At 33.5% G+C, this 144,179-nt stretch overlaps 8 protein-coding genes and 2 long non-coding RNA genes across 12 annotated transcripts; 7 read left to right on the top strand and 3 right to left on the bottom strand.

Moving 5' to 3' along the window:
- The first annotated feature begins 7,376 nt into the window (after positions 1-7,376).
- LOC125664933 (uncharacterized) lies at positions 7,377-21,566 on the top strand. Its single transcript, XM_056145439.1, has 4 exons — positions 7,377-9,145; positions 14,607-16,288; positions 21,029-21,384; positions 21,490-21,566. Exons 1-4 carry the CDS (start codon positions 7,529-7,531, stop codon positions 21,564-21,566), a joined length of 3,732 nt encoding a protein of 1,243 aa, XP_056001414.1. The 5' UTR covers positions 7,377-7,528.
- Positions 21,567-25,897: 4,331 nt separating this feature from the next.
- LOC125664517 (uncharacterized) lies at positions 25,898-40,668 on the bottom strand. Of its 2 annotated transcripts, none has more exons than XM_048897292.2 (5): positions 40,408-40,668; positions 37,362-38,486; positions 33,270-33,432; positions 33,019-33,096; positions 25,898-26,171 (listed from the first exon to the last, which is right to left on the bottom strand). In XM_048897292.2, exons 2-5 carry the CDS (start codon positions 38,448-38,450, stop codon positions 26,014-26,016), a joined length of 1,488 nt encoding a protein of 495 aa, XP_048753249.2. In that variant the 5' UTR covers positions 38,451-38,486; positions 40,408-40,668; the 3' UTR covers positions 25,898-26,013. The 2 variants fall into 2 exon arrangements, with proteins under 2 accessions (XP_048753249.2, XP_048753250.2); XM_048897293.2 differs by having other exon boundaries at positions 40,403-40,510.
- Positions 40,669-41,232: 564 nt separating this feature from the next.
- On the top strand, positions 41,233-44,827 carry LOC130048525 (peptidyl-prolyl cis-trans isomerase G-like). Its single transcript, XM_056145397.1, has 2 exons — positions 41,233-42,557; positions 44,803-44,827. Exons 1-2 carry the CDS (start codon positions 41,233-41,235, stop codon positions 44,825-44,827), a joined length of 1,350 nt encoding a protein of 449 aa, XP_056001372.1.
- Positions 44,828-45,666: 839 nt separating this feature from the next.
- LOC130050457 (uncharacterized) lies at positions 45,667-47,089 on the bottom strand. The gene is made up of 2 exons (XR_008798899.1): positions 46,358-47,089; positions 45,667-46,145 (listed from the first exon to the last, which is right to left on the bottom strand). It is a non-coding gene; the product is annotated as an uncharacterized LOC130050457 (long non-coding RNA).
- A 2,360-nt stretch (positions 47,090-49,449) lies between these two features.
- On the top strand, positions 49,450-51,279 carry LOC125664944 (uncharacterized). The gene has a single exon (XM_048897732.2). It carries the CDS (start codon positions 49,450-49,452, stop codon positions 51,277-51,279), a length of 1,830 nt encoding a protein of 609 aa, XP_048753689.2.
- Positions 51,280-51,500: 221 nt separating this feature from the next.
- Positions 51,501-57,465, bottom strand: LOC125664520 (uncharacterized). Of its 2 annotated transcripts, XM_048897303.2 has the most exons (4): positions 54,717-57,465; positions 54,323-54,461; positions 54,091-54,168; positions 51,501-52,178 (listed from the first exon to the last, which is right to left on the bottom strand). In XM_048897303.2, exons 1-4 carry the CDS (start codon positions 56,190-56,192, stop codon positions 52,024-52,026), a joined length of 1,848 nt encoding a protein of 615 aa, XP_048753260.2. In that variant the 5' UTR covers positions 56,193-57,465; the 3' UTR covers positions 51,501-52,023. The 2 variants fall into 2 exon arrangements, with proteins under 2 accessions (XP_048753260.2, XP_048753261.2); XM_048897304.2 differs by lacking the exon at positions 54,091-54,168 and having other exon boundaries at positions 54,717-56,469.
- Positions 57,466-61,809: 4,344 nt separating this feature from the next.
- Positions 61,810-67,424, top strand: LOC125664521 (baculoviral IAP repeat-containing protein 7-like). Its single transcript, XM_056150585.1, has 5 exons — positions 61,810-62,162; positions 62,699-63,421; positions 63,541-63,676; positions 65,474-65,551; positions 66,973-67,424. The coding sequence occupies exons 2-5, from the start codon at positions 62,792-62,794 to the stop codon at positions 67,125-67,127; spliced, it is 999 nt and encodes a 332-aa protein (XP_056006560.1). The 5' UTR covers positions 61,810-62,162; positions 62,699-62,791; the 3' UTR covers positions 67,128-67,424.
- Positions 67,425-69,406: 1,982 nt separating this feature from the next.
- Positions 69,407-72,629, top strand: LOC125665577 (uncharacterized). The gene is made up of 3 exons (XR_007366273.2): positions 69,407-69,471; positions 69,570-70,250; positions 71,824-72,629. It is a non-coding gene; the product is annotated as an uncharacterized LOC125665577 (long non-coding RNA).
- A 3,867-nt stretch (positions 72,630-76,496) lies between these two features.
- Positions 76,497-142,564, top strand: LOC125664522 (ATPase family AAA domain-containing protein 3-like). The gene is made up of 15 exons (XM_048897306.2): positions 76,497-77,003; positions 77,204-77,280; positions 77,591-77,752; positions 79,398-79,467; positions 86,330-86,495; positions 87,481-87,550; positions 129,681-129,836; positions 131,679-131,735; positions 132,099-132,224; positions 132,994-133,118; positions 135,617-135,668; positions 135,780-135,850; positions 138,453-138,620; positions 139,857-139,962; positions 141,446-142,564. The coding sequence occupies exons 1-15, from the start codon at positions 76,811-76,813 to the stop codon at positions 141,680-141,682; spliced, it is 1,836 nt and encodes a 611-aa protein (XP_048753263.2). The 5' UTR covers positions 76,497-76,810; the 3' UTR covers positions 141,683-142,564.
- Positions 80,921-83,193, top strand: LOC125657093 (uncharacterized). The gene is made up of 3 exons (XM_048887725.2): positions 80,921-81,518; positions 82,075-82,252; positions 82,824-83,193. The coding sequence occupies exons 1-3, from the start codon at positions 81,495-81,497 to the stop codon at positions 83,057-83,059; spliced, it is 438 nt and encodes a 145-aa protein (XP_048743682.2). The 5' UTR covers positions 80,921-81,494; the 3' UTR covers positions 83,060-83,193.
- Positions 142,565-144,179: the final 1,615 nt, after the last annotated feature.

Below are 144,179 nucleotides of genomic sequence, written 5' to 3'. Positions count from 1 at the left end.
ATATGTTTTTTGAAAAGTTTATCTATAAATTTAAAAAATATTAACAAATAACTTTTTAAAAAAAAAATTCATAAATATTGTGTTATTCAAAAAATTAGAACCTTTATCTGAGTCATTCAGGCATGTTTTCTTAGATATTCATATTATGCATTAAATCACAGCGAAATTTGTACTCTAAAGTATCTTATTTGCAAACAAAGCACTTTTTTCATCATTCCGGGATAAATAGTAAAAAACATATAAAATACTTGAGAGCTTGTATCAACTCTTTCAATAGTGAAATCATACTTCATAAGAGGTGCTTGAACGAGCAATTATTTTTAGTGTAATGAGCTACCTTAAATTTGACAACGTACTTTTTAAACAGCAAAATGATAGGTATATGGCATTACTTATTTTTCGCCTTCTCTTAATTCATCCTTTTTAAAAAAAAGAAAATGATGTTGACACATTTTTGGAGGTAGAAATATACGTCAAGTAACAATGTTTTATGTTTGGTAGTAGAACTAAAGATAAGCCAGATTTGATCAAAAACAATGTGATGCATACTTCGGTCGCTTTATTACCATGTAAGAATAACGATCTAATGTCAGCGGTTCAACCCAGATCTAGGACACGAGTACGGAACGCGGCTATTGTCTGTGTCAATCCACGGGTGTTCGTATTGTGGATGGGGACACAAAGGAGGGCAGTCAAATTGTCTTTAATGGTGCACGGGGACTTTGCAACATTTTCAGACCATGCACTTAGAATTTAAATGTTTTATATTAGAGGATTATATTAAAAGTTTATACCTGATCATACGCATTGTTTTTAAATGGGACCCTATAGCTAGTTATGAACAGTTGTGTAACGACGTCTTTATTTTTGATTGCTAATTAATGCGAATAGTTGTGAATCTCTAAATTTTGAGGATATTGCCTCACAGGGTGCACTGAAATATACCAATGAAACGCTAATTTTAAAATACTAATGTTAGCAAATTTTTAAAACAGGTTCTTATAATTTTCATCAATCGAAATATATAAGAAGTAGAAATATACATTCTGGATATTTCTCTGGCAAAAATAAATCTCGGTTTGATGAAAATCTCAAAGGGATTACCTTGCAGCCTTATTTAAAACTACAAATGAAAAGCACAGACAATCATTAAGATCTTTTGAATAAAAACGTATTTATAGATACTAACGGCAAACTAACAACTCAATTTTATGACAAACGGGGTGATTTCAGCTTCTCCATCGTCAACTTTCCATATTTATGTAGCAATATTCCAGTATCACCTGCATATGGTGTGTATATATCTCAACTGATTCGATATGTGTTCTGTGTATGATCTGTTTTCAAATCGGAAGTCTACTGACAAACAAGTTCATGATACAGGGGTTTCAACAGTCCCTTTAAAAGTCAGGTATTCGCATATTTCAATGGTCGTTATAGCGATCTAGTTGCAAATACAACCTGTCATTGGGTCAAATGCTGTCTGACATGTTTCATACCGATTGTTAGGCCGTTCTTGGCACACTGATTTTGACTACAGATAACTCCGTTTACCTGATCAGGAAATAAGGCTCACGGCGGGTGTGACCAGTCGACAGAGGATGCTTACTCCTCCAAGGCACCTGATCCCACCTCTGATGTGTCCAGGGGTCCATGTTTGCCCAACTATCTATTTTGTATTGCTTATGGGATTTATGAGATTGATCACTGTTCGTTATCTTCACCTTTCATAGGATACATGGTATAGTAATCGAGGAATGATTATACATATGATTTGAAAAAAATAAGATTTACATGCTTTGTTATGGATTTTATGTAATATCTCAGAACAACGTGAATTAGGGTAAATTTATGAGATTCAAAATGGAGAAATACATGTCAACGTGTTTGTTTTCCATTTGACGCCATTTTGATCATAGGCATGGATTATTTTTTCATTAGTTTTCTATATTTTCTCTTTAAACATGTATATACGTGTTACCTATAGGAAGAGCTCCGCTCTATTATCTATTCATTGATTAGAATTCAGATATCTGGTACGAGCAACGAAATAACGTGGTAAAATAAGAATTTCGTGTATTTAATTACTATATCTGAATAATCTCCATTTACTTACAGTCGAATGTCGGATGATGAAGCTGCGAATGAGAAACTTACTGAGCAGATTCTCTTCTTTGTCCCACTCCCACTACGAGAGTTCTCCAAAGGGAAATAATTTGGACATATCTCGAAACCATAATCCTGAAATTTACCATTGATATTCCCCTTGTTTTAAAGATGCTTCATACAAAATTTGAGGAGAATTGGAATGATAGTTATCAAGAAGAAGTTAAAAATGTCTATTGTTCACACATTTAATAACTGACCATTTTGGTCCAACCTAATACCAAAACCCCTACCCCTAGGATCATCAAATTTATAATTTAGGCAAAAGACTACCTGTTCTTTATAATTATATATCTAGTTTCAATTTATTATCAATGGCACTAAAGAAGATGTTATTTAAGTGTTTTACACATAAACAGTATATACCAAATTTGGCCCCGCCCTGGGGGTTAGAACCCATATCCCGGGGATTGTGAAATTTATCATTTCGGCAGACAATTGCCTGCTCTACATCACTATGCATTTAGATTTTCCTAAACATGTGCGATTCTAGAGAAGCAGATTTTTGAAAATTGGTCAATTTTGTGCAGGTTTAGCCCGCCCCTACGGTCCCAGGGATGCAGGAATTTTAAAGGTTACAATCCATGTCCCGCTTGTTTCAAAGATGCGTCATACCAAATTTGAAAAGAATTGGAATGACGGTTATAAAAAATTCAAAAATGGCTATTGTTCACACATTTAATAACTGACCATTTTAGCCCCACCCTGATATCAAAACCCCTACCCCCACGATCATCAAATTTACAATTTTGGTAAAGGACTACCTGCTCTTTCTAAATATCTATTTAGATTCAATTGAGTATAAATACATGTAGCACTAAAGAAGATGCTATTTAAGTAGCTTTATGTTTTTACATAAACACTATATAGTAAGTTTGGCCCTGCCTTCCTGCTATACATCACTATGTTCTTTCTAAATATCCGTTTAGTTTCAATTTAGTATCAATAACACTAAAGAAGATGTTATTTAAGCATTTTACACAAAACACGATATACCAAGTTCGGCCCTACCCTACGGTCAAAAAGCCTACCCCGGGGATTATGAAATTTACAATTTTGGTAGACGCCTTCCTGTTCCACATCACTGTGCATTTAGTTTTTCTTAAACATGTGCGGTTCTTGAAAAGAAAATTTTTGAAAGTTGGTCAATTTTGAGCAGGTTTAGCCCCGCCCATAAAGCCTCAGGGGTGCAGGAATCCTGACATTTACAATGTATGCCCCCTCCCCCCCTGTTCCAAAGATGCTTCAAACCAAATTTGAAAAAAAAATGGAATGATAGTTTTAAAAAAGAAGTTAAAAATGTTTATTGTTCACACATTTGGTAACTGACTATTTTGGCCCCATTCTGATATCAAAACCCCTCCTCTGGGATAATCAAATTTTACAGTTTTGGTAAAGGACTACATGTACATCTTTCTAAATACCTGTTCAGTTTCAATTTAGTATCAAGAGCACTAAAGAAAATGCTATTTAAGTATTTTACACATAAACACTAGTTAGTAAGTTGGTCATACCCTGGGGTCAAAACCTCTACCCAGGGGATCATGAAAATTAGAATTTTGGTAGGCGACGTACTGCTATAAATCACTATGCATTTAGTTTTTCTTGAACATGTGCGGTTGTTGAGAAGAAGATTTTTGAAAATGGGTCAATTCTGTGCAGTTTTTACCCCGCCCCTAGGGCCCCAGGGGTGTTGGAGTCCTAAAATTTACAATTGATGTTCCCCTTGTTCCAAAGATGCTTATACCAAATTTGAAAGAATTGGACTGGTAATCATCAATAAGAGGTTGAAAATGTTCAATTGTTAACGCACGACAACCAATTGCAATAGGTCACCTGAGTAAATACATGGTCACTCCTTGGATTTTTAAGATACGTTTCTTGACAAAATTTCACGATACTCAATGAAAATAACGTTCCAGTTTGACATGCTATGTCTGTGTCCAATTCACATTCCTCTCTTGCTCACCATAGAATGCTGCGCTTGTCAAAAAATCTATTGATTTTCTTGTCTTTTATTTATAAAATGAAATATGAAGATAACGAACAGTGATCAATCTCATAACTCCTACAAGCAATACAGAATAGAGAGTTGGGCACACACGGACCCCCGGGCACAACAGATGTTGGATAAGGTGTCCAAGAGGAGGCATCCCCTGTCGACCGATCCTAGCCTCCGTGAGCCCTATATTTTTATCAGGTTAACGAAGTCAGAATCAGTGTTCCAAGAACGGCCCAACAATCGGTATGAAACACGTCATCTTTGCAAGCCAACTGTCCAATTTGCTTACTCTCATCTACAGATGGAAATACATCAGATAGCATTTTACCCAATGATAGGTTGTATTGGCAAACTAGATCGTTATGTGTGAAATATTGACTTTTGACGAGACTGTTGAAAACCCTGCACTATCAATGTGTTTGTCAGTAGCCAATCTCGATTTTAAAACTGACCAAAACTGACCATAAACAGAACAAACTCTTGCTTATCGAATATATCGCTATGCGTAAAGTTCGTATTGATTTTCTTGATGTTTAAAGTTGTTCATATTATACCACGAGTTATTTTTTTGTGGTCATGAAAATATATAACCATTTGTCAAAAATAAAATGAATAAATTAAATGCGTCATACTTTATTAGAACAATTCAGCAATAACAGATATCTGTCCTACAAAAACTCATGCGAGTTCTGAAATCATATTGCATATAATGGGGCCGCTGCCGGCCTATGTTAAACTCCGAGAGCTGGTTCCGTGGTTATTGATATTAATCAGCAACTCTGGTCTATCCTTGTATACCCTGCACTAGTCCACGCATACGACAGGTCCAGGCATGTAGCAGACCCCTTCCTCCTTCTGACGATGTACTTCTCTCGTTATTTCTAACATGCAACGTTTAATTTCTCAGTTGTCTTCCCCTCCCTTCAGTTTATTGTCCCACATTTTCAATATTAGTATATTATGGCAGCGAAAAGTTATGTTCGAACCCTGAATGAATCAAAATTTCAACCAACCCAATCCCCCTTTTTAAAGGTTTTTATGATTTCGCTTGAAATACCCCTTCACCATTTGCATCCTTTTTATTTTATTTCCACTTATCAGCAAATTTCAGATACCCTCCCCTCCTAAAAAGGATGTCAAGTACCTGCTTAAGTCAGGAGCGGATCCAGCAATTGCGGTTAGGGGGTGCAGTATTATGAGACAGGGGGTCCGGGGGACACCTTGAGTAGTGGGGGCCCAGGGCGCGAAGCCCCCGGAAGGAAGCCCCTGGATTCTACAATGCTTGAAATATGTATCCTATGTAGTCAGTCCCCCCCCTATTTTCTGTCATTTTCGATAAAGGGAAATCAATAAAATGACGAACATTCTATGGGTTTTTGGAAAAAATGAAAGTTCTCCCAATAAAAGTAATTCAATGAATCAAAAGATTTCGTCATTTATTGCTCTGAGAGTGGAAGAAATTATTGCTTCTTTCATCGTTTACATTTTTCTAAACGAGACCACGATTTACCTTAAATTTGAAAATTTTAGGGGGGGAGGGGGAGGGGTGCCGGTTACGCCCTCCGTCAATCTGCCAATGTGAGTACCACGTAAACTTTCATTATCAGATAGACGTTTCTTCAAGTAGAGTTCTTGAATTAACAATGGCCAATATGTAATTTATCCCCTGTCTCCATTGTTTCTATACCTTCATTATACAAACAACCGAGCATCATTCAATCTGTGTTCTAATTCACCAGTTCTAGAGAACATAAAACTCAAACACGTAACACACAATGAGCTCGCATACGCGAATGAAACAGAATTTTAATCATACACCTGTATGTACATAAAATATTTGGATGTTCATTGTTTCAGTCAACCCAATCTACAACAAAAACAAACATATTGTTATATTACGTCACAAATTTCACACATTTACCAGCGTTATTTACTGATACAAATCGTTAAGACAGTTTCTGGTTTGTTACACTGTCAGCAAAGTCTCTGATATAGGCAACGAAACTTCGTATCCGTAGTTCTACCTACGGGAAAAAGCGCATGTGTATAACAGAATATCCTTACGCAATCACCTGTAAAACGTAATACAGAATAGCCTTACGTAATCACCTGTAAAAACGTAAAGCAAAATATCCTTACCTAAACACCTGTAAAAACGTAAAGCAGAATATCCTTACTTAATCACCTGTACAAACGTAAAGCAGAATATCCTTACCTAATCACATGTAAAAACGTAAAGCAGAATACCCTTACCTAATCACCTCTACATACGTAAAGCAGAATATCCGTACTTAATCACCTGTAAAAACGTAAAGCAAAATATCCTTACCTAATCACCTGTAAAAACGTAAAGCAGAATATCCTTACCTAATCACCCGTAAAAACGTAAAGCAGAATATCCTTACCTAATCAGCTGTAATAACGTAAAGCAGAATATCTTTACCTAATCACCTGTAAAAATGTAAAGCAGAATATCCTTACCTAATTACCTGTAAAAACGTAAAGCAGAATATCCTTACCTAATTACCTGTAAAAACGTAAAGCAGAATATCCTTACCTAAACACCTGTAAATACGTAAAGCAAAATATCCTTACCTTATCACCTGTCAAAACGTAAAGCAGAATATCCTTATCTTATCACCTGTCAAAACTTAAAGCAGAATATCCTTACCTTATCACCTGTAAAAACATAATAGTTCACGATTTCTCCGTAACCTGTATCAGTATGAATGAAGACATTCTATTGAGTGATTACACAGGATGCAAGGGACATTATACATAGGGGTCCATTTTAATATAATGCGTCTCAAATTTTAAAATAAGATTCATCCGTGTATGTTTCTTTACCCCACCCACCCACCCCTTTCAGAATAGATCGAGAATATTGGTATGACCGTTTAATTTTGCTCTCTGAAGGTAAACAAGTGTGTATACTGGGTCATTGTGAACTTTAAATCTAGATAGCGTATACAAACTGACGCCGCGCAATAAGATGACAGGACTAAATCTGTAGACGGAAGGTCGAAATATCGGGGAGGCCATATTGGATTTACGGGTGTGACAAATTGCAGTGTTGTAAAATTGTTAAGAATGAATAAGATAATTGTTTAAATGATCAAAATAGAATTAATGTGAAAGATCTGCTCTCACTGATCATAATGTATGCAGTTTAGATGAAGGAGGGGCTGTATCTTTGGTATGTATTACTGATTTTTTTTTTATTGTATTTAAGAATATTAGATTGAATGACTACTTTTAATATCACGTTGCAATCTTAGATTGTATATTGTTTAACCTGTCAACTTATTAAATTTGTCTCGTATTTATTGACAGTGAACTTGTGTGACTCATATACCAGAAATGCTGCACCCCCAGCGCAGTGCCCAGACCGTCCTACTGTGTGACCTCTGTGAAACTGTCGACCTACAGAGTCACTGTGAACTTTGTAATGTAAACTTATGTAAGGCCTGTGTTGAGGAACACCTTTCTGATTCATCTAAACAACACGATGTCGTGTCCTTTTTACGCAGAAAGTCTACTCCTAGCTACTCAAAATGTCCGACACACGCCGACAAACATAGCAAACTTTACTGTGAGGAATGTGACGTTCCTGTCTGTTCTACCTGTGTCTCAAAAAAACATAGAGGGCACAATTTATGTGATGTCCTGGAAAAATTCAACTCTAGTACGGCGAGTTTACAAAAAGATTTAGAGGAACTAGAGAGCAGAATTTATCCCCGTTATGAAGAAATGGCGTCCGATGTCCAAACTGAGAAATCTGAGTTACAAACGAAATACGGGAAACTGACAACAGCTGCCGATCAACAAGGAGAAGTCTTACACCGGGAGATTACCGCCATTGTCAACCAGCGAAAATCCGACATCCAGGAGATGAAAAATAAACATATGGCCGCTCTAGATAAAAACACAGATGAAATTACACAGAGAATTACAGAACTTAGAAAGATCATTGAGGACCTGAAGAAAATACTGAACACCAAGGACGTCTCTCTAACGTCTACTTACAAATCTAGGAATGGCGAGTTCCGACAATTACCTCCTAAAGTCCGAGTTACATTACCGAGTTTTTCTCCTTCCAAAATAGATAAAGATCAGCTCAATAAAATGGTAGGTTCACTGTCATTATTGTCCATTACAAAACAACAAGGCTGCACAATCAAACCACTGCTTGATGAACCGGGAGTCACCACCACCATAGACACTGAGTATCAATATCTATACAATGTTAGGTGTCTAAGTGAAGAACAAGTCTGGACATGCGGTAAAAACAAAATAATGAAGCTTTTCAACCTCCGGGGTAAACTACTGACATCAATAAAAACCAAGTCAGGGAACGCACCAGAGGACATAGCACTGACACGGGACGGAGATCTTGTTTATACTGACTATGATAAAACTATAAACCTAATAAAAAATAAACAGATACAGACCGTGGTCACACTACAGGGATGGTACCCTCTCTATGTCTGCAGTACCGCCTCTGATGATCTCCTGGTTACCATGATCAGTGATGACTGGACACAGTCCAAAGTTGTGCGTTACTCTGGCTCCACAGAAAAACAAAGCATTCAGTTTGATGATCAGGGTCGTCCTCTCTATTCATCTGGTGTTTATAAATACATCAGTGAGAACAGGAACCTGGATATCTGTGTGGCTGACTGTGAAGCTAATGCAGTAGTGGTGGTCAATCAATCAGGAAAACTCCGATTTAGATACACTGGCCATCCCTCTAATACCAAGCAATCATTTACTCCACGCGGCATCACTACAGACAGCCAGAGTCGCATCCTGACAGCAGACCATGACAATTACCATATCCACATCCTAGATCAGGACGGACAGTTCCTCCGTTACATTCACTGTGATTTAGAATACCCTCACGGTTTATGTGTGGACATCAGAGACAACCTCTTTGTGGCTGAGTGCAGAACTGCTAAAGTGAAGAAAATCCAAAATCTATAAACACAGTGTTAATTACATCTACCAACACAGTGTTAATTACACATCTCTTCAGTGTTAAGTACATAATCTACACTGTTCTGTGTTGATAACGGTAATAAATGTTAATTACAGTCCTATGTTGATTACAGCTGCGTTAATTACACCAGTGTTTGTGACTTATAATTGACGTGTTGTGTATGTGTGTCTGATTGAACATTATGTTGTTTGTTTTCTGTATATGTTTCAATGTATAGATAAATACATGTAGATTTAGAGTACAGTCTTACATTATCAGTGAAACCTTACTTAGATTTGCAGTACTGTAACGTGCGGCCTTTATCGCAGATCTTCAGACACAAGGTCACAGTCTTCTGATTATCATGTTGATAAACAACACGTATCTAAATCTCCACCATTCTACAAAATAAACGCTCACAAATTAAAATCAAAATAAACACTCACAAATCAAAATCAAAATAAACACTCACAAATTAAAATCAAAATAAACACTCACAAATTAAAATCAAAATAAACACTCACAAATTAAAATCAAAATAAACACTCACAAATCAAAATCAAAATAAACACTCACAAATTAAAATCAAAATAAACACTCACAACAAATTAAAATCAAAATAAACACTCACAAATTAAAATCAAAATAAACACTCACAAATTAAAATCAAAATAAACACTCACAAATTAAAATCATAACTAAATGAACCGGTAATTAAGAATTAATTGATCTTTACATGACACCAGGCTTACTCCATTACAAAAATTAATTACATGTAGATGTTATATAGGCGGGAACCTTATAGTGATCAGTCTGTGTGTCCGTAGATTGACTGGGCTTAGTCCATTACAACAATTATTTAAGACCCCTGTTATATAGTCGGGAGCCCTATAGTGATCAGCCTGTGTGTCCGTACATTGATAGTTTTCTGGACGTTTTTGGCAACCATTAAACTGAATATGTATTCACGAACTTATATCAACTAATTTGGTTGCAGATCAAGTTTGAGTTCGGGCTCTCTTGACTCATTTTTATAGAGTTGTGGACCTTCAACTTGGCAAATTAGATGCCACAAAGCAGGACTCTTTTGTGATGCTTGTCATCAGAATTATACCTAGTTATGTTACTTTCATACTTTCGACTGATGAATAATCTGTGAGAATTAACAATCTTGTAAACAGGTGGACTAATTACCTATTAGCGACTGTTTAGATGGGTGTCACAATCTCATCCATGAGAAGTATATATAGTACCCTCCTAAATATTCATTAATAGGTAAATAGTGGTATCTTATAAAACCACATCCATTAAAGTGTGTGTGTGTGTGTGTGTGTGTAACACACACACACACACACACACACACACACACACACACACACACACACAATAACCCATATTTGTAAATCTAGGGATGCTGTTATATTGATGCGAAGTTTAATTGTATGAAACGTCAAATAATAAAAAAATGATTTTTCACTTGAAAGTCACGGCATAATCACGTTATTCGCACCGCGCGATAAAGTGTAGGATTTATTTTTCCTTTAGTAAGAGTTATTTGCTCTTTAAATTTGGTTTATTCCGTTACATTACTATAGGAATATGCAAATTTTCAAAACATTCAAATATGGCACCGGTGAAAGAAGTATAAATTAAAACAACCTTGTGCGTGGTGGTGGGGGATGGTGGGGGAATAACGGAATAAACTGCGGTGCAAATAACATGATTATGCCAAAGTCAATACATTTCGTCACGTGACTTTTTAAAATCGCACATCGGAAGTAGGTTTAAATCCCATTTGAGCTGAGTTCACATTTTTTGTGTTGTTTATTGACTTTAAGCCTTACGGCTCATCAGCATAATACCTATTCAATTACAGAGTATAAACAAAAAAGCTGTATACAATAGCACATAAATCTCACCTGTGTCGTAGTTTAATCCCTAAAGGAAGGAATCAACTGTACAACAAAAAAAAAAAAGCCGGGCTAATGTGGATAAATGTAAACACTACCAGGTAAATCATACAGGCACGGATCCAGAATTTTTTTCCAAGGGGGGGGGGGGGGTTGAACCTTTTCACAAAATCGAACCCGTGATATAACTCATTTTTCTTATAAATCGTTATATTGTAATTTTTTTTATCTTTGCAAATTCCAGTCTGGACCCCCTCGATCCCCCTCGAGACTCTAGATCCGTGCATGTCATAGTTGATCATGATGTATGTAACTTAAAAAAAAATATGTAACATATGCTGTCATTAGATAACAAAATGGTTCATATGATTTTGAAATTCGTATTTTAAATGAAAGAGAATTATGTTGTCGTGGTCGTTATAACCGGAATCTAGAATATTTGTAGAAATCTTAACAAATAGTCGAAACTGTTCAACATAATTGAGGAGTTTGCCAGTAAAATACTCCCGTGATGAAAATCGATCCTCCTTCTCATCATTATAAAACTAGGGGGGGGGGGGGATAGCTGTTCCAGGTAACTGGTTTTGTTTTATGAAGAGGGTAGTTGTCGATGACTTCACACTATTGTCTAAAATGCTTGAAAAGGTAAAGATAGTGGAGAGATCGTCCTTGAATACATAACCCCTGTCTTACAGTTTTACCATTACATAAGAACCCATTATTATAAATAAAACGTTGAGGGGGGGGGGGGCACAGTATATCTTTTTGTTTTTGCATATATAAATAACGGAAAGAGGACGTTAAAAAAAGAGAGGCCCCGCCCTGATTCTACATACACTGTATCTGATTTCCTCTCGAAAGTACTTACCGGCCATGCCTTCAAACTTATTTATAACGAAAGAATACATTAGGTAGCCGATTTTGTTTCTCTATAACTAGCAATATGCTTAGCGGAGTTCGAGATGATAAAACTTAGGTTTTGCCAGGTAGGAACCCACATAATGTGCATGTAATGTTCTTTCACATTTGACGTTGATCGACTGCTGAAAGGCAGGTTTTCCTCAAGCATTTTTAAAATCTTGAAAGAAGAAATTAATAGCCAAAAATTGCTAATGTTATATATCAAGATTTTGCCTTTTTCCCGAGGAGGCTGGCTACATAGTGACTCTTGCCCCTAGTCCACAATGGCGATACTTCCCCTACATTCTTGATTTGTTATAGTGAGTATTCCACCAAGAGAAGGCCCTTTTCTGACAACCCACATTTTCTGTTATATGTTTGCGCACATAAAGATATATTCGGTAACACCCCCCCCCCTCATTTTTCCATTAGTAGAAGTGAATGGTAAGAATGTAAGGTAGAAATTATGAATTGAATCCATTTATTGAAAGTCGTTACCTCCCGATATAAAAAGTTTGGGAATTTTTAGAGGCGCGCACAATAAATAGTACGCTACATGAACATGTACTGCCTACACCCAATCTAAAAATCCTATAATCCGCTCATCTCCTATAGTTACACATGTGTAGTACATTATAGGATCTAATTTTAATTAGAATGTACCAACAACCATAAAGAATGCAGAAATTGAAGGTTGGGAAATATGGGGGTTTTGGAGAAAATATGAATTGTATATCACTAACCCCCCTCCCCCTTTCGGATTTTTAAGCCAAACATGTCAGATTTCTTTTATTTGCTTGTCAAGAATTTTAGACAATTGTGAGGTCATCGTCTCCGGCTACCCACCCCCTACTTTGAAAATGACACTACATGCCTGATATATATGGGACTTCATCAAATGAGATGAAAAATCTACCGTTCATTTTATACGCTAGAAAATTCAAACTTCAGGTAAGAAATATTGATAATTGTAAAGAAACATTGTACACTGTACAGGGTGTAGGTGGTGTACACCTTTGCACTCGACTAAAGAAAGGTGTGTACTTTGTGGTCAATGTAGAAAGATCAAACTTCCATAGCATTTAGTAGTGAACATTGTACTGAATACTAGTTCAGATCAGGGGAATCCGGAAAATGAATTTGAGATCAACTAAAACTAAGTAAATCATCATAAACAACAAAAAGGAATATTGCCTAAATTGTTTCTCTCCACCCAGATCAGTAGTTTAGGTAAAGCCCTGAGAGGGACAGGTCTAGAATTTTTTTCAGGGGGGGGGGGGGTGTCCAGTCAATGTTGCAGTGGATTTTGTGGGTAAGTACTATACTAGTCTAGTTGGATGAAAAAAATATCTTATGGAATATATAATGTTGTCCCTGTCCATCTTTATAAACATGTATAATCATACCAATTTGTAATATATCGGCAAAATTTCGGGGTGGGGGGTGGGGGTGGGGCTCCGTTACAAGGATTTTTCAATTTAAAAATTTTATGATCGGTAATACATGTATCACACAGAAAAAAAAAATATATATAGAGTGTTTAAATTGATGTTATCATTTTAGCATTCCTTCCTTGTTTTAGTTTAGAGCCCATTTATATTTTTGTTAGTACTTAAGTCTTTAGACATATGTAACTGCATGCGTAACATTCGTGAAATGGTCAATTCCAGGCTTTTGAATGGATCTCAATATATCATTACCAAAATGGAGAAGCGCATGTGTATAACAGAATATTCTTACCTAATCACCTTTAAAAACGTAAAGCAGAATATCCTTACCTAAACAATTGTAAAAATGTAAAGCAAAATATCCTTACCTAATCACCTGTAAAAACGTAAAACAGAATATCCTTACCTAAACACCTGTAAATACGTAAAGCAGAATATCCTTACCTAATCACCTGTAAAAACGTAAAACAGAATATCCTTACCTAATCACCTGTAAATACGTAAAGCAAAATATTCTTTCATAATCACCCGTAAAACCGTATCAGTCCGCGAGTTATCCATAAACTATATGAATATGAATGAAGATATTTTAATGAGAGTAAATACACAGGGTGTAAAGGACACTGCAATGTACAAACACAAATGTTGTGTTTGATATATATTTTCCTCGGAGATTATATGATTTATCTGAGGATTTTTTTGTATATCGCCTTGAAAATGTAAAATCCATAAAAAGATAATGTAGGTATGACTGTTTGATTTTGCTCTCTGAAAGCAGATAAGTATGTATAAACTGGGTAAATATAAAGTATAAATCTAGATAACGTATAAAAAACTGACGCCGTGCAATAAAATCACAGGACTAAATCTGTAGGCGGAAAGTCGAAACATCGAGGAGGCCATACTGGATTTACGGGTGTGACAAATATTGCAGTGCCATAAAATTGTTTAAAATGGATAAGATATTTCTTTAAACGATCATAATATAATTAATGTGAAAGATCTGCTCTCACTGATCATAATGTATACAGTTTAGAAGAAGGAGGGGTGTATCTTTGGTATGTATTACTGATCATGTTTTCATTGTATTTAAGAAAATTAGATTGAATGAGTACTTTTAATAGCACGTTGTAATTATAACTTGTATATTGTTTAACCTGTAAACATGTTTAATTTTTCTCTTGTTTTAATGGCAGTGAACTTGTATGACTCAGATACCAGAAATGCTGCACCCCCGGCGTAGTGCCCAGGCCGTCCTACTGTGTGACCTCTGTGAAATTACCCCCATACAGAGTCACTGTGAACTTTGTAACGTAAACTTATGCAAGGCTTGTGTTGGGGAACACCTTTCTGATTCATCTAAAAAGCACAATGTCGTGTCCTTTTTAGACAGAAAGTCTACTCCTAGCTACCCAAAATGTCTGACACACGCGGATAAACATAGCGAACTTTACTGTGAAAAATGTGAGGTTCCTGTCTGTTCTACCTGTGTCTCAAAAAAACATAGAGGTCACAATTTGTGTGATGTTCTGGAAAAAATTAACTCTAAAACGGAAAGTTTACAAAAAGATTTAGAGGAACTAGAGAGCAGAATTTATCCCCGATATGAAGAAATGGCATCCAATGTCCAAATTGAGAAATCCGAGTTAGAAACGAATTACGGGAAACTGGCCACAACTGCCGATCAACAAGGAGAAGTCTTACACCGGGAGGTCACCGCCATTGTCAACCAGCGGAAATCCGACATCCAGGAGATGAAAAATAAACACCTGGACGCGCTAAATAAAAACACAGATGAAATTACACAGAGAATTACAGAACTTAGAAAGATCATTGAGGACCTGAAGAAAATACTGAACACCAAGGACGTCTCTCTAACGTCTACTTACAAATCTAGGAATGGCGAGTTCCGACAATTACCTCCTAAAGTCCGAGTCACATTACCGAGTTTATCTCTTTCCAAAATAAATAAAGATCAGCTCAATAAAATGGTTGGTTCTGTGTCATCATTGTCCATTACAAAAGAAAAACAAGGCTGCACAATGAAGTTACCAGAAGCTGTACATGTGTCGTCTCGTCCAGTCAAACCACTGCTTGATGAACCGCGCGTCACCGCCGCCATAGACACTGGGTATGACGATCTATACAGTGTTAGCTGTCTGAGTGAAGAGCAAGTCTGGACATGCGGGGAAGACAAAATCATGAAGCTCCTCAACCTCCGGGGTGAACTACTGACATCAATACAAACCGAGTCAAGGAACGAACCACTGGACATATCAGTGACACGGGACGGAGATCTTGTTTATACTGATTATAATAAAACTGTAAACTTAGTGAAGAATAAACAGATACAGACCGTGATCACACTACATGGGTGGGTACCTCACAATGTCTGCAGTACCTCCTCTAATGATCTCCTGGTTACCATGGTCAGTGATGATCACAAACAATCCAAAGTTGTGCGTTACTCTGGCTCCACAGAGACACAATCCATTCAGTTTGAAGATCAGGGTCGTCCTCTCTATTCATCTGGTGGTTACACTAAATACATAAGTGAGAACAGGAACCTGGATATTTGTGTGGCTGACTATGAAGCTAAAGCAGTAGTGGTGGTCAATCAGTCAGGAAAACTCCGATTTAGATACATTGGTCATCCCTCTAATACCGAGCAATCATTTACTCCATTCGGCATCACTACAGACAGCCAGAGTCACATCCTGACAGCAGACATTTACAATCACCGTATCCACATCCTAGACCAGGACGGACAGTTTCTCCTTTACATCCAGAATTTAGAACGTCCTCACGGTTTGTGTGTGGACCTCAAAGACAACCTCTTTGTGGCTGAGTATCTCACTGCTAAAGTGAAGAAAATCCAATATCTGTAAACGCAGTGTTAATTACACATCTCTACAGTGTTAATTACATATACAATACAGCGTTAATTATAAATTTCAATACTGTGCGAATTACACACCTAAACAGTTCTGTGTTGCTTCTGGTAATAAACACCATGTTAATTACAGTCCTATGTTGATTACAGCTGTGTTAATTACGCTAGTCTTTGTGACTTGTAATTAACGTGTCGTGTATGTGTGTCTGATTGAACATTGTTTTGTTTGTTTTCTGTATATGTTTCAAAGTATATATAGATATATATGTAAATAAACATGATTTAGAGTACTTACTTAGATTTGTAGTACATTAACAGGGAGTGACCCCAAATGTGCGGCCTTCAGATACAAGGTCACAGTTTTCTGTTTATCATGAAAGGTGAAAATAAGTGATCAATCTAATAACTTCTATAAGCAATGTAAAATAGATAGTTGGGCAAACACAGACCCCTGAACACACCAGGGGTGGGATCAGGTGCCTAGGAGGAGTAAGCATCCCCTGTCGACCGGTCACACCCACCGTGAGCCCTATATATCAGGTAAACGTAGCCAACTGTAGTGAAAATCAGTGTGCCAAGAACGGTCTAACAATCGGTATGAAACACGTCAGACAACATTTGAGCCAATGATAGTTTGTATTGGCAACTGTACCATCAACGTGTTTGTCTGTAGCTTGCCTCGATTTAAAAACTGACCATACGCAGAACAAGCTCTTGCGTATCGAATCAGTTAAGATATATAAACACCATATGCAGGTGATAATGGAATATTGCTATACATAAATATGGGAAGTTGACGATGGAGAAGCTGAAATCCTCCAGTTTGTCATACAATTGAGTTGTTAGTTTGCCGTTAATATCTACTTTCAATAAAATATCGACGTATGAAGCAGTAGTGGACAACTCTGTGGTGCTTTGTATTTCGAGTTCACAGGCATATATCGAATAGATATATGACTGAAAATTATTATTGTTAATTGATAAAACTTCGTCGATATATCTAAATGTCGCAATGAAGGTCACAGTAAGAGATCTTAATAAACAACACTCATCTAAATCTTCACGATTCTCGCCGTTCGCCATGCTGTTGGTATTTCACCTATCTCATACGAGTAGTTGAATATTATAGTGAGCATTGGTGCCACATGTTCTGCTACCTCCTTGAGAATTATTGGTGTTAAGTTGTCAGGCCCAGCTGCTTGATGTGGGTTAAGTTGCTTTAGTAATTTGAGGACCCCTTTTTCTGATATTTCAATGTTGTCAATCTCAGGATAATGACCTTCTATCTTACACCGCTGTTTGAACTCCTCCGAACATTTACCGGTTCTGAGAATGCACGTTGGAATTGCTTGTTGAGAATATTAGCCTTGTCTGTTGGATCAGGATGTAGAACTCCATCTGCATTTAGGGACGGTATGCTGTTTCCATCTGATCTTCGGTGTTTTACGAATGTCCAGAATCGTTTCCTGTTGTTACCTGATTTGGATCTGGTGTCACTAGCCCTGCTATGTATTTCCAATACGCCCTTCTCATTTCCTGTTGTGTCTTTCTCTTGAGTTCCTTGAACTTGCTAGTATCTTGTTTGTTGCCAGACTTTTTCTTCCTTCTGGTACATGGTACATCTGTCCTTTTTTCGTATTAATTTTTGGATGTTTCTGGTGATTCATGGACATCCATCTTTGGTTTTTGCATTCTTAGTTGGGATGTTCTTTTGTACACTTCCATCTAATGCAGACTGGAATGTGTCCCAAAGGCTGTTTATTGGCACATGTTCGTCACTGTTTCATAGATGTTAATGAGATTTGTTCGTATACCGTCCCAATCTGCTTTTCCGTATAGTGGGATTTTCCTTGGTCTCTGTTGGATTTTCACAGGCATCAAGTCAAACTCCACAAAAACAACATCATGGTCTGATATTCCAGGACGATGTTCTGTTCTAATGATACTCCCAGGGTGATTTGTTGTCAAAGGTATAGGGTATTCGCTCCACGAGTTGGTGTTTCTATAGCCTGTGTTAGACTGTTGAGAGTGTTGAGAGAAACCATGATGTATGTAGCTGGTCGTGGAGTGATGATGAAGATTTTTGTGGTGGGTGCAGTAAATTTGAAGATTGGGTCCAAGTCGTATGCGACGGAGGTATACGTAGCGCCAATCAAGGATGATATGTTGTGTTGCGCCCGTGAGACATACTTTTAGTAGGATGATTCCGATAGAGCTTTAGACTGATATCACTTAAAAGTGTTAGAAATTCTCATTTGTTTATTACCTGGATGTCATTAGACGTACAGACAGGAAATGCTTTTCACACGATAATTACAGAATCCGTATGATAGAGACGGATATTTTCCGGATTTAGGAAGGACACGTCGACACTTCAATAGTTTTAGAAATGAAACTTTATAGATAAAATGCTTAGATTACATTAAAAATCATAGATAAATTACCAAGTTATATACGAATTATATTAGTAAGTCAGAAGATCTCACTTTATTGAGAAAAGCATGTTTTAGGAGTTTTAGGTACAGTACATGACGTAATCAGCTGCACCATTGCGTCAAGATATAAAAGCCGCGAATCATAGTCCGCGGCGACAGAATTCCGCAAAATATATTACATTACGAAGTTTGGCACCGACTGCTGCACCGAAGTTGAGGTATTTCCTTTATTTTAGCAAATACTTTAAGTATTAAAATACGTAGCTGATTTAGATTATCTAGATAGTACAAGAAAGGGAATTTTAGAGAATTAAAGTATAGTAAATTTATTGAGTACTTAGAAATTCATATTAATTCTTGTCGTGAAATTTGATAGTCGGTGCACTCGGGGTTCCGTCCCTGGGAGACACGCAAGGTCTCTCCCAGTTAGTTACTAGTTATATTTTATAGTTTATAGTTATTAAAGTTATTGTTATTTCAACGGATCTAGTTGGATTTAATATAAATTAGAAAACTTAAATAAGTTTATAGTTCGGTGCAAAGTTGCACCGTCACCGCACATTTCAGGTGCGTTGAATTTAGAATTGATTAATTATATCTTCTGTATGAATGTATACTTGGTAGCGGTAAATTTGCATGGCATGCATATGATATATCCCTGTTCATTGAATATATAGTCTATGACGGTGTTATAGATTTAGGGTGGTGGACTTTAGTATATTACACACGGAGTAGTTTTAGAGTCGGTGCAGAAGCACCTTGCACCGAGTTACTTAGATATCGTACTTAGTTTAACAATGTTCTATATGCATGATATGATATAGATGTTGGGGGTTGGATTTTACGTATAATTAAATTAGTTCAGGTTGTAATCCTGATGCCATTATAATCTAGTAGTATACTAGACTAGTCGTAGTGTTCGAGAACGACTACACCTGTAGCACCCAACACCGGATAATTAATTACACCGGACACCTAGTAGCACCGGGCACCGATCAACACCGGATTTCCATCAGTGTTTTATTACTAAGACATTTTAGCCGAGCAATTGAACTGTGACTATACTTGTGTTTTTGATACTATCAATAAATTATTGTATTAACTATTATACATTTTCTTCATTGATATAGATAGGTACCTTCGAACCCTATTATTGTAACGAGCCTCATAGGTACCGGGTAGATACCTTCTTGGTGTCCTACCATAGATTTTATAATATACATCCAACAGTCGTTACAGTTGTTAGGGTCGAACTTTATGGTAACTTATGAATTGTTAGTGGACGTAAAGATTCATACTTTCAACATTGAAGATGAGAAGTTGGATATATCCACAGGACCTAAGAAAATAATTCCTGTAATCTCCAAGGTGATGCTGAAAAAAGGTAAAGTAGTTTCACCTCATTCTGTGGTACATGTTCTATTAGTTTTGGGTTGTGCAATGCTCCATCCATGTAGGCACGTGCTATGGACTTAGTATTGCGTGGACTGAATTGGCCAATTGTGCTTTGTTTTCTGGACGATATACTAGTAATGGGGAAGAATTTTGAGGACCATATGAGTAATCTGAGGGCTGTGTTTGGACGTTTTCGTCAGTACTGAATTAAACTGAAACCCCGAAAATGTGATTTATGCAAAGAGGAAGTGAGTTTTCTCAGACGAACAGTGAACAAACGTGGTATGGCGATAGGTGAAGAGTATGTGGAGACTAGTAAAAACTGGAAGGTACCAACAAATACCAAAGAGGTGGATTGACTGATTGATTGTATCTTGCTTAACGTCTCGCTCGAGAATATTTCACTCATATGGAGACGTCACCAAGACCAATGAAGGGCTTCAAATTCAGGCCTATGCTCGGCGATTATGGTCATTGAGCAGTGAGGGTTCTTTAGCGTGCCACACCTACTGTGACACGGGTCATCAGTTTTTAAGGTCATTTCCGAGGACCCGTGACATTCACACCTGATGTCGAGCGTTTGGTGATGAAACTGGCACTACCTGCTTTAACAGCTTAGGTCTGTCGCGGCCGGGATTTGAACCCCGGCCTTCCGCATGCGGGGCGAACGCTCTAACCTCTCGACCACCAGAGCAGGCATATAGGTGGACAAAATACTTTTGTCCCTTTTATCAGAAGAAAAGTCAATTGTAAGATCCAGGTAAAAAAGAATGTAAATATATCATGTATATATATAGTTGTGTTTTTTTTTTGTTTACAGTTCAAGGATTCGAGATTGTTTTCTATTTGACAAATGTATGCACGGTATAGTCATTATTTATCATAGTTGAAATATATCCAGTGATTGCGAGTTATTAGATGACGACACATATGTCCATTATGGGGAATCTGGTGAGCTGGTGTCTAATGGAGAAGAGGAAAAGTCACAACAGATAAACATCAAGGAACTGTTGGTGGAGACAGAAGAGATCACATCAGAATCTGATTGGTTCGCGCAATCATCCCCACAGAAAAAAGTAGTAAAAGTGCAAGATGGTAAGGATATGAAGATGAAGGACAGGAGACAAATTCACGCAAAACCAGTTGTCCTGTGCAGGAGTGCGACTTTATTGGGCGTAAACTTAAATTCCATGTTCAAGCAGAATATCTGCCACGTATCTTATGGGATAACCCCAGCCATCAATAAAAGACGCAAAAGTGAGTGAGTGGAGATACATGTATCAACTCCTGCTGTTTTGTTTGGCTCAGTCAGATAGAGTGGAAGATTTAGTGCGATGGGCTGAAGAATTTACCTCCCCACAGGTTCCCTCCCAGTCGCAGATTATGGACAGATCTCAGAAGTAGATGAGGAAGTTGTCAAGGTGGATGAGGTGGCCTGATCCGGGTATCTTTCAGTTAAAACCGATAAATTCCCCAAGCGTTTTGATCCACTGGAGATACCAAATTCTATTCTATCAACATCTGGTAGCAGCACAAAGACTACACTATCTGAACTTTGGGCACCACTTCACGTCTGCTGTGGAGAATGTCCAGGAAGCAGACTATGAATATGCACATTCACATTCTAGGAATGCCAGGATCTTATCCAAGAGAGGGCATGAGAGTGTTGCTGATGATGGACCATCAAACAAATTACCCCGCCCATCTAAGTAAATTACTCGGAAAGTAGTGACTCGAGTATAATCATTGTGTGTTAAATTCACACATAGGCATATTATTATTTTTTTCACCTTTTATGTTAGTACAGGTAGGATATTTGCACATTTTTTTTTCAATTCGTTGGATATATTCCCGGTTACGTGGGGATAAGTTTAGATTGTTTTATGTATGTATTTCTCTATATTCTGACTAAGATGAGGGTGTCCTATGATTCGGGGGCATCCTGAATTTTTAAAAGGGGAGGATGTAGTAGGTTTAGCCATTCAACCGACAGGACTGACGTACGACCTGACTATGACTATAAACAGAAGACAGAGGAGTGATCGCCGTAAGGAAATCAGTTGAGAGTTGAGACGACGACAGGGCAAAGTAGACGATTCAGAGTTCGGCACCATACTTAAACTTAGAGCCTGGTAATCTATGTAATGTTTATAGTTTAATAAATATTACCACAATGTCATGTGCAAGAAGCTGCGCTCGACCGTCACAGCAGTGTCAAGTGAGTGGAACGGAATGTAAATTTCTTCTTTCGTTACAGTCTGTATATATCAATTCTTTACATTGCATTATATAGAGTACCTAAGTAACGGCCATTTTTGCAAACTTCATAGCTTCCAGCGCGGCGTCCATTTTTATTTTGACGGTCAAGATTTTTGACAGCTTGTGCAGGTGTCGTCTGATTCATTCAAAAAGATAACTCTATAAATTTATGAAACCGCAAGCGTTATAATTCTTGTTATCTTCTACGTCAAGGAAGGGGGACGAATGAATAGAAAAAACAAGAGGCCCACAGGCCTTATCGGTCACCTGAGTACTAGTGAAAAAGGATCACTACTCCCAAGGGCTTAGAAATCTAGAAAAAAAAAATCCTGTTCTGAATATCTAAGCTAAATTCTAATGTTCAGCATCAATATAAAACAAGATGTGTTCTTAAAACTTCAATGCCCCCAAAAGTGAATCACTGATGAAAGGCTTTAAATAATATAATATGTGTATTAACAAAAGCTATGACTAAGGTGTATTAACATTAGAAGATATGACTTATTTGGATCCATCCTAGAGTCAAAACCCTGGTTTGTAAAAATTGCCATTTTTTGTACATCCTTTTCTGCTACTCATAAGTATGCATTTAGATTTTATACAGAATCAGCAAACATACAGATAAATGCTGTATACTAAGTTTGGCCTCACCCTGGGGATCATCAAATTTACAATTTAGGTAAAGGACTACCTGCTCTTTCTAAATATCCATTTAGTATCGGTAACACTAAAGAAGATGTTATTTAAGTGTTTACACATAAACACTATATTGTAAGTTTGGCCCTGCCCTGGGGTCAGAACCCCACCCCGGGGATCAAGAAATTTACAATTTTGGTAAAAGCCTCCCTGCTCTACATCACTGTACATTTAGTTTTTCTTACAAGTGTGTGGTTCTAGAGAAAAAGATTTCTGAAAATTGGTCAATTTTGGGCAGTTTTTGCCCCGCCTCTAAGGTCCAAGGGGGGCAGGAATCCTGAAATTCACAATTTATGTCCCGCTTGTCCCAAAGATGCTTCATACCGAATTTGAAAACAATTGGAATGATAGTTATCGAGAAGTTAAAAATGTCTAATGTTCACACATTTAATAACTGACCATTTTGGCCCCACCCCGATACCAAAAAACCCCTACCCCTGGGATCATTAAATTTACAATTGTGTTAAAGGACTACCTATTCTTTCTAAATATCTCTTTAGTTTTAATGTAGTGTCAATAGCACTAAACAAGTGACCCAAGGGTCACATCGCTCACCTGAGTCACCTTGGCTCATGATTAAAGATTTTCCCTATATATTTGTATGCAAAATTTGATCCCCCCACCCTTGTGACCTCATCCTACCCCTGTGGGCCATGATTTTAACAAACTGAAATCTGTCAGAAAGCTTTCATGTAAATATCAGCTTTTCTGGTTCAGTGGTTCTTGAGAAGACGATTTTTCCTATATATTTGTATGTAAAACTTTCATCCGCTATTGTGGCCTCATTCAACCCCTGGGGGACATGATTTGAACAAACTTGAATCTGCACTATGTCAGGAAGCTTTCATGTAAATTTCAGCTTTTCTGGCCCAGTGGTTCTAGAGAAGAAGATTTTTCCTATATATATTAGTATGTAAGACTTTGATCCCCTATTGTGGCCCCGGGCATCCAATCCCTGGGGGCCATGATTTTAACATACTTGAATCTGCATTATGTCAGGAAGCTTTCATGTAAATCTTAGCTTTTCTGGCTCAATGGTTCTTGAGAAGACGATTTTTCTTATATATTTGTATATAAAACTTTCATCCCCTATTGTGGCCCCATCCAACCCTGGGGGACATGATTAGAACAAACTTGAATCTGCACTATGTCAGGAAGCTTTCATGTAAATTTCAGCTTTTCTGGCCCAGTGGTTCTTGAGAAGAAGATTCTCCTTATACATTAGTATATAAAACTTTGATCCCCTATTGTGGCCCCATTATACCCCCAGGGGCCATGATTTGAACAAACTTGGATCTACACTACGTCAGGAAGCTTTCATGTAAATTTCAGCTATTCTGGCCCAGTGGTTCTCGAGAAGATTTTTAAATGAACCCACCCTATTTTTGCATTTTTGTGATTATCTCCCCTTTGAAAGGGACATGGCCCTTCATTTGAACAAACTTGAAAGCCCTTCACCCAAGGAAGCTTTGTGGCAAGTTTGGTTGAAATTGGCCAAGCGGTTCTTGAGAAGAAGTCGAAAATGTGAAAAGTTTACGACGACAGACAACAAATTTTGATCAGAAAATTTCACTTGAGCCTTTGGCTAAGGTGAGCTAAAAAGATGTTATTTAAGTGTTTTACACATGAACACTATATAGCAAGTTTGGCCCTGCCTTAGGATCAGAACCCCTACCCCGGGTATCATGAAAGCTATAATTTTGGTAGAGGCCGTCCTGCTCTACATCACTATGCATTTAGTTTTTCTTACATGTGTGCGGTTCTCGAGAAGATTTTTGAAAATTGGTCAATTTTGTGCAGTTTTTGCCCCGCCCCTAGGGCCCCAGGGGTGCTGGAGTCCTGAAATTTACAATTTATGTCCCCCTCGTCCCAAAGGTCTACAACCCGTAGATAAGTTGGATCTCATGCGAGGTGATCCCCTCCCCCTCTCATTTCTTGAAAATCCTGCAGATCTACTGCACTGTCAGAAAGTCATTGACTAATGACTTTGTGGTAAGATACCTTCGGCTCAATATCTTGAGAACTTTTCCTCAACAGACCTCAAACTTCTTACATTGATACATCTTACGGAGCAGATGACCCCTATTCATTTGGAGGTCAAAGCTAAAACAGTACACTAGTACATTTCAAGGAGCATGCAAATGACTATTCAATTTTTTCAGTCAAAGTCAATCCACTCTGGACATGGACTGTCTGCTCAATATCTTGAGAACCCTTTGCTTGACAGACATCAACCTTAGAACACTTATACGTCTTATTGATTTTATGGTCAAAGGTCAATGGACTAAGAAATACATTGTCTCCTATATTTTAATAACTATGTGCTTGATTGACACCAAACTTGGTACCTGTATATTAATATATGTTCAACATCTTGAATCAAATGATGCATGTGTAATTTTCAATTTTGCATAGGGAGGGGACATGCATATTTCTGAAACATTTGTTTCTTTTTTTATATTAGTTTTACTAAAGCTTAATTTTTAAATAGATAGATAAATTTGAAACTTTTCAATTTTAAAATATTGTATAGATCATCCATTTTTCATCCACATTAAATTTCTCTGATGTGATATTTCTCCTTTTTAAAAAAAAATATTTGTTGCAGACCATGATTCTGTCCCAGCAAGTGACTCGATCGATCAACAACTCGATACTTTAAGGAGGAATACTCCACCGTCATAATGGCCGACTTCCTTTCCAAACTTGAATGAAAATATAAACATCAGCACTATTTTCATACTTTTATATTCCTTCTAAATCAAATTCAATTTTCTTTATAAATAAAATTGTGAAATATAAAATGAACAACAAATAATTGTGATTTAATTTTATTAGAGATGTTTCTATATATGTATGAGGAATTGGTACAGAAAAAAATCACCAGGTGTCATTTCACCTTAATTCGAATAAGACATGTTTTACGAATCCTTAAATGAAAACGTTTATCTTTGCCTTGATATGGTGGTCACATCGAGGACAGTGATGGAGGAGTTGTCTACCTTTACACTCGGTACAACATCCATGTCGACAAGGAAAAAACAACAGGGAGACAACTTGTAGAGAGCAAACACAGCACAGACAACGATCTGAAAAAGTCACGTAAAGAGACTGTTACATTCAGTACAGCACAGACAACGATCTGAAAAAGTCACGTAAAGAGACTGTTACATTCAGTACAGCACAGACAACGATCTGAAAAAGTCACGTAAAGAGACTGTTACATTCAGTACAGCACAGACAACGATCTGAAAAAGTCACGTAAAGAGACTGTTACATTCAGTACAGCACAGACAACGATCTGAAAAAGTCACGTAAAGAGACTGTTACATTCAGTACAGCACAGACAACGATCTGAAAAAGTCACGTGAAGAGACTGTTACATTCAGTACAGCACAGACAACGATCTGAAAAAGTCACGTAAAGAGACTGTTACATTCAGTACAGCACAGACAACGATCTGAAAAAGTCACGTGAAGAGACTGTTACATTCAGTACAGCACAGACAACGATCTGAAAAAGTCACGTGAAGAGACTGTTACATTCAGTACAGCACAGACAACGATCTGAAAAAGTCACGTGAAGAGACTGTTACATTCAGTACAGCACAGACAACGATCTGAAAAAGTCACGTGAAGAGACTGTTACATTCAGTACAGCACAGACAACGATCTGAAAAAGTCACGTAAAGAGACTGTTACATTCAGTACAGCACAGACAACGATCTGAAAAAGTCACGTAAAGAGACTGTTACATTCAGTACAGCACAGACAACGATCTGAAAAAGTCACGTGAAGAGACTGTTACATTCAGTACAGCACAGACAACGATCTGAAAAAGTCACGTGAAGAGACTGTTACATTCAGTACAGCACAGACAACGATCTGAAAAAGTCACGTAAAGAGACTGTTACATTCAGTACAGCACAGACAACGATCTGAAAAAGTCACGAAAAGAGACTGTTACATTCAGTACAGCACAGACAACGATCTGAAAAAGTCACGAAAAGAGACTGTTACATTCAGTACAGCACAGACAACGATCTGAAAAAGTCACGTAAAGAGACTGTTACATTCAGTACAGCACAGACAACGATCTGAAAAAGTCACGTGAAGAGACTGTTACATTCAGTACAGCACAGACAACGATCTGAAAAAGTCACGTAAAGAGACTGTTACATTCAGTACAGCACAGACAACGATCTGAAAAAGTCACGTAAAGAGACTGTTACATTCAGTACAGCACAGACAACGATCTGAAAAAGTCACGTGAAGAGACTGTTACATTCAGTACAGCACAGACAACGATCTGAAAAAGTCACGTGAAGAGACTGTTACATTCAGTACAGCACAGACAACGATCTGAAAAAGTCACGTAAAGAGACTGTTACATTCAGTACAGCACAGACAACGATCTGAAAAAGTCACGTGAAGAGACTGTTACATTCAGTACAGCACAGACAACGATCTGAAAAAGTCACGTAAAGAGACTGTTACATTCAGTACAGCACAGACAACGATCTGAAAAAGTCACGTGAAGAGACTGTTACATTCAGTACAGCACAGACAACGATCTGAAAAAGTCACGTAAAGAGACTGTTACATTCAGTACAGCACAGACAACGATCTGAAAAAGTCACGTGAAGAGACTGTTACATTCAGTACAGCACAGACAACGATCTGAAAAAGTCACGTAAAGAGACTGTTACATTCAGTACAGCACAGACAACGATCTGAAAAAGTCACGAAAAGAGACTGTTACATTCAGTACAGCACAGACAACGATCTGAAAAAGTCACGTAAAGAGACTGTTACATTCAGTACAGCACAGACAACGATCTGAAAAAGTCACGTGAAGAGACTGTTACATTCAGTACAGCACAGACAACGATCTGAAAAAGTCACGTAAAGAGACTGTTACATTCAGTACAGCACAGACAACGATCTGAAAAAGTCACGTAAAGATACTTATAATGAGACTGTTACATTCAGTACAGTACAACACACTTATGATGAGACTGTTACATTAAGTACAGTAAAACACACTCATAATGAGACTGTTACATTCAGTACAGTACAACACACTCATAATGAAATTGTTACATTCAGTACAGTACAACACACTTATAATGAGACTGTTACATTCAGTACACACAGTAAAACACACTCATAATGTGACTGTTACATTCAGTACACACAGTAAAACACACCTATAATGAGACTGTTACATTCAGTACAGTAAAACACACTTATAATGAAATTGTTACATTCAGTACAGTACAACAAACTTATAATGAGACTGTTACATTCAGTACAGTAAAACACACTTAAAATGAGACTGTTACATTCAGTACACACAGCAAAACACACTTATAATGAGACAGTTACATTCAGTACACACAGTCAAAAACACATTCATAATGTGACTGTTACATTCAGTACACACAGTAAAACACACTTATAATGAGATTGTTACATTCAGTACACACAGTAAAACACACTTATAATGAGATTTTTACATTCAGTACAGTAAAACACACTTATAGTGAGACTGTTACATTCAGTACACACAGTAAAACACACTTATAATGAGACTGTTACATTCAGTACACACAGTAAAACACACTTATAATGAGACTGTTACATTCACTACAGTAAAACACACTTATAGTGAGACTGTTACATTCAGTACACACAGTAAAACACACTTATAATGAGATTGTTACATTCAGTACAGTAAAACAAACTTATAATGAGATTGTTACATTCAGTACAGTACATCACACTTATGATGAGATTGTTACATTCAGTACACACAGTAAAACACACTTATAATGAGACTGTTACATTCAGTACAGTAAAACACACTTATAATGAGACTGTTACATTCAGTACAGTTCAACACACTTATAATGAGACTGTTACATTCAGTACAGTAAAACACACTTATAATGAGACTGTTACATTCAGTACAGTAAAACACACTTATAATGAGACTGTTACATTCAGTACAGTAAAACACACTTATAATGAGACTGTTACATTCAGTACAGTAAAACACACTTATAATGAGACTGTTACATTCAGTACAGTACAACACACTTATAATGAGACTGTTACATTCAGTACACACAGTAAAACACACTTATAATGAGATTGTTACATTCAGTACAGTAAAACAAACTTATAATGAGATTGTTACATTCAGTACAGTACATCACACTTATGATGAGATTGTTACATTCAGTACACACAGTAAAACACACTTATAATGAGACTGTTACATTCAGTACAGTACAACACACTTATGATGAGACTGTTATATTAAGTACAGTAAAACACACTCATAATGAGACTGTTACATTCAGTACAGTACAACACACTCATAATGAAATTGTTACATTCAGTACAGTACAACACACTAATAATGAGACTGTTACATTCAGTACACACAGTAAAACACACTTATAATGAGACTGTTACATTCAGTACACACAGTCAAACACACTTATAATGAGATTGTTACATTCAGTACAGTAAAACACACTTATAATGAGGTTGTTACATTCAGTACAGTCAAACACACTTATAATGAGACTGTTACATTCAGTACACACAGTAAAACACACTTATAATGAGACTGTTACATTCAGTACACACAGTCAAACACACTTATAATGAGACTGTTACATTCAGTACAGTACAACACACTTATAATGAAATTGTTACATTCAGTACAGTACAACACACTTATAATGAGACTGTTACATTCAATACACACAGTAAAACACACTTATAATGAGACTGTTACATTCAGTACACACAGTCAAACACACTTATAATGAAACTGTTACATTCAGTACACACAGTAAAACACACTTATAATGAGATTTTTACATTCAGTACACACAGTCAAACACACTTATAATGAGACTGTTACATTCAGTACACACAGTCAAACACACTTATAATGAGACTGTTACATTCAGTACAGTACAACACACTTATGATGAGACTGTTATATTAAGTACAGTAAAACACACTCATAATGAGACTGTTACATTCAGTACAGTACAACACACTTATAATGAAATTGTTACATTCAGTACAGTACAACACACTTATAATGAGACTGTTACATTCAGTACACACAGTAAAACACACTTATAATGAGACTGTTACATTCAGTACACACAGTCAAACACACTTATAATGAGACTGTTACATTCAGTACAGTCAAACACACTTATGATGAGACTGTTACATTCAGTACACACAGTAAAACACACTTATAATGAGATTGTTACATTCAGTACACACAGTCAAACACACTTATAATGAGACTGTTACATTCAGTACAGTAAAACACACTTATAATGAGACTGTTACATTCAGTACACACAGTAAAACACACTTATAATGAGATTGTTACATTCAGTACAGTAAAACACACTTATAATGAGATTGTTACATTCAGTACACACAGTAAAACACACTTATAATGAGACTGTTACATTCAGTACACACAGTCAAACACACTTATAATGAGACTGTTACATTCAGTACACACAGTCAAACACACTTATAATGAGACTGTTACATTCAGTACACACAGTAAAACACACTTATAATGAGATTGTTACATTCAGTACAGTAAAACACACTTATAATGAGATTGTTACATTCAGTACACACAGTAAAACACACTTATAATGAGACTGTTACATTCAGTACACACAGTCAAACACACTTATAATGAGACTGTTACATTCAGTACACACAGTCAAACACACTTATAATGAGACTGTTACATTCAGTACACACAGTCAAACACACTTATAATGAGACTGTTACATTCAGTACACACAGTAAAACACACTTATAATGAGACTGTTACATTCAGTACACACAGTACAACACACTTATAATGAGACTGTTACATTCAGTACACACAGTAAAACACACTTATAATGAGACTGTTACATTCAGTACACACAGTACAACACACTTATAATGAGACTGTTACATTCAGTACACACAGTAAAACACACTTATAATGAAATTGTTACATTCAGTACACACAGTCAAACACACTTATAATGAGACTGTTACATTCAGTACAGTCAAACACACTTATGATGAGACTGTTACATTCAGTACACACAGTAAAACACACTTATAATGAGATTGTTACATTCAGTACACACAGTTAAACACACTTATAATGAGACTGTTACATTCAGTACACACAGTAAAACACACTTATAATGAGACTGTTACATTCAGTACACACAGTCAAACACACTTATAATGAGACTGTTACATTCAGTACAGTACAACACACTTATAATGAGACTGTTACATTCAGTACAGTACAACACACTCATAATGAGACTGTTACATTCAGTACACACAGTAAAACACACTTATAATGAGATTGTTACATTCAGTACAGTAAAACACACTTATAATGAGATTGTTACATTCAGTACTGGACAACACACTTATGATGAGATTGTTACATTCAGTACACACAGTCAAACACACTTATAATGAGACTGTTACATTCAGTACAAACAGTCAAAAACACATTCATAATGAGACTGTTACATTCAGTACACACAGTAAAACACACTTATAATGAGACTGTTACATTCAGTACACACAGTAAAACACACTTATAATGAGACTGTTACATTCAGTACAGTACAACACACTTATAATGAGACTGTTACATTCAGTACAGTACAACACACTTATAATGAGACTGTTACATTCAGTACAGTACAACACACTTATAATGAAATTGTTACATTCAGTACAGTACAACACACTTATAAAGAGACTGTTACATTCAGTACACACAGTAAAACACACTTATAATGAGACTGTTACATTCAGTACACACAGTCAAACACACTTATAATGAGACTGTTACATTCAGTACACACAGTCAAACACACTTATAATGAGACTGTTACATTCACTACAGTAAAACACACTTATAATGAGACTGTTACATTCAGTACACACAGTCAAACACACTTATAATGAGACTGTTACATTCAGTACACACAGTAAAACACACTTATAATGAGACTGTTACATTCAGTACAGTAAAACACACTTATAATGAGACTGTTACATTCAGTACAGTACAACACACTTATAATGAAATTGTTACATTCAGTACAGTACAACACACTTATAATGAGACTGTTACATTCAGTACAGTACAACACACTTATGATGAGACTGTTACATTAAGTACAGTAAAACACACTCATAATGAGACTGTTACATTCAGTACAGTACAACACACTTATAATGAAATTGTTACATTCAGTACAGTATAACACACTTATAATAAGATTGTTACATTCAGTACACACAGTAAAACACACTCATAATGAGATTGTTACATTCAGTACACACAGTAAAACACACTTATAATGAGACTGTTACATTCAGTACAGTCAAACACACTTATAATGAGACTGTTACATTCAGTACAGTAAAACACACTTATAATGAGACTGTTATATTCAGTACAGTAAAACACACTTATAATGAGACTGTTACATTCAGTACAGTATAACACACTTATAAAGAAATTGTGACATTCAGTACAGTGAAACACACTTATGAGATTGTTACATTTAGTTGTACAGTAAAATACACTTATGTTTCATATGATTGTGTTTTACCTTTTTGTTATATGAAATAAGGCAAGAAATGTTCACGTTTGATGTTATGTTTTTGTGTCATTCTATAATGATGACACAATGTTGAGCTTTCCGTTCGGTTAATGCTCGTTTGATAGCCTCAAACATCAGTGCATTAGTCAATCAACATGCAGATTACAAAACAGTTACATTAGAAAAGAATTTCACGTTTAAAGTTTGGAAAATCTGGTCAGGATTTATAAGATTTTTACCGTCAGTTGAGAATCTGTCCTCTTCGGTGTCCTCGTAGAAGTACTTCAGAATATCTCGCTGTGTGACAACTCGTAAATCTGTAATTAACAAAGTACTTCAGAATATCTCGCTGTATGACAACCCTTAAATCTGTAATTAACAAAGAACTTCAGAATATCTGGAAATACCAAGTGTACAAATTAAAATCGAAAGCAAAGCTATTCTCTGACATTGTTGTCATTAAAGAATGTTACCGCATTCCTGGGCTTACCGACTGTGTTTAGTTCTCTACAAGCATTGACAATGTCGGGTAATTCAAACGATAGATTCTGTAGTTCTCTCGTCGCTGACATGCTAGCTATCTGCGCATCGGTTATACAGATATCATCTGGTCTGTCACATGATACATCTGTCTGACCTTGATTTCCGGATATCTGCAAAAATGAAAACAGACTATGAACAAGAGGCTCAGAGTATTAGTTAAAGGCATCACTAGCCCCAAAGTGAGGCTAGAGTTACAAAAACTATAATAAATTTCCTGTTCTGCATGTCTGATATAAATTCTAATATTCAGCAGTAGCAGAAAACAAGGCGTGTTCTTAAAACACAAATCCCCCCCCCCCCCCCCCCACACACACACAAAGTGCCTTTACTGGTCAATGCTACATGAATTAACATATACAACTATCTTGGACCCACCCTAGAGTCAGAACCACGGGGTCACAAAATTCACAATTTTGGTTCATCCTTTTCTGCTTTTCCTAAATTATAATATTATATAATTAGTTTTGATGCAGTATCAGCAAAAATAACAATAATCACTATAAGTTTGGTTCCACCATAACCCCTACCCTTGGGATCATGAAATTTAAAATTTTGGAAAGGGACTACCTGCTCATTCTAAATATCCATTTCGTTCAGTTTATTGTCAATAGCATCAAAGAACATGTCATTTAAATGTTTTATACATAAACACTTTATGTATATGTTGGTAAACTTTTTATTGTCAGAGTACCAAGATATTTGGCGTCGAGCAAAGCGAGGGATCGAATTGGGTGGCGAGAGAAAAGTTGAACAACATACTTAGTACCTGTTTCAAACAAATAATTAAACTCTATATGATTTCTGTTTAATTTATTATAACCCTTCTGAATTTTAATCCTTTAATCACAATTATCAGTATAGATCTTGATTGGTGCAATTTTGTACTGGCTGGATTTTAAAAAATTATTACTCACCGGGTGAGTTCACCTGTAATCAACACTCAACAGCCAGGTACTAATGTATTCAAGGCCCAACACTGGCCAACAGCCAGGTACTAATGTATTCAAGGCCCAACACTGGCCAACAGCCAGGTACTAATGTATTCAAGACCCAACACTGGCCAACAGTCAGGTACTAATGTATTCAAGGCCCATCACTGGCCAACAGTCAGGTACTAATGCATTCAAGGCCCAACACTGGCCAACAGTCAGGTACTAATGTATTCAAGGCCCAACACTGGCCAACAGTCAGGTACTAATGTATTCAAGGCCCAACACTGGCCAACAGTCAGGTACTAATGTATTCAAGGCCCAACACTGGCCAACAGTCAGGTACTAATGTATTCAAGTCCAAACACTGGCCAACAGTCAGGTACTAATGTATTCAAGGCCCAACACTGTCCAACAGTCAGGTACTAATGTATTCAAGTCCAAACACTGGCCAACAGTCAGGTACTAATGTATTCAAGGCCCAAAACTGACCAACAGTCAGGTAATAATGGTCAGCAGTGAGTAGTTCTCAAGCAATTTGGATTTTCTACAGAATTAAAAATATCTTCATTTATGTTTCAAGACTGTGTGTCATCTCTTTACAAATGGATAAATTGAAGTCAAAACTTGTAGCAGCTCAAGTCTTTTGTGAGGATTTGTTTTCGTTTCTAGATACTAATTCAGAAAAATATCTTGAATAACAGAGAATGTTTGGGTGACCCGAGTGACTAAAAAATATATGCTGATAGTGAGATGTAAAACCAATTCTGCCTTTTAAATTTATTTCAAATGAGTTAATTTCTGGATGTGTCGCTTTGTGAACGAGGCTCTAAAACAAGATGGTGAGTACTCCTTTTATCTTATTTCGATGAAGTGTTAGTCATGTGGTGAGAGGGAGAGAGAGAGGGAGGGAGAGAATTAGATGTAATTTTGAGTCTTAAGGATGTATGCTACACCTGAGAAATTTAATATAGATGAAAAATGGAGGATGTGTACAACAATATTTTGAAGTTGAAATTTTTTAAATTTACTTTTTTTGGTCAAAAAATACAATTTTAGTAGAAGGTAATCTGAATAAAATTCAAAACCCCTGCTGGACTAGAACCTGCAACCTACAGTTCAGCAGTCGGTATTCTAACCTGCTGCGCTACTCGGCTAGGTATTTAAATGGAAAAGGAAAAGTCTAATATTGCCGATATTGATTTTTTCATCCATGTTTTTAAAGGAAGTCAGCCATTATGATGATGTAGAGTACTACCTTAAAAACATAATTATCTAATCTAAGTTTTTGTTGGTTGGCCTTGTCACTGAAACATTTAATGATGTTTGTGTTTTGATTTGATTTTCAGTGTTAATTAAATAATTAGAAACACCATGCTCAGAGAGCATGTCACCTTGTCTGTGAGTATTACCAATCATGGATAATTATTGTTGACTAATGATAAATACAATGGCATGGTTACACAATCGTGAAACTTGGACTGGGGATGTACCACGTGATTTAGTATCTATGAACACTTTTGTTCGAGGTGTGAAATATGTACTAAGCCAAGTTTGGCTCCATCCTGGAATCAGAACCTTTATGCCGGTCATCATGAAATTTACATGCCTTCCTGCTCTGAATTAGTTGAAAGTTGGTCAATTTTTGCCCAACCCTAAGGCCCCAGGGGTTAAGGAATCCTGAAATTTACAATTCACATCCCTATTGTACTGAAGCTGCTTCATACCAAATTTGAAAAGAATTGGAATGGTACATGTAGTTATCAAGAAGTTAAAAATGTTCAACTATTGAGGCACGACGGACGATGACAGGCGCAGACCAATAGCAATAGCTCACGAGTGACTCAGGTCACCTAGTGACTGCACATTCGTAGTGAGCATACTTGTAAATTCAATTCAAACTAGTTCTAATTGTAACGGGGACCGTTACAGATGTTCCCCAAACCTCCCCCAATTAAAAAGTGATGTCCTTGTGAATCTATAGGAAAAAATCATTTTATTTTAGCCTTTAATTACATGTAGTACGTTCAATATGGTCATTTCAGTACCAAGAAATGAAAGAAAGCGTTGCACGTGCATACACGCGCACGCGTGTATGATTCCGAATTTTTGTTGATGTCGTTCAACAGGCATTTATATCATATACCCACAGTATGAATTTCATAACGTTTCCACCAAATATAAGGAAGTTATAGCGATTTTAAAATCGTCCAATCAGAAATCAGCACACGTGCATGCACGTGATGAGCAGTAATTCTAACCACAGCAATTTGTAAGGAGTACCAAGATACATCTAAACCCCTAATATGAATAGAATTTGATGAAAAACAAAAACGTTATCGTCCTTTAAAAATTGAACATTTAAAAAACGTTGCACGCGCATGCGCGTGTGCGTTGGCATTTTTTGTTACACCAACATATAGATACACATATTGTCTACATATGCTGTGAATATCATCTCATTCGCTTCATAAATAAGATAGTTACAAACGTTTTAGCATTATCCAATCAAAATGAAGCGCACGTGCATGCGCGTGCAAATTGGTAATTTTGACTATGTAAATCAGTTAAGGGTCTCAATATCTACCTATGATATGAATTTCAAGCTATTTCAATGAACAACCAAAAAGTTAGACTGATTCCAAAGTTAGCGTACAAATTTTGTAATGCGCGTGCACGCGCATGCGTGCGCGTGCTGGCAAAATAACTATTATTTTTCATATGTACAAATGATATACTATCATCCTATTTAGGTTTTATATCGCTTCCTTCAATATTCTGATTTTCCATTTTTTGTACCAAAATTGCAATGCACGTGCGCGCGCGTGTATGCACGTGCAAACAAAATGACTATCACTATGCACATCTACAAACGCTATACTATCATCCTGGAAAGTTTCATATCGATCCCTTTTGTAGTTTCTGAGAACACTACCGGACAAAAAAGTACCGGAGAAAAAGAATAATAATAATAATAATAATAATAATAATAAGAAACAGAGTAAAAACAATATGTTCCCAAACTTTGTTTGGGGAACATAATAATCTGAAACTTTCTTATACAATACAAAAATGGTACGGTTTAATTTTTTTTAGTTGGTCAACTGTACCTTTGTTAAATGCTGTAGGATGAATTTGCAGTGCGGAAACTTTCGAGCATGCTTACTCCAAGGATCATCCATTGCTGACCAGTCTCTCAAACGTCCATTACAAAATGAGCACTGAACGGAATCGCCATATCCTAAATAGAAGAATCCAGCTACTGCCATTTTCTGTGCTGTTGGGAGGCTGCTGGGCCAGTAGTGGAAAGTGGAGAGCCTCTCCCTGTGAGTTTGTGGAATTCCAGGGGTGCTCCTCACAGCTGTGCTAAGTCGGAAGTTTTCTTCCGGCACTGGAAGCCATGTGTCACTCTCGGATAGAGGACGTCTAGACCCTGAGGGACACATGGAGACAGCCCCTCGTGCACAATCCCAGGATTCTGAATTATCCGGGATTTTGCATTGGTTTGTTGGGGGACTGTCTCGATGAGGAGTTGACACAACACGTCTACATCCGCTGGGAATTCTGGGTAATAAATGACGACGGGATGTACATTCGGTGCCGTTTGTCTCAGAGGGTGCTGAACTTTCAATGCGGCCAGTTTGTTCGTTTCTTAATCTCATGCATAATCTCTGCGTAGAATGTTTTGGGATATTATCCACTGAAGGCAGTTGTGGAGCACTACTACTGTTTATTGGTAGTCTTAACATTCTGAAGAGGCCACTTCTGTCTCTGTCATTCGTGTTTGAAGACACACCCCTGGAAGTTGCTGATAATAGATGAGCATGGACAGACTCGAAGTGAACTTTAGGTTCCTCCGAGTGTGAACTCGGACAATGATAATAGGATGATGCAGACGGCTGTGCAGAGGGAACGAGTCGATCCTGAGCATGCTGTGAGCGGTGTATTGGTATGTTCTCCACAGTGCCTGTACTCCTTAACTCACAGTGTAATGGAATGACTCCGGAAGTCCATTCACAATGTTCATAACCACAGAGATAACATTGGCAATTAGAATCATTCCCAGTGTAGTAATATCCGGATTGTGCTAATCGAAGGGTGCTGACAAATTCAGAGCACGGGAAATTACTAAATGTAGCCAATCGATTCCTCTCACATCTCATAGAACACGGTAGATGTCTATCATTGTCCTGCATCATTACTTTGATTTTCTATGTATACAGTGCACTTCTGTCCTGTAAATATATAAGTAAATCATTCTTACATAGGTATACATTACATACAATTTTCACAAATTATTCGAGTCATTGATCCATAGCTCATAATGATTGACAAAACTTTCTGCATTTCTTACAGTGTAACTGGGAGGTACTTTTAAGACTATCATTGAAGTGAAAATCAAGTATGATTTATCTAAATCATTTTGTTATCATCTTGACTAGTTTCAGCGTCTCTGTAAGGGGATGTAAAATAACTTGTAAAAGCAATCAAACATGTGGTGGGTTGTGTGTATGTATGTATGAGTTGTATATTGCATGTAGTGGACTATCTATTGCATGTAGAGATATCATTGGCTTATAGTGGAATATAAGTCTATAGGCATATTGCATGTAAAGAGAATTGTGTATCATTGTATATCATTGGCTGTGTATCGCTGATTATGCATAAATTTGATCGTGTATTGAATGTGGTCGGTGTCTCTACTAAATGTTGTTAACTGTGTGTTGTGTATTGAATGTGGTGGGCATCGTTACTAAATTTTGTTGACTGTGAGTTGTGTATTGAATGTGGTGGGCGTCGTTACTAAATGTTGTTAACTGTGTGTGTTGTGTATTGAATGTGGTGGGTGTCTTTACTAAATGTTGTTAACTGTGTGTGTTGTGTATTGAATGTGGTGGGTGTCTTTACTAAATGTTGTTAACTGTGTGTGTTGTGTATTGAATGTGGTGGGTGTCTTTACTAAATGTTGTTAACTGTGTGTTGTGTATTGAATGTGGTGGGTGTCTTTACTAAATGTTGTTAACTGTGTGTGTTGTGTATTGAATGTGGTGGGTGTCTTTACTAAATGTTGTTAACTGTGTGAGTTGTGTATTTAATGTGGTGGGCGTCGTTACTAAATGTTGTTAACTGTGTGTGTTGTGTATTGAATGTGGTGGGTGTCTTTACTAAATATTGTAACTGTGTGTGTTGTGTATTGAATGTGACGAGTTGTGTATAACTGCATGGCATTGGGTTGTGACATTGTTGATTCCTGTGGTAGTGAATTCGAAGAGCATTGGGTTGTGGAATTGAGTAGCAGTTTATGCGACAGACATCGGACTGTTGGACCTGACCGATGTGCGATGCCTCAGGTCCGATGCATCATTTTTTACACCAGACCAGAATGTTCAATGTCTCAGTGTCCAGTTTTGAGCTTCACTGTATTGACGCAGATTCATTTAGATGTGTGTTATAAGTAAAAAATATAGCATAAATCCAAATATGTAAATGAATGTGATTAAAACTGCATGGACTGTCTAAAGTATTATGCGGGAGTGTTCCCTGGTATAGTATTACTAGTATAATAAATAAGATTTCCTTGGTTTTGCATTTTCACGTGTTTCACTTTTTTACATTAGGTTTTCCAGTCTGACAAAAATTGATTCGGTCCTGCGAGTGTGTGCTCATTGATTACACAGGTCAGAATGTCCTTTGTGGTCCAAAAAACTTTCACATAGACTGGAGTAATTGGCAATATTTGATATACAATATTTTGTAATTTATAAAAATTGTCTACATTATTTATTTTAAAAAAAACAACGAAACCTAATTCGCCAATAATCACTTGTAATTGATCTTTGACTTAAGGCAATTTAATATTTATCAACAATTAATGCAAACGTGTGTCAGTGAATCTTTCTTAAAGTCTTGCATAAAACACATTTTCAAAAAAAATCTACAAATACATACATGTTATCTTTTAAACTGAACATTCTCTATCATAGAGATTATATGTACATGTAACAAATCATGCACTCGGTTGGACCTTAAAATATTTAACATGGACTGATTTCCGGATGTGATTGAGATTGAATTAAAAATGCTCGTAGCCGATATATTCTAATTTAAACAACATGCTTGAAATGTACACCCATGAACATGATTAACAGACCTTACCTTGTAGGTAACAGTGTGTGCGTACTAACAAGGCATTGATTTCACGATTAGACATCCATTCATGATAATGATAGACTGGCGCGGTAGGTAATCGTCCGGCCCTTCGTCGTTCCGTTCCCAGTTTATTTGACTCCAGTTACTTCGGCTCATAGGCTTATTTAATGAATTAGATTGATCGATTGTATCTTGTTAACGTCTCTCTTGAAAATTTTCACTCATATGTCAGAGACGTCACCAAGACTGGTGAGGAGCAGACCCGTAGGCAGGATTTTTCAAGGGGGGGGGGGGGGGGGGGGGTACATAGACTCGCAACGCGAGTCTATCACCTCGCACCGCGAGGTGCCACTACGGCAGGGGGTCTGGGGTATTTGGTGCAAAATCCTGCAATCTAGCAATTTCCTGGCACTTAATTTGAATTTTGGAATCATGCCTTTTTTACTATGAATTTTCATGATTTTCATAAAAAATCCCGACTTTAATAGTCACAATTCAAACAAAATGCCAACTTTAATAGTGCTTAGTAGTTTTCAAGGGGGGGGGGGGGGGGTTCGTACGAACCCCACGACCCCCCCCCCCCCCCTCCCCCTGGCTACGGGTGTGAGGAGCTTCAAATTTAGGCCTATGCTAGGCGGTACGGCCAACGCGCACTTGAGGGTAACCTATTCTCTTTTAGAGAAGTATATATGCTTCTGAACGGGCCATGCCTCTCGACTTCTCTAAAGAGAATAAGGGTAACCCGGTTCTTTAGTCAATCTGTTAGTGTGCCACACCAACTGTGATACGGGACATCCGTTTTTAAGGTCATCTGATCCGAGGACCCGTGATATGAAGTTAGAATCTGATCCGAGGACCCGTGATATGAAGTTAGAATCTGATCCGAGGACCCGTGATATGAAGTTAGAATCTGATCCGAGGACCCGTGATATGAAGTTAGAATCTGATCCGAGGACCCGTGATATGAAGTTAGAATCTGATCCGAGGACCCGTGATATGAAGTTAGAATCTGATCCGAGGACCCGTGATATGAAGTTAGAATCTGATCCGAGGACCCGTGATATGAAGTTAGAATCTGATCCGAGGACCCGTGATATGAAGTTAGAATCTGATCCGAGGACCCGTGATATGAAGTTAGAATCTGATCCGAGGACCCGTGATATGAAGTTAGAATCTGATCCGAGGACCCGTGATATGAAGTTAGAATCTGATCCGAGGACCCGTGATATGAAGTTAGAATCTGATCCGAGGACCCGTGATATGAAGTTAGAATCTGATCCGAGGACCCGTGATATGAAGTTAGAATCTGATCCGAGGACCCGTGATATGAAGTTAGAATCTGATCCGAGGACCCGTGATATGAAGTTAGAATCTGATCCGAGGACCCGTGATATGAAGTTAGAATCTGATCCGAGGACCCGTGATATGAAGTTAGAATCTGATCCGAGGACCCGTGATATGAAGTTAGAATCTGATCCGAGGACCCGTGATATGAAGTTAGAATCTGATCCGAGGACCCGTGATATGAAGTTAGAATCTGATCCGAGGACCCGTGATATGAAGTTAGAATCTGATCCGAGGACCCGTGATATGAAGTTAGAATCTGATCCGAGGACCCGTGATATGAAGTTAGAATCTGATCCGAGGACCCGTGATATGAAGTTAGAATCTGATCCGAGGACCCGTGATATGAAGTTAGAATCTGATCCGAGGACCCGTGATATGAAGTTAGAATCTGATCCGAGGACCCGTGATATGAAGTTAGAATCTGATCCGAGGACCCGTGATATGAAGTTAGAATCTGATCCGAGGACCCGTGATATGAAGTTAGAATCTGATCCGAGGACCCGTGATATGAAGTTAGAATCTGATCCGAGGACCCGTGATATGAAGTTAGAATCTGATCCGAGGACCCGTGATATGAAGTTAGAATCTGATCCGAGGACCCGTGATATGAAGTTAGAATCTGATCCGAGGACCCGTGATATGAAGTTAGAATCTGATCCGAGGACCCGTGATATGAAGTTAGAATCTGATCCGAGGACCCGTGATATGAAGTTAGAATCTGATCCGAGGACCCGTGATATGAAGTTAGAATCTGATCCGAGGACCCGTGATATGAAGTTAGAATCTGATCCGAGGACCCGTGATATGAAGTTAGAATAATCTAACTCTCGGGACAGGCCCTCGGGTCCGTAGGACATTATCATTTTAACGATAGAACATTCTATCTACGTGATATGCACCTGATGCCGAGCGTTTGGCGAGGGAACTGTCACTACCTGTTTTAACAACTTGTATGTCTGTCGCGGCCGGGATTCGAACCCCGACCTTCTGTGCACATGCGGGAGGACCGTTCTATGAAACCAGGTACTGAACTTCAGGAAATTTTGAAATAATAAGTAAGTGATTGAAAAATAACTGCGAAGCGAAGTGAAAATCATACAAATTTTTAGGATGAAAACTTGAAATCCCCAAGAATCTAAAAGAAATAATATACAAGAGACATGAAGAAAATCTTCTATTTATTCTGAAATAAGTGATGATTAAATTCATTCCACTAAAATCATCGCTGGTTGCGATACATACGAAACGAAATCACATTTTACAAAATGCAAAGAAATTTCCACATCGCTATGTAGTTACACGATAATGGTATAGCTTGGATGTTTAGAGAAGTTTGTTCCAACTAATAAACAAAATAATGATCGGGAAAAAAAAAAAAACTCTTAACAGATTGACCTCGGTACCAATAAACAGAAAACTAAGTATGTGTAGAATTTTCATCCATTGTTTATACTCATTTAATTTAATTTATTGTACACAGAAAATATTCATAAAAAGTATATATGGGAGGTACGGACTGACTACGGTAAATTACCAGAATGACTGGGGCCGGATCGACTGGGGACGGATTGACCTTAGAGCCGAATTGAGTTGCATCAGAATGTTTATACATGTGAATCGTTAATTATACATCGATTAGTAAGAGTTAAGTTAATTAATAAGCTATTAAGTTTTTCTAAAAGCATATATGGTAAAGCTCAAGTAGTCTTAATTTTACTAAACGTTTTACGAAACATGAAGTTAATAACCAGGTCAAGGGCGGATCCAGGAATTGCGGTTAAGGGGGGGGGGGGGGGCGCAACTGTATGAGGCAGGCGGTCTTGAGGCCCCTTGTGGGTTCAGGACGAAGCCCTGGTGGGGGCCTAGGGGGGCGAAGCCCCCGGAAGCTCCTGGATTTTACAGATTTTATAGGGCTTGAAAGATGTCTCCTATTTAGTCATTTATACTATTTTCTATCATTTTTTAATAAGATGAAATCAATAAAATGACGCAAATTTTAGGGGTTTTTGGAAAAACAATGCAGATGTAAATTTATCCTCATGGGTAATCGTGTAAATTGCAGTTAATTACCCCCCCCCCCTCCCGGTATCTAAAGGCGTTATAATGAGATATGCTTCATTGCTTCAATAATATCTATCAAAGTTGAAAATATTTTGTTAATGAATTAAAAAAATCAATTCTAAATGAAATTAATGTCAAGGTGCACTGTATTATGCTACTGACTAAAGAGAATATAGTGTAATAAAAACTACCTGTAAATCTACCTTTAATTATTGTGTTATTGCACTCATTTAAACAAAACAATTACCAGTATTTAAATCAAAGAGATGCATATTTTATGAAGTTTGTGTAAAAAAAATTTTAAAAAGATGATCAGAAAATATTTGCAATTTATCTTATTCTCAAGACTAGTGCAATGTTCAACCAATAAATTGAAACCATGCACTGATTAAGGAATTTACGCTTTGTGTTGAATGAAGGATCATACGGGACGTTTCTGAAATTTTGTTTTAAAATTATATTTCCATCTCCTATACCAATCTCTACTCAGAGTTGTCGTTCCTTGCTTTCACTGTTAACGTCTCAAAATAAGCAATGTTATTCCACATGTAAATCCACTTTTTTACGGCTAATAAAACTAAGAACTATTTTATAAAATATCTGGAAAATGTAGGACAAGCAACTATTTGTATATATTTTTTTTCCATTACTATATATTCTTCATGTACCTATCTATAGGCCTGGTGCAATAGAACTACCCAATATCTACGTTTCAACCCAAATCAATGCTAAAAGACTTGACATCTGCTCAATATTTATTTATTTGCGTATATTTTTGTAACTGAAGTCAAAACCATACTTTATTTGAGCATACGTGCCATTTTACAAAAATCTTGTAAAACCCTTGAGACGTTTACAGAGGTGTAAGTGAGTGTAAGGAACGATAACTCTGGGTAGAGATTGCTCCTTCACACGAAGTTCTTGTACATGCGTTCCGAAATAGGATTAAATTTTTTATAGTGAAGTAATATTACCATATACTTTGTATATTAGCCCCGTCAGCTCAGTGGTTAGATAACCTATGTAGAAGGGTACCGGGTTCCATCCCCGATTGCTTCCCTTTTTTGCTACCATGACTTGGTAAACCAGTGGCGTAACCGCAATTCCTGGATCCGCCCCTGTAAACCTTCTGTGATACATTATAAGAGCAGGCGTTACTCTTTTACTTGCCATAAACAGGAACCACCGAAATATCCAAACTCTAAAACAGGTCTAGTAATATACCCCCATCTTCACAAGTCCAGGGAACTTATTGATTCGCTACCTCGTACTAACCCCTGACATCAGTCTCTATCATTTTCACAAGTCCAGCCCAGCAGGCAAAGTTAGTTGGATTGACGTTGTATTGACGTCGATTTCTGACGTTGGATTTACGTTGGATTGTTGTTGAAAATGAAAGTTTTTTAGACGTCTTTTTCTGACGTCTACACAATGTCAGATTTCAACGTCTACACAACGTCAGATTTCAACGTCTACACACCGTCAGATTTCACCGTCACACAGACGTTCATGATCCCATGGGGATCCGGGTTATAATAGGTCCTCAATACCCCTTGCTTGTCGTAAGAGGTGACTAAACGGGACGGTCCTTTGGATGAGACCGCAAAAACCGAGGCCCTAGCTGTGTCAAACTAGTTGTGGCATGATAAAGATCCATCCCTGCTTAAAGGCCATATAAGAGCCGAGCATAAGCCTAAATTTTGCAACCCTTCACCGGCAATGATGACGTCTCCATAGGAGTAAAAAATTCTTGAGCAAGACATTAACAATATACAATCAATCAATCGACATCAAACTGACACCATTTTTGCAACATCAATAAGTTGAAATGTAATCATTTGAACAAGGGAACTCTTATTCTTGTCATTTTTCTTCTTTATTCATTGTTCATGAAATAATATTCAGTCAGTAACACTATCAAATATCAGGGCGTCAAGTGAATTTTGGTCCAAAAAATATAGGACAAACCTCAGAAATATAGCACCTTTTTGAAGTAAATGTTGTATAGTTACAAATAGATGACACAAATTGTTTGTAATATACAGTACTGGTTTTGCTTCAGAATCCAACATTTCTTGCTTACCCTAAAATATAGGAATTTCACAGAAATATAGGAATTTTTGTGGAAATATAGGAATTTATAGGAATAACCCCCAAATATAGAAACTTAAGGAAACTTGACGCCCTGAAATATAAATCAAAGTTATCATTTTATTCCATTAATTATTTTTCGACCCGGCCACCTCCACCTCTCCGGTCTGGTGCATATTTAAGGTACTTCGCAACAGCCTCTCGGACTTCGTGTTCCTTCGCATTGAATTGATGAACTGCACTTGCTACAAAAATAAAGAAGCATTTATTAAAAATGATCTTTTACAATATCTAGTGGTAACAAGTTAGAAATTTAAAAATTCAAAATTTATTATCAAGTTTAAAGTTTCAGACAGAAAGACAAGTGAAAAACAAATTCATACCCTCTACTTTAGTTGCAGGAACATAAAAATTTTAATGACATTAAATTTAATGAACCTGACATAGATAAACATACCTATCACTGCCTGAAACACTGATGTCGTGCCAAATGCCATCTTCCCTCTTTGCCCTTTATATTCATAAGGGACATTACATCATTTGTCATTATCCTGAAAATGTAATTAAAATATACAGTCCATGAAACACTCTTTCCCACATAAATAGTGAGTGAATGGGAAAGTAGATCGTTACAGGGGCTTTGAAGTTACACAGGTACAGCTGTACATATAAAATCGATGTGCACATACATGTGAATAAAATATCCATAGTGTCAGAATTAAAATGCATAAATATTACTATTAACAGTGTATGTGCATCGGGAAGGTGTTCACTTCATAAGCTACAATTCAATAAGCTATAGAGTGAATAAATTAAGCGATATATATATATATTTTACAAACGAGGACAAGAGTGATGTACATATACGTTTTAGTTTATTGTTATTTTTTATTTGATATACCAAACTTGTATGTTGTTTAAACTTACTAAGGATGATTTCGTTCTACTCAAAAATTCAGAGTTATCTTAAACAATCAATATAACCATGCATATCATGCTAATGTTGCATACTTTGTGTATTAGTAAATGATGTACACTTGATGTTATAGTATTACAAAATTAATGTTCTTAGAATTTGAATTTCTTTTGTTTACAAATCAAATTATACACAGGTCTTACAATTGCCAAATATACAGAATGAATCATTTACATGTCGATGCTGGCATTTATAAGATATAAATATTAACTACAAAACTATACTCACTTTACCCGACTGTTCACCAGCTCTCAGACTTTGTGTTACAAGAATGGCTTGGGTTTTCCAAAACTTTGACCTACACAGCATATCAAATCCCGAAAAAATTGCATAACTAGGATCGGCTGTATGAGTCTTGGCCAGAGCATCCCGCTGTGCCATTCCTCGTTAACTCTCGGTAAACACATTGCATGAAAGGGGGATCCTTAATTAGAATTCCCAGAGCAGAGCATGCACACCCACAAGCAAATGAAATGAATTCATTTGTTCAACATATTGTTGAGTTAAAAATACACTTTTATTATTTTTTTTGTATGTTTTAAAACTGACATAAGATATGATTACCAGTATACGGTAGATGTCGTAATTTCTCTCTCTGTAGCATGGTTTTCTGCATGCATGCTGCACAATTTACATGGGTTTGGGCAAATGCAATTACTTTTAACTTTTCTTTCATAGTAAACGACCGACTGAAAATAAGCAATTGAAATAGGCCGACTATTGTCTGGCGTTCTCTGTTGAGTATAAAGATTGAACCAAAATTCTTATCGCAGTCGTAATCTACGTGAAATAAAATATCCGGAAAGTTATGGTTTAAAATAAAATATTACAACTCTAATTTGAATACAGGCTTTTGCCTATTTTAGACGACCAGACAAAATCAATTAATTACTATATCACACGCAGTTTCATAATTTCCACAACGTTGAAGAACTGACGTTTTCCCACTTCAGACTGACCACAACCAATTATCAACGTCATAACGACGTCAATAGCCGACATTGATTAGACGTAGCAATTTGACGTCCATCCGACGTTGGAATTTAGTCATCTGACGTCGCGACCTAAATTCAACCAAAATCCGACGTCGATTTGACGTCACGTGTTTGCTGGGAGGGGTATTGATTCGCTACCTCGCACTAATAACCCTTGACTTGTGAAGATGAGTCGCTATGTAAAATATGGGGCTCATTAGACCATTACGCAATCCACTATTTAAATAAAACATCCAATGAAATCACTGCATCTTGTTATGATGTACCATTCTCTCACCAGAGGGTGCCTTACGCAAGCTTCTCTTAGTACATGGATACAGATGACTGCATGCTGTATTGATAAACACGCGGACATATTTACACCACTAATTACGTTTATGGATAGTAGATAAAGTTTGGAAACGTTTTTACTTAGACAATATTGCTTAAACATAAGTGTAGGTATCAATACACGTGTTTTTATTTGAATTTCTCGCTTTGCGTTGTTATATATAGAACCGCATTCTCATTGGTTCCCTCTCTGTTGTGGAAGCAATCGGAACGAGCCCAACGTTTTGATAGTCACTGATGTCAAGGGTTCGTGCGAGGTAGCGAATCTGACAGTTTTCGTTCACTTGAGAGATCTCTGTTATATTATTTTAATGAAGACTTGCACCGGTACCCTGACATGAACATGATTTTTCGAGCCTCGAAACCAGCCTCGTTCATGCTGAGTCATAGCCGTGATGGCAGTTGCAAGGAAACGACAGGTTAACTTATCATCATCATAAAGTAAATAGGCTTATAACTCTGCCTCCAATATCAACATGTAAAAGTCAAGTATTAGCCAAAATACTCAGCCATTTTGGTGCCAATCTGGAATTCAACTCGCACTATTTCTACTTCTTAAATTTGTGGCGAAAGGGGGGGGGGGGGCTCTAAATCCTTCACTGCATTGCATAAGCAAGAATAAACGTACAGGAACTGATTGTATTCATACGCAAGAAAAGACTGATCACGTGACCAACTTCTGTTACAAGAAATTGAATATGAATTTCATTAGTACTGTCACATAAGAATGTGCATTGGCAAATGTAAATATTTGGGTGTGAAAGAAGATGAAGACGGATACAAGAAATTGCACAATGGAAAACAACAGAGGATCCGCAAGTCAAGTTCACAAAATCATCACCTGGGGTCCCCCATGGCTTTCCATCAAAGTGAATTACAGATAAACCTCATCTCTGTTCCCTGGGTACGCACCTTTTTGTCGCATAAGAACTCAAGTAAACTAGACTTATCCCTTATCTCTCTTGTCTTGAATTTCGTGTCATGGTTTATCAGGAGTAACACGGCGTTTTGTAGTGCATCTGAATATGTGCAGACGAGGTCTTTGATGGATGACGTTGTCTATAAAAGTTGGAAATTTAATTCGACTTCTAGGATATACTCACCGATACAAGATAATTATGGTGTGAGGGATGCAATTGAAACATGGGAAATCAAATGAAACGAAAAGACGTCATTTTCTTCCTTGCTGCATGTGTCGTTCTAATTTTATATGTACTTATGTCAAAATGGCCGAACACTCGTGTAGACATGCAACATCTGGGCTTCAGTGGAATACCCACCGTGTTCAAAGAACCGTTCCTAGTGGATACACCATCTTGTAGAATTCCGAACTTGGATCCTTTGGACATCAGCGTGCGACACTGGATTCCCAAACCGAGGAAGATAATCTGTCCGAGGGATTTATCCTACACTTTTGGATCGCATGGAAAAGTATTCGTCAACTGGACGGCAGTGAATATTTCGAACAGCGGAAATTTCTCGCACTGCACACATCAGAGCATACGACACACAGAAAATGGGAAACACAACGACATCACGTATTCTACAGAGAGTAAGAAATTCAGGGATTCGATAAAGGTGAGTGGAGAGTTTGTTCGTGTTCAATGTTACAACTCCACAAATGCTGTCATTTATACAAACTTTCACTATATCTACCTTCCTCAAAACGATACATATACAAAAGTGAACTTTGATGATTTGTCTCCGAGCATTCTGATGGTTGGTATTGATTCTGTGTCGAGGATGAACTATCTGCGATACATGAAAAGAACGCGCCAACTTATGTTGACAATGAACGCCTTGGAATTCCTCGGCTACAACAAAGTTGCAGATAACACGTTTGTTAACTTAATTCCACTTTTATCGGGGAAATTCGCAGAACAGCTACCATGGAACGAAAACATTCGTCACCAGACATTTGATTCCTTCAGGTTTATTTGGGATGATTTTAAAGAAAAAGGTTTCATCACCTTGTTCGTCGAAGATTCACCAAACATGGCCACGTTTGATAATGCTAAAGCGGGTTTCAGAAATAAACCCACGGATTATTATAACCGTCCAATGGCAGTTGCTATGGAACAAACGGAAGAAATATGGTTTGAAGATCATAATTGTGTTTTGGATAGACTAGAAACCGATGTACTATTGGAATATGTATCCGATTATGTCAGAGCTATGACACACTATCCATATTTTGCTTTTGTGTACCTTTCTCGGATGACTCACGACTACATACAAGGTGCAGGTTCAATCGATGATTTAGTGCACACGTTTTTCAGAGGTCTTTATAATGGAGGGTTTCTCAGGACTACCGTGGTTATAGTATTCAGCGATCATGGAATGCGATTTGGTGAAATTAGAAACACATATATTGGAAAATTGGAAGAACGGTTGCCATTATTGAATGTGATAGTTCCAGAAATGTTCTCCAAGGAGCACAGTGAATTCATGAAACACCTGACCATTAACACCAGGAGGCTGACCACACCGTTTGACCTTCACGAATTTCTCAAAAATGTATTACATAAAAATAAATATAGACCAACATCAAAGCGGGCCTTCAGTCTTCTTGCTCAGATACCTCTCAACAGGACGTGTGAGAGCGCTGAAATATCACCACACTGGTGCACCTGTACTGAAATGATCACTGTCTCCAATAACAGTTCAATTGTGAAAAAGATTTCAAACACATTTGTTGAAAATATTAATTTAAAACTCAGTAACGTAAGTTCGATATGTGCAAACTTATCACTGGAAGATATTTTGTTATCCTATTTGATCAAACCTCAAGACAACCTTTTGAAATTTGAAAGCATTGAAAACGAGGTTCTGCACAAAAAGATACAATATGGGGATCCGGTGAACGCAGTGGTTGACTACCAAGTCACAATTCGAACACAGCCAGGTGGAGGGGTGTTCGAGGGGACGTTTCGGTTTGATGAGGAATTCAGCGCACTAGACCTAGTGAGTGATATAAGCAGACTGAATAGGTACAATGACTCTTCGAATTGTGTACAGAAGTCGGAACTAAGAAAACTTTGCTATTGTAAAAATCGCGTTAAGCTAACAAAAGATTAAAGAGGAATACTACATCGTCATAATGGCCGACTTCCTTTTGAAAATTGAATAGAAATATTATGATCATAACACACCCGATGTCTTATTCCTCCTTAAAATTTGCATTAAACAAAATCTCTGTTGTCATTAACAGGTTTGGGTTATCTTTCTTGTCCTTCTACTCGGAATAATGAAATATGAGACAATCTTGTTTTAACACTAGGCGACCATACTGAAGTCAGTTTAAATGAACATCTTGTTTATTTCGTAATGTCAAGCTTTACTTCAGGTCTTACAGTCAGTACACTTTGAATACATATTATAGCGTATGAATATTAACAGATGAGAAATCAGTGCAGCGTTTCAACGGATTGGTTTTTTCTAACATACTCGTAGATTGTCTTAAGAAGTACATCAATAAGCAAAAGTGATAAATCCCATGATCCCTATAAAGAATACAAAACTATAAGGCAAACACGGATCCCTGGACACACAAGAGATTGTCTTGAAAAGTACATGTACATCAATGAGCTAGAGTGATCAATCTCATAATTCCATTATTATTAGCAAGGGTAAACACGGACCCCTGGACACACAATAGAGGGAATCAGGTGTCTAGGAGGAGTTGAAGCATTCCCTGTTAAAATCTCTTAAAATTTTCAATTCCCTCTATTCTTTGACTATTTTATTCTATGAAGTTGTAGTCATATTTTCATTATTTTTTGGTAATGAATATTATACTTCCATGTCTTTTCTAACACCCTATTATCCTACATATACTCGATGTCTTGCTTTTATATAATGAGCACAGAAGGGACAGTGTTCAACCTCGTCATCACATTTTTCACAACATCCATGGCGGCAAGGGAAGAACAACACAGTCACAACACAGTCATGGCACACACAACATAAACAGCCGTCTGTAACATAAAGATGAACTACATGTATAATATGTTTACAGTAAAACACAGCTATAGCTAAGTACTGATGAATAAGTGGTAACATGGTGACAATTTGATCGCATTCAGTGTGCGAGGTAATAACCAAGTAAGGATCTCCGAGTGGAAAAATAATGGAGATTACCCAAAGTGCTCTGGCAAAATGTCCCATCAATCTGGTTCTTCGCCGAAAAACCCGTAGTTGAAATAAATTGTTTGTAAAGTACCACATACTTAACAAACATACATATTTTCTCATACCTTCGTTCGTTTTGTTGGTGTTAATTATTTCTGAATTGGTTTGAAAGAAAACAAAAAATATCGAGGCTAAACATAAAGCCGCATACAACTCCACTGTATGACAAACTCGATAAGCAAGAGCTTGTTCTGGGTATGGTCAGTTTCTAAATTGAGGCAAGCTACTGACAAAGAAGTTATTGGTACAGGGTTGATTGAAGTTAGCATTTCGCAAATTCTATGGTCATTATAATGATCTAGTTCGTCAATACAACCTACCATTGGATCAAATGCTGTCTGAAGTGTTTCATACCGAATGTTAGACCGTTCTTGGCACACTGATTTAGACTACGGATAACTCCGCTTACCTGATCAGGATATAGGGCTCACGGCGGATGTGACCGGTCGACAGGGGATGCTTACTCCTCCTACGCACTTGATCCCACCTCTGGTGTGTCCAGGGGTTCGTGTTTGCCCAACTATCTATTTTGTATGCTTATAGGAGTTATGAGATTGATCACTGTTCGTTATATTCACCTTTCATTGCACTATTTATATCGTGTGCGTTATTTTTCCCGGCCTTTAAATGAAAGTATAAAATTGTGATGCAAGATGTTAAGTGTCTTGCTCGTCTCAAATGGGATTTATAAAACTGAGCACTGTCATCTATCTTCACGTTATGGGATTTATAAAACTGAGCACTGTTCTCTATCTTCACGTTTTCATGTCTCGTGCAATAAAGAGTTTTTATCATAATTAATATTTTAATGTGTGACGGTTGGGGTCCAACTATTAAGCATATCGCAGATGACATTTCAGAATTATAAAATGGTGAAGATAACGAACAGTGATCAATCTCGAGTTGAGAGGCGGTAAACACGGACCTCTGGACATACAAAGGTGGGATCAGGTAATTTCTAACACACAACTGGTGTTCATGATGGGAAAACTGGTATAACATTCACGAGAACTCACGAGAACTGACTTGGTTACCCATTACAATGTTACATTATTTACACATCACATTAGAGAACCCATTGCAGGTCGACCGATAGGACAATTTATTTCTAAATAGAATCTGTAATAGTAATTCAGTATCGCAGAAGGAAACGGTAGTGCTATGATTTGTGACAATCCTATTGGAAACCAAAGTTCAAATGTACTTTTCTTTTCATAACTTAGGATCTTGTCTGTTGAAAAGATTTAAGAATAAAGATTTAAAAGGTGGTAATTTCAGGTGAACCGTCACTCTTTACTTTGATCTTATTCACGACAATGTGAATGGACATACAACAATAAATAAAGATGTCTTTTGAAATGTATGTTAGATGACAAATATTTTATCCCCAAGACCTGCCTTAACCTTAGAATAACTATCACGCATTTCACAGATTGAATGAGGGTATCCTTACTTTTCAGAATCCCAAAAGTGTGAAGATAACAGTGATCAATATCATTCACCCTATCAAGAATATAAAATTGAGAGGAAGGTAAACACCGAAGCCAGAGGTTGAATCAGATGTTTAGGAGGAGTAAACATTTCCGGTATCAAGAAAGGAGTTTTGAATATTAACCAGAACAATCAATGAAAAGAAATGAATTTCTCATTTTCTGCAAATGCCTCCAGATTCACCCAGACTTCTTCCACAAAGCTTACTTTCATTGGAGCTTTCCGCTTCTTGGTCTGCCTCAAAGAAAAACTTCAGTATTTCTATGGGTGTGATATCTCTGATATCTGAAAAATTTATGCATAAAAAGAAAACTAACAACAAAATATTCATAATGAGAAATCGAAGTTTCATTGCTATTTAATCTGTTTACATTTGACATACTATTTGGATTATCTGTTCACAAAATTATATTCAGGATAGTGAATGTGAAGTACTTACCCAATGTAGAAGATAACGAATTGTATGCTAGCAATATGTCATCGATATTGAAAGACAAATCAAGCACTTCTTTCAAGGAATCGAGATGGCTGATTTGGTCCAGTGTGATGTGTTGTGGCCTTGGTCGAAATTCTGTGCCCTGAAACAGTTATTATGGAGGTAAATATATACGCAAAGATATGAAGTGTACATTATTTGACACAATATTATACTTAATATAAAGTTATAAAATACAAGTATTATCATATATGAATAATAATATGATATTATCTTCGCTTTTTCATTGATTGCAATAATTCCATGTTTCAACATATATCATTAATATAAGAATTCTAAACCAAATTGCATCTTTTTACACATGTTTTTGACAAGTATTCCTTTCACAAAATCGTACCTGTCCATGCTGTCTTTGGTGTATGTATTGCTGAACGAATTTGCATTGTGGAAAGAAACGAGCGTGTTCTGTCAATGGATTATCAATTGGTTCCCATTTATATAAGCCCTTATCACAGTAAGGACAGCGCACTGAATCTCCTTGCCCTGTGTAGTAAAATCCGGCGGCTGCCATTTCTTCTGGATGTTGTGCAAGGTGACGGGGCCAGTTATGAAAAGTTGCTAATCTCTCTGAATAAGTCTGTGGTGTTGCGGTGGTATTTCTCACAGATCTGCTCATCGGTGGAACATTCTCTCCGATAGAACGTTCTCTTACTTCTGTGGCTTGTGTCATGGATTCTGATATGCTTGGATTTGGTTTCACATTGACAGGAGAATTATCACGATTTAAATTCATGGTATCATGCCCAACTATACTTATCCATATCTGATCAGATTTACATGTGCTATTGTCAGATGACATTCTTAACGGAATCGAATCTTCGTATTCATTAGTAGGTTCATCTAATGGTGTTTCGTGGGAAGTATCATAAATATCTGAGGGAGATAGTACATCTTCAGTTTGACTGATGACATTGCCCCTTTCGTTAGCTATCTCTGTTGATGTTTGTAGCATTTGTGATTCTTCTAAGTAATTCAGTGCTGTTACATGATCATCAGACGTTTCTGAAGGCTGTGTAACTTGACACGTCTGTTCCTGAGATGACTGTGAAGGGGATATAACTCGAGACATCTGTTCCTGAGCTGAGCATGAATGAGATAATGAAAGTATTGAAAATGTACTTTGTCTGGTGTTCCCCTCCATCATTTCCCTGACAGATTGATTGGAAGTAAAACTGCCATAACTCAAAAACTGATCACGGGTCTCTTCGCATATTCGTAGATAATGAAAAACGTTAGCTCTGCTTGACGATTGATTGGCGTGTTCTTCAAATGAAGGCCGCAGACCGAGATCCAAGTTTAAAGAAGTTTGAAAATTTAAAGAATTTGAACAGTAGATATTCCTTTCTATTCTGAGCCACTCGAAGATTTCAGATTGGGTTTGATCTTGGTCACTTAAATGTAAAGGCTGTTCAACATGATTGGAATTGATTGTAATCCATAGCTGCTTGAATGAATGGGTACTCGCTGTGTTTAGCCGTGTCTCTTCGCCGTTGAAAGGAATGATACTTGACCGTGCCAGTAAGTCGTGAGAATCTTCATCGTAAGTTTCCCGATTATGCAGATCTATAGGTTCATTTCTTCCCCTCCTTAGATACTCCTCACAATGGGGCGGGATAACTCCTCTTGTCCAGTCACTATCTTCAAATCCACAGAAAACACACCGACAGACACACCCTTGACCCGTGTAGTAAAATCCCGAATGGGCAAGTCGGATGGTGCTTACACGTTGATGATCCGGAAAGTTAGCGAAAGTTATTAATCTTGCCCACTCATTCTGCATTGCATGTACATCAATCGCATGGCTGTCAGCCATGTTGTTTATTTACATGTACAAAAACATGCCTTGAAATTGTAGCATTTGGTTAAAAACAAGTTTTTCACGTTAACGCGTCCTTAAAGCTGTGGATATGAATTACATACTTCAGATATCCATCAATGTTTAACTACCATGTATCTTCAGTTTTCTTTCTTCAATTCACTTCAAAGAAATCCCCATTGTCTAATCTCGGCTGGCGATAGCTGATTAGTCAACCTTGGTTTTTCTGCATCATGTAAGTGTTTTATTGCTAGTCAATCTCTCACCAGAGGGCGTATTACGCTGAGTGGAGCGTAGCGGGAACGATAACTCTGGGTAGAGATTGATTGCTAGTATGGAGTCCGATCTCACTGACACTTAATAATATACGGAATGGAAAATAATGTGTTAACATAATACTGTTCCCGGTGTATGTATTTTTATGTAAGGCATATGTATTGTTTAATCACTCAAGTGCAACATGATTCATAACTGTGTGTGTACATTTGTGTGCGTGTGTGTGTACATTTGTTTTGGTATGAACTGGGGCTCAGTGTATTATGCTGGTCGCGGTATTTAAAGCTAAGAGAGAAATGACATGGGCGTTCGAGCCATTGTGACCTCAATGTAGCTCTGTCCATCTGTCAGGGGTATAATGATTTTTTTTCACGGTAACAAAGTAGAAATACGTGAATCATAAAATAGTAACCTAAATATTAAGAACAGTGACTCGTAGCTTCAATAAAAAATACAAAATCAACAATATGTCTAACACGGATCCCTGAACACACCTGAGATGGGATCAGGTGCCTAGTATTGTGCCTATGTCACATATGATGTTGGGACTGTTCCTTAGTCAAGTGTCCGGCATTAGATGTGGACATTTTTCTGATACGACCTTTACGACGGAGGTCCCTTGAGGGTACTGAAACACCAAAGGTGAGAGGAAGCGCAAATATTAAATGTTGACTGGTCACATCCACTGTGAACCTTATACCTTCATCAGATAAACGGTGTAATCCATACTCAAAATCAGAATGTGAAGAACGGCTTAATGATTGGTATGAAACACTCCAGAAATTTGACATTATGCCAGGTCGTATTCGCAAATTACGTCATTGTCCATGAAATTTGCCAAATACTGACTTTCAACGAGACTGTTAAAACTCCAGTAACATCAACTTATTCGTCAGTAGCTTATCTCTGTAAATCCTAGTCACAAGGTCTTGTTTTAATATAAGATCCGCCACTATTTCTTTGATTCGAACATAAAACAATATAAAATCGTCAGTGAGTTTATTATAAGGAAGTCAATCCAGATCAAGGTCGGGTGTGTTAAACATTTAAAAGTTTTAAAACATTTATTGAATGGGATGTACGGCGCATTACTCATGCGGTTACATTTCATTCATCGGATATTATATACGCGTGTCATACAAGCACTACTCGTTGTGGCTTACCTGAAATCATTTAAATGTAAACCAATAACCACGATACTGTTTATATAGACTTGCTCAAGTCTCTATGTTTAATAATCATTGCTCTCTTTAATACTTTTTAATAATGCCAAACATAGAGACTTGTAAACCCTGCAAAATCACTGACCAGAATATTGTCGTAAAGGAACATATTACAATGCTGCAGTGTGGTGCTGCAGAATCGCTGATAAGTTGACAGGTGATGTATGGCTATGGGGATTTCCAAAATGTTACAAAGTTGAACAATTAAAACTTCTCTGAATTAAAATGAACACGGAAATATCTAATCTTCTAAAGCCATATCATAAGAATTAAATCAGTTGTCTATAAGTGGTTTAAAATTCAACCAGAAACTAATCTCTTAGATGTTCCATGTCCATAGGGTTGCAACATACTTCCTATTCACCTTATTGACTTCTCTTGCACACTTAAGGCAAACTTTATCAGTATGAGTGTCTGGATTTATGTCAATGTGCAAGTAATATCTCAATTAACACAAAATATGCTGTCTTTGATGATCCTTGGAATAACTTTGCAAAATTCACCATTTTTTGTACATTCTTTTCTGCTTTTCCAAATTATGCAATTCTTATACTACATCAGTAAACTTAAAGAATTCCTTCAAGTGATAAAAACAATAATCACTATAGTAATTTTGGCTCCACCATGAAACCAAACCCTTACCATCTAGAATCATGCAATTTACAATTTATGCCCCCCTTGTCCTGAAGATTGATTGATGTTTTACGTCATGTCCCGAAGATGCTTCATACCAAACAGTAGTTATCAAGAAGAAGTTAAAACAGTTCTATTTTTCACACATTTAATAACTGACCATTTTGGCCCCACTCTGATACCAAAACCCCTACCCCCTGAGATCATCAAATTTACAATTTTGGTAAAGGACTACCTTTCTTTCTAAATGCCAATTTAGTTACAATTTAGTATCAATAGCACAAAAGAAGATGTTATCTAAGCGTTTTACACATAAACACTATATCACGTTTGACCCTTCCCTGGGGTCAGAAACTCTATCCCAGGGATGATGAAATTTCCAGTTTTGGTAAAGTCTTTCCTGATCTATATCATAATGCGTTTAGTTTGTTTGTTTGTTTTTTTTTACACATGTGTGGTGTTCTAGAGAAGAGTTTTTGAAAATTGGCCAATTTTTGCCCTGTCCTAAGGCCCCAGAGGTGTAGGAGTCCTGAAAATTACAATTTATGTCCCCCAAGTCCCAAGGATGCTTCATACCAAATTTGGAAAGAATTGGAATGGTAGCTATTAACGCACAATGGACGCAGAGCAGTTGCAATAGGTCACCCGAGTTTACTAAGGTGACCTAATAAAACTGAAAAACTTTCACAGTGTAGAAACTGCCATGTGAATTGACCATATGGAAACACTAGGAATGCAACAGCTAAACTAGACTTGCTCAAGTCTCTATGTTGTTTTTATTACTTTATCATTTCGTTCAAATTTTTCTGTGTTTCAGAAGTCTAAATATCTGCTCTCTACCATACTTAATGTCACCAAACATAGATATGTTTGGCATTATTAAAAAGTATTAAAGAGAGCAATGATTATTAAACATAGAGACTTGAGCAAGTCTACAGCTAAACTAAAACATTTTGATTTGGGGAAAGGTCACAAAACACCCTACAGAGGGATACATGATGGCAGATTTAGTTAGGAGCCTGATAAGCCCTGTGCAGGGTTTACAAGTCTCTATGTTTGGTGACATTAAGTATGGTAGAGAGCAGATATTTAGACTTCTGAAACACAGAAAAATTTGAACGAAATGATAAAGTAATAAAAACAACATAGAGACTTGAGCAAGTCTACTGTTTATACTACAGGGTTAATAAATTTCAGTTTGGGCAGGGGTGTTTAAAGTTTGGTGAGAATTTGTTTTCTAAGACTTTTTTCCAATTAAGTAATAGTTATTTTATATAAATTCATAATGTAATTAAAACAAATCTGAGAAATATTCTGATATGAATGAATCAATACCGCTGTGTGTTGTAGTAGAACAGTAATAATGATTATATTAAAACATACTTTATACGATTGGTGTTAAATTTTAACTTTGTCAAGCGAAAATGATTAGAACTAATTTTTAGTACAGTTCATGTTACAAACGTAAACGATGAATTTGCATTGGGATCGACATCCGATAAACATTGGAAAGACAGAAACAGAGCAAATAAGAACAGTTTTAACTAATTTTCCTTGAGTAAAAAAACCCCAACATATCTAGGCAGATACAACAGAGTCACTGTCAGTAAACAGAGAGGTATTCTTGCAGCGATGAACAATAAAACTGATATTATTTGATTTAACATCAAATACGTGGTGGATCAATGTCAAATAAATCAGGAGAGATAAATCCCGGAAATCCTTCAACAATTCATTGGAATTTATTTTTTTTTAAATCACATAACATGTCCCGTCAGCAAGGATCACCAGAAAACATTTTTGAACAGATGAACAATGGCGCCTGTGATCCATTCTGGTCTTTTCGATTCGAATGGAGTGGGGTTGCTTCCTTTCACAATCTCTCAGATGGTGCATTAGTCAACTAGTCGGCTAGCAAGATGTGGGTGTCGTTGCTATTTCTGTGGTACTACACACACTGACTGGAGCTGCTAAATAATTCACCTGCCTAGTTGCACTCAGGGAACAGACTATAGAAATGTACCATCCCCTAAGGGAACGAACTTAATTTTCATAAAAAGTAACTTATACCTGTCAGATCAAGATATAAGCCTCACGGCGGGTGTGACTGGTAGATAGGTAATGCTTACTCCCCCTTGGCACCAGATCCCACCTTTGGTATATCCAGGGGTCCGTGTTTGCCCAACTCTCTATTTTCTATTGTTTACAGGAGTTATGAGATTGAACACTGTTCGTTATCTTCATCTTCGATGAGTTGAAAAGACGTAGGAGAAAATCGTGAAATATTTTGAATGTATCATTTTCAGTTATCGGACCCTGTGTCGTCTGTGTCAGGGAGAACCTATTCTTTCCCTGTACTCACAATTATTCCTTCCGTGGATAAAAGGTGAAGATAACGAACAGTGATCAATCTCATAAATCCCATATGCAATACAAAATAGATAGGTGGGCAAACACACACCCCTGGACACATCAGAAGTGGGATCAAGTGTCTAGTCTAATTTAACATTTAATTTAGTCATGATAAAAAAAATTGTGCAACAGACGTGTACTACACTTATTTGTTTCTAAGACGTGTTCCCCTCATTAGAGTAGTATCATCAGCTACATTTAGTGACTTATTTAGCTTCGTCAGTGTGGATGTGTGGACACCAACTAACCGTACTGCAGAAAGCGTTTTAGGCCTGTGATAAAGGCATTTATTCGGGTTAATATGGGGCCACTCAGGCTGATATGACACATTTTAGCATGTAACATTCTCTACTCAAAACCATATAAACCCGGGGCCTCCGAATCTCTGGTCAGGTGCTCTCCCATCCCAGATACCTGTGCAGTAGCGGATTTAGGGTCCCCCTTTTTTTCGCCACAAGATTAGAACTAATGTGAGTAAGACTCCATCTTTGGCACCTATAATGGCTGAGTATTTTGGCTATTACTTGAGTTTCACTTCTGCCCCCATCCCCCACCCTTTCGGAAATTCTGGACCCGCTACTGCTGTCCAGGGGTGTTCAAGACCGTCTAAATTCCACATTCCCCCCAATGAAATGTTAGATTTTCCCCGATCAATGCATTCTTTACCAGACCAGAACGAGAATCCAGTTTGGGCTCTCTGAATCTTAGCTATCTGCTCTCGGAACTTCGAGCCGTCCTGTTGTAATCATGAGCACATGGGACAGTACATTACATACATAATTAACACACCAGGAAAAAAACAGGCGAAATATTAATATTTTCAAGACTGTCTAAAATGCAATTCTGATGATTATTAATGACGACAAGAAATAGAGAAAATATCTACCCGGAGGACTTAATTCCTACCATGCAGTAGCTTAGAACTGGGGGCTTCCCCTTAAACCCGAAACCTCCTGCCTAATCAATTTCTTACCCCTAACAGATCCCGGCTCTGTCCCTGATTAGTTATAAAAGTTTATTTGAATTTTGATTCATAATGATAATCAATTTTTCGTCGGGTTCGTGTTATAATTTTGCATTGGGATCGACATCCGATATGTCATTCGGAAGAAATTAACCACCCTAAAAATGATAAATACACCGCACATGGATTCTGGCTGTAGGTCAACTAATTTTCAACGACTCTAAAAAATTAATGGTTTGACTGATTCTGTAAATTCATTCTCTGCAAACAGAAGGGTACTCATGCACCGATGGCAGCTAACACCTACTGATTTTATTAGATTGAATGTACATGTAGGACACGTGGTCCGACACTGTGACAAAAAGGCAGGGCTTCACATTGTCTACTCAAACCGTAACATCTCATACTTCAAGATGATTGCAAATTGTGTTATGTTTATCCTGCAATAATCCATTACTAGTAAGTCAAATATATTATTTACTACCTAAAGTTTTGCTTGTTAAATTTCGCTTCTAATATCTGGCGCTTGGCCAAGAATTAATAACCACTTGTCTTTATTTTGACGGGGAGCCTACATGCATGTACATAATAGTGTTCCTTTAATATACGTTTGAAATGTATCAAATCGATGAAGTATAATATGAATAGTTTATCTCTGATGTTTTAAAGTGATTTCACAAATCCCAAAAATATCACTTTAATTGGTTCATTTGTTTATGTTCATTGAATAATAGATACATGACAGTAGGAAACACTGTTTTCACTAATACAAACCTTTACATGTTTATCATGTAAAACTTATCAAATAATGAAATACCAGTATCCGACAAGTGTTTTTATAAACAAGGAAGATGATTCGAATTCAGTGTTCTATGATATAACTGTTTAGATATCTAATTCAAATCACTCTCATATATTCTGGACGTGTGCCACGGTGATATGTGGACCTCCTTTCATGAAATAATCATCGGAGTTTATTTTTCTCTCACCAATAGAACAAGCATGTCCTGTCAGCAAAGATTACCAGGACACTTTTTTCAGCACACGAATAATGGCACCTGTGATTCCTCCCCGTCTTTGCAGTTCGAATGGATTCGAATTGCTTCTTTTCACAATTCCCAGACGGTGCATTAGTCAGCACACTTCGGCTAGCAAGATGTGGATATTACTATACCGGACAAGGCAGGGAGTGTCGCTGCTATTTCTGTGGTTCTACACACTCTGACTGGAGCTGCGAAATAAGTCACGAGCCTGATTGTGCTCAGGGAATGGACTATAGAAATACACCAGTCCCTCGAGAAGAGCCTCCCATGAGCACAAGCCAACTGTCTGGTGGATTAATCATTGAAGAGGTCCCGGAGAATCAGTTTGAGACACCAGGGAGTCCACTCACTCATGGTAATCAACATCCACCGCACATAAATGAGGATTCCTTTACAAGCGGTGTCCCAGTCAGTATAAGCAGATCAGTTCTCCAGAGCAGCACATTCCATAGATTTACTGATAGGTTAAGTACATTCACGTACTGGCCTTCACAGATTGCACAGCGTCCAGTAGAGATGTCATCTGCTGGATTTTACTACACTGGTGTAGGTGATAGAGTTAGGTGCGCATTTTGTGGAGGAGAATTGGGTAAATGGGAATCAACAGACATACCTTTTCATGAACATTTACGATGGTTTCCTGATTGTCCGTTCATTAAGGAATGTTTTCAGGAGGTACATATATTAGGATTTTTTTTATTTTGATGCATGTTATGATCCTTAGAATGTTAAATAGTTATCTTCTGTTATGTGTGTCGTGTGAGCATTTCCACGTGTAATTTTTCTGTTTCAAGTACATTCCTTCAGTACACGAATCACCTAGAGACGGATCTGCCATCGTTTCTACGGAAATCAGGAGGAAAGTAGTGCAATTTGGATTTAATATATCCGATGTGAACAATGCAGTTGATGACCTCATCCGACATATTCGTAAGTACTAATTTAGTTTCATTCACGCAGGATAAGATATCGCGTTTACTTCGAGGTTACGTATGTTTCCTCCCAAGTTCTAATGTATCTCCGTTGTCTTTTGTTTGCACTCCTCACAAGATGAAGTACAATGAGACAGGTTCGCCACTAATCAGTAGAGCTATGGCGACGTTACAGCTGTAAAGGCGGATCATATTACCATAAACAAATCGGCGTCTGAATAATTTCAATAATAATAATAACACAAATTATCATATAGCTATTTTCCATTGTGGTCCTGCATTAAAACATAAACATATAAAATTAACATCTAACATTAGTATCTAAACATGAATACGATATAAAAGGAAAAGGGGAAACATATAGCATAAGACACACCTAATTAATATGGTGTCCGGATAGGGGCATTTGCAAAAGCGTGACTGCGTGTTAGTCACAACACGTGTTGTGACCAACTCGCAGTCACGCTTTTGCAAATGCCCCTATCCGGACACCATAAATTAGTGATATTTTTTTTTAACCTAAATATCAATACATGTTTCATACCGATTGTTAAGCCGTTCTTGGCACACTGATTTGACTGCGGATAACTCCGTTTACCTGATCAGGATATGGGGCTCACGGCGGGTGTGACCGGTCAACAGGGGATGCTTACTCCTCCTAGGCACCTGATCCCACCTCTGGTGTGTCCAGGGGTCCGTGTTTGCCCAATTATCTATTTTGTATTGCTTGTAGGAGTTATGAGATTGATCACTGTTCGTTATCTTCACTTTGCATGACAAAAAAGTAAAAAAAAAAAAAAAAATAGCACAAGACACGCACACACAGTATCATATCACAACTACATTTGGCACACCTGAACAAAAAGAGGAAAGCACGATGTTTAAGTGCTACTTCTATGAAAATATTCCATTAAATACACAGCTTTAAAAATGCCAACCGAACGTGCATTTGGTGGCATAAAATAACTCACTTTCTTAAGTACAGCAAGTTTTCGTACAATTTTCTTTGAAATAAACTCCACGTGTGCATCCCATGATAAAGTGTTATCTCTATAAACACCTAATAGTTTAGCCTGCTTCACAAATTCAATTTGTACACCATTAAAATCTATATTTAATATTCGACATTTCCGTAACCTTTGAGACGTGCCAATAAGCATACATTGTGATTTTTGAAGATTTATACTGAGTTTATTTTTAAGCATCCATTCTACACCCAGCATAAGGTCCTCTTGCAATTTTGATTAAATCACATCAACCGATTTATCACTCACATCCTCTGAAGTGTCCTCGTCATACATTGTAACGGTATCTATTAGGTGTTTATAAAAAGAGATGAGAAAATGCGCCAATTTGAGAAATACCACAACAGGTCTCGACCAAAAAATTCCGACAACATGGACACCATCGACATTCACCAAATACAGAACTCGTAAATATCACCTCCTCGAGGAATGAACAAATTTTTACGATTAAAGGGATAGTATACCACAAAGAATAGTTAGTTTAAATATAATAACCTATTAATAAATTGGAAGTTGTTGCTTTCATTTTGGATCCATACGTTGCAACTGACGCGACGACGCCATTTTCTTTATAGCATCGATCCTGAACCGCCGCTGTATAAGTGCCCAAACTACCTACATGTATGTGAAGAAATAAAGAATAAGTCAAATTTGTTCTTCCCAATTCCCTAGAAAAGCAGATCTATCAAAATGTCAAGCAATGAAAGGGCCGCGGAGATTCGCATATGTACATATCTGTATAATTTGATACGATTGTCTTATTTACTCAGGTTTGCAAGAAATCACTGCCTTGGAGATTATGAAGTATTTATTCAAAGATGGTGCTGTTGAATTTCCCGATTGTGACAGTAAGGATTATTGTCGTTCTCTGTGTTGATATAATTACTTACCAGTGAAGCGTGTGTAATGCGGATATTGTGCTACCCAATATGGAATGTAGACCGTACACCTATTTCGACGCCAATTTTAATATCTAAGAACACGAATTCTGCATTTTGGTCGTTGTCTAATCTGAAGAGTTTTCCTGGTGCCAAACATGTCCGGATTACGCAAGTTTCACTGTAATAAGATATCTTTTTTTTTAAATTTGTGTCTCCTTTCTAGGCATTTTGAGAGTGTTAATTACCCGAGGTCTACTTCCAACGATGTGTTGATAATGATTGTTGACATTTTACGGATAATACAAACTTGCCTTTCACTGACTTTTAAGATATAGAGTCAAACACAATCTAAATCCAATTTGAGGATAGATACACTCGCATACTCATCTTGCATATCGATCTAACTGAGTGGATCAAAGAATATTTGTATAATGAATCGTCCTTAGGGTGATACCTTTGTTGAGTCTATTTTTCATGTCTTATCATACGAAGTGGCATATTTGTTTCCTAACATCTCCCTAATGGTTCTTTATAGCATCCTGATCCTGATCCTGATATCTTCACCTTTCATTGATCACTGTTCATTATCTTCACCTTTCATTGATCATTGGTCGATATCTTCACCTTTCATTGATCACTGTTTATTATCTTCACCTTTCATTGATCACTGGTCGATATCTTCACCTTTCATTGATCACTGGTCGTTATCTTCTACCTTTCATGAAGTCCTATTCTTGTTTATCTTCCCCTATTGCCCTCTTTATCGTTCCTCAAACAATCAAATGTTGATTTAAAACCATAAATATCCCACCAGATATTGGCCGTTTCTGATTCTTTTAAATAAAATTCATCTTATGATATAGGCGATAAGGCAGTTTTAGGGTGCGTGTTGTTGTTGTTACAATTTTCCATTGAATGTATCTAGGATGACTTGATGAAATTTTCCCTTCTGTTTCGTCATTATATTAATATAAAGGTAAGTTCTTTCAAATATCAACCAATGCAATCACTGGAAATCATAAGGAACAAGTTAAAAGCCATAATCCAAAGGTACACTTTACTATGAGTTTGGATACTTCCCACGAGATCCCTTATTTCACTGCGTGCAGCGCCATCTATCCTTCCGGCAATGGTACATTAATTGTAGTATATAATTGATTACAAATTGATATCGAAAATGTGCTTTCATTGGATATCCCGGAAAGATAATTTTTTGATGGAAATATTTATAAAATAGGATCTGTTCCGCCAAGGGGAAGGTGGGAGTACCTGTGAAATAACAATTTGACATACGAAGATGTAAAGTGCATTGATGACCATAAAAATGGCACGATTTTAGAACAGGTAGGAGAAAATCTTTAAATATCTCGAGTATATTATATTTTCAGTTATTGGACCCTGTGTAGTCTGTGCCAGGGAGAACCGATGTACCCTATTCTTTCCCTGTACTCACATCTGTTGCTGCCGTAGATGTGGAGAGAGGTGTTGCTTATGTCCATTTTGTAGGACCAGAATAAAGGCGAGAGTCCGAACATACATCTGAAGATATACCACCCGTCCCTGTGTGTATAATATGAAAGTCAAATGTTGATGTGGAAGAGTCGTCCTCTTCTCCTTTGAAGTGTTCTACAGTGACAAGATTGTTACCATGATTCAAACCATACCTCATCGGTGATGAATATAAACTGACTTTGTTACGTTTACGAAATTCTATGTGTTCGTATTTATTTTATCAGAAGTAATACATATCTGATTTTTAACATTATCAGTTCATGAAATGGTTTATCAATGTTGATATGTTTTTGTTAAATATGTGCAATAAATTTTTACTATACATGCATATCTATGAACTGTGTTCCCCTTAGATGAATATCAGTGATCCATTGAATAAGCTATTTAAATCGTTTAAAGTCAGCATTTCGCAAATTCTATGGTCGTTATAATGATCTACATGTAGTTTGCCAATACACCATATCATTGGGTCAAATGTTGTCTGACGTGTTTCATAACAATTGTTATTCCGTTCTTGGCACGCTGATTTTGGCTACGGATTACTCTGTTTACCTGATCAAGATATAGGGTTCATGGCGGGTGTGACCGGTCGACAGGGGCTGTTTATTCCTTCAACATGTTCAAAGCACCTGATCCCACATGGAACGTCTTAGGGTCCATATTTGCCTAACTCTTATTTTTGTATTCTTTAGAGGAATTATGAGATTGATCACTGTTATTTTCATTTTTTATTTGGTGACATACATGTATTATTGAGTTTCTAGTTTGAAATGATAATATATGATGTGAGGGAGTGGTAGATAGATTGGTTGGTTGTATATTATTTAACATCACCTCGAGAATTGTTTACTCATATGGAAATGTCACCATTCCCGGTGAAGGGCTACAAAACTTATGCTGCAATACGGGGCCTCAGATTTTGTGATGTCACCCGAAGAACCGCCCCGATCCCCACGAGAGAGAGAGAGAGAGAGAGAGAGAGAGAATTATGTCTGACTAGTTGCACTTTACACTGTTCGTTATCTTCAATTGTGAAGCCGTTCTTTACATACTGATTTTGACTAAGGATTACTTCATTTACCTGTTGAAGATACAGGGCTAACGGCGTGTATTACCGGTCAACAGGTGATGCTTACCCCTCCTAGGCACCACATTCCACCTTTGGTATGTCCAGTGGTCCGTGTTTGCCATTCTCTTAGTTTTGTATCTTTTGAGCTATCATCAACCTTCTTTACAGTTCACTTATCAAAACTTACAAAGAAGACGCAATGCTAAAACTACAAAAATTGCATGTGGTAAATTATACCAAAATGATATGATTGATTTTTATGTATTGTTATTTTACTAAGTTCAATCCTACTCTCTGTAGATATATATCTCACCATTGCCACATATTTCTCACATATCACCAGTGAGACCACTGACAGACAATTCAGGTGTAAATCATATTTAATATAATACGCATGTATTAAAATAGTTTTATTTTGTTTAAATTGATATTTTGTACCCAGCCAAACTAAAATCGATAATTATTCTGCGTATGGCCAGTTTTTAAATCGAGGCAAGCTACTGACAAAGAAGTTAATGGTACGGGGGTTTCAACAGTCTCAATTGAAGTCAGCATTTCGCAAATTCTATGGGCGTTTTAACAATCTAGTCTGGATCGAGGCCTCTGCTGGTGGACTGTTAGTCCCCGAGGGTCTGTACAGCCCAGTAGCTAAGTACTTCGTTACTAGCTTGAAAATACGGATGTATATTTAATTGCTGTTATAAAATTTAGAAATTCATTTCAAAATTAAGGATTATCTCCCTCATGCATAGCTCTTATCCTTGGACGAATTTGGCTCCACTTTTTTGGCACGCTGGTTTTGGCTATATTTAGCTCTAAAACTTCATAGTTATTTCGGATTTCAAACATTTCGGTTGAGCATCACTGAAGAGACATTATTTGTCGAAATGCGCATCTGGTGCATCAAAATTGGTACCGTATAAGTTTTACATCAATACAACCTATCATTGTGTCAAATGCTGTCTGACGTGTTTCATACCGATTGTTAGGCCGTTCTTGGCACACTGATTTTGACTACGAATAACTCCGTTTACCTGATCAGGATATAGGGCTCACGGCAGGTGTGACCGGTCGACAGGGGATGCTTACTCCTCCTAGGCATCTGATCCCACCTCTGGCATATCCAGGGGTCCGTGTTTGCCCAACTATCTACTGTATTTTGTATTGCTTATAGGAGTTATGAGATTGATCACTGTTCGTTATCTTCATCTTTTATTATGCTCATTATATAGTTTTATTTTAGAATTGGCTTCTGCATTGAGATCAGAAACAGTATCCCCTGCAACATACGTGTCACTTATTACTGGTATAAAGTAATTTGTTCTTTCAGAAAATTCATGGTTATTTTATTATGAATAAAATAGAATTTGATTTGGTTGAATTATATGTTTCTTTTTATTATAGTTATATCCAAGATTGACAGTCTTCAAAATGATATCACAGCCATTAAATCCACCTGATTAGTACTGTTGATATTGATGCCGAAACCAATGATAGCCTGTTGCCAGACGGAAAGACGCTGGACTCGACTCAAGATATAGAGAGTTTTTAGGACCATCTGGATGACAACACCAAGCAGAAGTTGGTAAATAATTCAAGTTTTTTTCCACAGACATTTGGGAATACCTATTCAATATAGGAATATATAATCCAAGTAGAGCATTTGAATGGGAACTTTGTATTATATCAGAAAATAACATTTATTCAACAATCAACAACTATTAATTCATATTCTAAAGAGTAACCAAGTATTCGGTGTTTTAGAACTTTAATATCTGTACTTATAAGCGGAAGTGAAAAATTCATAAACCTTTTTGTAGTAAGCACATTAAGATGTCATAGCGTCCTGTTCTCCTGTAGTTGCATTGATTCGGTCCTACACCAGGACAGTTGAAAATTTCTGTAGTCATATCTTGATTTTTTAAGATTGCATGTATATTACAAATAAATGCACTGGCATCCTTGGGGAAATATGCCGCATGATAATGAGGACTTTAATGACAAACAACACCATGAGTCATTACAACGAAACTGGGAGGAAGGGGAAGTTCCGATTTATACACCACCGTACAAAAATAATACTCTGTGAGTATTTTTATAAGTACATCTATTTGAATTATAAGGGCCCTCCCATATCATTTAAGAGCTCTATTATGTGTACATTGTTTTTTCCACCGAAAACCGAAGTCACTGACTCACCATCGTACCATCTGAAGGTGCGTTCAAGACCCTAGTATGTGCCCTCGTGACATCTCGGCTCGACTACGCCAATGCTCTTCTTCTCTTTATTACGTGTACATTATCTGCGTGTCTGTCCGTCACTGTACGTCCTAGCTAACAAGTGAACATTTTCATCTTATTTGGACAACTGCCATTCTTTCAAATTTGGTATGAGTTGTCTTTTGGACAAAGGGAAATAAATTGTGGATTCAGGACTCCTGCACCCAGGGGTGTTAGGGCTGGGACAAACACTGCCAAAAAATTGACCAATATCTAAAAATCTTCTTCTCTACAACCGCAAATCTTCGAGGAAACCTAAATGCATAGTGGTGTTGACCAGGAAGGTCTCTACCAAAATTGTAAATAGCATGATCCTCGGGGTAGAGGTTCTTACTCCAAGGGGGTCAAACTTGATATATACATGTATAATGTATATATGTAAAACAATTGAATATTTTCTTCTTTAATGCTATTAATATAAAATTGAAACTAAATAGAATTTAGAAGGAGTATAGGTAGTCCTTAATTTCATGATCGGGGTGGGGGGTGGGGATGGGGGTAAGGGTATGAGTTCCAGGTGGGGTCAAAATTATTCTTGAGATTAAATCAACCCTGTCGTGTTCATATTATATATTAGTATATGATGTCAAGTTTTTCCTCAGCATAAACATTTGGGAGAATTCCAAGTTTTGAGAACACATCTTCTTTTCTACTGTTGCGAAATATTATAATTTAGCTTAAACATTCAGAACAGGAATTTTTTTCTAGATTTTGTAGCCCTTGGGACTAGTGATACTTTAATCAATACAGGTGACTGATATTAAAGGCCTGTGGGCCTCTTGTTTCATCATTTTATACAATAGTAGTGAAGTATATAGATAAAAGACACTTATGAATTTTAAAATCATTTCTGTATGTATATGCCCATATGTATGTCATATTCCTGTGTTGGTCTGTGTGTACTTATGGATGTTGATTACTCGAATCTTTTTCATCCTAATGCTTTCATATATAACTCGTACAAGATGTCGTTCACAATTGCCAGTACCCCCAGTTAGTTACTTTGCTTTTTAACAACTCTTGTTATCCATTGAAGAATATTCAACTAATTTTACAGCTGTAGCTCGAAAGGCTTCCAAGAAAGTGTTGTCATTCCATGACATTAAAATTGAAGTATTGGATGTGCTAAAAAATGCTCCTACTAAACCGGGGGAGGGGGGGGGGGGCAAAGTATGTGAAGGTCAATTTAAGCATTCAATTGATTAACTTGAAACATTAATAGGATTTTTTAAGCATTAATACAATTGAGTTTTGTCACAATTAATTTTATCATATGGGTTATGGGATTGACCATTGTTCGTTATCTTCACCCTTCATCATTAATATGCATCTCATGTATAAAAAAATAATTAATAGTTTATTATTGTCATCATTTTAGAAAAGAGGAAACAAAAGACTAGATGGAATGAATAATGAATTCCCAGAAGAGTCCGACTAAGACATGCACCAAATTTAGAAAGCTTTGGAGATATTTTTTGGTCACCTGAGTCATTCAGATGACCTATTGCAATTGACCAGTGTCCGTCGTCGTGCGATGAATGGAACATTCTAATTTCTTGATAACTTCCACCCTAATTCTTTTCAAATTTGGTATGCATCATCTTTAGGACAAAGGGGCATAAAATGTAAATTTGAAGACTCTTGCACACCCAGGACCTTAGGGCATGAGCAAAAATTGACCAATTTTCAAAGATCGTCTTCTCTGCAATGGCACATCTGTAAGGAAAACTAAATTCATAGTGATTTAGAGCATGAAGGCCTCTGCCAAAATTTTAAATATCGTGATCCCTAGGGTAGAGGTTCTCACTCTAGGGCAGGGCCAAACTTGGCATACAGTGTATATATACAAAACATTTCAAAAATGGCTTTTTTGATGCTAGTGATACAAAATTGATATTTATAAGGAATAAGGTAGTCCTTTAACTAAAATTGTAAATCTCATAAATGAATGTGTATAGGCACTTTTGAGGGACATTTATGTTTTAAGAACATGTTTTACTTTATATTGTTGTTTAGCTTAGATATGTTGAACAGGAATTTTTTATAAACCTTTGAGGCTAGTGATACTTTAACTAATACTCAGGAGACTGATGAGGTCTTTGGGACATTTGTGTCATATTCTATCTACCAGTAATGCATCTACAGTTTATATGATTTTCAAATAAAATTGTTTAAGAAAGCTTATCAATGTTGCTCTGTTTTTATTGAATATTTTAATGACGTTTTAGGAAAAGGTTGAGAGAAGTAAAAGGATGTGTCTTCATAATGTTTCATGAAATGTTTTTATGTTTCATAAAATGTTTTCATAATGCTTCATGAAATATTTTTATAATGTTTCATGAAATGTTTTAAAAACATTTTGATTAAATTTTATTTAGAAATGTTCTGAACATGTTTCTGAGACCATACAAAATCACTTAAAGATGTTTTTTCTAAAAACATTTTTTACATGTTTTCAAAACATTGCTGTGCTACCTGGGTAGCTCACTTCTCATTAGTCCGAAATATCTGAAATTTTCTTGGCTTTTTAATGATTTTGGCACGGTAAATATCAAAATCATAAAAAAACCCAGAAAAATATATTTCGGATTAACTTCTCATGAAAACCTACAATAGTTCACTTCACATGAAAACCTGCAATAGGTCACTTCTCATGAAAACCCACATGAAAACCTACAACAGGTCACTTCACATGAAAACCTACAACAGGTCACTTCACATGAAAACCTACAACAAGTCACTTCACATGAAAACCTACAATAGTTCACTTCTGATGAAAACCTACAATAGGTCACTTCTGATGAAAACCTACAATAGTTCACTTCACATGAAAACCTACATGTACAATAGGTCACTTCACATGAAAACCTACAATAGGTCACTTCACATGAAAACCTACAACAGGTCACTTCACATGAAAACCTACAATAGTTCATTTCTCATGAAAACCTACTATATAGAGGTACACCAGGGGCTGATCCAGGAATTACCGTTACGGTGGGCACCACATTATGAGGCAGGGGGTCTGAGGGCCGCCTTGAGGCCCTCAATGGGTCCAGGGCGAAGCCCTGGTAGGGGCCCAGGGGGCGTAGCCCCCGAAAGCTTCTGGATTTTACTGTTTTAATAGAGCTTGAAATATGTCTCCTATTTAGTCATTTTTACTATTTTCTGTCATTTTTTAATAAGGTGAAATTAATAAAATGACGCAAATTTTAAGGGTTTTGGGAAAAAATTGCGGTTACGGGGGGGGGGGGGGGGGTCCACTTTATGAGGCAGTGGGTCCAGGGCGAAGCCCTGGTGGGGGTCCAGGGGGCGAAGCTCCTAGATTTTACAGATTTTATGGGGCTTGAAATATTTCTCCTCATAATTAGTCATTTGTACTATTTTCTATCATTTTAATAAGGTGAAATTGATAAATAGACCCAAATTTTAAGGGATTTTTGGAAAAAATTAAGTTTATTTCTCCGGGAGTGGAAGAAATTATTGTTTCTTGTATTGTTGAGTGCATTTTCCGAAACAATTAAGATACCGCGAATCTGTTTACGAGTTGACTCCTCCTCTTCAATTGATGACAACTCGTACCTAAGCAATATACCACTTATATGCGCATAGATATATTGCATTATGGGCAGATTCTTGGGTACGAAATGACTTTTGCCTTTTAGGTACGAGTTGACCTATGGGTTACGAGTTGAGGTAGCAGGGGACAGTTTCGCACTATAGGCCCGGTCAACTTTTTCCAAAAATGGAATTACCCTGTATTTGAAGTGATATTACATGTGTAAAAATGTATACAATAATTTTAGGATGCATGTCAAATGTAGCTGAGTGCTTAGTAAAAATGTTGATATACAACATGTAGGTGTCACCATGATTCCTAGCATATAGATGGGTGCAAATACGAAACTAAGACACGTGGTCAGTTGCTGAAGAAATTCCGGTGAAAACATGCAGGGTCTAGCAAAAGGTCTGTAGCTGTGAGGGAAGGTGGATGGCCCCATATGAGAGGTAGATTTTTGAGAAGGGCAGATAGGGTTCTTGATTGTGCACAGTGTCTAAATCCCCATGTTTGGTACTGTGATGGTGTGGGGGTGGTGCGGATTAGCCCAAATGAGGGAAAATCAAAGCAAAAAAGGGGAACCTGCTCAGAGCATGTTTTGTGCACCAGCACCAGTATTTATAGATTACATGTAATTTAGGGTCATAATTTATTAACTACACTAATATGAAATACAAGTATTGACATAAAAGGGAAATATGATTTTTCATTAGTCTGTCATAATCTGACTTTGGTGTATACCCCCTATCCACATGTTTCAAAACCAAAGAAACTGTCCCCTGCCACCTTTAAGAGAATGGCATTTTTTGAAACCCATGGAATTCAGTCAATTTCATTAATATTATCAAGATAAATGTATTAGATATGTAATACAACCCCTTATTTCAATAGATGTATCACATTAGTGTCACAATGGTAGACAACAGAGTCAAGGGGGGTAAGCTATGCTTTAGTACTATGGAAAACCAGAATCTGGTCAAGTATCATAGTGACATGTAAGTACATGTAAATAAGCTTAGTGGTTAAAATAATGTTATTTGGGGTACTTCATATACTGTGTATTCTTTTTACATAGATTACATGTAGTTTTACATGTTCTACATGTAATTAACAAATTGTACTGATTGACAGGTCTCAGGTACAGTAGATCACATTTCTTCTCAGCACCATGATACATATTTATGAAAAAATACTTGCAGATAGAGAAATAAGTCATTTTAGAGACATTTTGTACACAAAAAACACAGTTAACACCATTTTCTCATTTATGGGTGGTACTTGTAAACAAGCCACCTCCCCTTTGACATTTGACTGAATTGCATGAATCTTTAGTTTTCACTATTAGGATGGCATAGAATAGAATGTAAGAAGAGAACAGGTATTCAAAATCTTGTTGGGGAGTTGTTTACTTAATTAGAGCATATTTCAGGTCTATACATATACAGTATGTAAAGAAGTAGACAGTGAAGTTGGAAATTTTCTTGATTTTAAGAGCAGTTATGTCCCTTTATCTCTCTCTAATCCATCATTTTCTACACAGGTTCTCATGATTACATGTTCAGCATGTAGCACCACATATAAGGTCACTTTTACCATAGATACAATATACTTGTAATATTATTTGTTAGGCACAGGGATCTTACTCGAACACTCTCATCACTCTAAAATGACAACATCATACACAGAAATGTAGGGTTTTTAAATAATTTTATTGCGTACACATTTAGGGCGGTCGACATGATGTATTGGTGTAGTTTCACTCAGAATAAGTCAGATTTGTCAAAAATGGGAGTTGACGTCAATGACATGAGATGTCAGAATTCTTAAAGGTAGCAGGGGACAGTTTCGCACTATAGGCCCGGTCAACTTTTTCCAAAAATGGAATTACCCTGTATTTGAAGTGATATTACATGTGTAAAAATGTATACAATAATTTTAGGATGCATGTCAAATGTAGCTGAGTGCTTAGTAAAAATGTTGATATACAACATGTAGGTGTCACCATGATTCCTAGCATATAGATGGGTGCAAATACGAAACTAAGACACGTGGTCAGTTGCTGAAGAAATTCCGGTGAAAACATGCAGGGTCTAGCAAAAGGTCTGTAGCTGTGAGGGAAGGTGGATGGCCCCATATGAGAGGTAGATTTTTGAGAAGGGCAGATAGGGTTCTTGATTGTGCACAGTGTCTAAATCCCCATGTTTGGTACTGTGATGGTGTGGGGGTGGTGCGGATTAGCCCAAATGAGGGAAAATCAAAGCAAAAAAGGGGAACCTGCTCAGAGCATGTTTTGTGCACCAGCACCAGTATTTATAGATTACATGTAATTTAGGGTCATAATTTATTAACTACACTAATATGAAATACAAGTATTGACATAAAAGGGAAATATGATTTTTCATTAGTCTGTCATAATCTGACTTTGGTGTATACCCCCTATCCACATGTTTCAAAACCAAAGAAACTGTCCCCTGCCACCTGACCTAGGTACGAGTCGGTCAGGGTAAAACTTGAGTTAGCGATTTTTGGGATTCTGGATTCCTCCCTTGTGTAAATATAGAATAGAGAGGGTCAATTCGTGACGAGCCCCTGTGGATACACAGACAATTATGACTCCCCTTTAAATAAATCTAAAAATTATGTAGACCGAATCTTTCAAAGACGAAGATAGGTCGGATTTAAACCGTTATCGGTTTTGCTAATAGTCATATCCGCTTATAGTACGCATGTTTTCAAGAATACTACAACTACACGTGAGTTTGGTAATGCCGGGCTGATTGCAAACAATTTAACAAAATAACTGAAGATGTCATGGCTGTTTGGAATGGGAGGCGGGGGACAAGGCCCCCCACAAATCCCTGTCCCACCACCAGGGGGTGACAATAAAGGCAGTTCCGAACCACCGAAAAATTTAACGAAATCGGAGATGGAATCTTATCGATTTGACTCGGCAGCACTGGAGCGAGCTGCTAATGCAGCCAAAGAGTTAGAGAAATCCAGTAAGTCACTAAGTTTTTGTTCATTATGACTGTATTTCATTTGTCACACTCCATGGTCAATTTGATGTAGAAGATCAAACTTCTTGGAAAATTCTGATGAAATAGACATGTTGTAAGCCCAGTTCAAGGTTATCGAGTAACTTAGTAAGCCAGTAAATCTGACAGGCTTTTGAAACTTTGTCGATGCTAACATATTTCAGAAAATGCCAAGGAAGCGCTGGAACTGTCAAAACTGCAGGAACAAACGAAACAATTGGAAACTCAGACGAAGTCGAAGGTAAACGCAGATACTTTTGCCTCTGGCCTGTCACTGTCAGTTGATACAATGTTTCAAGGATAGTTCGGAAAGATGCAAGATCAGTCAAAGAGATATTTTAGAACCAAAGTTTAAGTTAACATTATCAGTGGTCATCCGCACTAAACTGGAACTGGAAATTACTTACAGTGAATTTTCTTCATTCATTCCGAATTTCCTCGCATTGTGTAATTCATTTTTTTCTGTATAGACAAATACATTACAAATTGAAAATTATGGATATATTAAACTATGGGAGATGCAAAAAAAAAATTGTGAGTTGATTTTGTAGGAAATGGAAGCATATATTGAGGAAATGAAACTTCAAGCTGTGAAAGTCCAGGAGGAAGAAAGGAGAAAAACGATGTCTAAAGAAGCAGAACTTCATCAACAGAAAGCAAAGTACCAGGATCAACTGGCGAGGCGGAGATACGATGACCAACTTACGCAACAGGTAACGCCATCTGGTGTGATTAAGACTTCACTCAACAGGTAACGCCATCTGGTGTGATTAAGACTTCACTCAACAGGTAACGCCATCTGGTGTGATTAAGACTTCACTCAACAGGTAACGCCATCTGGTGTGATTAAGACTTCACTCAACAGGTAACGCCACCTGGTGATTAAGATGCAACTGTACAAGTAATGCCATCTGGTGTGATTAAGATGTAAAAACTAACTCAAGACGTGCATAAATAATGTAAGTCATGACTGGATTGTCAGAAATACAGAATGACGTGACACCAGTGATTTTTCTACATTTTTTACAAGGGTCCTGTGGCTTTCGAATTGGGAAAAATTGTCGACATTTCAGTCAAATTGGAAAAAGTCAATTTTATTGTAAATAAGTTGTAAAATCATATCAAACATTATATTATCTTTATTTCACACATCTAATTTTCTTTAACCTTCTAAAATTTTCAACTTTTCTATCCAAATCATCACCATTACCATAACTTTTTGTTAAATCTTATGTATATAATTCACATCGATGTTTACTTTAAATATTCAAATACGTTTTCCTTTCATAATTTTATTATTGGGAAAAATGCCAGCTTAATTGGGAAAAAATAGGCAATTTTTAGGAGGGGAAAGGGCCGAAATTCTGACCCAAAATGGGCCTTAAAAAGTCACTGGACACAATCGTTAAATGTCATAACTGGTAGAAATACAATTGCAGAACAAGTGTTGTAAACTTGATACAGATGAAATCTTTCGCTCCGAGTAATTGTAGCTTTGGAATTGTTACAGTACTCCAGCTTGTTTTCCTTATCAACTGTTACTGGTAAACAGTATCATCCCAATGCCGAACATTATCGATTTTTTCACAATGTTTAGGCTAAAATATGCCCAGTAACAAACTGCTAAATCTTCATAATTCATATTCTTTACTATTAATATATTTATTCAGTGTTAATTTTCAAACAAATACCATTTGTTGATATGAAAGAATATTTATAAGTATTTTGACTTTATTTATTCCAAATGAATAGGTATCTATACCTTTCTCATTCCATAGTATAAACCCGCTATACTCTCACATGATGTGCATGCATAGTGAATATACTCTGCAAAATTTATTTCCAACATAATTTTACCATTTATCATGTATATAGTTGAAATTTTATCTCTGCTCCTAATAAAAAGAATTCTCATAATCGAAATAAAAAGTGTTATGTTGAAAAGTCTGTAAACTTTTTTATTTTTAAACATATTTTGTTATTGAAAATTTTGCGATATTGCACCACAGTTTAGAATTTTGCGATACAGAAATTAATGTCAATGCCCAGCCTTTTAATACATGTTAAGATTTGTATAAACCTTGTTTTGATATGTATGTGTTAAACATTATATCAAGTTTGCTTTGAATTACAAATTCTTAATATGTTTTGATATTTATATGTATGTGTTAAACAACATTATATCAAGTTTGCTTTGAATTACAAATTCTTAATCTGTTTTGATATTTATATGTATGTGTTAAACATTATATCAGGTTTGCTTTGAATTACAAATTCTTAATATGTTTTGATATTTATATGTATGTGTTAAAGAACATTTTATCAAGTTTGCTGTGAATTATTTGATCTGTTTTTTAGACAAGACTTCAGGAAGAGAACTTGAGAAAACAAGAAGAATCTGTAGCTAAACAGGAGCAGATGAGAAAAGGTGAGTCTTAAATAAGATAGCATCAGGTCGTGTAGCACATGTCAATACTAAACAGGAGCAGATGAGAAAAGGTGAGTCACATCTAGATACTGTTTATATATTACACAGTGTTTCCGTTGATGCAAAATTCTGCATAATTTACGCACGTAAAATATTTTTTACCCTGAAAATCACCACCCAAAGGGTCATTGTGTATGCAGAAAAAAAATAACAAGTTCACATTTTGCGACCATCCTAGAGTCAATCAATGTTCATTCTCAGACATACATAAGAATAAAGGCAGAGAACCAGAATTTAAGTTTTGTTTCAACATGGCGACGTGGTTCAATTTTAGATTTACACTGAACCAAATGAAATGCTGACTGACAAATCGAGAAAACAAGCATGTTGATGATAAGGATTTGCATGGTTTCGATCCCAGGAGTCGGCAGTTCATCTGTAAAGGTCTACAACGTAAGCAACAACCAATAAGCTTCACGAGCACTCATGAAGCTCGATGGTTGTTGACATTGTAGACCTTCGCAGATAGAACTGCCCACTCCAGTGAATCGAAGTAAATCATAATAGTGGACCGAAATACGTAAAAGGGTGAAATAGACATGTGATATGATGACAAGTAACTAGGGCTGGGATGATTCAGGGTTAGCTCGATTCGGTTCGGTTTCGATTCATAACAGCACGGTTCGGTTATTTTCAATTCGGTTCATGTTAGGTCCAATTTATCTAATGACACCACAAAAATTAACCATTTTAATGAGTAGCATATTTGATTTGATTTAATTCAAGTTATATAACTATATGTTGTCATTTGTAAACATCATATCTATTCATAATGGCATTTTATAACTTTGATAAAAAAAAAAAGAAAACACTGACAGTCTATCAAAATTTGTTATATTAATGTGCTGCATAAGTTTTGGATAATTAAACAAATCTATAGTGAATCTAAAATGTATATGATATTGTTTTCATTGATATGCAAAAATTCAACAATTCTATCAATTGAGAGACTTTGAAAATCTCTCCTTTATTGATATACTTCTCTCATGTTAACTGTCAAATCTGTGTCATTACCTACGATGTTGATTTCACTCCACCACTGACAGAAATGCTATATGTCATGTAAAGATAAACTGCAATGATCTTACGGACCATATTCTGTTGGTATCTGAGTGGTGAAAATGCTAACTCTTAACACAGTAGTGATTTAAATCTCTGTTGCATAAAAAACCACATGTTTTCAACATCACTCGGACGCCATATTTGTTGTTTTGGTGTAAGTAAAATCTAAACCGAACCGAAATCCGGAATTTGTAATCGGTGCATCGAATCGAATGGTATGAATCGCGGTGCACCGAAATTTTCGGTGCACCGCACAGCCCTACAAGTAACCTATAGAAACTTCATAGTAAGGCCAAAAATAAAAATATGTTTGTTTCCCCTCGCCCCGACCGGGTAAAAAAAAAGGGCCCGGGTCAAAAGTTTTTTTGCCAAAAAATTGCGATGTTTTTTTTTTTTTATTTCCGTAAAAAAATCGTGTCCGCTCCGTGTCGGTTCTAGACGTTACTTCTGCTTTTTTCGGAAGTTACCGGGATTTATCGATACTTGAAAAATGGGTGACAGAATAGCGTTGTCGTCTACTGTAAAGATAAAATACAAACACACATCTAAAGTTGTGCCCATAATAGTCAACAGACTCTACAGTTTCTCCAAACACTGTACATGGAATGAGGTTTTGAATGATTTGACAGCGGACGGCGACCATAACATAGACAAGTTGGACGAAGTAACTGTCACCGTGTCGGACAAACTTGCCAACGGTGTAACTTTTGAGCCAGATTTTGAAGAACAGATACAAGTGGTTCACAACTTTGATAGAAAATTGAAATATGTACAATTTGACGTGATAAGAGACTTAGAACCAAATAACAATGTACCAAAAGGTCAAAATCCTCCTACATGTCCTACAGCTTTCGATGTTTTGATGAGAAAGTCCAGCACACTGACAAAACTCCCTCAAAAGATTGATGAAGCCTCTCCCAGATTTACAGGTAATTTATATGCATTATTATATTTCTATCAAGTAGGTTTGAGATGGTGTATGGCTCATGTCTTAAAGTTATAAATGAGTCTGTCCCACACCATTTCATTTCTTTCTTCAATGTTCCCAAACTTTTGGTCTGGGGAAATTTATGGTAGGGGGTGTAAAAACGGTAAATTCCTAGGGGAAGTGCTGCCCAAATTTTTTTCAACATTGGACAAACATAAACAACAATAGGAAAATGGGCAGTCAGACTTGGTACTGGCACTGATGCATGTATCTTATGAAAACAGACCAAAACTGCTAGGCTATATGAAATGAAAGACAATATTATAATTTTCACACAGTGGTAACAAATATGTCTGACAGTTGTGCTAAATTAGATCCTAATATCTTTCATGACTTGCATTAATATTTCAATATTTTTGCTTAATTTGTCCTCCAATATTCTAACATTTACACCTTTCCCTGGATTTAAGGTTTTGTTTAACATTACAATCTAGGTTGTCTTGTTCTACATTCAATGAATATATTTTAATTAGCATTTGATATCTAATCTTTTTCAGGGTTGTGAAAACAGAATGCTTGTTGCCCAGAATGTGAGATCTACAATAAAATACACCGAATGTGACAAACCTAGATGCATTTATTCTAAGCTGAAGTTGAACCCTCGAGATTTAAGAGCCTTGAAGCACACAACAGATAAATATGACTACACTTGCGGGGCAATTTTAGCACCAGAAGGTTTGTATATTTATTGACAATATTGTGATTAAATGACACTAAATAAGACTGGCATTTCTGACAGAACCAAAGCACAAGTATGTTCGTTTGTTTATCATCATGATGATTAATATCATAAACAATGGATACATGAACTAAGATGAATATTCACTGTTCAAATCTTTTTAATCAAATGACAAAATGTCAGAAGAACAGAAATTGGATTTGTGTGTTTGTCCACATTCAATCTGTATCCTTGCATTGTTCAAAAATTTAAATGCTTTTTGTAGGCCTTATATACATGTGCAGGATAAAACATGTTTGCATCTACCATGCATATTCCCCTTTTTCACTCTCCAAAAGGACATTCAGTATTAAATGCACAATCTGTGGAAATTATGTTTTTGGCAGCCTTTATATTTACAGTCATTGAATGATAACATCTTTATAATATTTGTATCATTGAAGTAATGGAAGTAGGGATGAATCTTTGAATTTAACCTTGGGTAATCTGAAAAAGAAAATAAAGAGCACAAAAACATTAAAATCAATTTTTTTCTCTGACAAGTGTTTTTTTTTTGGTCATTTTCAGGGGATGTTCTACATGGAAAAGTTTTCACAAGACTCCAGCTTGCATGTACCAGTCACATTGAATTTGCATACTACAGCTCGGATGTTGGCCGCAAAGACATGTGTGCTTATTGTGTTGCAACAGAGATCCAAAAGGACAAGGACTTGTGCAAAAACTTTAAAGTTGTGCTGCCAGTTTGTGACTTGTGTCGTTCAAAAAAATTGGAAGTCCCAAAGAGAAATCCAATTAAGAAATAGTTAATTCTAGTCTGACAATCAGTTAATTCTAGTCTGATATTCATCCTCTCTAAGTCATTCTTTTTAACATGTTGTTTATGATTTTTGTTTCTACTTGTTTCTAGTCAAGAATAAATGTTTTTTGTTTATTTTCATTTATTTCTTTAAATAATGTTTTTTAAAGAAATGTCGGAGTAAAGAAAACAGAAATTACACATCCAGAGCATTCATATTAGCATACAGATTCAATGCCAGCAAGCCATTCCAGGATTTTAATACATAAAACATTGAAGCTCAACCAATCCTCAACATAGTAGTATAAATGTTCTCTTCTCCAGATGTTAAGCATTGAAGACAATCAGTGCCCTGTTTGACAGATCTGCTTTTTTTCCGACAATACATATAAAATTATATGAATTTAAAAAAAAAAAATATCACCTGCCTGCCTGGTCAGTTTCAAAAACTAGACCCGGGGGAGGGGAAACAAACATTCTTTTAATTGTGGCCTAAATTGTGAAGGTATTCATTTCATGAGTAAAACACTGCACTTTAGTGTACCTATACAGTGTAGATCTAAATTGAATATTTTAAATTGAGATTTTTTTTTTTAAAGTGTGACCCTCTAAAAAAAATCTGTTGACTCCCAGAATTCAGCCACAGAGGGTCATCATGACCCTTGCCACTTCAAAAGTTCAGAAACAGTTACACGTTTGTTGTTACAATACGTCGTGTATCTAGATGTTACACGTTTGTTTGTTGTTACAATGCTCCGTGTATCTAGATGTTACACGTTTGTTTGTTGTTACAATGCTCCGTGTATCTAGATGTTACACATTTGTTGTTACAATGCTCCGTGTATCTAGATTTTACACGTTTGTTTGTTGTTACAATACGATGTGTATCTAGATGTTACACATTTGTTTGTTGTTACAATGCTCCGTGTATCTAGATGTTACACGTTTGTTTGTTGTTACAATGCTCCGTGTATCTAGATGTTACACGTTTGTTGTTACAATACGTCGTGTATCTAGATGTTACACGTTTGTTTGTTGTTACAATGCTCCGTGTATCTAGATGTTACACGTTTGTTTGTTGTTACAATGCGATGTGTATCTAGATGTTACACGTTTGTTTGTTGTTACAATGCTCCGTGTATCTAGATGTAATTGCTCTTGATTATGTAAAAATTTCTTCTAAGAATCACTCGGTAAAATTTTGATGCATGGTAATTGATTTATTAGCAAGTGCCTGGGGGATGAGAAGCTATATTTCTGTTTATGAGAAGTTTATGTTTAGATATATATATATATGCCAATATCTTAAATGATCAATAATTATATGATGCTGACCCTATGAGAGAAATTTTTTATCCGTGGGATTTCAAATTTACAAAACGTATTACTGTTGAGATGACTTCTACATGGGAAACAAAATTTATGTTCTTCAAAAGACGATATGATGTTCTGTGTTGCATTTTGCAAATAAATTAGTACATGTACTGCAATTTTTAAAAATAGGATCAATGTGTTGTAGGCTTATTTTTTATAGTCATTTTCTGAGAAAAATCCTTAATTTGGTCAATTCGGCAAACAGAACGAAGAATTTCCCAGCTATTTCTATTACCAGTGTGAGGTTAGTAAGGCACTGGTATCGTAGCAAGTGTAGGTATACCACTATAAATCTGACAGATGTTTCGGATACGAGCCATTCATTATGAAGGAAGGGTAAATACAATCTACCCTTTGCCAATCCATCTTAAAGCATTACACATTCATAATATTGACTGTTTATCATCTGCCATGTTGGTTTATATATATCGGCTGTTTTCAGAAAGCCCAGTAAAATTGAAATTAATTTTGTATATAGTGTTTTGTGTACTTGGAATTATTTGTATTTAACGTATTAATGTTCTCATTTTTTTTTTCATGTAAATCATGGCTTAGTCCAGCATTTAGATGTTGCTAACCATTTTATATTTAAAGGGAATTTTTCAATTTTTAGAATATAAGTGAACCCGTCTTGAGACACTCTTATCCACTTCCTTATGAACTATTTAGATGGATTTCAAAAGCAAATTAATTTTTCATCTTCAGATGCAATTTTTATTTAAACTTCGGCTTGGATAGGTTGATTTAGTATATTGGGTGAGGCTAGCGGGGAAAAATGTTGAACTTATTACCAAATATTACAGTAATATCGACCTTATTACCAAAAATGACAGTAAAAATGTTGACCTTATTACCAAAAATGACAGTAATATTGTCGACCTTTTAACCAAAAATTACAGCGTTAAACTTTGTAGTTAATAAGGACACACTGTGTATATGTGCATATTCCCAGGAAATTCTGATTCAATAAATTTTCTGGGAGTTACGCCTCTTTTGAACGTAGAATTTTTAGCCTGTCTGTCCTGTTCTTGCAGTAATGCATTGCATTACCATTCATTATGTGACGCTTAAAACGTATTGCGGAATTTTATCGCGAACTGCGCGCCGTAATTGATTGAGAGTTATTTATTAAGTTCTGTCCTTGCGAATCATTTTCTTTGAGATTAATAAAATATGCAAAATAATGTATTTAAGTTTCAGATACAATTTAATATTAGTATTTTGTGTTTATAACAATATTCCAGGTAATTAAGAAATTTATAAATTATGATTAATTACTTGGAATATTAAAACCGGTTTGTCGGCTTATTTATAACTCACTCACTATATGTGCACGCTCTTCATTCTGACGCCTCCCTTCACACAGTTCACTGGGTGTTCGAATAGAGTTCGGGGTAACACATTTTTAATATTGAATACCTCTTTGTTCCGGTGAGACAGGTTTAATTGGGTGTGGCACTGCCATACAATTGGGCTCATTGCCAATTTGTATATATAATAAAAATAGTGACATTGAACCAAATCTTTGTCATAATTATGTGAGGCATTGTCAAGCAATGTTGGAGTATGGGGTATGTGAGCTTGCTCACTTCTGCTTTCGTTTTACCAAAAATTACAGTAATAAGTCGACCTTATTACCAAAAATTACAGTAATAAGTCGACCTTATTACCAAAAATTACAGTAATAAGTCGACCTTATTACCAAAAATTACAGTAATAAGTGTTATGTCAGTTGATAATTTGATTCTTTATTTGTTCTTTATATAAATCATTGCTGCATATCGACATTGTGTAAATGTATTGTAAATATATTGAATTCAATTATTGTATGATAATGGATTTAAAGTGAAATTACAACATTATAGGCTTGCCTGTAAATCACATGTAAACCCTGTTTATTTAGCCACGCTGGAGCATGAGTTCGAACTCCGCAAGAAAAATGAACAAGCCAGAATAGAAGCAGAAATGAAAGCTCGGGGGAAGATGGAGAGAGAGAACATAGATCTGATAAAGGAACAGATCAAATTAAAGGCTCAAGAAAAAAGGGAGACAATCCTAGAATCAATCAAGTAAGATATTAAAGAAAAGGGAGACCATCCTGGTGTCAATCAAGTAAGATTTTACAGTGTGCGAAATTAACCATGGACCGATAGACAGTGTCTATAGAAAATCGAGTCGGTCTATAACAATCGAAATAGCTATAGACCGACTTGTCTATAGGAATTCTGAGTAAAAAACTGGTTCCCCACCACTTATTAAACATATATGGAACGCAATCGGTGCACTCCCTGGAATCAAATGGAAAGTGGTCAGTACAACAAGTTCCAGCAAGGCTAAAGTCGCAGAAAATAATGAGAAAACAAAACGTACATGTAGTAGAAGTGACTTAGATGAAGAATCAGACAGTGAAACTGAGCTGGAACAAAAGAAAAAAGAAAACAAAATTCTAATTGAAAAGCTTGTGCATGAAATTGAAAAAGATATAATTAAACTATGAACAAATTACAAAATTGAATTTGTGTCTATTATTTATTTTTGAATAATAACACAGGTTGACCCTCTCTATTCTATATTTACATTTATTTGAAAATTTTATAGATAGACGATGTCAAATTTTAATAAGAGAAAACTTTCGTGATGAGCCCATGATTACAATGAATATTGCATGTTAAATTTCGGTCTAAAGGAATTTGTTGTGATCTATAGGAAATGAAATGACTATGGACCGAAAGTCTATAGGACCTTATAGTTACTTTCGCACACTGTATTATAATTATGATTTCCGGAATCTACCGGTCTGAACTTGTTATGACTGGTAAAACCGTAATCAGAAACATGTCCAGTCAAACATACTAACAATGAATTCATGATTATTGTGAAGTGATATTTATTCTTCTATACGAGAGGAAAATAATGAAAATCTCATTAGATATTATGAAGTTTTGTTGTAGCGATTTCTTTTTATTGGTCCTGGAGGTTCATTTTAACCATGTTTTATTGTATTGTTAAATATCTAGGGTTCTATTTAAGGTTTGGAATGGGTTTTTTTTTCAGGACAGCGGGCTCTGTTCTTGGTGCTGGATTCCAAGCCTTCATATCAGATCGAGACAAAGTGGCAGCAACGGTACGTAAATATAAATCACAGGTCATAACTAGCTAACAATAGTTATGGTCATAACTAGCTAAAGATAGTGAAGTAGTGGCTATAAATAGCTACAGAAACACTGCGTTTAGACGGTACCTTTAGATGCAGTGGGCCTTAATAGATAGAATAAGGCACCTGCAGAATCTGGATTCCGTTAATTTGAATTGTAAATTTTCAGAAACTAGGCAAATTGTGTGCATGGTTTGGCTTTGGTTTTTCTTTTCTTAAATATTTTTGATAAGACATTGGGTTAAATACATTTGTTTGATTTTATCATATTGCATGTATTACAAACATTAAACACATGTATGAATTTTGACTTTAAAGGAAATACTCTGCACTTTAATTGATAAACAAAAGTAATTCAAGTAATGGGTCAAAGGATAAGAAGTACATAAAAAGATAGCATGTATTAGAAATATGTGTTTGAAGCTGTTGGGCTTTAGTTTGCTTCCAGTACATACTGATAGCTTGTGATGTGTCTGACAGGAAAATATTAATTATATCACATAATGATATGCAGCTTGTGTGTTATTTTATGTGAATGATTCATAAATCACTTCGCTCTATGTGTGAATTTCCTTATAAACATGTTCTCTGTAACTGTGTGTTACTGTACTTTGAAATGACAAATTTACATATACAGTTATTTATATTAAACATGAGATCAATAGAACTACATAACACGTATACAGTTATTTATATTAAACATGAGATCAATAGAACTACATAACACGTATACAGTTATTTATATTAAACATGAGATCAATAGAACTACATAACACGTATACAGTTATTTATATTAAACACGAGATCAATAGATCTACATAACATGTATACAGTTATTTATATTAAACACGAGATCAATAGATCTACATAACACGTATACAGTTATTTATATTAAACATGAGATCAATAGAACTACATAACACGTATACAGTTATTTATATTAAACACGAGATCAATAGATCTACATCACACGTATACAGTTATTTATATTAAACACGAGATCAATAGATCTACATAACACGTATACAGTTATTTATATTAAACACGAGATCAATAGATCTACATAACACGTATACAGTTATTTATATTAAACACGAGATCAATAGATCTACATAACACGTATACAGTTATTTATATTAAACACGAGATCAATAGATCTACATAACACGTATACAGTTATTTATATTAAACACGAGATCAATAGAACTACATAACACGTATACAGTTATTTATATTAAACACGAGATCAATAGATCTACATAACACGTATACAGTTATTTATATTAAACACGAGATCAATAGATCTACATAACACGTATACAGTTATTTATATTAAACACGAGATCAATAGATCTACATAACACGTATACAGTTATTTATATTAAACACGAGATCAATAGAACTACATAACACGTATACAGTTATTTATATTAAACACGAGATCAATAGATCTACATAACACGTATACAGTTATTTATATTAAACACGAGATCAATAGATCTACATAACACGTATACAGTTATTTATATTAAACACGAGATCAATAGATCTACATAACACGTATACAGTTATTTATATTAAACATGAGATCTACATAACACATATACAGTTATTTATATTAAACACGAGATCAATAGATCTACATAACACGTATACAGTTATTTATATTAAACATGAGATCAATAGATCTACATAACACGTATACAGTTATTTATATTAAACACGAGATCAATAGATCTACATAACACGTATACAGTTATTTATATTAAACACGAGAACAATAGAACTACATAACATGTATACAGTTATTTATATTAAACACGAGATCAATAGATCTACATAACATGTATACAGTTATTTATATTAAACATGAGATCAATAGATCTACATAACACGTATACAGTTATTTATATTAAACATGAGATCTACATAACATGTATACAGTTATTTATATTAAACATGAGATCAATAGAACTACATAACATGTATACAGTTATTTATATTAAACACGAGATCAATAGAACTACATAACACGTATACAGTTATTTATATTAAACATGAGATCAATAGATCTACATAACACGTATACAGTTATTTATATTAAACATGAGATCTACATAACACGTATACAGTTATTTATATTAAACATGAGATCAATAGATCTACATAACATGTATACAGTTATTTATATTAAACATGAGAACAATAGATCTACATAACACGTATACAGTTATTTATATTAAACATGAGATCTACATAACACGTATACAGTTATTTATATTAAACATGAGATCAATAGATCTACATAACATGTATACAGTTATTTATATTAAATATGAGATCAATAGATCTACATAACACGTATACAGTTATTTATATTAAACATGAGATCTACATAACACGTATACAGTTATTTATATTAAACATGAGATCAATAGATCTACATAACACGTATACAGTTATTTATATTAAACATGAGAACAATAGATCTACATAACATGTATACAGTTATTTATATTAAACACGAGATCAATAGATCTACATAACACGTATACAGTTATTTATATTAAACATGAGATCAATAGATCTACATAACATGTATACAGTTATTTATATTAAACATGAGAACAATAGATTTACATAACATGTATACAGTTATTTATATTAAACATGAGAACAATAGATCTACATAACATGTATACAGTTATTTATATTAAACACGAGAACAATAGATCTACATAACATGTATACAGTTATTTATATTAAACATGAGATCAATAGATCTACATAACATGTATACAGTTATTTATATTAAACACGAGAACAATAGATCTACATAACACGTATACAGTTATTTATATTAAACATGAGAACAATAGATCTACATAACATGTATACAGTTATTTATATTAAACATGAGATCAATAGATCTACATAACACGTATACAGTTATTTATATTAAACATGAGATCAATAGATCTACATAACATGTATACAGTTATTTATATTAAACACGAGATCAATAGATCTACATAACACGTATACAGTTATTTATATTAAACATGAGATCAATAGATCTACATAACACGTATACAGTTATTTATATTAAACACGAGATCAATAGATCTACATAACACGTATACAGTTATTTATATTAAACACGAGATCAATAGATCTACATAACACGTATACAGTTATTTATATTAAACACGAGAACAATAGATCTACATAACATGTATACAGTTATTTATATTAAACATGAGATCAATAGATCTACATAACACGTATACAGTTATTTATATTAAACACGAGATCAATAGATCTACATAACACGTATACAGTTATTTATATTAAATACGAGAACAATAGATCTACATAACATGTATACAGTTATTTATATTAAACATGAAATCAATAGATCTACATAACATGTATACAGTTATTTATATTAAACACGAGAACAATAGATCTACATAACACGTATACAGTTATTTATATTAAATACGAGAACAATAGATCTACATAACATGTATACAGTTATTTATATTAAACACGAGATCAATAGATCTACATAACACGTATACAGTTATTTATATTAAACACGAGAACAATAGATCTACATAACACGTATACAGTTATTTATATTAAACATGAGATCTACATAACACGTATACAGTTATTTATATTAAACACGAGATCAATAGATCTACATAACACGTATACAGTTATTTATATTAAACACGAGATCAATAGATCTACATAACACGTATACAGTTATTTATATTAAACACGAGATCAATAGATCTACATAACACGTATACAGTTATTTATATTAAACACGAGATCAATAGAACTACATAACACGTATACAGTTATTTATATTAAACACGAGATCAATAGATCTACATAACACGTATACAGTTATTTATATTAAACATGAGATCAATAGATCTACATAACACGTATACAGTTATTTATATTAAACATGAGATCTACATAACACATATACAGTTATTTATATTAAACACGAGATCAATAGATCTACATAACACGTATACAGTTATTTATATTAAACATGAGATCAATAGATCTACATAACACGTATACAGTTATTTATATTAAACACGAGATCAATAGATCTACATAACACGTATACAGTTATTTATATTAAACACGAGAACAATAGAACTACATAACACGTATACAGTTATTTATATTAAACACGAGATCAATAGATCTACATAACATGTATACAGTTATTTATATTAAACATGAGATCAATAGATCTACATAACACGTATACAGTTATTTATATTAAACATGAGATCTACATAACATGTATACAGTTATTTATATTAAACATGAGATCAATAGAACTACATAACATGTATACAGTTATTTATATTAAACACGAGATCAATAGAACTACATAACACGTATACAGTTATTTATATTAAACATGAGATCAATAGATCTACATAACACGTATACAGTTATTTATATTAAACATGAGATCTACATAACACGTATACAGTTATTTATATTAAACATGAGATCAATAGATCTACATAACATGTATACAGTTATTTATATTAAACATGAGAACAATAGATCTACATAACACGTATACAGTTATTTATATTAAACATGAGATCTACATAACACGTATACAGTTATTTATATTAAACATGAGATCAATAGATCTACATAACATGTATACAGTTATTTATATTAAATATGAGATCAATAGATCTACATAACACGTATACAGTTATTTATATTAAACATGAGATCTACATAACACGTATACAGTTATTTATATTAAACATGAGATCAATAGATCTACATAACACGTATACAGTTATTTATATTAAACATGAGAACAATAGATCTACATAACATGTATACAGTTATTTATATTAAACACGAGATCAATAGATCTACATAACACGTATACAGTTATTTATATTAAACATGAGATCAATAGATCTACATAACATGTATACAGTTATTTATATTAAACATGAGAACAATAGATTTACATAACATGTATACAGTTATTTATATTAAACATGAGAACAATAGATCTACATAACATGTATACAGTTATTTATATTAAACACGAGAACAATAGATCTACATAACATGTATACAGTTATTTATATTAAACATGAGATCAATAGATCTACATAACATGTATACAGTTATTTATATTAAACACGAGAACAATAGATCTACATAACACGTATACAGTTATTTATATTAAACATGAGAACAATAGATCTACATAACATGTATACAGTTATTTATATTAAACATGAGATCAATAGATCTACATAACACGTATACAGTTATTTATATTAAACATGAGATCAATAGATCTACATAACATGTATACAGTTATTTATATTAAACACGAGATCAATAGATCTACATAACACGTATACAGTTATTTATATTAAACATGAGATCAATAGATCTACATAACACGTATACAGTTATTTATATTAAACACGAGATCAATAGATCTACATAACACGTATACAGTTATTTATATTAAACACGAGATCAATAGATCTACATAACACGTATACAGTTATTTATATTAAACACGAGAACAATAGATCTACATAACATGTATACAGTTATTTATATTAAACATGAGATCAATAGATCTACATAACACGTATACAGTTATTTATATTAAACACGAGATCAATAGATCTACATAACACGTATACAGTTATTTATATTAAATACGAGAACAATAGATCTACATAACATGTATACAGTTATTTATATTAAACATGAAATCAATAGATCTACATAACATGTATACAGTTATTTATATTAAACATGAGAACAATAGATCTACATAACATGTATACAGTTATTTATATTAAACACGAGAACAATAGATCTACATAACATGTATACAGTTATTTATATTAAACATGAGATCAATAGATCTACATAACATGTATACAGTTATTTATATTAAACATGAGATCTATATAACATGTATACAGTTATTTATATTAAACACGAGATCAATAGATCTACATAACACTTATACAGTTATTTATATTAAACACGAGATCAATAGATCTACATAACATGTATACAGTTATTTATATTAAACATGAGATCAATAGATCTACATAACACGTATACAGTTATTTATATTAAACACGAGATCAATAGATCTACATAACACGTATACAGTTATTTATATTAAACACGAGATCAATAGATCTACATAACACGTATACAGTTATTTATATTAAACACGAGAACAATAGATCTACATAACACGTATACAGTTATTTATATTAAACACGAGATCAATAGATCTACATAACATGTATACAGTTATTTATATTAAACATGAGAACAATAGATCTACATAACACGTATACAGTTATTTATATTAAACACGAGATCAATAGATCTACATAACACGTATACAGTTATTTATATTAAACACGAGAACAATAGATCTACATAACATGTATACAGTTATTTATATTAAACATGAGATCAATAGATCTACATAACATGTATACAGTTATTTATATTAAACATGAGAACAATAGATCTACATAACATGTATACAGTTATTTATATTAAACATGAGATCAATAGATCTACATAACACGTATACAGTTATTTATATTAAACATGAGATCAATAGAACTACATAACACGTATACAGTTATTTATATTAAACACGAGATCAATAGAACTACATAACACGTATACAGTTATTTATATTAAACACGAGATCAATAGATCTACATAACACGTATACAGTTATTTATATTAAACATGAGATCAATAGATCTACGTAACACGTATACAGTTATTTATATCAAACATGAGATCTACATAACACGTATACAGTTATTTATATTAAACACGAGATCAATAAATCTACATAACACGTATACAGTTATTTATATTAAACATGAGATCAATAGAACTACATAACACGTATACAGTTATTTATATTAAACATGAGATCAATAGATCTACATAACACGTATACAGTTATTTATATTAAACACAAGATCTACATAACACGTATACAGTTATTTATATTAAACATGAGATCAATAGATCTACATAACATGTATACAGTTATTTATATTAAACACGAGATCAATAGAACTACATAACATGTATACAGTTATTTATATTAAACATGAGAACAATAGATCTACATAACATGTATACAGTTATTTATATTAAACATGAGATCAATAGAACTACATAACACGTATACAGTTATTTATATTAAACATGAGATCAATAGATCTACATAACACGTATACAGTTATTAATATTAAACACAAGATCTACATAACACGTATACAGTTATTTATATTAAACATGAGATCAATAGATCTACATAACACGTATACAGTTATTTATATTAAACATGAGATCAATAGATCTACATAACATGTATACAGTTATTTATATTAAACACGAGATCAATAGATCTACATAACACGTATACAGTTATTTATATTAAACATGAGATCTACATAACACGTATACAGTTATTTATATTAAACATGAGATCAATAGATCTACATAACACGTATACAGTTATTTATATTAAACACGAGAACAATAGATCTACATAACACGTATACAGTTATTTATATTAAACACGAGATCAATAGATCTACATAACACGTATACAGTTATTTATATTAAACACGAGATCAATAGATCTACATAACACGTATACAGTTATTTATATTAAACATGAGATCAATAGATCTACATAACACGTATACAGTTATTTATATTAAACACGAGATCAATAGATCTACATAACACGTATACAGTTATTTATATTAAACACGAGATCAATAGATCTACATAACACGTATAGAGTTATTTATATTAAACACGAAAACAATATTTATATTAAACATGAGATCAATAGACCTACATAACATGTATACAGTTATTTATATTAATCATGAGATCAATAGATCTACATAACACGTATACAGTTATTTATATTAAACATGAGAACAATAGATCTACATAACATGTATACAGTTATTTATATTAAACACGAGATCAATAGAACTACATAACACGTATACAGTTATTTATATTAAACACGAGATCAATAGATCTACATAACAGGTATACAGTTATTTATATTAAACATGAGATCAATAGATCTACATAACACGTATACAGTTATTTATATTAAACATGAGATCAATAGATCTACATAACACGTATACAGTTATTTATATTAAACACGAGATCAATAGATCTACATAACATGTATACAGTTATTTATATTAAACATGAGATCAATAGATCTACATAACATGTATACAGTTATTTATATTAAACACGAGATCAATAGATCTACATAACACGTATACAGTTATTTATATTAAACATGAGAACAATATTTATATTAAACATGAGATCAATAGACCTACATAACATGTATACAGTTATTTATATTAATCATGAGATCAATAGATCTACATAACACGTATACAGTTATTTATATTAAACACGAGATCAATAGATCTACATAACACGTATACAGTTATTTATATTAAACATGAGATCAATAGATCTACGTAACACGTATACAGTTATTTATATCAAACATGAGATCTACATAACACGTATACAGTTATTTATATTAAACACGAGATCAATAAATCTACATAACACGTATACAGTTATTTATATTAAACATGTATACAGTTATTTATATTAAACACGAGATCAATAGATCTACATAACACGTATACAGTTATTTATATTAAACACGAGAACAATAGATCTACATAACATGTATACAGTTATTTATATTAAACATGAGATCAATAGAACTACATAACACGTATACAGTTATTTATATTAAACATGAGATCAATAGATCTACATAGCACGTATACAGTTATTTATATTAAACATGAGATCTATTCTACATAACATGTATACAGTTATTTATATTAAACATGAGATCAATAGAACTACATAACACGTATACAGTTATTTATATTAAACACGAGAACAATAGATCTACATAACATGTATACAGTTATTTATATTAAACATGAGATCAATAGATCTATATAACATGTATACAGTTATTTATATTAAACATGTATACAGTTATTTATATTAAACACGAGATCAATAGATCTACATAACATGTATACAGTTATTTATATTAAACATGAGATCAATAGATCTACATAACACGTATACAGTTATTTATATTAAACATGAGATCTATATAACATGTATACAGTTATTTATATTAAACACGAGATCAATAGAACTACATAACACGTATACAGTTATTTATATTAAACATGAGATCAATAGATCTACATAACAGGTATACAGTTATTTATATTAAACACGAGATCAATAGATCTACATAACACGTATACAGTTATTTATATTAAACATGAGATCAATAGATCTACATAACATGTATACAGTTATTTATATTAAACATGAGATCAATATATCTATATAACACGTATACAGTTATTTATATTAAACACGAGATCTATATAACATGTATACAGTTATTTATATTAAACATGAGATCAATAGATCTACATAACACTTATACAGTTATTTATATTAAACACGAGATCAATAGATCTACATAACACGTATACAGTTATTTATATTAAACATGATATCAATAGATCTACATAACACGTATACAGTTATTTATATTAAACATGAGATCTATTCTACATAACATGTATACAGTTATTTATATTAACATGAGATCAATAGAACTACATAACACGTATACAGTTATTTATATTAAACACGAGAACAATAGATCTACATAACATGTATACAGTTATTTATATTAAACATGAGATCAATAGATCTATATAACATGTATACAGTTATTTATATTAAACATGTATACAGTTATTTATATTAAACACGAGATCAATAGATCTACATAACATGTATACAGTTATTTATATTAAACATGAGATCAATAGATCTACATAACACGTATACAGTTATTTATATTAAACACGAGATCAATAGATCTACATAACACGTATACAGTTATTTATATTAAACATGAGATCAATAGATCTACATAACATGTATACAGTTATTTATATTAAACATGAGATCAATAAATCTACATAACACGTATACAGTTATTTATATTAAACACGAGATCTATATAACATGTATACAGTTATTTATATTAAACATGAGATCAATAGATCTACATAACACTTATACAGTTATTTATATTAAACACGAGATCAATAGATCTACATAACATGTATACAGTTATTTGTATTAAACATGAGATCAATAGAACTACATAACACGTATACAGTTATTTATATTAAACACGAGATCAATAGAACTACATAACACGTATACAGTTATTTATATTAAACACGAGATCAATAGATCTACATAACACGTATACAGTTATTTATATTAAACATGAGATCAATAGATCTACATAACACGTATACAGTTATTTATATCAAACATGAGATCTACATAACACGTATACAGTTATTTATATTAAACACGAGATCAATAGATCTACATAACACGTATACAGTTATTTATATTAAACACGAGATCAATAGATCTACGTAACACGTATACAGTTATTTATATTAAACACGAGATCAATAGAACTACATAACACGTATACAGTTATTTATATTAAACACGAGATCAATAGATCTACATAACACGTATACAGTTATTTATATTAAACACGAGATCAATAGATCTACATAACACGTATACAGTTATTTATATTAAACACGAGATCAATAGATCTACATAACACGTATACAGTTATTTATATTAAACACGAGATCAATAGAACTACATAACACGTATACAGTTATTTATATTAAACACGAGATCAATAGATCTACATAACACGTATACAGTTATTTATATTAAACATGAGAACAATATTTATATTAAACATGAGATCAATAGACCTACATAACATGTATACAGTTATTTATATTAATCATGAGATCAATAGATCTACATAACACGTATACAGTTATTTATATTAAACATGAGAACAATAGATCTACATAACATGTATACAGTTATTTATATTAAACACGAGATCAATAGAACTACATAACACGTATACAGTTATTTATATTAACATGAGATCAATAGATCTACATAACACGTATACAGTTATTTATATTAAACATGAGATCAATAGATCTACATAACACGTATACAGTTATTTATATTAAACATGAGATCTACATAACACGTATACAGTTATTTATATTAAACATATTAAACATGAGATCAATAGATCTACATAACACGTATACAGTTATTTATATTAAACATGAGATCAATAGATCTACATAACACGTATACAGTTATTGATATTAAACACGAGATCTACATAACATGTATACAGTTATTTATATTAAACATGAGATCAATAGATCTACATAACATGTATACAGTTATTTATATTAAACATGAGATCAATAGATCTACATAACACGTATACAGTTATTTATATACGTGTTATTTATATTAAACACGAGATCAATAGATCTACATAACACGTATACAGTTATTTATATTAAACATGAGATCAATAGATCTACATAACACGTATACAGTTATTTATATTAAACATGAGATCAATAGATCTACATAACACGTATACAGTTATTTATATTAAACACGAGATCAATAGATCTACATAACATGTATACAGTTATTTATATTAAACATGAGATCAATAGATCTACATAACATGTATACAGTTATTTATATTAAACACGAGATCAATAGATCTACATAACACGTATACAGTTATTTATATTAAACATGAGAACAATATTTATATTAAACATGAGATCAATAGACCTAGATAACATGTATACAGTTATTTATATTAATCATGAGATCAATAGATCTACATAACACGTATACAGTTATTTATATTAAACATGAGAACAATAGATCTACATCACATGTATACAGTTATTTATATTAAACATGAGATCAATAGAACTACATAACATGTATACAGTTATTTATATTAAACATGAGATCTACATAAGACGTATACAGTTATTTATATTAAACATGTATACAGTTATTTATATTAAACACGAGATCAATAGATCTACATAACACGTATACAGTTATTTATATTAAACACGAGAACAATAGATCTACATAACATGTATACAGTTATTTATATTAAACACGAGATCTACATAACACGTATACAGTTATTTATATTAAACATGAGAACAATAGATGTACATAACATGTATACAGTTATTTATATTAAACATGAGATCAATAGAACTACATAACACGTATACAGTTATTTATATTAAACATGAGATCAATAGATCTACATAGCACGTATACAGTTATTTATATTAAACATGAGATCTATTCTACATAACATGTATACAGTTATTTATATTAAACATGAGATCAATAGAACTACATAACACGTATACAGTTATTTATATTAAACACGAGAACAATAGATCTACATAACATGTATACAGTTATTTATATTAAACATGAGATCAATAGATCTATATAACATGTATACAGTTATTTATATTAAACATGTATACAGTTATTTATATTAAACACGAGATCAATAGATCTACATAACATGTATACAGTTATTTATATTAAACATGAGATCAATAGATCTACATAACACGTATACAGTTATTTATATTAAACATGAGATCTCTATGACATGTCTACAGTTATTTATATTAAACATGAGATCAATAGAACTACATAACACGTATACAGTTATTTATATTAAACATGAGATCAATAGATCTACATAACACGTATACAGTTATTTATATTAAACACGAGATCAATAGATCTACATAACACGTATACAGTTATTTATATTAAACATGAGATCAATAGATCTACATAACATGTATACAGTTATTTATATTAAACATGAGATCAATATATCTACATAACACGTATACAGTTATTTATATTAAACACGAGATCTATATAACATGTATACAGTTATTTATATTAAACATGAGATCAATAGATCTACATAACACGTATACAGTTATTTATATTAAACACGAGATCAATAGATCTACATAACACATATACAGTTATTTATATTAAACATGAGATCAATAGATCTACATAACACGTATACAGTTATTTATATTAAACACGAGATCAGTAGATCTACATAACATGTATACAGTTATTTATATTAAACATGAGGTCAATAGATCTACATAACATGTATACAGTTATTTATATTAAACACGAGATCAATAGATCTACATAACACGTATACAGTTATTTATATTAAACATGAGAACAATATTTATATTAAACATGAGATCAATAGACCTACATAACATGTATACAGTTATTTATATTAATCATGAGATCAATAGATCTACATAACACGTATACAGTTATTTATATTAAACATGAGAACAATAGATCTACATCACATGTATACAGTTATTTATATTAAACATGAGATCAATAGAACTACATAACATGTATACAGTTATTTATATTAAACATGAGATCTACATAACACGTATACAGTTATTTATATTAAACATGTATACAGTTATTTATATTAAACACGAGATCAATAGATCTACATAACACGTATACAGTTATTTATATTAAACACAAGAACAATAGATCTACATAACATGTATACAGTTATTTATATTAAACACGAGATCTACATAACACGTATACAGTTATTTATATTAAACATGAGAACAATAGATGTACATAACATGTATACAGTTATTTATATTAAACATGAGATCAATAGAACTACATAACACGTATACAGTTATTTATATTAAACATGAGATCAATAGATCTACATAACACGTATACAGTTATTTATATTAAACATGAGATCTATTCTACATAACATGTATACAGTTATTTATATTAACATGAGATCAATAGAACTACATAACACGTATACAGTTATTTATATTAAACACGAGAACAATAGATCTACATAACATGTATACAGTTATTTATATTAAACATGAGATCAATAGATCTATATAACATGTATACAGTTATTTATATTAAACATGTATACAGTTATTTATATTAAACACGAGATCAATAGATCTACATAACATGTATACAGTTATTTATATTAAACATGAGATCAATAGATCTACATAACACGTATACAGTTATTTATATTAAACATGAGATCAATAGATCTATATAACACGTAGACAGTTATTTATATTAAACATGAGATCAATAGATCTACATAACATGTATACAGTTATTTATATTAAACATGAGATCAATAAATCTACATAACACGTATACAGTTATTTATATTAAACACGAGATCTATATAACATGTATACAGTTATTTATATTAAACATGAGATCAATAGATCTACATAACACGTATACAGTAATTTATATTAAACACGAGATCAATAGATCTACATAACATGTATACAGTTATTTATATTAAACATGAGATCAATAGATCTATATAACACGTATAGAGTTATTTATATTAAACATGAGATCAATAGATCTATATAACACGTATACAGTTATTTATATTAAACATGAGATCAATAAATCTACATAACATGTATACAGTTATTTATATTAAACATGAGATCAATAAATCTACATAACATGTATACAGTTATTTATATTAAACACGAGATCTATATAACATGTATACAGTTATTTATATTAAACATGAGATCAATAGATCTACATAACACTTATACAGTTATTTATATTAAACACGAGATCAATAGATCTACATAACATGTATACAGTTATTTATATTAAACATGAGATCAATAGATCTACATAACATGTATACAGTTATTTATATTAAACATGAGATCAATAGATCTACATAACATGTATACAGTTATTTATATTAAACATGAGATCAATAGATCTACATAACATGTATACAGTTATTTATATTAAACATGAGATCAATAGATCTACATAACACGTATACAGTTATTTATATTAAACACGAGATCAATACAACTACATAACACGTATACAGTTATTTATATTAAACATGAGATCAATAGATCTACATAACACGTATACAGTTATTTATATTAAACACGAGATCAATAGAACTACATAACACGTATACAGTTATTTATATTAAACATGAGATCTACATAACACGTATACAGTTATTTATATTAAACACGAGATCAATAGAACTACATAACACGTATACAGTTATTTATATTAAACATGAGAACAATAGATCTACATAACACGTATACAGTTATTTATATTAAACATGAGATCAATAGATCTACATAACACGTATACAGTTATTTATATTAAACACGAGATCAATAGAACTACATAACACGTATACAGTTATTTATATTAAACACGAGATCAATAGATCTACATAACACGTATACAGTTATTTATATTAAACATGAGATCTACATAACACGTATACAGTTATTTATATTAAACACGAGATCAATAGAACTACATAACACGTATACAGTTATTTATATTAAACACGAGATCAATAGATCTACATAACAGGTATACAGTTATTTGTATTAAACATGAGATCAATAGATTTACATAACACGTATACAGTTATTTATATTAAACATGAGATCAATAGATCTACATAACACGTATACAGTTATTTATATTAAACACGAGAACAATAGATCTACATAACATGTATACAGTTATTTATATTAAATATGAGATCAATAGATCAACATAACACGTATACAGTTATTTATATTAAACATGAGATCAATAGATCTACATAACATGTATACAGTTATTTATATTAAACATGAGATCAATAAATCTACATAACATGTATACAGTTATTTATATTAAACATGAGATCAATAGATGTACATAACACGTATACAGTTATTTATATTAAACATGAGATCTACATAATACGTATACAGTTATTTATATTAAACATGAGATCTACATAACACGTATACAGTTATTTATATTAAACATGAGATCTACATAACACGTATACAGTTATTTATATTAAACATGAGATCAATAGATCTATATAACATGTATACAGTTATTTATATTAAACATGTATACAGTTATTTATATTAAACACGAGATCAATAGATCTACATAACATGTATACAGTTATTTATATTAAACATGAGATCAATAGATCTACATAACACGTCTACAGTTATTTATATTAAACATGAGATCAATAGATCTATATAACACGTAGACAGTTATTTATATTAAACATGAGATCAATAGATCTACATAACATGTATACAGTTATTTATATTAAACATGAGATCAATAAATCTACATAACACGTATACAGTTATTTATATTAAACACGAGATCTATATAACATGTATACAGTTATTTATATTAAACATGAGATCAATAGATCTACATAACACGTATACAGTTATTTATATTAAACACGAGATCAATAGATCTACATAACATGTATACAGTTATTTATATTAAACATGAGATCAATAGATCTATATAACACGTATAGAGTTATTTATATTAAACATGAGATCAATAGATCTATATAACACGTATACAGTTATTTATATTAAACATGAGATCAATAAATCTACATAACATGTATACAGTTATTTATATTAAACATGAGATCAATAAATCTACATAACATGTATACAGTTATTTATATTAAACACGAGATCTATATAACATGTATACAGTTATTTATATTAAACATGAGATCAATAGATCTACATAACACTTATACAGTTATTTATATTAAACACGAGATCAATAGATCTACATAACATGTATACAGTTATTTATATTAAACATGAGATCAATAGATCTACATAACATGTATACAGTTATTTATATTAAACATGAGATCAATAGATCTACATAACATGTATACAGTTATTTATATTAAACATGAGATCAATAGATCTACATAACATGTATACAGTTATTTATATTAAACATGAGATCAATAGATCTACATAACACGTATACAGTTATTTATATTAAACACGAGATCAATACAACTACATAACACGTATACAGTTATTTATATTAAACATGAGATCAATAGATCTACATAACACGTATACAGTTATTTATATTAAACACGAGATCAATAGAACTACATAACACGTATACAGTTATTTATATTAAACATGAGATCTACATAACACGTATACAGTTATTTATATTAAACACGAGATCAATAGAACTACATAACACGTATACAGTTATTTATATTAAACATGAGAACAATAGATCTACATAACACGTATACAGTTATTTATATTAAACATGAGATCAATAGATCTACATAACACGTATACAGTTATTTATATTAAACACGAGATCAATAGAACTACATAACACGTATACAGTTATTTATATTAAACACGAGATCAATAGATCTACATAACACGTATACAGTTATTTATATTAAACATGAGATCTACATAACACGTATACAGTTATTTATATTAAACACGAGATCAATAGAACTACATAACACGTATACAGTTATTTATATTAAACACGAGATCAATAGATCTACATAACAGGTATACAGTTATTTGTATTAAACATGAGATCAATAGATCTACATAACACGTATACAGTTATTTATATTAAACATGAGATCAATAGATCTACATAACACGTATACAGTTATTTATATTAAACACGAGAACAATAGATCTACATAACATGTATACAGTTATTTATATTAAACATGAGATCAATAGATCAACATAACACGTATACAGTTATTTATATTAAACATGAGATCAATAGATCTACATAACATGTATACAGTTATTTATATTAAACATGAGATCAATAAATCTACATAACATGTATACAGTTATTTATATTAAACATGAGATCAATAGATGTACATAACACGTATACAGTTATTTATATTAAACATGAGATCTACATAATACGTATACAGTTATTTATATTAAACATGAGATCTACATAACACGTATACAGTTATTTATATTAAACATGAGATCTACATAACACGTATACAGTTATTTATATTAAACATGAGATCAATAGATCTACATAACATGTATACAGTTATTTATATTAAATACGAGATCAATAGATCTACATAACACATATACAGTTATTTATATTAAACATGAGATCAATAGATCTACATAACACGTATACAGTTATTTATATTAAATACGAGATCAATAGATCTACATAACACGTATACAGTTATTTATATTAAACATGAGATCAATAGATCTACATAACACGTATACAGTTATTTATATTAAACACGAGAACAATAGATCTACATAACATGTATACAGTTATTTATATTAAACATGAGATCAATAGATCTACATAACATGTATACAGTTATTTATATTAAACATGAGATCAATAGATCTACATAACACGTATACAGTTATTTATATTAAACATGAGATCTACATAACACGTATACAGTTATTTATATTAAACATGAGATCAATAGATCTACATAACACGTATACAGTTATTTATATTAAACATGAGATCAATAGATCTACATAACACGTATACAGTTATTGATATTAAACACGAGATCTACATAACAGGTATACAGTTATTTATATTAAACATGAGATCAATAGATCTACATAACATGTATACAGTTATTTATATTAAACATGAGATCAATAGATCTACATAACACGTATACAGTTATTTATATACGTGTTATTTATATTAAACACGAGATCAATAGATCTACATAACATGTATACAGTTATTTATATTAAACATGAGATCAATAGATCTACATAACATGTATACAGTTATTTATATTAAACACGAGATCAATAGATCTACATAACACGTATACAGTTATTTATATTAAACATGAGAACAATATTTATATTAAACGTGAGATCAATAGACCTACATAACATGTATACAGTTATTTATATTAATCATGAGATCAATAGATCTACATAACACGTATACAGTTATTTATATTAAACATGAGAAGAATAGATCTACATCACATGTATACAGTTATTTATATTAAACATGAGATCAATAGAACTACATAACATGAACACAGTTATTTATATTAAACATGAGATCTACATAACACGTATACAGTTATTTATATTAAACATGTATACAGTTATTTATATTAAACACGAGATCAATAGATCTACATAACACGTATACAGTTATTTATATTAAACACAAGAACAATAGATCTACATAACATGTATACAGTTATTTATATTAAACACGAGATCTACATAACACGTATACAGTTATTTATATTAAACATGAGAACAATAGATGTACATAACATGTATACAGTTATTTATATTAAACATGAGATCAATAGAACTACATAACACGTATACAGTTATTTATATTAAACATGAGATCAATAGATCTACATAACACGTATACAGTTATTTATATTAAACATGAGATCTATTCTACATAACATGTATACAGTTATTTATATTAACATGAGATCAATAGAACTACATAACACGTATACAGTTATTTATATTAAACACGAGAACAATAGATATACATAACATGTATACAGTTATTTATATTAAACATGAGATCAATAGATCTATATAACATGTATACAGTTATTTATATTAAACATGTATACAGTTATTTATATTAAACACGAGATCAATAGATCTACATAACATGTATACAGTTATTTATATTAAACATGAGATCAATAGATCTACATAACATGTATACAGTTATTTATATTAAACATGAGATCAATAGATCTACATAACACGTATACAGTTATTTATATTAAACATGAGATCAATAGATCTACATAACATGTATACAGTTATTTATATTAAACATGAGATCAATAAATCTACATAACACGTATACAGTTATTTATATTAAACACGAGATCTATAGATCTACATAACACGTATACAGTTATTTATATTAAACATGAGATCAATAGATCTACATAACACTTATACAGTTATTTATATTAAACACGAGATCAATAGATCTACATAACATGTATACAGTTATTTATATTAAACATGAGATCAATAGATATATATAACACGTATAGAGTTATTTATATTAAACATGAGATCAATAGATCTACATAACACGTATACAGTTATTTATATTAAACATGAGATCAATAGATCTACATAACACGTATACAGTTATTTATATTAAACACAAGATCTACATAACACGTATACAGTTATTTATATTAAACATGAGATCAATAGATCTACATAACATGTATACAGTTATTTATATTAAACATGAGATCAATAAATCTACATAACATGTATACAGTTATTTATATTAAACACGAGATCTATATAACATCTATACAGTTATTTATATTAAACATGAGATCAATAGATCTACATAACACTTATACAGTTATTTATATTAAACACGAGATCAATAGATCTACATAACATGTATACAGTTATTTATATTAAACATGAGATCAATAGATCTACATAACACGTATACAGTTATTGATATTAAACATGAGATCAATAGATCTATATAACACGTATACAGTTATTTATATTAAACATGAGATCAATAGATCTACATAACATGTATACAGTTATTTATATTAAACATGAGATCAATAGATCTACATAACATGTATACAGTTATTTATATTAAACATGAGATCTACATAACACGTATACAGTTATTTATATTAAACACGAGATCAATAGATCTACATAACACGTATACAGTTATTTATATTAAACATGAGATCAATAGATCTACATAAAATGTATACAGTTATTTATATTAAACATGAGATCAATTGATCTACATAACATGTATACAGTTATTTATATTAAACACGAGATCAATAGATCTACACAACACGTATACAGTTATTTATATTAAACACGAGATCAATAGATCTACATAACACGTATACAGTTATTTATATTAAACACGAGATCAATAGATCTACATAACACGTTTACAGTTATTTATATTAAACATGAGATCAATAGATCTACATAACATGTATACAGTTATTTATATTAAACATGAGATCAATAGATCTACATAACATGTATACAGTTATTTATATTAAACATGAGATCAATAGATCTACATAACATGTATACAGTTATTTATATTAAACATGAGATCAATAGATCTACATAACACGTATACAGTTATTTATATTAAACACGAGAACAATAGATCTACATAACATGTATACAGTTATTTATATTAAACATGAGATCAATAGATCTACATAACATGTATACAGTTATTTATATTAAACATGAGATCAATAGATCTACATAACACGTATACAGTTATTTATATTAAACATGAGATCTACATAACACGTATACAGTTATTTATATTAAACATGAGATCAATAGATCTACATAACACGTATACAGTTATTTATATTAAACATGAGATCAATAGATCTACATAACACGTATACAGTTATTGATATTAAACACGAGATCTACATAACATGTATACAGTTATTTATATTAAACATGAGATCAATAGATCTACATAACATGTATACAGTTATTTATATTAAACATGAGATCAATAGATCTACATAACACGTATACAGTTATTTATATACGTGTTATTTATATTAAACACGAGATCAATAGATCTACATAACATGTATACAGTTATTTATATTAAACATGAGATCAATAAATCTACATAACATGTATACAGTTATTTATATTAAACACGAGATCTATATAACATGTATACAGTTATTTATATTAAACATGAGATCAATAGATCTACATAACACTTATACAGTTATTTATATTAAACACGAGATCAATAGATCTACATAACATGTATACAGTTATTTATATTAAACATGAGATCTACATAACACGTATACAGTTATTTATATTAAACACGAGAACAATAGATCTACATAACATGTATACAGTTATTTATATTAAACATGAGATCAATAGATCTACATAACATGTATACAGTTATTTATATTAAACATGAGATCAATAGATCTACATAACACGTATACAGTTATTTATATTAAACATGAGATCTACATAACATGTATACAGTTATTTATATTAAACATGAGATCAATAGATCTACATAACACGTATACAGTTATTTATATTAAACATGAGATCAATAGATCTACATAACACGTATACAGTTATTGATATTAAACACGAGATCTACATAACATGTATACAGTTATTTATATTAAACATGAGATCAATAGATCTACATAACATGTATACAGTTATTTATATTAAACATGAGATCAATAGATCTACATAACACGTATACAGTTATTTATATACGTGTTATTTATATTAAACACGAGATCAATAGATCTACATAACATGTATACAGTTATTTATATTAAACATGAGATCAATAAATCTACATAACATGTATACAGTTATTTATATTAAACACGAGATCTATATAACATGTATACAGTTATTTATATTAAACATGAGATCAATAGATCTACATAACACTTATACAGTTATTTATATTAAACACGAGATCAATAGATCTACATAACATGTATACAGTTATTTATATTAAACATGAGATCAATAAATCTACATAACACGTATACAGTTATTGATATTAAACATGAGATCAATAGATCTATGTAACACGTATACAGTTATTTATATTAAACATGAGATCAATAGATCTACATAACACGTATACAGTTATTTATATTAAACATGAGATCAATAGATCTACATAACACGTATACAGTTATTGATATTAAACACGAGATCTACATAACAGGTATACAGTTATTTATATTAAACATGAGATCAATAGATCTACATAACATGTATACAGTTATTTATATTAAACATGAGATCAATAGATCTACATAACACGTATACAGTTATTTATATACGTGTTATTTATATTAAACACGAGATCAATAGATCTACATAACATGTATACAGTTATTTATATTAAACATGAGATCAATAGATCTACATAACATGTATACAGTTATTTATATTAAACACGAGATCAATAGATCTACATAACACGTATACAGTTATTTATATTAAACATGAGAACAATATTTATATTAAACGTGAGATCAATAGACCTACATAACATGTATACAGTTATTTATATTAATCATGAGATCAATAGATCTACATAACACGTATACAGTTATTTATATTAAACATGAGAAGAATAGATCTACATCACATGTATACAGTTATTTATATTAAACATGAGATCAATAGAACTACATAACATGTATACAGTTATTTATATTAAACATGAGATCTACATAACACGTATACAGTTATTTATATTAAACATGTATACAGTTATTTATATTAAACACGAGATCAATAGATCTACATAACACGTATACAGTTATTTATATTAAACACAAGAACAATAGATCTACATAACATGTATACAGTTATTTATATTAAACACGAGATCTACATAACACGTATACAGTTATTTATATTAAACATGAGAACAATAGATGTACATAACATGTATACAGTTATTTATATTAAACATGAGATCAATAGAACTACATAACACGTATACAGTTATTTATATTAAACATGAGATCAATAGATCTACATAACACGTATACAGTTATTTATATTAAACATGAGATCTATTCTACATAACATGTATACAGTTATTTATATTAACATGAGATCAATAGAACTACATAACACGTATACAGTTATTTATATTAAACACGAGAACAATAGATATACATAACATGTATACAGTTATTTATATTAAACATGAGATCAATAGATCTATATAACATGTATACAGTTATTTATATTAAACATGTATACAGTTATTTATATTAAACACGAGATCAATAGATCTACATAACATGTATACAGTTATTTATATTAAACATGAGATCAATAGATCTACATAACATGTATACAGTTATTTATATTAAACACGAGATCAATAGATCTACATAACACGTATACAGTTATTTATATTAAACATGAGATCAATAGATCTACATAACATGTATACAGTTATTTATATTAAACATGAGATCAATAAATCTACATAACACGTATACAGTTATTTATATTAAACACGAGATCTATAGATCTACATAACACGTATACAGTTATTTATATTAAACATGAGATCAATAGATCTACATAACACTTATACAGTTATTTATATTAAACACGAGATCAATAGATCTACATAACATGTATACAGTTATTTATATTAAACATGAGATCAATAGATATATATAACACGTATAGAGTTATTTATATTAAACATGAGATCAATAGATCTACATAACACGTATACAGTTATTTATATTAAACATGAGATCAATAGATCTACATAACACGTATACAGTTATTTATATTAAACACAAGATCTACATAACACGTATACAGTTATTTATATTAAACACAAGATCTACATAACACGTATACAGTTATTTATATTAAACATGAGATCAATAGATCTACATAACATGTATACAGTTATTTATATTAAACATGAGATCAATAAATCTACATAACATGTATACAGTTATTTATATTAAACACGAGATCTATATAACATCTATACAGTTATTTATATTAAACATGAGATCAATAGATCTACATAACATGTATACAGTTATTTATATTAAACATGAGATCAATAGATCTACATAACATGTATACAGTTATTTATATTAAACATGAGATCTACATAACACGTATACAGTTATTTATATTAAACACGAGATCAATAGATCTACATAACACGTATACAGTTATTTATATTAAACATGAGATCAATAGATCTACATAAAATGTATACAGTTATTTATATTAAACATGAGATCAATAGATCTACATAACATGTATACAGTTATTTATATTAAACACGAGATCAATAGATCTACACAACACGTATACAGTTATTTATATTAAACACGAGATCAATAGATCTACATAACACGTATACAGTTATTTATATTAAACACGAGATCAATAGATCTACATAACACGTTTACAGTTATTTATATTAAACATGAGATCAATAGATCTACATAACATGTATACAGTTATTTATATTAAACATGAGATCAATAGATCTACATAACATGTATACAGTTATTTATATTAAACATGAGATCAATAGATCTACATAACATGTATACAGTTATTTATATTAAACATGAGATCAATAGATCTACATAACACGTATACAGTTATTTATATTAAACACGAGAACAATAGATCTACATAACATGTATACAGTTATTTATATTAAACATGAGATCAATAGATCTACATAACATGTATACAGTTATTTATATTAAACATGAGATCAATAGATCTACATAACACGTATACAGTTATTTATATTAAACATGAGATCTACATAACACGTATACAGTTATTTATATTAAACATGAGATCAATAGATCTACATAACACGTATACAGTTATTTATATTAAACATGAGATCAATAGATCTACATAACACGTATACAGTTATTGATATTAAACACGAGATCTACATAACATGTATACAGTTATTTATATTAAACATGAGATCAATAGATCTACATAACATGTATACAGTTATTTATATTAAACATGAGATCAATAGATCTACATAACACGTATACAGTTATTTATATACGTGTTATTTATATTAAACACGAGATCAATAGATCTACATAACATGTATACAGTTATTTATATTAAACATGAGATCAATAAATCTACATAACATGTATACAGTTATTTATATTAAACACGAGATCTATATAACATGTATACAGTTATTTATATTAAACATGAGATCAATAGATCTACATAACACTTATACAGTTATTTATATTAAACACGAGATCAATAGATCTACATAACATGTATACAGTTATTTATATTAAACATGAGATCAATAGATCTACATAACACGTATACAGTTATTTATATTAAACACGAGAACAATAGATCTACATAACATGTATACAGTTATTTATATTAAACATGAGATCAATAGATCTACATAACACGTATACAGTTATTTATATTAAACATGAGATCTACATAACACGTATACAGTTATTTATATTAAACATGAGATCAATAGATCTACATAACACGTATACAGTTATTTATATTAAACATGAGATCAATAGATCTACATAACACGTATACAGTTATTGATATTAAACACGAGATCTACATAACATGTATACAGTTATTTATATTAAACATGAGATCAATAGATCTACATAACATGTATACAGTTATTTATATTAAACATGAGATCAATAGATCTACATAACACGTATACAGTTATTTATATACAATGCATTCCAGAATAAAAAAGGAAATTCCAGGAGTACTTTTTCTGGGTTTTAGAGCAAATCTGTCATAGGGTAAACGAATTAAGATAAAGGAATGTTCCCCTATCTCAAATGTTGATGTAGTAACATTACTCTATCCTCTGTGGATCTTATTCCTCAAAATCTCTGATAGAGGAATGTTCTCCTATCTCCAATGATGATGTAGTAACATTACTCTATCTTCAATGATCCCATGATAGAGGAATATTCTCCTATCTCCAATGATGATGTAGTAACATTACTCTATCTTCTGTGGAACCTATGATAGAGGAATGTTCTCCTATCTCAATGCTGATGTAGTAACATTACTCTATCCTCTGTGGATCTTATTGCTCAAAATCTCTGATAGAGGAATGTTCTCCTATCTCCAATGATGATGTAGTAACATTACTCTATCTTCAATGATCTTGTTGCTCAAAATCTCTGATAGAGGAATATTCTCCTATCACAAATGCTGATGGAGTAACATTACTCTATCTTCTATGGATCTTATTGCTCAAAATCTCTGATAGAGGAATATTCTCCTATCTCCAATGATGGTGTAATAACATTACTCTATCCTCTGTGGATCTTATTGCTCAAAATATCTGATAGAGGAATGTTATCCTATCTCCAATGATGATGTAGTAACATTACTCTATCTTCTGTTGAACCTATGATAGAGGAATGTTCTCCTATCTCAATGCTGATGTAGTAGCATTACTCTATCCTCTGTGGATCTTATTGCTCAAAATCTCTGATAGAGGAATGTTCTCCTATCTCCAATGATGATGTAGTAACATTACTCTATCTTCAATGATCTTATTGCTCAAAATCTCTGATAGAGGAATATTCTCCTATCACAAATGCTGATGGAGTAACATTACTCTATCTTCTATGGATCTTATTGCTCAAAATATCTGATAGAGGAATATTCTCCTATCTCCAATGATGATGTAGTAACATTACTCTATCCTCTGTGGATCTTATTGCTCAAAATCTCTGATAGAGGAATATGATATTTTTATGATTTTTAGGTCACATGAATCATTCAGGTGACCTATTGCCATCTGTTTTTGTCCGTCGTCGTGCGTTAACATTTGAACATTTTCAGCTTCTTCTCTGAAACCCCTGAACCAATTTCAACCAATTTTGGCATATAGCATATGTGGGTGGAGGGGAACAAAAATTGTGAAATTTGTGGTCCCTGCCCCCCTGGGGCCTGAGGGGTGGGGCAAAAACCATCAAAATGAGTGTAATTATAAAAAATCTTCTTCTTTACTCCTGGACATCAAGAAGCCAAACTGTGGGCATAATTATAATGAGCGTTGAGCCCTCTACCAAAATTGTGAAATTCATGGCCCTTGGGGCAGGGGTTCTAATGTTAGGGTGGGGCTCTATTGGTCATATAGTGAAAATGTAGAAATTCTTTGAAAATCTTCTTCTCTGTCTCTGGGTATTAAGTAGACAAACTAATAGCATGGTAATGATGAGCAAGGATGCCTCTTTAAAAATTGTGAAATTCATGGCCCCTGGATCAGGGGTTCTGGTGCTAGGGTGGGGATCTATAAGTCATATAGTGAAAATGCATTATTTCTTTGAAAATCTTCTTATCTGTGCTTGGGTATTAAGTAGACAAACCAATAGCATGGTTATGATGAGCAAGGATGCCTCTTTCAAAATTGTGAAATTCATGGCCCCTGGGTCAGGGGTTCTGGTATTAGGATGGGGCCCTATTGATCATATAGTGAAAATGCATTTTATTTCTTTGAAAATCTTCTCCTCTGCTGCTGGGTATTAAGTAGACAAACTAATAGTATGATAATGATGATCAAGGATGCTTCTTTCAAAACTGAAATTTATGGCCCCTGGGTCAGGGGTTCTGGTGCAAAGGCGGGGCTGATTGATTATATAGTGAAAATGCAATATTTCTTTGAAAATCTTCTGTTTTTGTCCGTCGTCGTTCGTCGTGCGTTAACATTTGAACATTTTCAGCTTCTTCTCTGAAACCCCTGAACCAATTTCAACCAATTTTGGCATATAGCATCTGTGGGTGGAGGGGAACAAAAATTGTGAAATTCGTGGTCCCTGCCCCCCTGGGGCCTGAGGGGTGGGGCAAAAACCATTAAAATGAGTGTAATTTTAAAAAACCTTCTTCTAAAATGACACATGTACTTCATGACCACATAGCTATTCAATGTTTCTTCAATCCAAAAGTAAAATTCTTATATTTAAACACAAACCTAATTCAAACATTGGAAGGTTGTTACATGATACTCAGGTGACCTATAAGGCCCCTTGGCCTCTTGTTGTGGAAACAACATCATAATACCAGGTGAATGTGACATCATTGATACAAGACTTCCCAGATATATGCCTCTATTAAGAACAACTAAATGGCCAAGAGTAACAATAGAGTAATGTCAAGTTTATTGACTGAATTTTAAAGATATGTAAATTTGGGGCCGATCTGCACCCTTAGAGCCCCTAGCTCAAGCACCGTCCTTAGATGTGTAAAGTGTTTTAGTTATATCTATTGTATATTTCATCGTGCTAATTTATAGATTCTGTTTGCCCAACTATCTATTTTGTATTGCTTGTAGGAGTTATGAGATTGATCACTGTTCGTTATCTTCACCTTGCATTTGTAACACTGTGTTGAATGTGTGCAGTGCAACATTTTGAAGTGTGACAGTAGTAGTTCATCTGATATAATGTAATGCTGTAATGATTATGGATATATATGTATATTGTTTAAGAATGTACATTCCTCTCCTGGGGCCCTTAATCACACACACTTAAAGGCCGGCAATTGGATATAAAAGCAGCCAATCGGTGAAAATGGTGGAATATATGAATTTTCTGGTCACATTCAGATTGCAGCACTTATTTTGCAAAAATAAAGATTAAGCTGTTGTACTTAAATTTTAAAATGGGCATGCTTGTTCCCCTCATAACTGTGCATATATTGGCCATATCTATTTTAGATATAAATTCTCATGAAGTTTTAATTTTGGCCTAAAAAATCTGAATTAGGGCTAAATTTGTATTTCAAACTTTGTGGGTGTGATTATCTTTTGTTATTGTTTACACCGGATGTTGACTCACATATTGCATGAGCATGCTTGTCTAGTTCTAGATAAGGGGGATTGCACCAAAGGAAACATGTAATCAAATCACCGTATAACTTGGAAAAAAAGTACTTACTCATATATCATTGGTAAATCCAGATTTTATTTTTTAATTAGATATAATCACATTCCTTTAAAAAATTTGTTAACTTTATAAAAATAACTCATTAGGACTGTTCAGTCTGATCGCTGTTTCAGAGTTTTGCAGGATTGCTGGTGCCTTTTCTAGAATAATGTCAAGCATGATGTTTTTCTAATCAAGCAACAATATCCTAGGACAGTGTAAATCCCATTGTCTCTCACTAATGATGACAAATGTCCAATTGATCAACCATCACTTTAAAATTACTCTCAATCTGGACTCTTACGTGTGAACATTACAACGTCAAAAGAGACAATCACAGACAGTAGGTCTCCAAATATCATAATGGACAAAGTGTTTCTTAATAATCCTTCAATGCACATGTCCTCCATTGCACAGCTACAATTTCCCCCCAAATGCTTCTCATAATTGAAAGGTACCAAGAGGAAAATCATAAGTATTAGTATATCATATATACCAATATTTGTGTATATTATCAAAAAACTATGTTTTAAAAGACATGGATAAAACAATGATGAATTCATTTTGTAGTTCATAGGGTGAAGTTTTGTTAAAGTAAAAACATATCCTTTCAGTGCCTCACAGATTGAGCAGAGTGGTAGAAAAATGCAGGAAAATTTTAGTTTATTTTGATAAATCATGCCAGTTCCCTGTTCAAAATATCGTCTGCTACAGAGCACGTGTAGAGCCAAGCATCAGACTGCTGCTTATTCTGATAACACTGCTAAGCCCTGTCCTCTTGCCATATATATTGCTGTAGGGGTGTAAATTTTTCTAGGTTACTCCCGGCCTTTAAGATGGCCTTATCTCCCCCTCTATCCAAGCTAGGCTTCAGAGTTAGAGTAAGTAATCATTTTCTCAGACATTCAATCACATCATTTTTACATATACAATTGTACCCTTGGGAACTCAAAATCTAATAATATGCTAGTGAAGATTAGAATGATCAAGCCACCTTTGTGAATCTATAAATATAGCATCATCCTGCAGTTGTTGTGCCTATCAGCTCTACACAAATTGATAACATAAATTAATCACAGTGGGCTAGCTGGTGGCTGTGTCAATGTGCCTGAGATTTCAGGTCAAATGTTGAAATCTGAACATCTTAGCTGTTGCTGTGTAAACAGGCTAATAATATGTGATTTCTTTTTTCCTAAAAAGTTGTAACTATGTAAGTACATGCATGTATCATGATTGATTTGTACTGTAATCACAGATCATTCATATTAATTGTAAAAATACATAATTATATTAAATCTTTATTTGATAAAAAAAAAAAGCATCAGATATACAAATGTAGTAAAAACACATTGACAAAAGTAATAGTTCTTGTTTTGATCTATTAGAATTAAACCAGTGTCGGAATCTGTAAAAGCTGTACATAACTGTGTCACACCTACAATATGTATGCATGTGTGTGGAATGATCAGTTCTGAGGTATATGTAAATTATGTACTATTTATACCAGGGCTTGAAGCTAACTTTTTATGTCACCAGTCCAGCCGGACTGATGGGGTATAATTTTAACCAGTCCGCAGAAAAAATTACCAGTCAAACAGAGTTTTCCTGAAATAATCAAATATACTTTGTTGATATCATTAAAATGAAATTTAACTCATTATGCCTTAGACAATATTGTAACACTTAAATGTGGGATTTATATTTACGAATCAGATTCTTTCGATTGGTTAAACAGATCGAAGCATGCGAAATGTGTATGAAACTTCATATTAAGTATATTTTCCAAAATGATGCTTTAGAAAATTAACCAGTCCCATCGGACTGACTAAAACAAATGCCGGTCAGTCCGCCAGACTTTTAGCCAGTCACAGACTGACGGACATATCTTAATTTCGAGCCCTGTATACCATGAAACCAAATACAACTGTGTTTTCAAAACTGTTTTATAATTGCATTATGCAAGAATTAGTAACATTATACACCTAATGACCTCTATATGTTCTAAGATTCTTCAAGATGGATACGTACATACATGTATATATAATATGCAACCTATAAGAATATTCATGATGGATTTGATACATTGATATGCATTCAATTATCAGCCTGTTGTCAAACTGATAACTTTGATAATGTGATTCTTCTCTCTCTCTTTCTCTCTCTCTCTCTCTCTCTCTCTCTCTCTCTCTCTCTCTCTCTCTCTCCACCATTGATAAAAAGTAAAATTCTTGAGGGGACAGAAGATATCACGTTCCTTTATAACTTATAAACACATCACATTTATGTTATTGTAATTTTCCTGTCATATTTGAAAATCTTAAATAAATTGGTAATGTAAATTGTAACTTTATTTTCATGAAATCCGAATTGGATGATGCATGTGACAAAATTATTAGTCTAAGGAATTGAAATTATATTATGAAAGAAATCCAGAGCATTCATCCACATGCAGGCACCTGAAGCATGGATACTACTTACATCCTCCCCCACTTTATAAATAATTTCTTGTGGCGATAATTTCTCTGAAATGTGTGGATTCCCTGTCTACCTCATCCTTCTTTCAATATTCTATGTAATTAATTGTTTCATACTTTTGTAAGCTTTAGAGATTGGCCTTCTACCATTATGTATTTTATTATACATATATCCTGTTCATTGAATTGACAGAAAGTTTGTGTTAGCAGTATTGCTAAATTGGTTCTTTTACAGCAAGAAGGCATTTTCTTATCACTTAATTTTAGATCCCATTTTCATCAGCTAGTGTAAACAATGGCTTTCGCATTTTGCCGCTCTATTGACCACAGATCGCGTTATACTCACCGCTCCAATTAGCAGATATCGCCTCTCCAAATTTTGCATTTTTGTTTTCAATTTTGTTTTCAAAATTATCGGGACGGCGATTGCCACCCCTTTACCAATGCCCTAATGCATGTATATGTGTGTGTGTGTGTGTGTGTGTTCATAGAAATTCTTTATATCATGATCATTGAGAGAAGATACAGTTCCCTTATCAAATTGATTTTCTTACCAAACATTAAGTTATGAATACAATAGTGTTTAGGATGCCCCTTAACAAGCAACTGTTAAGACAGTGCAGTACATACACAGATAGCATGTGCTTTACAAAGACAATATTAGAGTTTCTAATTATTAAGACTTTTCTGTACAACAAGATCCATAGAAGATAGAGTAATGTTACTTCATCAACATTGGAAATAGGAGAATATTCCTCTACCATAGGTTCCACAGAAGATAGAGTAATGTTACTCCATCAACATTTGAGATAGGAGAATATTCCTCAATCATAGGATCCACAGAAGATAGAGTAATGTTACTACATCAACATTTGAGATAGGAGAACATTCCTCTATATGTTACTACATCAACATTTGAGATGGGAGAACATTCAGGTTCTTTAGCGTGACACACACACTGTGACACGGGACATCCGTTTTTAAGGTAATCTTCGAGGAACCGTGACATTCACAGCTGATGCCGAGCGTTTGGCGATGGAACTGTCACTACCTATTTTAACGACTTAAGGCTGTGGTCTGCCGTGGCCGGGATTCAAACCCCAGCCGGGATTCAAACCCCAGCCTTCCGCATGCAGGTTGAACACTCTAACCTCTCGGCCACCGCGGTGAGATTTTGAACAAGATCCATAGAAGATAGAGTAATGTTACTCCATCAGCATTTGAGATAGGAGAACATTCCTCTATCATAGGTTCCACAGAAGATAGAGTAATGTTACTACATCATCATTGGAGATAGGAGAATATTCCTCTATCAGATATTTTGAGCAATAAGATCCATAGAAGATAGAGTAATGTTACTCCATCAGCATTTGAGATAGGAGAACATTCCTCTATCATAGGTTCCACAGAAGATAGAGTAATGTTACTACATCACCATTGGAGATAGGAGAATATTCCTCTATCAGAGATTTTGAGCAATACGATCCATAAAAGATAGAGTAATGTTACTCCATCAGCATTTGCGTTTGGAGAATATTCCTCTATCAGAGATTTTGAGCAATAAGATCCACAGAGGATAGAGTAATGTTACTACATCAGCATTGAGATAGAACATTCCTCTATCATAGGTTCCACAGAAGATAGCGAATGTTACTACATCATCACTGGAGATAGGAGAATATTCCTCTATCAGAGATTTTGAGCAATAAGATCCACAGCGGATAGAGTAATGTTACTACATCATCTTTGGAGATAGGAGAATATTCCTCTATTAGAGATTTTGAGCAATAAGATCCATAGAAGATAGAGTAATGTTACTCCATCAGCATTTGCGATAGGAGAATATTCCTCTATCAGAGATTTTGAGCAATAAGATCATTGAAGATAGAGTAATGTTACTACATCATCATTGGAGATAGGAGAACATTCCTCTATCAGAGATTTTGAGCAATAAGGTCCATAGAAGATAGAGTAATGTTACTACATCAGCATTTGAGATAGGAGAACATTCCTCTATCAGAGAGTTTGAGCAATAAGATCCATAGAAGATAGAGTAATGTTACTCCATCAGCATTTGAGATAGGAGAATATTCCTCTATCATGGGATCATTGAAGATAGAGTAATGTTACTACATCATCATTGGAGATAGGAGAACATTCCTCTATCAGAGATTTTGAGCAATAAGATCCACAGAGGATAGAGTAATGTTACTCCATCAACATTTGAGATAGGAGAACATTCCTCTATCTTAATTCGTTTACCCTATGACAGATTTGCTCTAAAACCCAGAAAAAGTACTCCTGGAATTTCCTTTTTTATTCTGGAATGCATTATACGTGTTATTTATATTAAACACGAGATCAATAGATCTACATAACATGTATACAGTTATTTATATTAAACATGAGATCAATAAATCTACATAACATGTATACAGTTATTTATATTAAACACGAGATCTACATAACATGTATACAGTTATTTATATTAAACATGAGATCTACATAACACGTATACAGTTATTTATATTAAACACGAGAACAATAGATCTACATAACATGTATACAGTTATTTATATTAAACATGAGATCAATAGATCTACATAACATGTATACAGTTATTTATATTAAACATGAGATCAATAGATCTACATAACACGTATACAGTTATTTATATTAAACATGAGATCTACATAACACGTATACAGTTATTTATATTAAACATGAGATCAATAGATCTACATAACACGTATACAGTTATTTATATTAAACATGAGATCAATAGATCTACATAACACGTATACAGTTATTGATATTAAACACGAGATCTACATAACATGTATACAGTTATTTATATTAAACATGAGATCAATAGATCTACATAACATGTATACAGTTATTTATATTAAACATGAGATCAATAGATCTACATAACACGTATACAGTTATTTATATACGTGTTATTTATATTAAACACGAGATCAATAGATCTACATAACATGTATACAGTTATTTATATTAAACATGAGATCAATAAATCTACATAACATGTATACAGTTATTTATATTAAACACGAGATCTATATAACATGTATACAGTTATTTATATTAAACATGAGATCAATAGATCTACATAACACTTATACAGTTATTTATATTAAACACGAGATCAATAGATCTACATAACATGTATACAGTTATTTATATTAAACATGAGATCAATAAATCTACATAACACGTATACAGTTATTGATATTAAACATGAGATCAATAGATCTATATAACACGTATACAGTTATTTATATTAAACATGAGATCAATAGATCTACATAACATGTATACAGTTATTTATATTAAACATGAGATCAATAGATCTACATAACATGTATACAGTTATTTATATTAAACATGAGATCTACATAACACGTATACAGTTATTTATATTAAACACGAGATCAATAGATCTACATAACACGTATACAGTTATTTATATTAAACATGAGATCAATAGATCTACATAAAATGTATACAGTTATTTATATTAAACATGAGATCAATAGATCTACATAACATGTATACAGTTATTTATATTAAACACGAGATCAATAGATCTACACAACACGTATACAGTTATTTATATTAAACACGAGATCAATAGATCTACATAACACGTATACAGTTATTTATATTAAACACGAGATCAATAGATCTACATAACACGTTTACAGTTATTTATATTAAACATGAGATCAATAGATCTACATAACATGTATACAGTTATTTATATTAAACATGAGATCAATAGATCTACATAACATGTATACAGTTATTTATATTAAACATGAGATCAATAGATCTACATAACATGTATACAGTTATTTATATTAAACATGAGATCAATACATCTACATAACACGTATACAGTTATTTATATTAAACACGAGAACAATAGATCTACATAACATGTATACAGTTATTTATATTAAACATGAGATCAATAGATCTACATAACATGTATACAGTTATTTATATTAAACATGAGATCAATAGATCTACATAACACGTATACAGTTATTTATATTAAACATGAGATCTACATAACACGTATACAGTTATTTATATTAAACATGAGATCAATAGATCTACATAACACGTATACAGTTATTTATATTAAACATGAGATCAATAGATCTACATAACACGTATACAGTTATTGATATTAAACACGAGATCTACATAACATGTATACAGTTATTTATATTAAACATGAGATCAATAGATCTACATAACATGTATACAGTTATTTATATTAAACATGAGATCAATAGATCTACATAACACGTATACAGTTATTTATATACGTGTTATTTATATTAAACACGAGATCAATAGATCTACATAACACGTATACAGTTATTTATATTAAACATGAGATCAATAGATCTACATAACACGTATACAGTTATTTATATTAAACACGAGATCAATAGATCTACATAACATGTATACAGTTATTTATATTAAACATGAGATCAATAGATCTACATAACATGTATACAGTTATTTATATTAAACACGAGATCAATAGATCTACATAACACGTATACAGTTATTTATATTAAACATGAGAACAATATTTATATTAAACGTGAGATCAATAGACCTACATAACATGTATACAGTTATTTATATTAATCATGAGATCAATAGATCTACATAACACGTATACAGTTATTTATATTAAACATGAGAAGAATAGATCTACATCACATGTATACAGTTATTTATATTAAACATGAGATCAATAGAACTACATAACATGTATACAGTTATTTATATTAAACATGAGATCTACATAACACGTATACAGTTATTTATATTAAACATGTATACAGTTATTTATATTAAACACGAGATCAATAGATCTACATAACACGTATACAGTTATTTATATTAAACACAAGAACAATAGATCTACATAACATGTATACAGTTATTTATATTAAACACGAGATCTACATAACACGTATACAGTTATTTATATTAAACATGAGAACAATAGATGTACATAACATGTATACAGTTATTTATATTAAACACAAGAACAATAGATCTACATAACATGTATACAGTTATTTATATTAAACATGAGATCAATAGATCTACATAACATGTATACAGTTATTTATATTAAACATGAGATCAATAGAACTACATAACACGTATACAGTTATTTATATTAAACATGAGATCAATAGATCTACATAACACGTATACAGTTATTTATATTAAACATGAGATCTATTCTACATAACATGTATACAGTTATTTATATTAACATGAGATCAATAGAACTACATAACACGTATACAGTTATTTATATTAAACACGAGAACAATAGATATACATAACATGTATACAGTTATTTATATTAAACATGAGATCAATAGATCTATATAACATGTATACAGTTATTTATATTAAACATGTATACAGTTATTTATATTAAACACGAGATCAATAGATCTACATAACATGTATACAGTTATTTATATTAAACATGAGATCAATAGATCTACATAACACGTATACAGTTATTTATATTAAACACGAGATCAATAGATCTACATAACACGTATACAGTTATTTATATTAAACATGAGATCAATAGATCTACATAACATGTATACAGTTATTTATATTAAACATGAGATCAATAAATCTACATAACACGTATACAGTTATTTATATTAAACACGAGATCTATAGATCTACATAACACGTATACAGTTATTTATATTAAACATGAGATCAATAGATCTACATAACACTTATACAGTTATTTATATTAAACACGAGATCAATAGATCTACATAACATGTATACAGTTATTTATATTAAACATGAGATCAATAGATCTATATAACACGTATAGAGTTATTTATATTAAACATGAGATCAATAGATCTATATAACACGTATACAGTTATTTATATTAAACATGAGATCAATAGATCTACATAACATGTATACAGTTATTTATATTAAACATGAGATCAATAAATCTACATAACATGTATACAGTTATTTATATTAAACACGAGATCTATATAACATGTATACAGTTATTTATATTAAACATGAGATCAATAGATCTACATAACACTTATACAGTTATTTATATTAAACACGAGATCAATAGATCTACATAACATGTATACAGTTATTTATATTAAACATGAGATCAATAGATCTACATAACACGTATACAGTTATTGATATTAAACATGAGATCAATAGATCTATATAACACGTATACAGTTATTTATATTAAACATGAGATCAATAGATCTACATAACATGTATACAGTTATTTATATTAAACATGAGATCAATAGATCTACATAACATGTATACAGTTATTTATATTAAACATGAGATCTACATAACACGTATACAGTTATTTATATTAAACACGAGATCAATAGATCTACATAACACGTATACAGTTATTTATATTAAACATGAGATCAATAGATCTACATAAAATGTATACAGTTATTTATATTAAACATGAGATCAATAGATCTACATAACATGTATACAGTTATTTATATTAAACACGAGATCAATAGATCTACACAACACGTATACAGTTATTTATATTAAACACGAGATCAATAGATCTACATAACACGTATACAGTTATTTATATTAAACACGAGATCAATAGATCTACATAACACGTTTACAGTTATTTATATTAAACATGAGATCAATAGATCTACATAACATGTATACAGTTATTTATATTAAACATGAGATCAATAGATCTACATAACACGTATACAGTTATTTATATTAAACACGAGATCAATAGAACTACATAACACGTATACAGTTATTTATATTAAACATGAGATCAATAGATCTACATAACACGTATACAGTTATTTATATTAAACACGAGATCAATAGAACTACATAACACGTATACAGTTATTTATATTAAACATGAGATCTACATAACACGTATACAGTTATTTATATTAAACACGAGATCAATAGAACTACATAACACGTATACAGTTATTTATATTAAACATGAGAACAATAGATCTACATAACACGTATACAGTTATTTATATTAAACATGAGATCAATAGATCTAAATAACACGTATACAGTTATTTATATTAAACACGAGATCAATAGAACTACATAACACGTATACAGTTATTTATATTAAACACGAGATCAATAGATCTACATAACACGTATACAGTTATTTATATTAAACATGAGATCAATAGATCTACATAACACGTATACAGTTATTTATATTAAACATGAGATCTACATAACACGTATACAGTTATTTATATTAAACACGAGATCAATAGAACTACATAACACGTATACAGTTATTTATATTAAACACGAGATCAATAGATCTACATAACAGGTATACAGTTATTTATATTAAACATGAGATCAATAGATCTACATAACACGTATACAGTTATTTATATTAAACATGAGATCAATAGATCTACATAACACGTATACAGTTATTTATATTAAACACGAGAACAATAGATCTACATAACATGTATACAGTTATTTATATTAAACATGAGATCAATAGATCTACATAACACGTATACAGTTATTTATATTAAACATGAGATCAATAGATCTACATAACATGTATACAGTTATTTATATTAAACATGAGATCAATAGATCTACATAACATGTATACAGTTATTTATATTAAACATGAGATCAATTGATGTACATAACACGTATACAGTTATTTATATTAAACATGAGATCTACATAATACGTATACAGTTATTTATATTAAACATGAGATCTACATAACACGTATACAGTTATTTATATTAAACATGAGATCTACATAACACGTATACAGTTATTTATATTAAACATGAGATCAATAGATCTACATAACATGTATACAGTTATTTATATTAAATACGAGATCAATAGATCTACATAACACATATACAGTTATTTATATTAAACATGAGATCAATAGATCTACATAACACGTATACAGTTATTTATATTAAATACGAGATCAATAGATCTACATAACACGTATACAGTTATTTATATTAAACATGAGATCAATAGATCTACATAACACGTATACAGTTATTTATATTAAACACGAGAGCAATAGATCTACATAACATGTATACAGTTATTTATATTAAACATGAGATCAATAGATCTACATAACATGTATACAGTTATTTATATTAAACATGAGATCAATAGATCTACATAACACGTATACAGTTATTTATATTAAACATGAGATCTACATAACACGTATACAGTTATTTATATTAAACATGAGATCAATAGATCTACATAACACGTATACAGTTATTTATATTAAACATGAGATCAATAGATCTACATAACATGTATACAGTTATTGATATTAAACACGAGATCTACATAACATGTTTACAGTTATTTATATTAAACATGAGATCAATAGATCTACATAACATGTATACAGTTATTTATATTAAACATGAGATCAATAGATCTACATAACACGTATACAGTTATTTATATTAAACATGAGATCTATAGATCTACATAACACGTATACAGTTATTTATATTAAACACGAGATCATTAGATCTACATAACACGTATACAGTTATTTATATTAAACACGAGATCTATATAACACGTATACAGTTATTTATATTAAACATGAGATCAATAGATCTACATAACATGTATACAGTTATTTATATTAAACACGAGATCAATAGATCTACATAACATGTATACAGTTATTCATATTAAACATGAGATCAATAGATCTACATAACATGTATACAGTTATTTATATTAAACATGAGATCTATAGATCTACACAACACGTATACAGTTATTTATATTAAACATGAGATCAATAGATCTACATAACACGTATACAGTTATTTATATTAAACATGAGATCTATATAACATGTATACAGTTATTTATATTAAACATGAGATCTACATAACACGTATACAGTTATTTATATTAAACACGAGATCTATATAACATGTATACAGTTATTTATATTAAACACGAGAACAATAGATCTACATAACATGTATACAGTTATTTATATTAAACATGAGATCAATAGATCTACATAACACTTATACAGTTATTTATATTAAACATGAGATCAATAGATCTACATAACACGTATACAGTTATTTATATTAAACACGAGATCTATAAATCTACATAACAAATATACAGTTATTTATATTAAACACGAGATCTATATAACACGTATACAGTTATTTATATTAAACACGAGAACAATAGATCTACATAACACGTATACAGTTTTTTATATTAAACACGAGATCAATAGATCTACATAACACGTATACAGTTATTTATATTAAACACGAGATCTATAAATCTACATAACACGTATACAGTTATTTATATTAAACACGAGATCTATATAACACGTATACAGTTATTTATATTAAACACGAGAACAATAGATCTACATAACACGTATACAGTTTTTTATATTAAACACGTATACAGTTATTTATATTAAACATGAGATCTACATAACACGTATACAGTTATTAGATCTACATAACACGTATACAGTTATTTATATTAAACACGAGATCTACATAACATGTATACAGTTATTTATATTAAACACGAGATCTATATTTATATTAAACACGAGATCTATATTTATATTAAACACGAGATCTATATAACATGTATACAGTTATTTATATTAAACACGAGATCTATAAATAACAATAGTTCTCTACTTGTGTCTTCTCTATGAAATCATGCATGAATTTTAACACAGGCGTTTGGAATAACGATGGCTGCAGTGGGTATTTATGCAGCCAAGCATGGGACGGGCGTGACTGCCCGCTACGTGGAGGCCAGACTAGGGACACCGTCACTCGTCAGGGAAACCTCCAGACTGACCGTAGGAGAGGTCATCAAACACCCCATAAAGGTAAGGCAGGTCAGATGGTTTGGGGAAAAAATATTCATGAGCAAAAGAATACATGTACATTGTATCTTTCTTTTTGTATGGTAAATATTTACAGTTTTTGACAGAGACAGAGAAAAAAAATTCAATAGCTTGTTTTGTAGGCAATTATTTGGCAGGCGTCCTGTATTAGTAGCAGGCACCAGATAAATAAATGGTGGTTATCATATCATTACTATATATTTCATTTGTTAAACATTGTTGGATAAGATAAGGGCCTTTTTTGCTAGGAATGTCTCATACGGTGCATTGCTTTACCATGGCAGGTTGCTGATCAAGTTCAAATTTTGTTTCAGTCCATTGCTTATTAGCTGAGTTATGGCCCTTGAACTTAGAATTTTTTTTTTTTTTTTATTGCAGATGTTTGGTACATTGCTTTACCATGACATGTTACATACCATTTTCAAATTATATTCCAGTACTGTCCATTTCATTTTTGCCGAGTTATGGCTCATGGACTTAGAAATTATTTGCACTTGGAGATATTTTGACTCTATTAAATATTTAGATTGAATTTTGAATAAATTATGCATTAAGTTTGCATTCAATTCTCATAAAAAGATTTTTCTGCTTGTAGGGGACTATGTATTGCTTAGCTGCAATAATGTAGCCCTCTCCAATTTTTTTTTTGGGGGGGGGGGGAGGGGGGGGGGGCTACAACTCCTTAGGATCTCCGTAATGGTGCGAATGCAGGAGGGATTCAGTACAGCAACATTTTCAATCAGTCTAAACAATTGCTGACTTTCTTTATGTAAATAAAATGATATTCTATGTTTCTTAGTCAATATATAAATTTACAACCCGCAACTTATGATTTTTGAGGCTGTATTCTACCTTTTTCAACAATTTTGATAAATTCCAATTTCTCGATTCTTATTTGTGCACCATGTTTGATGTACTGAAGTTTCAACTTCCGATTGTCAAGTTATTTGCATATGCCATATAAGGTAGTATTTACATCAATGGACAAGTACGGAGGCGAAAGCTATTTCGTCGGTATTGAAAAGGTTTAGATTTAATATCAAGTTATAAAACGAACAGCAGAGTGTAAATTATTTCTGCAACCATATGATTTTCCTTTCTTTGTCGGAATGGCTCGAGATTTTCGTGCAGATTGTCAATTGTTTAGTTTTTTCAGTAGATCCACCCACGAGATCTCGCGATAACAAGCATGGCGGAGCAGACGAAGAATTTTGCATGCTGCACATGACGTTTAATGAAAAACACCTTTGTTAGACATGCCCATGCACGAAGTTAAATTTAAACAATATTTTATTATGCACAAAGTTGGTACTCATTTTGGTATAAACAAGATTTGGGTCTAATAGACGGAGCTTATTATCGGTTATTCATAAAATTATTTTGCACCATTACGGAGATCCTATGGAATTGTAGTCCTATCCCGAAAACGTCAGAATAAAAAAAATCGGATAGGGCTACATTATTGCAGCTACATGTATGTATTACTGTGCAATACTCTCGGAATGTTTGTTTATTTACAACATGTATAAATCTGGTGGCCATCAAATTGATATATGGTGGTCACTATATTATTACTAGATATTTCATTATTTATTTAGTGTACACCTGGTCTGGATATCTCAAGAAAAAAATCCAAAACTTAGACTTGAGTCCGAGATTTTACTCAAATTTTGACTGCTCAAATAATAGAAAACTCAAGCTTAAATTTGAGATTTTTTCAAGAAATCCAAGCCTGGGGGCCACCAGATGAAATATGATTTTATAATGACACCACCCGACATCCATATATGTCAGTCGTCACGTGTACAATGCATTTACTTTCAGACAGTCAAAAGAATTGTTAATAAACCAGAAGATGCACTAAAAGGAATCATTTTAAAAGTAAGTGGAAAGGGGGGTGTTATTAAAAGAACAAGTGGAAAGGAGGTTTCATTAAAAAAAGCAAGTAAGTGGAAAGGGGGGTGTTATTAAAAGAACAAGTAAGTGGAAAGGGAGGTTTCATTAAAAAAAAAAGCAAATAAGTGGAAAGGGAGGTGTTATTAAAAACACATAAGTGGAAAGGGAGGTGATATTTAAAAGCAAGTGGAAAGGGAGGTGATATTTAAAAGTAAGTGGAAAGGGAGGTGTTATTTAAAAGCAAGTGGAAAGGGGGTTGTTATTACGATAAAGAGAAGAGAACTCTTCCAGCATATTACAGACCTTCATGTATTTATAATGCACATCTCTCTCTTTTGCTCCTTTCAGCCAGAACTTGAAGAAAGACTTCGAGACATAGCCATAGCAACCAGACACACAAAGAAAAACAAGGGATTTTACAGAAATTTGTTAATGTATGGTCCTCCAGGAACAGGGAAAACAATGTTTGCCAAGGTATGGTGTGTTTTTGTGTGACAGAGTTATCTGCTCTTTGTTAGAAGCTACAGAACTTTCATCACTTTTTATTCAGGTCTAATTTCTGTTATTTTCTTGGTTGTGCTAGACAAGCTCACTTTTAGTATAAGTCTCACTTTTATAGAAGTTAATTCTGGAATTATTGCCACTCAATTCATCACCATTTTCGTTATGACACCGCATATTTCTAAAACGTTTTTCCTATTACTTAAAATTCTCATTAAAGCTCCATCTTCGTTATCGCCATTTGCCACGGTGTTTTTATTACAAAGGTCTATATCTTGATAAACTGCCATGGGTGCATGTGAAAAAGTGAGACTGGGGTCATTAATGAGATTGTTTACATTTTACGTCCCTGGAGCAAGGAAATCCAATGACTGACAAAATACAAGCAGAGAAAGAGTGCAGAGTTGCTCTCTGGAAACTTTTCAACCAAACAGTTTTACCTGTCAGTGTCTCGAAATACAATGCCATAAAAATTGAATTTTAGAACATGAACCTATTTGAAGTTTGAAATATTAATAGTTTTTAATTTCCATTGATATTTTAAACTCCAGATGGGTTCATGTTCTAAAATTTTCAATGTAACTTTTGAGAGATCAGGTTTTCAATGCAGAGGTCAAGGTCAATGAACCACGAGGTACATTGTGTCTCGCAAACTTGTCTAATTTGAGAGGGAAATACAAAATGTTCCTTTTACACTACATGTATAGTATTTTGAAAATAAAATATAACTTGTTAATTTCAGAGCCTTGCCCAGCACTCGGGTATGGATTATGCTATAATGACCGGAGGAGATGTAGCCCCCATGGGTAAAGAGGGCGTGACTGCAATGCACAAAGTGTTTGACTGGTCCAAGGCCAGCCGGAGAGGGTAAGGACAAGAGAGCGATGCATGGATGAAATATCTGTCTCGATGTGGCTCAGTAAACACTGAGGGGGTAGTGTTTTTCAGAAATCAAAATAAACCGAATGTGTCAACGTTAATTGAAAGTTAAATGAAGCTTTGCGTTACCATTTTTCTAACATTTGTTAATTCAAGTAACAGTAATTAAGTACAGATTGTTTAACATGCAATATGTCAACGTTTTAATTAAACTTTGAATTTTTACCATCAATTTAACGTTGAGAACAACTGGTTATATATATTAAAGGACACATCGCATGTTTTTAAACTTTTTAATTTTTTCAGCAAATTTAATTCATTTCATGCCTAAAACTACTTTACATGTGTTTTAAAAGAAACAGTTTGCGTAGTTTTCGAGTTTGATAGCGATGAAATTCAAATCTTGCGATATGCATATTTTCTTCGATATTTTACGCGCCATTATCTGTGACGTCATATGCGACCTCGAGCGAGAAGATTTGAAAACAGTTGTTAGACATTTCATAAACAGATTAGATTTAATTGACAAACAAACAATTATTACATTAACGGCTTGTAAATAACACTGCATTGGGGTGTTTTGTGCCGTTTAAGGGTGTACTTGCTGTCAGTAGAGATGATTTGGACTATGTTTTTTTCAATTTTCGAAGGAAGGTATGAGGGACAAGACGTGAATATTTTTTGTCGGCACGACGACTTTGCCATAAAAACCCCCAGTAGAATTTGTCCCTGTACTTTTTCAAACAAGCTCTTGGACAAAGACGTATATAAACTGCGAGAAAATGGTTCTATCGAAGCTTCGCACTGTTACATATAGGCCTACCGCATATGCATTCCGTTCTGCTCTCAAATTCAATACACACTCGCACCAACTGACCTTCACCTTGTAACAACATATAGACAGAACTTTGCTAGCAGTGTCTACCAACTGGTAGTTTTAAAAACGAAATTTAAAGATAAAAGATAATAGAACTTTCAATTATAAATAATAAAATATGATATTTCCCAACTTTGAATTGAATTATAATGCTTTCATTTTTTTTTTTAAGGAACGCGTACGTGTTTACAACAACAGCACGCCGCGCTCCCACTTCCTAAGTAACAACGTGTAGATAACAAAATATAATGATTAATAAAATTGCTTGAATAAAATGATTTAAAAGTATTGTGATTTTCACAATAAGTTTGATCATTTTTATTATATTTTTTCCCCCAAAATGCACCCGTGACAGAAGGCCTAGTTGTCAATGCTACATAATCGTATTATAATTTAGGCCTATCTAACTTCTCCAAAAATAAATTTTATAATAATTGCACTGTTTGTTTTAGAAAAGCAACAACGCTAATTACAGTTGTTTACAGAAATGGCATTCCCAAATAGTGTTTAGACAGTGATCCCATGTAAACATTATTTATTCGCAAATTTAGGCAGATTTCATATTCGCTTTCCTCGCTACATTTGGGTCGCTATTTGTATGCACTGGTGGCTAAAAGATATAAGACTCGGGAAATTTGTCAACATCGAAATAAATGTTATCCATGGTAAATAAATTAGGCCCCTAAAACCCGAGTTTTTAAAAATATCTAACACTACTATTACAACAAGTTGATCGACGAAGGTCGCATATGACGTCACTGTACCACGTGACTACCTATTTAATTAACTAGGCTTTTTGAAATCGGGGCTTAGATTTAAGTCCGTATTGTGGCAAATTATCGCAATACTTCAGTGAACGAACTATTACAATTAATTTCTATAAGCATAAGGAAGACAAAATGCAGATAATTCTGTATACTTTGAAAACACGAGATGTGTCCTTTAAAGGAGCATTAACTGTCGTTTTGTCACCAAATTTTAAATTTAATGAAAATTGCTCTAAATTATGTATTTCAGTAATAACACCAGTATTTAATCATTTCAAACACTTTTTAACCTCAAAATAAGCACATGAATATGTAATTTTTATGATTAGATAATAATTGTCTTGCAAGACAATAGTTCTTCCTTTATATATTTCTTTACACTAGAATCAGTTATTTAACATAGTTTTATTAGGTTTCCCTTGTTTTTATACAAAATAAATGGTTTTATTAGTCATTGATATATATTCCTCTGCCTTTGAGAGATTTTGAGAGAAAAATGGTTGCCATCACTTTCACAGCTAATGCCCCTTTAAGTAAACTTATGCAAAATTAAAGTGATTTCTTCTGAAAGTATGAAGAAAATATACAGGTGTTAGTTCTACATGTAATGTGTTAAGAGATGCTTAACAAGTTAATCTGTGAGTTTAGGATGTGGTTGATTGCTTAATTACACTGAGAACTACCTGATATGACACCTGTATAATCCGCTTAACTGGGTTTTCCGACCCTTATTTTCATTTTCAATTTCATTGTATTTTACACTTTTTATTCCATTATACTCTGTATTCCCTGAGAATGTTTGATCAACCAGGTTTCACTTTCATTTTTGAAATTTTTGACAGGGTGCTATTATTTGTCGATGAAGCAGATGCATTTCTCAGGAAAAGAAGCAAGGTACACAAAATTGGATTGTACAGCGAGAAATTATTGAATTGCCATTTTTCTGTTCCAAGAATTTTAAGATTTATTGTGTATTTTGAATTTGCATCTTAATATTTTTTTCAGGAACTCATCAGTGAGGATATGAGGGCCACGCTGAACGCCTTCCTCTATCGAACAGGAGAGCAGTCTAATAAGTAAATATCATTCATTATATTGAACGCCTTCCTTTATCAAACAGTCTAATAACTAAATATCATTCATTATATTGAACACCTTCTAGTAAATATCATTCATTATATTGAACGCCTTCTAGTAAATATCATTATATTGAATGCCTTACTCTAAGTAAATATCATTCATTATATTGAACACCTTCTTCTGTTGCACAATCTAATTAGTAAATATCATTAATTATATTGAACGCCTTACTCTAAGTAAATATCATTCATTATATTGAACACCTTCCTCTGTTGCACAATCTAATTAGTAAATATCATTCATTATATTGAACGCCTTACTCTAAGTACAGACCTGTTTACTTGTACGTTTTCGCTGTATTTTTTACGGTAAAAGTTAAAAAAAAATACGTTTTACGGTGATTGGTCGCGAAAATACGGTCAAAAACAATAATCGGTAAAAAAAAAATCGTTTCGTCAAAATTCGATCTAGAAAATTATTAACTTTTAAAGATCAAAGTCATCTAAGCGCTTTATGAAATAGAAACATATTAAAGCATGTAAAAGATCGAGATTAATACAGCATGGTGACAAACCATGTCAAAACGGAAAGCAGCTGATGATCATGAACGTACTTAAATTGAGTATTCAAGGAAAGCAAAGTAATTTAAAAAGGGGTAATTTGATGAGTCAAGAAAAGTAGACTAGTGCTAATTGATCTGATGTTTAAAAATTAAAAGATATGAGGTAAGTGTCAGAGAAACCGTACTACATATGCATGAAAAATATTAGGGAAATTTACAAATTGAGAGGTCTCAACAAGGTCTTCAGCATACTTTTAAAAAATTAAACTAAAATACTTAGTATATTTTCATCTTTATAAACCTCTGAATCTGATTTCAGGAGCTCTCAGATAGCAGGAAATGGCATCTAATTTTTCAAAATTTTCTGGGGGGGCATGCCAGACCCCCCTAGCAGGTTCGTGCCGCTTTGCGGCACTCACCGGTGACTATGTAATGACAGACTACCAAAAATACTGACAATCTTACTGACAGCTTTCATAAGGGGTAAACAGGTCTGTAAGTAAATATCATTCATTATATTGAACACCTTCCTCTGTTGCACAATCTAATTAGTAAATATCATTCATTATATTGAACGCCTTACTCTAAGTAAATATCATTCATTATATTGAACACCTTCCTCTATCAAACAGTCTAATCAGTAAATATCATTAATTATATTGAACGCCTTCCTCTGTCGCACAATCTAATAAGTAAATATCATTTATTATATTTAACGCCTTCCTCTGTCGTACAGTCTGATAAGCAATTATTCATTTTTAACACATTATCTAAAACCCTTGAATCTGGTGTACTTTAAAAGAAATAAAAAAACACAGGAGAGTGTGAACAGCATACATCATGAAGAGCGTTAAAGTATGCTGGCGTGGATCATTGCTGTACAGAGCGTGAAAGTATGCTGACGTGGATCATTACTGTACAGAACATTAAAGTATGCTGATGTGGATGATTGCTGTACAGAGCGTTAAAGTATGCTGACGTGGATCATTGCTGTACAGAGCGTTAAAGTATGCTGATGTGGATCATTGCTGTACAGTGCGTTATAGTATGCTGGCGTGGATCATTGCTGTACAGAGCATTAAAGTATGCTGGCGTGGATCATTGCTGTACAGAGCATTAAAGTATGCTGGCGTGGATCATTGCTGTACAGAGCGTTATAGTATGCTGGCGTGGATCATTGCTGTACAGAGTGTTAAAGTATGCTGGCGTGGATCATTGCTGTACAGAGCGTTAAAATATGCTGACGTGGATCATTGCTGTACAGAGTGTTAAAGTATGCTGACGTGGATCATTGCTGTACAGAGCGTTACAGAGTGTTACAGTATGCTGGCGTGGATCATTGCTGTACAGAGCATTAAAGTATGCTGACGTGGATCATTGCTGTACAGAGTGTTAAAGTATGCTGACGTGGATGATTGCTGTTCATACTCTCATGGATTTTCAAACATTAAATTTACTTTTATATTCACGTGTTACTTGCCTATATGTCGGAATATTCCCAGCCATTAAAATAGTCGTACTATATACTTCAAGATTCATGTGTACCTTGTTCAAATTCATGAGAAAATGGCCATGATTTCAGTTGGTGAAGATATCGAAGGTTGTAGATATTGTCTGATGTTAAGACTACATATACTTGCTTGTTAAAATCAGCCATTTTTAGGTCTCCTAAGTCATTAAATAATCAACTGTCTTTATCATTTGAAAGACTTCTTTAATTTTGCTGATACAATATGAAAATCAATTGTGTTTATGTTTTTTGCAAATGAACACTTCTGTTTTATACTGCAGCTACTGAATATTAGAATTTAACTTAGATATGTGGAACAGAATAAAAGTATTAATATAGATTTTGTAGTCTTTGTGGCCAGTGATGCTCAGGTGACTGATAACTATGCCACGTGTTAAAAAAATAATGAGATGTGAAAACATCGTTCATGTATTTTAACATCACAACAATCAATTCAAGCTGACACATCACAACAATTCGAGCTGCATATTTGAAAAGTGTTTATAGATATTGTGTTTCTTTTTAGATTTATGTTAGTATTGGCCAGTAACCAGCCCGAACAGTTTGACTGGGCCATCAATGACCGAATCGACGAGATGGTGGAATTCGGAGTCCCAACACTGGATGAGAGAGAACGCTTGGTCAGGCTCTATTTTGACCAATTTGTCCTCAAACCTTCCATGGAAGACAAAAGGTAAACTATAAATAAGGGAAGGGTACCAGTGAAGAAAAAGGCATTGGAGATGTTTGGGGACTAGTTTAGTGTAGTATAAGGGAAGGGTACCAGTGAAGGAGAAGATGCTGAAAGATGTTTGGGGACTAGTTTAGTGTAGTATAAGGGAAGGGTACCAGTGAAGGAGAAGATGTTGAAAAATGTTTGGGGACTAGTTTAGTGTAGTGTAAGAGAAGGGTACCTGTGAAGAAGGTGTTCAATCGTAACTACTCAGCTCTTTCTGTAAGCACTACAAAACCTTGTATATAGATTGACGCCATTAGAGTCGGTTGCTATGTATACACAAATGTAACTATGACGTCACAGATGTACATTATGATATGAATTGCGAGCTTTGGGGCTAAAACAAATGCATCTAAGATATCATACATTTCTAAGGTATTCTACCTTAGTCTATTTTATAAATTGTAGAATAAACAAAAATAAATTTATTAGATGAAACAAAAGATAAATATTCACTCTCACTCCTTTTACTACACATGTAAAACAATTATGGATGTACATGTATTAACAAATAACTGCCAGTATCTGATACTTTTTGAGAACGATTTGCTAACGTCACAATTCACTATTAAGTCTATTAGACCTAGAACTATTAATGTCACTGAGTGATACAAAATATTCACAGTATCAGAAATTTAGAAAAAGTTCCCAGAGAACCAATTTTTTAAACGTGATATTTCGACACAGCCAGTCAGGCTATCTCGAAAGACAACACACTAAACCGAACCAAGCTTTTACTAGTCGGAGTCGGTTGGACGTGCCTTAGTGTTGAACCCTGGCTTATAGCGAACCCCAGGGCCAGCGAAAAACAGTTTGGTGTAACCAAGCTTTGTTATAGCCAATAAAAGTTTTCTTATTTTCATCTCACAGGGGAATAGATATCATTTCGCACTAAGTGTGAATTCCTTGTACTGTATATTGAACTTTCAAAACGTGCACTTTTGTAGACATTTGAAGTTTTAGCGACCATGTTTGGTGTACATATTGATTAGGGTATCTCTTGAGGATTTGTAGATACAACTAAAGAAAAAAATTTCCTGTTGTATATCGTGTTCAATTGAACAAATGTCAGAAAACTGATTTAGTATATACAAGTACATGTAGGTTACCAAGAAAATTTTTTTGTCTATTTATAGCGGAGCAAATCTCAATGCTCAATGTGGTTACTAAATGAATTTCTTTGTCTTTTTATAGGTTAAAGTTGGCAGAGTTTGACTACAGTGCTAAGTGTTCAGAAATAGCCAGATTAACGGAAGGTCTTTCAGGGAGAGAAATTTCGAAGCTGGGAGTAGCTTGGCAGGTAAGATACGGACTCGTATAAAACTTGTGTTTACAGATGTAGACTACTTACATGTATGTCTTCCCTCTTGTTTTTGTACTTTCTGTCCATCCATCCGTCTGTCACAAAATCTTGTGAATGCTTCTCCTCCTATATGGCTTATTGGATAGATTTGAAACTTTGTACAATGCTTCATTGCCATTTGTAGATGTGCAAATTGTAGGGACATGAGGATCCAATTATTTTCCTAAAAGTTATAGTGAATCTAAAAGGGGTGGAGGATGTTAGAATAGCTTGTGAACGTGTCTCTTCCTATATGGCTTATCCGATAGACTTGGGGCTTTGTACCATACTTCAATGCCATTTTTCAGATGTGTATATTGTGGGGACAGGAGGATCCAATCGTTATTCTTTAAGTTATAGTGGATCTAAGAGGGATGGAGGGTGTAAAATAGTTTGTGAACACTTCTCCTCCTATGTGACTTATCGGAGTTCATAATGTTTAGTATGTTCCTGCCCATGCTTTCTCTTCCATACCATGCAGTACATTAAGGGTTTCATTTGGTGCCCAAAAAATCAGAAATTTAACCTGAACACAACACCTACTACAACTGCTATATTCACACGACAGCGTGTCTTGGCTCCGCCTGCTAAGTTCTGATTGGACGATAGTCAAAACATTCAGTGAAACTTTCCAGCAGATGAGATCAACTCCAAACTTTCGAAATTGCATTTCTCTGAATTTGCATTCTCATTTGACTTCAGTCCCCATTTCATCTCTGTATTACTTTTGATCTGATATTTTTGACTGTAATAGGGCTTAGATAGATATTGTGGTTATTGTGAAATTTAGCAGTAAACATGAATATGTACATTTCTTAAAACCTCAACAAACTAGATATTTGTTCCATATTGATGTTACCTGCATGTTGATGTATGTTCCATACAGTCATGTTTACATAGTTTACTTATATGATGTGATATAGTAGTATACAAAACGTTGATTAGTGTATGAGGAGCGTGTAGGATTTTGTAGTGTTTACATTTCCAATTTATTAGCGTTTGATATCTATTACAAATTGTAATGTAAATATATCAAGGACGCAGACATTGGAAATGTAAATAATGTTTATTATTGACAATATACTGGTATTAGTGTAAATATTAATGGTTTATTATTGACAATATACTGGTATTAGTTAGTGTAAATATTAACGGTTTATTAACGTAAATATTAACGTTTTATTGATGTAAATATTAACAGTTTATTATTGACAATATTCCGGTATTGGTTAATGTAAATATTAATGTTTTATTAACGTAAATATACCGGTATTAGTTAATGTAAATATTAGCGCTTTATTAACGTAAAAATTAATGTTTTATCAGTGTAAATATTAACAGTTTATTAATTTAAATTTTAACAGTTTGTTAGTGTTAATATTAACAGTTAATGTAAATATTGTTGGTTTATTAACGGTATATTAATTTGAACTGTTTACAGGCGACAGCCTATGCCTCAGAAGAGGGTGTATTAACGGAACAGATGATCAACGACCGAGTCAACGACGCAATACGTCAACACAAGAAGAAGGATATGTGGCAGCACGAACAGGCTGTAAAGGAAGAACTGGAGCTCGGAGCCGCTTACACGTCAGAGAAAGACATGGCGGCGGACCTGACAGCCCCACAGACCAAGCCGGGCTCAGACCCAAGTCAACGGCCGTCACAGCATAGCTAACAGCACCAGGAATCTAGGGAAATCATTTTACTGAAACGAATACCTTGATTTAGAAATGTCACGTGTTGAACAGGAACAAATTAACCAAAGTGTTGTATTGGTGATAACTAGACCGAGCTTTATGGCTTGTTTTAGGGATAGAAGTTCACAAAATTCGAAGTTGAATGTGCTGTGATGATTATTACTTGATTGTATGATATATACGAAGTACTGGTGCAAGTTGCTGTTTGGTTCATTCATTGAAATATTTTGGCCATTCCTTGTAGAATGATTCATCACTAATGTTTATCTTTCACTGCCATGATGTATCCAGTGTGTTTACATTTATATATTGTAATCAAATCAGGGCCGTCAGTGTTCCTAAATAGTGGCTCTAATAAAAGGACCATTGGAAAATAGGAGTTATTGTACATGCAAGTAAAGTAAAAAAAAAAAATTGAATCTGAACCAAACAATTTCGATAATTTTCCTGATAAAAACAGTTGCAGCCGTGTTAAAGTTTGTAAAAACAGAATGTGTAAATGGAATTAACTGTACCATTGTGTGTATTGTGACTGAATTCTGTGAGGAAAACAGAGCACATGTAAATATTTGTCTGTAGCTTTAGTTATAATGAAGAGGGCAAAAGTGAAATCTTTTTCCAGAGACTTAACATTTTTTTCTGTAATTATCACTTCATGAATGAAGACTGCAAATTATTTGAGATACATGTTAAATGTATTATTTATTACCAAACATGAAAGGTGTTTATCATGTGTCATGTGCATTTTGACATTAAGCTTTGGAAATAGAGATTTGTGTATATACATGAACATGTGTATATTCTGTTGTCCTAAAAGACGGTTGACAGTTGTGAACATAAAATAAAATATATGTAACGATTGAAACGTGTGTACTCATTTTTAGTCAACTCAGGTGACCTATTATAATTGGTCTGTGTCTGTCGTGCATTTACAATTAAACGTTTTTAACTTCTTGATATCTACCATTCCAATTCTTTGCAGATTTAGCATGAAGCATCTTTGGGACAAGGGGTACCTAAATTGTAATTTTCTGGATTCCTGGTGCCTTAGGAAGGGGGCAAAAACTGCCAAAAATTTACCAATTTCCAAAAGTCTTCTCTACAACCACATACATGTATGTTTAAGAAAAACTAAATGAACAGGAAGGCCTCTACCAACATTGTAAATTTCAATTAGGGTATTTTGGTATGGGATGGAACCAAATTGTCAGTTATTAAATGCGTGAAGAATAGAGTGGTTTTAACTTCTTGATAATTACTATTCCGATTCCTTTTAAAGTTGGTATGAAGCATATTTTGGACAAGGAGGACATAAATTTCAGGATTCTTAGGGATGGGACAAGAACTGCCGAAAATTGACCAATTTTAAAAAATTCTTTTATTCATTTGCATATCTTTAAGAAAAACTAAATGCATAATGATATAGAGGAGGACAGCTTCTACATTTTAAAATTGTAAAATTCAGGATCCCTGCCAGGGCGTAGCTAGCGTTGTTTTGAAGTGTAGGTTGCATTGTTGAAAAAATGCCCCCCCCCCCCCCCACCCACCTTCTCTCTTGCTTCCTGCTTGATTTTTTTCCACAGGTACCTGAAGTATGAATATTACCCCCCCCCCCCCCCCCCCCCCCCCCAAAGGTGTATTTCTGTCATACCGGTAGAAGGTCGGTCTCTAAAGCTTACAAAAAGCATGAAACGATTACATAAATCAAAAGAGGGATGAGATAGAGAGGAAATCCACATATTTAGGGAAAATAAATGCCACAATTTTTTTTTTTATCAAAACATTTAAAGTATATTAATAAATTTTATTTAAAGTAATATAAATTTACATACTTAGGTGCCTGTGGATTTTGTGTGTGTGTGCTTTTTGTTTAGCTGATTTACACAAACATTGATTTTCAAAAGATTGAATCGCTCACATACGTTAGCAAACAGATTTCAACAGAAAAATTACATTAGAGATACACATTCGATATATAATTAACATGTTCCGTTCATTGACACCCGCAGTACGTATTTTTGTCCGCAGTGTGATTGGATTACAAGTTAATAATTGCATGCGCTGGTTCCACGTGTAATTTCTGGTATATTCATTGTGTGTGTTTTTAGTCGTGGAAAATATTGTTTAAAAGTAATAATGAAGAATCGTTGACATGCTAAAGACATTCTGAAGATGTCGATGACTGCGAAAAATTACATGCTGGACACACAAATAGAATAAATGACTAAGAATTCTGTACAGTCATATCATTTGTCAGTAACATAATGTCAGTATAATTACACTGTCTCCGCCGGCAGGGAAGTACATTGTAGGTGGTGTAAAGATCGCCCCTTCCTGCTGGAGGGGGATGTCGAAAAAGTATTTACGCTAATATGGACATTTTATTTTGATACGTTCAACTATCGTGCAATTTTCATGCATTTTTTTTCCAAGGCTGTCGAGTTTTGGGAGGAGCTGAAATGTACACCAGCCGAG

Source organism: Ostrea edulis, chromosome 1 (genome assembly GCF_947568905.1).
Source record: "Ostrea edulis chromosome 1, xbOstEdul1.1, whole genome shotgun sequence".
Classification (NCBI taxonomy): domain Eukaryota; kingdom Metazoa; phylum Mollusca; class Bivalvia; order Ostreida; family Ostreidae; genus Ostrea; species Ostrea edulis.
Note: the sequence above shows the minus strand (reverse complement) of the source record. Positions and strands in the feature narration are given on the sequence as shown.

Coding starts and splice junctions, on each gene's coding strand:
- LOC125664933 (XM_056145439.1), top strand. CDS start 7,529: ATGCTGCACCCCCAGCGCAGTGCCCAGACCGTCCTACTGTGTGACCTC. Junction 9,146..14,606: donor AAGTGAAGAAAATCCAAAAT/CTATAAACACAG, acceptor TGGCAGTGAACT/TGTATGACTCAGATACCAGA. Junction 16,289..21,028: donor GTGAAGAAAATCCAATATCT/GTAAACGCAGTG, acceptor AAATATATCCAG/TGATTGCGAGTTATTAGATG.
- LOC125664517 (XM_048897292.2), bottom strand. CDS start 38,450: ATGATGCAGGACAATGATAGACATCTACCGTGTTCTATGAGATGTGAG. Junction 33,097..33,269: donor TAGAGAACTAAACACAGTCG/GTAAGCCCAGGA, acceptor TGTTAATTACAG/ATTTACGAGTTGTCACACAG. Junction 26,172..33,018: donor GGACAGATTCTCAACTGACG/GTAAAAATCTTA, acceptor TGACTTTTTCAG/ATCGTTGTCTGTGCTGTGTT.
- LOC130048525 (XM_056145397.1), top strand. CDS start 41,233: ATGAAGTTAGAATCTGATCCGAGGACCCGTGATATGAAGTTAGAATCT. Junction 42,558..44,802: donor CCGAGGACCCGTGATATGAA/GTTAGAATAATC, acceptor TTTGTATATTAG/CCCCGTCAGCTCAGTGGTTA.
- LOC125664944 (XM_048897732.2), top strand. CDS start 49,450: ATGCAACATCTGGGCTTCAGTGGAATACCCACCGTGTTCAAAGAACCG.
- LOC125664520 (XM_048897303.2), bottom strand. CDS start 56,192: ATGGCTGACAGCCATGCGATTGATGTACATGCAATGCAGAATGAGTGG. Junction 54,462..54,716: donor ACCAAAGACAGCATGGACAG/GTACGATTTTGT, acceptor TAACTGTTTCAG/GGCACAGAATTTCGACCAAG. Junction 52,179..54,090: donor AGCGGAAAGCTCCAATGAAA/GTAAGCTTTGTG, acceptor TTTATGTTACAG/ACGGCTGTTTATGTTGTGTG.
- LOC125664521 (XM_056150585.1), top strand. CDS start 62,792: ATGGATTCGAATTGCTTCTTTTCACAATTCCCAGACGGTGCATTAGTC. Junction 63,677..65,473: donor TGACCTCATCCGACATATTC/GTAAGTACTAAT, acceptor TTATTTACTCAG/GTTTGCAAGAAATCACTGCC. Junction 65,552..66,972: donor TGAATTTCCCGATTGTGACA/GTAAGGATTATT, acceptor TTATATTTTCAG/TTATTGGACCCTGTGTAGTC.
- LOC125664522 (XM_048897306.2), top strand. CDS start 76,811: ATGTCATGGCTGTTTGGAATGGGAGGCGGGGGACAAGGCCCCCCACAA. Junction 79,468..86,329: donor ACAGGAGCAGATGAGAAAAG/GTGAGTCTTAAA, acceptor CTGTTTATTTAG/CCACGCTGGAGCATGAGTTC. Junction 131,736..132,098: donor TAAAAGGAATCATTTTAAAA/GTAAGTGGAAAG, acceptor TGCTCCTTTCAG/CCAGAACTTGAAGAAAGACT.
- LOC125657093 (XM_048887725.2), top strand. CDS start 81,495: ATGAAGCCTCTCCCAGATTTACAG. Junction 81,519..82,074: donor AGCCTCTCCCAGATTTACAG/GTAATTTATATG, acceptor AATCTTTTTCAG/GGTTGTGAAAACAGAATGCT. Junction 82,253..82,823: donor GGCAATTTTAGCACCAGAAG/GTTTGTATATTT, acceptor GGTCATTTTCAG/GGGATGTTCTACATGGAAAA.